We start from the raw sequence: 137,216 nt of genomic DNA on the forward strand, positions 1-137,216 counted from the left end.
GGATGCATGCTAGTTCAAGTGGAGTGTGTAGCAAAGGATCAAGAAGCAAGTTTGAAAAGTGGTTAAGCCTAACGGCTACTAGCCGTTGGAGGTTAGATTGGTTAGCAGCGGTTGAAGCTGAATTAAGAATGAAGATCTCATTCATTCTCTTAGTTGTGTAGTTAGTATAAATACTTGTATGAGATAGTTAGTTGTGTAACTCAATTAGATTGGCAAATTCAATAAAACTTCTTTACGTTTTTCTCCACAAAAAGGTTTTCTTATTCATCATCTCACAAGTCTTCGTTGCCATTTATTCTTGGAGCTACAACTTCTACAATTGGCGCCGTCTGTGGGAACGAGAGAAAGTGAGAAGGTTGATGAGCATTAAGAAGATGGCGGCTAGGCTTGATGTTGAGAAATTCACCGGAAGAAACGATTATGGCTTACGGAAGTTGAAAATGAGAGTCGTCCTAGTGCAACAGGGCCTATCTGCTGTTCTTGCCGCGGATGATTCGGATGGAAGGGGGAAGGCTGCTGCACTGGATGATAAAGCTCAGGCTAAGCAAGATGAGATGCAGCTCAAGGCACATAGCGCGGTTATCCCGTGTTTGGGTGACAAAGTTTTGCGGGAAGTGCAGGGAGAAAAGACTGCAGCGGGCATCTTGAAAAGGCTTGATGAAGTCTATTTGGCCAAATCCTTGGCCAATCGCTTGTACATGAAAAGGAGGCTCTACTCTTATTGTTTCACTGAAGATAAGCCGATTGTGGAGCAATTGGAAGATTTTGCCAAATCTGTGGATGATCTAGAGACTGTGGATGTGAAGATCACAGATGAAGATAAAGCAATTCTGGTTTTGAATGCTCTACCTACCTCGTATGATCAGTTAAGGGATGCGATCCTATATGGGAGAGATAAGGTGATTACCTACAATGAAGTTCATGCTGCCCTCTTGGCCAAGGATCTGCAGAAGGGGACTCACAAGATTCCTGATCAACATCAACCCGAGTCACTGAACATCAAGAAATGGAACAAGAAACCATTTAAGAAGAAGGCTGAGGATACTAAGCCTGGAAATTCTGGAGTGATTGAAAAGAGATCTTGCCATTGGTGTAAGAAACCGGGGCATTTGAAGAGGGATTGTTTTGGATGGAAGAAGAAAATGGCCTCAGAAAACAAGTCCCACACTAATGTTGTCAATAGTGATGGTGAGGAGCCTGCAGAGGTGATGAACGTGGTCGATAAGATTGATAGAGGGTCTTGGATTATGGACTCAGGATGCTCATTCCACACATGTCCTCATGCTGAATGGTTCCAAGATATGGTAAAGTGCAGAGGATCAGTACTGCTAGGCAATGACAATGCATGCACCATCATGGGGATTGGCAGCATCAAGCTCAAACTAAGTGATGGATCAGTGAAGATTCTATCACAAGTAAGATACATTCCAGAGGTTAAGAGGAATTTGATTTCTTTGGGAACTCTTGAAAGAAAAGGCTATTCATTCATCTCAAAAAATGGAGTAATGAAGGTGTGCAAAGGACAAAGTGTCAAGATGGTGGCTCAAAGGGGTGGAAGCTTGTATTATCTGCAAGCCACTGTGGTTGTTGGTGAAGTGCATGTAGCTGGGAGATTAGACATTCAGTCTTGGCATCTTAAGCTAGGACATCCAGCTAAGGGAACCATAAAAGCAATGATCCAGAGGGGAATTATTGGAGTCGCCAGCATAGAGAGGATGGATTGCTGTCAAGATTGTTTACTGGGAAAATCTAAGAAGAAATCCTTCCCAGTAGGCAACCATTCCTCTACTGCACCCTTGGACTACATCCACTCAGATCTCTGGGGGCCATCTCCCATAAAGAGTCTAGGTAGAGGAAGGTACTATATGTCCATTATAGACGATTTTTCTAGAAAGGTTTGGGTGTTTATTTTGAGAGAAAAGTCCCAAGCCTTCATCACTTTCAAGAATTGGTGCTTGCTTATGAAGAATGAAAAGGGTTCTTATCCAAAAGTGCTGAGGACAGATAATGAATTAGAATACCTAACCAAAGAGTTTGATGCCTTCTGCAATGATAATGGTGTGAGAAGACACAAAACGGTTCCAGCCAATCCTCAACAAAATGGTGTGGCTGAGAGAATGAACCGCACATTACTGGAAAGAGTCAGGTGCCTGCTATCCTCTTCAGGTGCTGACAAGAAATTCTGGGCAGAGGCTGCCACCACTGCTGCATTCTTGATTAACAAATGTCCTTCCTCAGCTATAGGAGGCTCTATCCCGGATGAGAAATGGTATGGCTCTATACCAGATTATTCATTGTTAAAACCATTTGGTTGTAGAGCTTTTGCACATATCAAGCAAGGAAAGTTAAGTGCAAGAGCTTTACAATGTATCATGCTGGGATATGAGAAGGGTGTAAAGGGGTATAGGTTGTGGTGCACTGAGGCTGGAAAGCAGAAGGTTATAATCAGTAGAGATGTCAGATTCTTGGAAGAAAATATGCCTTTCTTATGTAAAGACAAAAGTAATCTTGAACCAGTTGATTCCAGTGACTTTGGTACTTCTTCAACTCAGGTGGAGGGGGTTCTATCTGAAGAAGAAGGTAGAGAGAGTGATGATTCTAATGGAGGAGCTTTCACTGATCATAATACTGAGTCAGGAGAAGTTACTCCTCAACACTCCATACCAGAATATCAATTGGCAAGATATAGGCCCAGAAGAGCCAATGTCAAGCCACCATCTAGGTTCAATGATTATGAGATGTTATACTATGCTTTGCATGTTGCTGAGGAGCTGGAAGCATCAGAGCCTAAATCTTACACATAAGCAGTAAATGGGCCAGAAAAGGATCAGTGGATCCAAGCTATGAAGGAGGAAATCGATTCATTGATGAGCAACAAAACATGGATTTTGGTGGAGAGGGTAGAATACAGGAAGATCATTGGTTGCAAATGAGTTTTCAAGAAAAAGGTAGAGTCTGCTGATGCCACAAAGATCAGATTTAAAGCTAGGTTGGTAGCTAAGGGCTTCAATCAGGTTGAAGGGGTTGACTTCAATGAAATTTATTCTCCAGTAGTCAAGCACAATTCAATAAGGGTGTTGTTGGCTGTGGCTGCTAAGAAAGGGTGGGAGCTGGAACAAATGGATGTCAAGACGGCATTCTTGAATGGGGATCTTGAGAAAACAATCTACATGGATCAACCTCAAGGATTTGAAGTTCCAGGTTCTGAACACCAAGTATGTATGCTGAAAAAGAGCATATATGGGCTCAAGCAATCTAGTAGACAGTGGTATATAAAGTTTGGAGAAAGTCTATCTAAACTTGGCTTCACAAGATCTCTCTATGACAGTTGTGTTTTTGTGAAGAAACAGAAGAAAAAGGATCCTATCTATCTACTTTTGTATGTGGATGATATGCTTTTAGCTGGTGAAGATATAAGGGAGATCAACAAGATCAAAAGTCAGCTTAGAGCAGATTTTGAAATGAAAGATTTTGGAAAAGCAAGAAGGATTCTAGGAATGGACATTGTCAGAAATGAAGCCAGCAAGAGGCTTTGGTTGTTTCAGGCAGAGTATATCCACAAGACATTGAAGAAATTCAGGCTTGAAAACATGAGGAGCACAGCAACACCAATGCCTATGCACTTGAAATTGTGCAGTGACCAGAAATCCAAGACAGAAGATGAGAAAAAGGAAATGGGGCTGATTCCCTATTCAAGTGTTGTTGGAAGTCTGATATACCTCATGATTTGCACTAGACCAGACTTTGCACACGCCATCAGTGTGACAAGCAGATACATGGGTGACTTTGGCAGACAGCACTGGAATGGTTTGAAGTGGTCTCTCAGATATCTTGGTGGTGCAGACAAGTTAGGCTTGCTATTCAATGGTGAAAATGAGTCTGAAGAAGAGCCATTGGTAGGCTATTGTGACTCTGATTATGCAGCAAATGTTGATACAAGGAAGTCACAAACAGGCTATGTTTTTACTTTGTTTGGCACTGCTGTATGTTGGAAATCCGGATTGCAGAGTGTGGTGGCCTTGAGCACCACAGAAGCCGAATATATGTCCTTAACTTCAGCAATGAAGGAGAGTAAGTGGTTGTTGGGGCTCATATCAGAGTTTGGGATCCAACAGAGAGGTGTTTCAGTCTACTGTGACAATAGTGGAGCCTTATGTTTGGCTAGACATCCTCAATTCCATGAACGTAGTAAGCATATTGACGTGAGACTTCATTTTATAAGAGATGATGTGGAGTGTGGAAGAGTGAGGGTGTTGAAGATAGATACTGCCCATAATCCGGCAGATATGCTCACCAAGCCCTTGAACAAGGATAAGTTCGAGTATTGTTGCAAGCTGATTGGTTTGTGTCCATTAAAGTTTTGATTATTGCTTTGTAGCCTAGGTGGAGATTGTTAGAAATTTGAGGCTTACAAGAGCAATGAAGATGCATGCTAGTTCAAGTGGAGTGTGCAGCAAAGGATCAAGAAGCAAGTTTGAAAAGTGGTTAAGCCTAACGGCTACTAGCCGTTGGAGGTTAGATTGGTTAGTAGCGGTTGAAGCTGAATTAAGAATGAAGATCTCATTCATTCTCTTAGTTGTGTAGTTAGTATAAATATTTGTATGAGATAGTTAGTTGTGTAACTCAATTAGATTGGCAAATTCCAATGTTTTAAAAATCGGACCGGACCGGCCGGTTCGACCGGTTCAACCGCGAACCGGTAGGTGGTCCGGTCCGGTCAGCACTATAAAACCAGTGACATGTTCAACCGCCATGAACCGCCGAAACCGGCCGGTCGGACCGGTCTGGCCGGGAACCGGAAACCGGTTCAAATGCTTTTCAAAATTTTATTCTAAAATTTTGGCCTTGGTAGGGGTCGAACTCAAGACCTCCCGGTGAACTTACCAATAATTCTACCACTACACCACAATAACTTCTTGGTAGTAATATGAACATAAATTATTTTCATATGTTAAACACGAAATATTTATCTATATAAACTAATAATTCGTGTTTAATACGTATATACGTATATTAAGAATATGTGATTAATTATATTAAAAGTTTACTACTATTTGATTATATACTAGGAGTATTTACTAAATATATGTTTTTAATTTATGTTTATTCATATATCTTTGTGTATAATATTATTTTGCCGCATTACTTTTTGAAAATAATACTATGAACTTATTTATTTTTATACATAAATATTAAATTTTTTATTTACAATAACTTACTACTAGTATAATTTATATATTTAATTATATTTGTTGATAAAAAATTAATAAAATTCTATCATTCACTAAAAATATATACTTTTTAATTTTATATTCTTTTAAGATAATTCATTTTAATTTTATATATTCTTTTAAAAAATTGTTAATTTTAATATATTTCTTATATTTTAATTATACTTTTACAATCACTAATGTTTTATAATATAGGAGTTTATAATTATACATATAGATTAATACTAGTTTTTAATATTGTGTATTATAATTTATTATTGCATTTAAACTTAACGTCATTAAATATTCTAATATACGAGTACAAGACTTGTTTTCTATAATAATACTATTAAATGTATAATACTATAATATTTATTGATAAAACATTTGATTAAATTTTATTATTTACTACTAAATAAATAAATAAATATATAAACAGTATTCCGGTTCAACCAATGGTTCGACCAGTGAACCGGTTGAACCAGTGAACCAGTAATGACGCCGGTTCGCTTGCCGGTCCGGTTTTTAAAACATTGGCAAATTCAATAAAACTTCTTTACGTTTTTCTCCACAAACCAAAGGTTTTCTTATTCATCATCTCACAAGTCTTCGTTGTCATTTATTCTTGGAGCTACAACTTCTACAGCATTAGACTACTATTTCATGCGCACACTGACACAAGTTAATTAAGAGTTATATACTGACATATGTGGGGTTATAACTTTATAAATAATATTTATGTCATGAACCTTGTATATATAATTTCAGCTATATGCAAATTTATAGTATTTCCTACGTGTTCAATTATTCATCCTATTTATATAGACAAATGAAATTTGAAGGCAAATTATTTATTTCATGCCATGTGGTACCATATGCATTGTCTCGAGTTCTTCAATTTCGAAAAAAATTGATGGACATTAGCAACTATTTAGGCTTGTCCAGTTTGAAACTAACCAAACTTCAGGTATCAATGAATAATATATTCCATCATTTCGGTATTATCGAAGAGAAACTAAAGAATAAAAAAAGAATACTAGTACTACAAGCTCTAATTGTTGGACCATATTAAAACGTAGGTTCCAGCACAGCACTAATATCATAACAACGTCTAAATTTAAAATCTCATGAATGAAGAAAAAACATCATATGTCATCCACACTAATTTGGATTTTAGCGACATTGACCCACGCTTGTTGTACACCGATTCACACTAACTTGTATAATCAATAATGATCCTTATTGAATCTATGTACAAATATCATACTAATATTCATCTTCATATATACACTATTCATGTTCACTATCCCGAGAATCTAAATATCTAAGAATTAAAGTCACAAATTAAATAATTGAATACGATGGCAGTTGTCTCAGTTATTGCGCCAAAATATTCACCAAACAATTCGCTTTCGATTGTTTATCTACAAAGATAGGACTATAGCCTACTTGTGTACTCTTATTGCCTCATACACATGGAATTTGATTTTTAATGAAATTAATAACACCTTATAATTTTGAAGTAATTTGTAGAATAATAAAACGAATAGTAATTTTTTAGATATTAGAATTACAAATTACAAAGTGCATAAAACAATAAGTAAAATTAATGAGGATTTAATGAAAGCGACCATCATATTACAGTGGTATCTTTAAATCAAACCATTTGATACTAGTAGTACTTAAGAGAAATTATTTCATACATACCCATGGATTAACAGTTGTCGGTTTCTCCTCGTCGTGGAAACACACATCCATAGCTATGGTTGTCACACTATGAATGCATTGATAAGAAATTGATATTTAGATAAAAATCCAAATAATTTTAAATTATTGTACTCCTTTGAAAAGGTGGACATGGATGGATACAATCACCATTAGTTTACCAAAATTTTATATATTACTAACGTTTGGCATAGGTATGTCTTTTAATTATAGAAATGTATTTTTGAAGAAAACAAAAATATAAAGATTTAAGAAAATATGTAAACGCCGCTATCAATCGTATAAAAAGTTCATATAATTTGATAAACGATACTATCTTCAATTCTTTTACTCTTACACTTCAATTCTCTCTCCCAAGCACAATCCCTTTACAAGAAAATCTTGTTATATAAAAAAAGATGGATCGTTCACCTCTATCTTCAGTCATAGCCAAAGATGAGTTTGAAGAGATAGAAGTGGCAGAGTTCGACGTGAACGTGCTATGGGAGCTGCTTCACGGCGAGCCAAAGGGGAGGAAGAGGCAGGCCGTGACCATGATGGCGCAGCTCCAAAGCAAATTGCAAAGGTTACAGACTCAAATCCCAACTCGGGCATTGAGAGCTACTGGTGCCTCAACAATAACATCACATATTTCGACTGGTTTCATATAATGGAAGAGACCTCAATACCATGCAATGAAATTGGAGGTTGGTATGGGGAGCCATGCATGGAGATGGATGAGATTCTTGAAATAGGAGACTACACATTTTCACACACTCCACACACTACTATTTTTTCTGATGAAATTGGATATATAGGATTGTGGCAATAGTTAGAAATCCCTATGACCAAATTGTGGTAAAAAACTAAGTTACCAATAGCAATAATATTTTATGCTTGTCACACTTGTAACAGAATTCAATATATGAAGAAAAACTTGCTATGATGAATGTTTGCTCTACAGTAACCACCCATTTAGACAAACAAACAAATGTAGTAAAGCTTAATTGTCCCTAAAACTCTGATCAATCGCCAAGAAACTTGCGTTTTTTGGAAGTGTTCATGTAAGGCCGGTGGACCCATTCTATAGGAGCTTCTTCTTGATCCATTGTTCCCAGTTTTATCTGAAACACCAACGATTTTCCATGAACATTTGATTAATGAAGAATCATTGAAACGTGCATTTTAAGGTTAATATGGTACCTTGAAAAGAAACATTTCAAAGCGAGGACCAACTTCTTTCAGATCAACTGATTTTGGGCCTCCGCGTTTCTCATAGACATGATGCCTGCATTACAGAGTGTGAGTTACAACCACAACAGAATGCGATAACAGGCACAAGACAACAGAATGCGATAACAGGCACAAGATGCAAAAACAAACATAACTTGAAAATTTCTTCCAATGGTTCCATTAGTAAAATACATTTCTACATAATCTGGCATAGTTTCCCGAGAAATATATTTTCCCACAAGTTCACACCCGAGAAAATAGGGCACAAGTTCAGACAATATAAAGAAATAACAACCTGAATGAAATCCAATCGGACTGAGGCTCACGAGCAAAAGTCATGACGCGTTTCGAGTCTGGTTTGGGTACTGGAAAAAGATGCTTTAAAATGTTTGCAGTCCTCCCACCAAGCTGAAATTTTTAACAAATCCATGATTATCAGCACTGTTATACCAGGCAAACTAAAACTCTGAAATGTCTGCCTTCCATAGACCAAGATGCAAAAGTGTATAAATCAAAGAGAATTATCTATCCAAGTAAGATTTCAACACCATCAAGCATCTGTCCAAATGTATATCATCCCCAAACAGGAAAATTAAAGAATCAAGAACCACGCAATCAACTGCTCTCAGTAACAATTTTCCATAACCTTACAGTGAGCTGCATAAGATTCTCTAGTCTTATACAAAAATTTGAAGGACCAGGTTATGTTTTCTGCAGTAGCCATAAAGGTAAATTCCAAGCTTCGATAATATACAGCTTGCTCAAAAAGAAGATACAAGCAAAGTTTGTGAAGTGTTGTAACAGGAATTCTTCATTGTTTGTAAGATTCATCATGACCAAGACTAATCCCTTACAGGCTGCACACACACAAGAAGACTGTTTACAATTTTGATTGGTTGTACCGTTGTAAGATTTCGAATTAGACTCAGACAAGACTAATGAATATAGAATAGAAAAAACAAGACACACACAGTTAAGCAGCTATTCTTGCGCAAACACTGTTAGAAAATATATACCAAAAAATTTCACCAAATCAAGATTCACGACCCAGTTTTTAAGAAGTACGACTGACCTTAGAGTTAAAGTTATTAATTATCAAATGTGGGTAAGCCTCAGACATAGTTCCGATAGCTTTCTTGTCCTTGATATCATGTCTCGTAACCTACATGAGACTCTTTCATCAGAAATATGTTGAGACAAAAAATTAAAGTGTGTTTATGACATATGACAAAACTGTGTGCTTACTCACCACATTGTGTAATCGGAAGTATGCAGTGGGGCCAAAAGGTAGATGGCTTATGACTATGCCATCTGGCACACCGCGGGTTTCATGTACCGATATCACATCGGTGAAATCATGTGACCGGCATGTTTCAATGATTTCCGAGATAACCTAAGATATAATGGGCACATGACATTAGCATATGTGCATGAACTATAGACTGGCTTTATCTTTAATCCAACAACATAATGTGACCGAACCACATAGCTTAATTGTCTGCGGTCCTATAGCCTACAGCTAAGAAACTACTAAGAATAACAATGGCACGACATCATTTAAAACATAAGCAATCAACAACGGACTAACCTGACCACCACGATTCATTCGCTGTGCATTTGGAAAAACAAACTTCAATTCCTACAGAAACAACATAACATTGATAAGCACAGTGCACCAACCCCCACCATACTGTAAATTAAATATGACACAACCTTCACAAACTGCGCAAGGGGAGCACTCGGATCCCGTGACGTGATAAGCAAAATTTTAGGATCACTGACGGTTGCATTTGCATATTCATCATCAATGCTTGATCGGGGAACTGTATTCAAGAAAAAAAAAGTAACTTAGTTCAAATTCAAACCCATAATCTGCCTCTCTTATATACCTATACGTATTCACAAGCCAAACCTGAGTTATAAACATAAGGCTTTTCAAAAGCTGCCGACTTTCAAGCTATAGAAACAACATAAAACTATTCGCAACGGGATTACAAAAAAATATACCAGCAGTTTGTTCATCTTCGAGGTCGATTTGTTGTCGGAGGGCGGCCTCCTCGTTCCTGAGCTCAGTAGGAATCGGTTTTCCCTCTAATTTACACACAGATGATTTTTTTGTTAATTATTGGAATTGAACTGAAAATGAGAAGTAGTGAGTAGTAACCTTCTAAAGCTTCGCGAATTTTGCGCTTCTTCTCATAGAGCAATCGCTCCTTCCCTTCCAAGCTCTTACGGTACAGATACTCTCTCCTTAACCTCACGTTTCTCCTCAACATTTTTCTCTCGCCAAAATCCACAAATTCTCTTCAGAAACCCTAATTGCTTAGCTAAAATTAAACTCCCTCGCCTAAAATCTTAAAATCCTCCAAAACCCTACACCTAAAATGATATGGGCCTTCTATTGAATGATATGGATCCGCCCCACACCACCAGCCCATACCATTTTTTGACAATTTTATAAGTATTTTTTTATTTATACTAGTACTATTTTTAAAAACAGCTAGTACAACTCCATAAATTTTAAATATTTCAATTCAAATGACAATTTATTTATGTCCGAATTTATAATACTTAGTACAATTCACAATTCACTGTAACTTGCAAAACACAAGTAAATCATTATTCTCGATATCATTAATGCGTGCATCTATTCTTGTTGGTGTTTTCAAATTACTATGTACTCCTAGTTTTTAAATTAAGCTACTTTGAAAATTTAAAATCGTGCCATTTTTTGTAATACGATGAAAACTATAGTTAATTTACCAACGATTAATCAAAACAATTAGTGGCACTTGCGTGGACGTTACATTTTTCTGTTTAGGGAGTATATTTTTTTCTTGGGAATATTAGTATAAGATCATGTGCTAAGAAATCCCTCCTTATATTATGCGTGTTGATATATGAATGATGGTAGTATATAAAAGTTGAAATATACACATTAGCCATCAAAATGGAAATTCCAACTTTTTGAAATGTTAGCAAAATCAATCTCACACGCAAAAAAAACTAATAATTTGGATAAGAATGTGCCAAAGTCACAAATAATTAGGAAGGACATAGTGAAAAAGTACAAGACGTTTATTCATATAATCTCATGGCATGATTTTTAAACCCAAATCAATTTCAACGCGAGATAACTCTGCTTGTGTCAGTCAAAAACTACTTCCAAACAAAACAGAAATCAAGTCTTATCATCCAAACATTAGACAAAATTTGAAATATAGTATTAATCATTATATATAATAATATGAATTATATGAATTGAAAAGCCTAAAACATCATGACAAATTCTTGCATCATGACACCTATAGGCATCTCTGTATCCCTCCATCTCATCAAGTTTACATTGTCCCACCTAAAACTATACAAAACAACACACTCTCTCCTACATCTCAGCACACTTAGTTGGAGCAAACCCAAGCCTAGATTGCTTAGTATCATACAAGATATGGAAGTTTTGTTGTTGGTAGTTCCCGATTATCGATAGACCGGACCTGGGGGTCCCGAGGATGGCGAGGCACACGACATCACTAGGGTCGAGCCTAATGAAGTAGTTCTCACTCGGGAAGTTCCACACAGCCCCATCCCCGAACACAATCCCAAAAGAAGGCAAGTAGGGTTCTTCGACACCAGACACATTGTAACACGGATCAAGAATCGGGAAGTCCTCCACAACTGGATACCCTTTCATCCTCTCCATGATCGCGTCCCGGATCATCTTATAGGCCGGCTCAGCAAAGTAGCTGAGAGTAGTCCCCGAGTCTATGATGGTGCCACCATTCCCCTCGGGGGAGACGCTCCACGTCTCCTCCGGGATCCCCAACACCTCCCCTCCAACCACAATCGACCTAATCCCCACATAGTAGAACGTATCCACCGGATTCTCCATCCCACTGAGCAATGTGGTGAAGTTCAGCTCCGGACGCCTAAGCAGCTTCTCGTCCTCCCCGAAGATGAGCTTGCTACTAACACTAGCATTGCTATTCCGATCAACCAAACAATATGAGAACGAGTGCCCGTACAACGACTGAAGCTGAGACGCGAACGACAAAGGCCCCCTACCCAATCCTAGCAAGCCGGCCGCGCCATGGAACAAGCCCCTATTCCAGTGGCCGCACCCGAACATCACATTCTCCACCTTCCTGAACTCCAAAGTCCCATCAAACGACGTCATGTTCACCGTGAACGTCTCCAACGCGAAGTCCCCCGTCGTGTTGGAGCTGTCACCGTACCAATAGTAGTACGGGCAGCTCTGACTCCCGCCCGTGCACCCCTGAGGGGGTTCAGGGGAGGACACCAAGTAGCAAAGGGGGTCATCACAACTTATATTTCGATAAGAATTCGACTCCTTTGGATCATAATAAGGGCCCTTTTGCTCAAAACAGTCATGGCAAGGAACACATTGAATCCAGTTGAGATCAGAGCCAGTGTCAAGAATCAAATAGAAGTGTTTAGGAGGTGTACCGATGAACACATCCATGAAATACTCGCCGGAGCCGAGGCTCACCCCGGATTCCAGCGTCGCCACCAGCTGGCCTCCGGCAGCGCCTCCGGTGGAAACAATCTCCGGCGGAGCAGAGCTGGAGCCGTCTATCTTGAGTCTTGAAGCGGTGTTTTGGTTCTTCTTCTCGACTATTCTCGTCTGGAACGTCTGAATTCGGGTGAAATCCTTCGCCGTCGACTCCAAGACGCAGTCCGCCGGCTTAGCTCCGGCGCGGCGGTGCTTCATGTTTAGCATAACGGTTGGTTTTACATTGAAATCGCCGATTTTGACGTCGTTTTCGAGCAATATTTTGTCTGATTTTGGGTCGGAGAAGGAGCAATCGGCGGCGGCGGTGAAGGTGGGGATTTCCATGGCTGTGAGAGTGGATGAGTTGGAATTTCCATCGCCATTAGCTAGTAAGAATAAAAACAAGCACAACACAGATTGAAAACACTTGGAAACCATGAGAGAGAATGTCCAGGAAGATTGAATTTTTGAAGAGGAATAAAAAACCCAGCTCGATAATCCTTCTTGGTGTAATTTTGAAAGCCAAGATTGAATTTTTTTGGACTTCCCTCTTGGAGAAAAGGCGTGAGAGAACTGAAAATGGGAAAAATGCAGCAAAGATGGGGAGATGTAGAAAGGGGGCAAAATGGAGAAGAAGAAATTTGATGGATGTTTCAAAGGGGGAGACTTTGAATATTGAACTTATTGGAGCTGCCCAATGCCACCTTTTACGCGGTTTCACATAAGAATGCTGTAAGAATTAGCAATTTTTAATGGTGGGAGTGGGGATTTTGAGAAGAAGAAACCGTTTTTTCAAGAATGGCTTTTGGTTTTTCGATTTTGTTAGTATTATTTTATTGTTTTCTATATATTGGACTTTGCATCAAATTTAATCGAAAAAGGAGTGTGTTGAATTGACTATTTAATTCATAATAAGTAGTAGTACTATTTTCATAGTCAAACAAGTAGTATCTGAAAAAAAATATATCAAGAAAGTGGAAAAAATTGATCTTTTTACGTCTATAATTTCTAAGTCTAACGAGGATAATATTGGAAGTTTGAAAAATATGACATTTATTTCGAATTATTATTTCTACATTCAATATTTAGTCAATTTAAAATGAAATTAATATGTGTGAGTCTTTAAAAATAATGAAAAATTCAATTAAACCGAAACGTGAAAATATATACTCGAAAATGATATTAGGTGGTACTAATATATGTTTACATGGAGTTAATATAAGCTTTCAAATAAAAATGCATCACTTATTTTATTTTTGGGAAAATGTCTTATTTTGACATTTTCAAGTTAATTTATTGTAATTACAAAATGTACATTATTTTTGCAGAGGTATTGGTGAATGAGTCACCGGCCCAACTATTTCATTTTCAATGTTTATTAAGGAAATTATATTAAAAAATAAATACAAGTCATTATTTCTAAATTTTCACGAATATGGATTATATATTTTGATGGTTCAACTGACTCATGTTTAATTACAATCAAGGCTAGTTATAATTACGTGCTCGTGATAAAATACAACATTAATGTGCCAACGAAGTATTGATTAAACTATAATAAAAGCTCCTCTACCAAATTAGCAAAGAAGAAAAGTCACATGTACTATCATAGTATAGTATTTTAATTTTGATACTAACGATTTTAAGTTCAAATCCTAAAAACAAACTAGTAAAAATTGGGTCGCGCATAAGTATGATCGTCCTTTATAAATTTTGAGGGCCATTGTGACTGTATAGGCTCGGAATTTATCTAGTACTACTTGATGGCCCAATCATTATATGCAATTGCCATAGTATTTAATCAATATTTAACTTACAGTATCACATTTTAATTATGATTTAAAGTTAATATTGAAGTCCAAATGAACCTAATATAAAATGTAACACAATCGATTTACCCTCCATGTGGTATAATTAATTTTGAGTCTAAGCCATTGAACGTGTCAAATTTTCAAAAAGGAACAAAATGGTCAACTTTTTACTATGTTAATTAGCCATCAACAGTTGACTCTTCAATAAATTAAAATGGTTTAATAGTCTCCACGTTATTTTGCCATATGTTGTGAATCGTGGTTTTGTTTTCTTACTTTTTCCTTTATTTTATTTCACAATCCGAAAATACATTGTTAAAAAGTTACTAATGTTTTATCCCATTAACTAAATTATCTATGATTTTATTTTGGGATGGTCTAATTTGGTGGATCTAATAATTTCCTAACTGAATATCATGCTTTCAACGTATCAAATTACTCAAGATACATCCATAGCTGCCATTGTTAGTATTAACATACTTTCTCAAAGATCCATATATATAGGTTGATATGTGCTAATGGAATGCATAAATATAGATATCAAAGTTGATGTAGACCATTCATCATCATCATCATCAATATTAATGTGGTTAATGTGCCATTAATTTCTCCCATCAACATCAAAAAATTTAATTATAGTATATTTTATTGCGTATTGTGGTTGATTATTTATTTTTATTTTTCGCAAATAGCATAAATTGAAATACAATCGGCTTATAAAAACATAGGTTTCGAAAATTTTCTACGTACTATGGGTTTTAAAATTGGAAAGTAAAATTTAAATATATTTTATTGGAACAATTTGATCGTGGAGGTTTCAGTGTGGTTAAAAAATTGGAGTGGGCTTATAATCTATTTAATTGTTAAAATATAATATTATGGATTTATGGTAGAATTGTAGCAATGAAAATGAAAGACAATATACATTTAGAGTGCGAGGTGTGACAAACTAATTTGACTTCATCACAAACTCATTTCTTGTAGGGTAGGACAAAAATCTTTAATCAATTGATTATGATATTAGAATTATTTATCCAACAACTTTTTTACTTTGGTGGGACATTCGAAATTAAATTCAAATAAATAAAACAAAGTCATGGTATTAGTCATAAAACAACTATCATATTTAATGCAAATAAACGAATTCCCTATTAAAAACAAAAAAAATATTTTAAACGAAATCCACTCGTAATCTTCACATACTACTGTTCATTAAGGAATTACCTTGTATGTATGCATATCGATTTTGAAATAATGTTATGTAGAATAACTATACTGGAGTACTATTATTTTAAACGATACAAATTATCATACTTCGTATCAACGTGATTTTGTTAAGTGATTTTTTTGGCAAACACAAATTTATGCCACTATGAAAAATATTAAGCCAAGTCATTTTCCTATTTATCGAAAACATGGACATGTTTATTTGCTAATTGCTACAATATCAATGGGAACAGTTCATTAATCTTTTACAAATGCTAGTGGTAATAAAGTAAATAAATAACAATATAATAATTATTGTACAAATAATAATAAGGGCCAAACTAGGCCCAGATTATTCGGCTTGATTCTGAAGCCCAGTTTCATCTTTAATTTCTGACAAGATTCAAAATAAAATTACGAATAAAAGCTAGAAAAGGAAATAAATAAATTAATTAGTAGAAAATGAAGGTTGCCGAGAAAGTGATACTCTTACTCGACGGTGGTAACGTCGGCGTCGCGGCCGCCATAGCCGGCAGTCTCCACCCGAATCCCAGCGCGAAGCTTCAGACTATGTGAGTAGCATTGACATTTCCTTACTCGACATTTTCCCCCTAATATTTAAAATAAATTTTGATAAAATGTTGTGATTTTTCGATTTCGGCAGAAAGGAATCTTTTCGATTTTCGTTAGAATGCTACGGAATCAATGATCTGACGGCATCTGGCGAAGTAATTCATTTCGTCGGTTCAGGTGGCCGTTATGAGGTAATTGCCATACCCATACGTGTTTCCCCCTTTCCTTTAATCGAGCTGGAAAAAACTGCTTTTAGAAATTGATCTGAGATTGAATTTTTCGCTGTATTCGTGAAATTGAATATATCTGAAGATACACATAGTTTAGTTGCTTGGGTAATTGGATTCAAGATCAATAGCTGTTATATTTGAGATCGGTGTGTTTATAACATTTTCATGTCTAATGATTTGATAATTGATGCCCTACTACTCTTATAGATCAGTTTTGTTGCAACCTGCTGTTTGTTTTGGTAATCTTTTGTTACGTAATACCATAAACACAGAATCACAATTATCTCTTGCATAATGATTCTCGAGTTTTGCCTAACTAACTCTCCAAACCCATAGGTGTCTATTTTGATGTTGGAAAATTATGAGCCTCCAGTCTTAGCTTGTGCTCTGAATGAAGTTTTGTTGAAATTAGCTGGAGAAGAACAATCTACCCTGCCAACACTCATAGTCCCTTTCGTTGTGCCAGAAACTAAGCTCAAACAAGAAAAAAAATATTCTGGGAAAAGTGAAAAGGTTTCACTATATGGCATGAAATTGGGCCCAACAACAGACGTATCTGAGTTATTGAGCTCCAGATTGCAACAATCGCCACTGTTTTCTCAGATTTTACATGAGGAATTAGCCTTGTTGCTTCATTTGGTAAATGTCATGAAGCTCCCAACCGTTGTGATGATTGGTGTAACTGGTCAGCGCACATCAAGTAAAAATTCCAACAATGACCTCGAGGTACTATCATTATTTCCATGTCTAGCTGAGTTGTTTGGAAGTTTATATGCCCAAGTTTTATAGTAGTAGTAACTTTTGATTTTACACCTGAAAATTCTTGTCATCGAGCATACACGGGAGGACATACCTATTTTTGTATAACAGGATAGTCCATTTGCCTGCAGAAAAGGGATGTGTTTTAGGAGTACTTAATACTATAGAAAACAAATCTAAATAAAACTAGAAAGCGCTCCACATTTTTGGCTCTGTTACATTTCACCACCTTTATCGACCAAACCATGGCCCGTATCTTCTTTTATTGAACTAGCCTCACATACTCATCAGCTGTTATTAGTTTTGATTCTAATGACCGCTTTTGACACTTTTGACAGGTGACCTGCCAGATTGGAGAACACTTGGCGAGTGTTTCGTCTCTTACATTCTCCAAGGAAAAGATGGTCCAAAGTCCAACCAAGACCTCCAGGGATGGCAAAGAGGCTTGGCGTGCACTGTACGGATGATGTTCTTGTTTAGCTCTTTGTTTCTGTTTGGGATGATATCGTAGTGTAGCCTATGAGGGGAGCCTCCATCTTCCAGTTCTATGTTCTTGTTTTGAGTCTATAAAACGGTGTGATGTTCACCCACGTACTCTAATATGAAGACAAGTTGTAGGAGTAATACATACGGAAACTCTTATGCTGCATTGCCTCTTGCCTCTTCCTTTTTTTTAACTACTACTCCTGCGTGGGGCGGCCCAGCCGATGAACAAAGTTTGTATGGAAAATTGTGCAGTTTGGCCCGACATGAACTTTTGTTTAGCGAAAACATTTTTGGTCGGGACAGCTCTAATGAAACATAAGATTTAACATGAAAGATGTTAACATACTACAAGATATCTCTTGACTATACTACCCGATGATATAGGCATATAGCAATGATCGTTGTATCGTTTTGCATTCACACAAAAAATCGTTTTGCATTCACACAAAAAATGTAACATGAAACGAGACACTTTTGAGAGCACACTGATTTTTTGCACTTCTGGAGTGTAGCATATTGAAATTTTTGAGAAATTGGGTTAAAGATAGTTTGGCCAATTTGTATCTATTGGGAGTGAAATGATAAGAAAAATGAAAAGAATAAATATAAAGTATAAAAAACTATTATTCTGAAAAACTCGCATGTCTCGAGCCCATATTCTGAAAGATAAACCAATTTAATCTTTGATCTCGAAAGATCAGCGAATAGAGACCCATATTCCCAAATTTTTCTTTAAATAATCCCGCCTGGTGTTTACAATGGATCAATTTTTAAAGCATTAACAAGACGGCGATCCTGGCGTCTAGGGGAGGCGCCAACAGCAGCAACGTCGGTTCCACCAACCTCCCCGACGATCTCCCGAGTCCTCCCTCGTTTAACCGTTGTCGTAGCAGCCCGATTGGGCAAAAGACGGCAATGCGGGCCTTCTAGGGGAGGCGCCAACAGCGGGTCCCGGGAGGTCCAATCGGCAACCCCTGCAGCATTCCACCGCCGAGTTCTCCCATATTGCCCATATCCAACATCATACGAACATGATAGAAACCATCAAGGAGTGGAGAGCGACCGATGACCTCATACACAAGGAGATGCTACAGGGGGTCATCGACTTGATGAGGCGTGATGTTGGGCTCCCACCCACCAGCGGTGGGGGAGCATCTGGGGACTCCGACGCCGCCGCGACTGGCCTAGGGGACGACGAGGAGTGAGAGGGAGGCCGCGTGTGTCAAAGCTTGGGGATGGTTTTTTTATTTTCTCTTTGAACTATGTATTTTTTTTATTTCACTATGTATTTTTTAAAATTATGTATGTTTTTTAAATTTATATAAAATGTTCGCATTTTCTCTGTGTTCGTGTCAAAATTTTAATTCCGTATTTAAATTCCATATATAAAATGTGAAATTGTGTTGTTGGGATGTCCTAGTGCTAGTCCACTATTGTGCAGTGTGAAGTCCTAGTGATGTGGCAGTGGGGTGGGAAGTCCTTATGACGCGACAGAAGGTGTTTTTGGTAAGTCGTAGTGCTAGTCGAGAAGTCCTTGCTATTGTGGATGCTCTAAGTATAATTTTTAAAATAACTATCCCTTCAGGGGTTAATTCTTTTTTGATTCTAGGGCATTATTTACGTTCTTATTGTGTACTGCGTTTTTTTGAAATTACAAGTTTGGGAGAGACGCATGAGTGTCATGCGTCTTTTGTTAATGAAACGCATGATGCTCTTGCGTTTTAGGCTAAGACGCATGACTGTTATGCGTTTTTAAAAAAAATTAATTTAATTGAAAGACTCATGAGCGTCATGCGTCTCTACCTAAAACGCATGACGCACATGCATCTCTACCCAACTAATCAGTTGAGTTATCTACTCAACTAATCACTCACACATGACACTTTTGTAATACTACTTGAGATCATACATCCCACTTTTAAATTAAATTGAAATCGTATTAATATTTCAATATTATTCATAAAAATATTAAATTTTGTTTGTAAGAATCACTTTTTAATAGGGGTTATTAAAGTATAATACTCCATCACACGACTTTTGAAAATTTTAATTTTCTCCACAAATTTAAAACTTAGCTAATAATATCATAAATTTTGGCCTTAGTGTCAATTTCCCACTAATGATAGATTTTGGACTATTAAAAATGACACACAAGACGAGTTGACACTTACTTGATTGACGGCGTGAAACATCACTTAATTGTTTAAAAAAATGATACAATATGTCATTAATAATAATAAAGATTGTTTAAAAACTCCAGCCCCTTCGCCCGTAACAAAACCAGTGGAACTCGAATAGTTAGGTAGAGACGCATGTGCGTCATGCGTTTTAGATAGAGACGCATGACGCTCATGCGTCTTTCAATTAAATTAAAATTTTTAAAAAAAGGCATAACTGTCATGCGTCTCTTCCAAACTTATAATTTAAAAAAAGCGAATTACATGATAAGAATGTAAATAATACCTAGAATAAAAAAGAATTAACCTTCAACATTCAAATGGAGCAGTATTATACTTTTCCCTCCGAAATTGATTGGAAAATGCAAAAGCCCTAGTTGTAATTGGTGTCAAATTCCACAAAATATCCAAAAAATTCGGAGGTTTTATCATGGATTCTAAGGAGGAACCCAACACCGACGGAGACCGCCGCGATATGGCCGCTGAAAATTCCGACACTGTGGCTCTGAACAAAAAGCGGGCTCGCAGGGTGAGCTTTGCTGAGTTGACATCTATTCACTTCTTCGACCGCGATGAGGAATTCAATGAGACATCTCAGTCGGAGAATGCGAAAATGGCGGACGATTCGCCAGCTGAATTGGGGTTTGGCGGGCTGTTGCAACGGAGTAAGGAGTTTGGTAGTGAGGATGATGGAGGTGATAACCTTGAGGACGAGATAATGGAAATGCAGAGGAATTTTCTGCGTCCGATTGGATCGCCTTCCTCCGGAGGGAGCACAATGGGTTCTTCCTCGTCAAACGATGGCAAGTTCCGTTTTACGACTGTTTTCTGTGTTCTTCTGTCTGGTTTATTGTCGGAGATTTACGACTCAGTTAGTAGTGATTGAAAAATGGGCTCGGCATTTCGATTGTTGTTTTAGTGATCTATAGTGTCAAATTTAAACACGATAGAAATTGGGGAGCTGTCTTACTGTTTAAAATTTGATAGTTCATCAACCGGCAGCTAATTGAGTGATCTATTGTCTCCCTTCATGAAATTTTTAGAAGCATGTTAGTGTTTCACTTGCACAAATTTAATGTTCTCATTCCATCAAAATGTTATTATGTCCAATTTGAGTTTCTTCATAGACTGAGTGATTGACAGAGACAGGATCTAAGGGTGATGCCCCTAGTGATTACTGAAATTTTCAGTGATACTGAAAATTGGTGATTCAGTCCTGGATTCTGTCACCCTCGTTAAAATTGGAAGCAAAAAGATTCACTCACATTCATGATCTTCATATTCCCAGTCAATACCACTTAATTTGTAAAGTACTGCTTCATCTAGAGGTGATGCACAATTTGTTCTCATATATACACACGATTCTGAAACTGCATGCAGTTGGTGGCTTCTGGTACTCAGTTTAATTTTTTCAGCCTGAGACCTGGACAACTCAGTGTATATTATACTGAACAGGGAGTGAAACAGTTCACATCTATCTTTAATACACTATCATTAACTCTGAAGGTATTGGTTAGAGAGAAAAGTCTCGCATTAACTCTAAAGGAACCTTAATATTGGTATGATTTTAGTATAGTTTTGTCTACTACATATACAGGACTCCTGCTCAAGTATGTAGATGCATTCGTTTCTAGGCCTAAAATGCTTAATTGCTGTAAATATTTTGAGCAGTTGTTATTGTGCAGTTACATCAGACACTTTCCTGTCTTTGTTTTCATTACTAGAGTCTTGATGCTTCTATTTCCTATATTCTTGCTAATTTTGTTCTCCAGAAATATCAAATTAGTAACGCATAATTCTCTGCCCTTTTTAAAGCAGAAGATAATTTCTTTGGCCCTGTATCAGCCAATTTCATAAGGCCTGGCCGTTTGTCAGATTCTGTTGCTTCTGATGATAATCATGACTTGACAATGGACTCAACAGCTTTTTCCATGCATTTCCACAGTATTGCTGGATCAGAGTCTGTAATAGACTTAAAGACACCAACAGGGGGTCAACTCTTCTTTGAAGAGAAGACCCCCAATAATTCAAATAAAGAGAGCTCCTTGGTTTTCACTTCAGGTAAACCTCATGTTCCGAGATCTTTTGTGTCTGCTACAGAAGCAAGTGAGAATCAAAGCTCCAATGATATGAGTCTCGTTTGGGGGAACAGTAATAAGTATGACTATGAGAAACTATCCCCAGAATTGGATGCAATCCTAGCAGAGAACCGGAAGAACTTGCTTCATGTTATTGCACCTGATGATATTACTTCACCAAAAAAGAACAGTGGACAAGTTTCATCTTCTGTTAGTCAAGGAAATTATGACTCTGTAAGGAAAGGAAGTGAGAGGATTAACTCCGACAGGGTGACAGATGGAGACAAATCTGATGCTCGCATTCAATTTGGTGATGCAAATGGTTCTCGTGGAAGCTTACATGGTGGTTGTTCTCCTAAAAGGTCAACAAGCATGTTGGGTGTAACAGCTTCTCACACAGAAAGTCGTAAACCAATTAGTTCACCGCATCAATTGAGTAAAGTGAGAATTCATACCTATAAAATTTGGTATCTATATGCATACTCCCTAGCTATGCGACTAGCATTTTTGGCATCTTTTCAAGATACACTTTGATTTTTCTCTAGCTACAGTCCATTCTTCTCATGCATTCCCTTGCTCACGCCTTATCTATTCTATAAGTTTGAAGAGTATTTCAGGAGTGTTTTCGTTTGTCATTATGATCTCACCGAGAACATGATTGTCGTGATCAAATTCATTTCAATTGGAGCTTCATTTTAGTTATAAAGCTTAATAGATCTCATTGTAGGAAAAGAATTGTGAGCACAAACTAATCTAAAGCTGTTTTCATTGAATGAAACAGCCGATATATAGTTTATACTAGTAGTAGGCACTCCGTAATCTATCTGCTTGTTCTGAACCATTTGAATTCAAATATTATGTACACAATTTAACTAAGAATGGCAATGTATTACACTTTATGTGCTTTGAATGTATATATGTCCCCCGTCCACTCCCCCATTCCAATTATGGAAGTCTAAACTCTCAAACATGCTTGGTTAATTAGAAATTTCGTATGATAAATAACAAACGTAAGTTGGTCTGGTTGGTACAGGATGATTTTGATTCCTCACTGCTGGTATCTACATCTTCTCCAGTTAAACTGAAACAAACGCTTCTGACTACTGCATCTCCATCTCAACCTTGGCGAGTGACATCCCCTTTGCCAGAAAAACCACCAAGTTCTTTGCTAAGGAATGGAAGCATTGAACATCATGAGACTGAGACACCAATTCAGAAAAGCATTTCCAAACTGGAATTACTTGAAAAGGCTGCATCCTCTTCTGTCTTCAGTGCTAAAGTCGACAAGTCCACAATCAAGTCATTAGATTTTTCGAAATCCCCTAATGCAGTAGAAAAGAATTATGACATCTCTAGAATCAGTTTCATGGAAGATTCAGACAGTGAAGAAAAACTTGCCAGTGTAAATCGGAGTACAGAAAGGAATTTCGATTTCTACATGGATCATGTCAGGGGTGAAAATATTTTAGAGGAATCATTGAACCAAACAATGGATGGAAAATCGCCTAATGCATTGAATGCTAAAAGTTATTCTGCAGGCAAATCAGATCTGGGCCGCACTTCTGCTTCACCTTCTAAGAAGACTTTGTCTGGAAATAACTCCATACATAGTCATTTTACAACCAATTTTAAGTCTGAAAATTCACTTAAGTCTGAGACGAAGTCTTCGTTGTCTGAAAGTGCTTTTATTGAAGGTGAAAAAGCAGACACCCCTATATTTGTTCATTCTTCAGACAGAGTGTTGGATGAGAACTTGCCAGCTTCACCGGGTCTTCTATCTAGTCTATCCGTAGATTTGTGGAGTCGTTTCAAACAAATGGAAAACTCTGACAAAGGCCGAGATATCACTCCAGGGAGAGATCCTGCACATGTTAACTCAAGTGCAACTGACAGCATCCGTACTGTGTCTGGAAGAAAGAATGGAAAGTTAAGATCACCATTTGTTGAAGTCAACCGCCTAAACATGATTGAACTAAGAGCAACCGATAGCGGAGGTACTGATATGCATAATGGGAAGGAAATAATGCAAACCACTGGTCACTTCAGTTCTCCAACTAAAGAGAGCCAGTTCCAAGGCGTGCATCTGGATGTTGGTGACCTAACAAACAGGGACACCTCCAGCTTTGAGGATAACATACCTGAAGCAGGGTCCAGAATGGTTTCACATGAGTCTGTTTCTCCTTTTGCCCGCAGGAATTTAGACAAGCCACAATTGCAGGTCATTTTTTTCTTTTCCCCTAGTTTCATGTACTTGCACCAGTCTATCTTGCCAATTTATTGTGTTTGTTTCAGTCTTAGCAATTTAAATCCCCAGATACCGACCATTATCCCTCCCCTTCTCCTCTCTCCAGAAACATAAACCTTCAGTTTTTTGATAGAATTTTGTACTATGTACTATGCGTTTACCTATCTGGTCACATAAAGGCTATGGTGGTTTATGTTTGGTGATTTAGTCTTCAATTTGCACATGGCAAAACTGATGCAGTTTGCAAACAGTTCCCTGCAGGTAGCCCTTCAAGGAAAGAACCTGATGATAAACAAATCCCCAAAATAGCCTCTCCAAGAATCATTCAGTTAAGTGGTGGCTTGAAAAGCTATTCAGCAAACAAGAGAAACATAGGACTATTGCTGAGAGATCCGCAACATAGGACAGAAATCACGAAGCTTGAAAGGAGTCCTAAACTTCTTAAAAATGGCAATCATGACACAGAGAATATTGTATATTCTATTGACAATAAAACCAAACAAAATGGCCAAGAAAAACGGAAGCTAGCTGATGTATGTTCTTTTTAGGTTCAACCCATTTTCTGTTATTATCTGTCTAGAGAGCTCGCTGATGCAGCAGCCCATCATTTTGTCTCACATGGTTATGAATCTGTCAATCTGAATTGCAGGCATATTCTAAATTCACTGAGGATACGAGAATCCTGATTTCTGGATCAGCTGATAAGCTTAGTTTTAAAATGGTATACCTCATACCATTCTCCCTTCTTACGGATTATATCTGTAAAGCTGAAGTAACTCTTCTAGTGTCCTGCACTACGTATAAAGACAATCACGTGAACTTCCAATATTTCTTTACTACTTTATTGGTTTCCTTTCACCAGCATATTATTTAGGCCAGGCTATTTGATAATGTAATGTTATCCATATTTCAGATTGATGTACTGGAAGATATGTTGGTTGACCAGCAGAGGTTGAAAGTATATGAGATGCTTCAGCATGGAGTTGCGCCTCAGGTGTGTTAGTTAACTGTTTGAGTTTTTTCCAATAATCTCCTCTGACAAATTTTATAGGTAAGGGATTATAATGATCTTTAGCTGTAGTTACAAAAAATGATCTTTCCGAATCTAGATTTCTGTGTGTAGTCTGCAGACTTGACAATAACTGTACCGTTGCCCTTGGATTTATAAAGTTTTAGTTTTTATCCAAGAAGGGAAATGAATAAATGATGTAATTTCAAGCTTCAGCTGCAATTACATCTTTTTTGACATTGTTAACTGCTTTTGGTGATAAGTTGCTGACTGCATCTGACTTGATCTATTTTTCCTTTTTTTCCAGAGTGAGATTGTTCTTCATGATCTCCAGCTTGAGAAGTAAGTATTTTCCATCCATGAGCAACTGAAATGTGATGGGCGTTTGCATCTGCATGTTCATTCTTTTATTTATAATTCACGACTTGATGCAGGCTAAAATGCATATTTACTCAATTGGTTGTTTATGCAGAATAACTGAAACAAAGTCATTATTGCATAAAGTTGTCTTTGAAAAGGCAAAACTGCAGCTGAAGCATGTGAAGAGAGAAAGACTGTTGGTACTGTTCTTGTTTTTGAACATGTAGCGCCTTTATTTATTTGTAACAAGACACTCCATTCTGTTTGCAGAAAAGGCTAAATTTGTTGAGCTCCAGGATGGAGGATTCAAAGACGCTAAGAGCAAATATGGCATTACTTCCCATGGGCATATGCACTTCTACTAATGGTGCTGTTGGTAACCGGTTGTTGTCTGTCAACCTAACAAAGGAACATGAGGTATTAAGTCAGATTTATTATGCAACTGCAATATATGCAACAAGTATCATGTTTCCAGTGCTACCAGCCTTGTAGTATCAATAGGCTTTAGCTTGCCTTGCTTGTTTTACTCGTTCAGATTGATTCAGGCATTTTCGTAATAAGCTCCGCTCAGCTCCCCTAGATTTGATATATATGTCAAATCATGTTTGAAAAGTGAGATGTATTCTCTTTCTGCCAGGTTTGCCATGATAGACTGACTACAATGAGGCAGACCTTAGAAGCTTTAGATAGAAAGATTTTGACCTTGAAGAGAACTTTTCATTCATGCTGCAAATTTAAAGCTGAACCTGGAGTTGGTGAGACAATTACTTTGGTCACAGAACACTTGGCAAAGAAGACTTCTCGACGGTTTATTCGTCTGGATACGCAGGTGTATACCCTTGCCACTGAACTTTTAAAACTTAATTGTTACATTGCTTTTCTTACTTAGTTGACACTTAGTTTGTTCATTGAAATGGGGGTGATAGTGTGTTATGGCTGGGGAGACTCAGTGGTAAGAGCACATACAAAATTGGGACAAAAACTTAGACTGGCAATGGCACACCGAACATTTTGTGATAAATGTATAGCAAAAGAGATATGTGGGCACATTCAATATTACTGGCCTCTGACTGTGAGGACTTTTCGGGAGAAATAATTGTGATTAATTTTATAATTGAAAAGTGGGACTTTCTATACATATCAAATTGGAAAGTAAAATGTATTCTATCTCCAGATGTGGGTTGTCCAAGGCCTGTCCAGTTTAAATGGTCAGCACAAGGTTATCCTGAATCATCTCGATTTAATCATTCAGAGGTATATATTTCATATGCTGTGATAATAGAAGTATCTTTACTGCCACCTCTCACCGTTACACTTTAATTTTATCAATGATATTGCAGCATACAAATCATTGCTGGTCCTACATCTAGTGTCAGAAGCTCATTTAAGCTGAACGAGACAAACATCACAAAGGTGATACTGCAATATACATGAGATGCGTGTTTCTATTAACTCAATATCTCGATGCCTAAACTGTTAATGCTTCACAGAATTTTCCAAATATGGATGCTTGCATAGCATTTCAGTTTGTGTTTAACACTGACACTGCTCACAAGTATGCCAGTGCTAAAAATTTGGTACAAGAAACTCAAGTAAGTAGCAGGTGCCTATCATCTTTAAGATAATTGATAAGATAATTCGTCTCATTACTCTTTATCTGTCTATGGCTCACAGGTAACAAGTTCACTTTTAGGTTCCTTACTTGATGTTGTTGAAGAGGTACAAACAGCACATATAGAGTTTCAGAACCTAACACAGACATGCTTTTCTTCACCATCAGGTAAGTGTTTTTCTGATTGATTTCTCTAATTTCTTTTCTGTTCATTGCATAGCTGGATACTGATCGTTCCTACCCTTAATGTTGAAATGTCTTATGCAACCATTTGCAGTGGATCGTTTAGATCTGATGCTTTGTTTCTTTAATTTCTACTCTGGGGGGAAGGTGTCCTTCACATTTGATCTTTCTTGCTTGAAGCGGTGAGTTATCTTTCCATTTCTTAATGAACTCTTCTGCATCTAGTATACTTACTGTGCTCAATGTATCTACTAGATTATGAGCTTATCTGCACAAAATGCAAAAAAAAGGTTTGTGTGAAGCTAGTGGTAGACTGGTATCCCCATAGTCTCATTTAGGAAAGATAATAGCTTCGCAGTTGGACGACTCTTATATTCTACTTTAATTGTTTCAGTTGTTTTCTAGTGTACTGTAGAAAGGGCAAACACAACATCCGTAATGGACAGTTAGGATCATTTAAAAAATTGTCACGATCATTACAAAATACTCCTAACAATTTAGTGCCTTACTGAGTTGCTATTCTGTAAAATCCGGGACTATTTCAAACAATGTTCCTAAATGTTATGCTAGAAGTACTGAGTTGCTTTAATGTAAAAACTGGAACAAATTTTAGAAAACATTCCAGAATGCTATGCTGCTAGAAATCATAGATGCCCTGCTGGTCCGACCTTTTAACATGAAACATAAAATTTCCTTTGTAGTACAAAACTAGATGCCAATGGTGTGTAGTACAATAAATTTGATGAGTTGGCTTTGCTGCAGAGGAATCTATCCTTCGGAGATCCTTCCACTTCAACTCTCGTCACCCATTGCCAGCTGCACAAATCCGTCATCTGGGATTATTCTTGACAAAATCAGAGACGCTGTTAAGGATGTTAGAACTGGGTACACGAGGATTCTACGTCTGTGCAGGTGCTTGTCACGGATTGTTCAAACCATAACTGCATAGAAAGTTTGCAGGACACGTATTTTCTGCTGAATCTGGCTAGGGAAAACCTGGTCTTGATCAGGATGTATCAGCAAACAACGAAGTGTTCGCCTCATTGCAGGTTGATTCACGCACCTCCTTTGTTTGATTACATTAGCAAATGCACTTGTTTGCTGGACTTGTTTTCCTTGCTGTCCTTTATCTCCACCATTAGTGTAGAAACTCTTACCAATATACACTTACTTCGTTGAGGGTTAGTTACTTAGTTCTATCAAATATTCAAATAACACAACTTCTACTCGAATTTATTATGAAAATTGCTTGCTGATAATATTTATCTACCTATCATTGGATACCTTAACTTAATGTGTCCGGGAACGTCCAAGCGAGGAGATTCATCAGATTAATTAATATACACGAGGAATGTACTCCATCCGTTACCAATAGTCTCCTTTTGATTCATTTACAAATTATTCATATTTATTTTTAGTAAATTTCTCACTGAAAAAATTGAATTTCATTCTCTGTTAACAATATTTCTTCTATTTCTTTTATATTTTTATCAATTTTACGTGAAAATCCGGACGATAAAAATGTACTGTTATAGCCATAGGTGTCAAAATAAGCTTGATTAACATAAAAGGCCCATCATTAGCTCCCATCTTGAACAAAATATATATTGGGCCCTGATCATTATTCAACGCCCAATAACTTTTGGTCCGGCCCAGAATAATGATTATGAAAAACGAAATATTCTACTACTATAATTTGGTAGCGTCATCATAATTTATGCTCCCTCCGTGTCTCGTCCATGAATAAGAATCCTATTTTTTATTTTAGTCCGTATGTCATACTTATCATAAATGATAAAGAGACATCACATTTCACTAACTCATTTCATTCATATATTATTTAAAATTAATATATACAAATGAAGACCTCTATTCTGTTAACTTTTTTCATGCACTTTTCTTATCATTTTCTTATCATAGAAATGGAAAGAAATGGGAGCGGAAAGAAACGAGAGTCCTATTTTTCGGAAGGAGTAGTTTAAAGATCTTTTCTCAAAGTTAAGGCTGACGTGTACGGTAATGCCAAAACATTGTCGCTTTTCTTTGCCGCCACGTGTTAGTCCTTCACATTTTTTTAATATACTAAAAAGCAACTTTTTTTTTTTACATTTTAGTTGTTTAGTTATTAATTTAGATAATCATATCTTTCATCACGGCGGTGGAAATAAAATAAAATGTAGCTGTGACTCAAAGATAGTTTGTGTGGTCAAAGAGATTTGTCTCGTTGTCAAATAACAATATGTTAAACTTATCCAATGAACTTAATAAAAAAAGGGAGAGAGAATTTTTTTAGGTGAACTACTTATATTGGAAAATTTTCTATTTAATTCTGAAATTAAATAAATTAAGTAGGTTTCATTAGTTCTGCATATAGTAAAAAGCTTATTTCATCATCTTAATTTACAGAAATGTGACTTTTTCATATTCAACACCACCAAACGTTTATAAAATGACACTTAATAATTACTCAAAATAGTCAATATTCATACTTTTCTTGTACTTGCACATTACATAATACTAGTAGGTACTAACTTTTCCAGCTGACTAATGTATTGCATATAACCATTTTAATTACTGCAGTACTGATTTATTAATCTTATAAACAGTTAAAATTTTAAGAAAAATAATAAAATCTAGTTAATTTATTCAATTTAATCAAATAATAAATATCTAAATTAAATTTATACCAAAGCAAGTTCATCCTTTAACACCGTTTGATGTCCAAATTTGTGGAGATTAGAAATCTATTGTTTTTCACTGTAAAAATTAGAAAATATTTTTCCCTAACCCATATCGTTCAAAATCTATAATCGTTTCAAAGTAAAATTTGTTTTTGCCACTTAACTCACTATTAGGAGTAATATTTATTAGGAGTAATATTTTGTAATAAAATGTGGGTATTATTAAGTACACATTAAATTCCCAACTTAAAACACAAGCCATTAAATACAAATAATACCCGCACATGTTTAGGTAGAAATAAACAAGAGGAGAAGAAAATAAGCTAAATATTAACGAAAATGATAAACATGAAAAAGAAAATGGGCATATATCATATTCAAGAAAAGGACAGGGGCCCACCTCACAACCCTTTCTTCATCAACTGCACTTTTTATCACTTTTCCCATTAATTTATTCACCTTCTCTCCAACAGCTCAGCACCCAAAATCCCTATCTTTTCTGCTCAGAGCGCCATTTCCTTCGAGAAAGGTCAGATCTTTATCTTTTTCTGTGCTGTTTGTTGGGGTTTTAGCGAGATTCAAAGCTTGCTGAAAAAGCTCTGCTGTTTTTTTCGTGTGATAGAAACCGGCTGTTGGATGCCTTTTCATGCTGATTCGGGCAAAGGAAGTAAAGATTATAGCTTAGTGCGAACTGATTTGCTGGATTTTTCTGGTCTTCTTCTTCTTCTTCTGGCTTGATGTGTTATTAATTTTGGGTGATTTTTTTCTTGAGTTATATATTATGGGAATCGAATATTCTGCTGGTATTAAGAGATTTCTGGTATTTTGGGAATTGTTACTAAACACCAGCTTGTTTACTTGTTTGCTTAAAATTCTTTTAACGTAATCTCTCTCTCTCTCTCTCTCTCTCTCTCTCTCTCTCTGTGTGTGTGTGTGTGTGTGTGTGTGTGTCACATCAAATGTCAATGGAAACAGAGAGCTGTGGTAAATGGTAATGCTATTATGTTAGTTATGATTTATTAATCCTAACAATAAACTCATTACTTTCCTTTTTCTTCAGCCTATTCATGTTTTCCAGGGAGTATTTGCAGCTGACAAAGACACTATGATATAGGAGTAGTAGAAATGAAGAACAGATTGGTGTTGTTATTTAAAAGAAGAAAACAACATGAAAATGATGTGTTTCTTGTTACAATTAAAATGTTTGTGTTGTAGTTCTAAAAAGGCAATTAGGTTTATACATATATCATGTTGGAGCCATGAATGAAGCGCCTTTTTTCTTTTGTGTAGTATTTTTTTTATAATGTGTCTGAGTTCATTTTGCTTCTGTTGGTTTGGCTTTGGCTTTGGCTTATCTTCCTGTAATGTATTACTATATGTTGATACATTTCGCTAAGAACTTGTTCTTGCATTGTTTAGTAGGAGTTATAAAGTAGCCTGGCGTTTCTGATCCGAAGGCAGTTTCTCCACTCCTGTTTCCAGATCTTTCTCAGTCACTTGTGTTGAGGACTGCTTCATTTGTAGCCGCCAGTCGTTTTCATTCCTTTTCAGGTATTGATATTCGTAAATTATGTATGTCTACCTTGCTCTTGTTGAAGTTGACTGTTGCATGAATTAATTAGTTGTGGCAGTTGCTACCTTCCTTATAATCCTAACACCTTTTAATGCAGATAGTTTTACACATCCAGTCGTGGAGCATTGCCCAACTCCAACACTCTTCCAGGAGAACTTCATCACGATTCTCAGACCACCTGGTTTCTGCTGGCCGGATAAGTTGTTGGACAAATTTAAACATGGGTTATCTTTGTGATTTCTGTGGGGAGCAAAGATCTGCAGTGTTCTGTAGGTCCGATGCAGCTAGTTTATGTTTGTCTTGTGACTACTCTGTCCATTCTGCAAATGCCCTTTCAAGGCGTCACTCGAGGACACTTGTTTGTGAAAGGTGCAATTCTCAGCCAGCTTTTGTAAGATGTGTAGAGGAGAAGGTATCCCTTTGTCAGAATTGTGATTGGATGGGGCATGTTAATTCAAATGCAAGTCCCGGGCATAAGAGACAACCCGTTAATTGTTACTCTGGCTGCCCTTTAGCTTCAGAACTTTATGCTGTTTGGCCTTTCTTCAACTCTCCTTCAGTTGGAGATTCTGCATGTGAGCGGGAAATGGGTTCAGTGAATAATACTGATAGCAGAACAATAGATTGCCAAGACCCCCAAGAAAAAGCGAATGTGCAAAATGAATCCTTACGGGGTGAAGCTAGCAGCCAGCCTAATCTGGACTTGGACAAATCAGCAGGTTGGATGGAGTCATTAACTCCTCTTGTTGATCAGAGGCTGCAGAATGTGGATCAGGCGACTGCATCTACTAGCTCTTCCATGCCCAAGGTACCTACCTATTTATATTTACGTGACCAAATTTGTCAACAGTGACGGTATTTACCTGATGAGTATGTTTGAATCTATTTCTGTACACCGATTGATGTTGCTGAGGTATAGTGAGGTGTAAAGACTTATTATTGCATTGTCTTATCATCTGGATTAGTCGTATGAGGCTGTTTATTGAACCTTGCAATTCAATCTCTCGCCTCTTGTTGTCATTCGACTACTGGCTGAAAATTGTGGACCTTTCTGCCAAGTACCTAAAGAGTTTTGGTTGCTCTCCACTCTCCAGCAGTAAATCTTAGTACTACTATTTTCTCTTAATTTTATCACTGCCTCGTAAAATTTCATCTATGAATGCAGGCTAGAATTGATTTGATTTGTGACGTATAGGATTGCTAACAAATGTTTAAGAAGAAGGCAACGTGAAGAAATGAATATGTGGCGTGGTATTTCTAATGTGCTGATGGAACGCTGCATCTTTTCTGCATTCCAGGTTCCCTTGTCAGGAGCAAAAGGGCGTGCTTTGTACGCGGATGATGGTTGCTATGATGATCTCAATATGGATGAGATTGACATGGGTTTTGTAAACTATGATGAACTTTTTGGTATGTCTCTTGATAATCCAAAAAATATTTTTGGTAACGATGGGATATTTGGGATGCAATATATGTCCACATCCAATTGTGAAGGTGCTTCTGCTGCTGAGGTATTTCCTATTATGAAATTTCTTAAAACACCGCACCTCTTTTACTATGCAATCCTATCTGAAGACTAATAGAGTTTATAGGGAAGGCTAAGGTACTTGGTTTCTTGCTACTTCTTAGGTATCATCGACTGGAGGGTTGAATCCGATGCAACCAGCTTGCAGCGATGTAGCACCTGCAGATTCAGTTATCAGCTCTAAAACTGAACCCAACTTATGTTTCACTAAACAGGCACACTCAGGCCTGTCATTCTCCGGTCTTACTGGGGAAACCACTGGTGGAGATTATCAAGACTCTGGAGTTTCGTCAATGGCAATTGTGGGGGACCCACCGTGGTACCCTCCAGGTCCTGAAAGTTCCACACCTTCTACTAGCAGGACCAATGCTGTCATGCGGTACAAAGAAAAGAAGAAGTCACGAATGTAAGTATTCCCTCATTCTTCGAGTGAAGCATTTACTACTTATCTCGAGTTTCCTTCTTACATGTTAATTTCAATGACACGACAGGTTTGAGAAGAAGGTGAGGTACGAATCTCGCAAGGCAAGAGCAGATGTACGGAGGCGTGTGAAGGGACGCTTTGTCAAAGCTGGTGAAACCTACGACTACGATCCACTTAGCCCAAGCAAGAGTTACTGAGTGAAAAAGTAATCAAGGGTATAAGAGAGCAACACTAAACTGGAGATGCTAAATGCACTATGAATCCTTCGTAGAAGTGTTACATGGTATGAGCAGATAATGCTGGACGACTGATGCAAATTTCTCCATTCCCCTTGACAGCTCCAGATGCATATTTGTCGTGGGAAGAGACGAGAATCCCCCGACTGGGCACTTACCAGCTAGCTTAGATTAGTATTACCAGTGAGGAGAGGGTAAAGAGCCTCCAAGAGCATCACCCTCCTTTCAAGGTGTACATTTGTCATATATCAGTGGAACAACAATTCTGCACGGCCTGTGCATTCGCGTGCAGATGGCAGAGATACGCTTTGCTCACTCGAGGAATCTGGTTGTTCGCATGCAGATGTAGTAAATAGTGTATGTCTGAGAGCTTGGTGGAGTAGAACAAAGGATTAACTGTATTGCTATCTATTTTTCTCCTTTTTCCCTTGTTGGATGACATGTATAACTGATTCATTATAGCTGTAGTGTTAGCACAAAGGCTGAAATTTGTTGCTCTTTATAAAAGCCTCATTTCTTATTTGTTTATACATATAGACACCAATTGGTGGATTTTGTTTGTCAGTTATGGTTTGAATGTGGTGTTTTCACATGCTTTCCATTTCAAAAATACAGAAATTTGTGTCTGGTATATCCCTTTTTTTGTTCGAGCAGTTACTGAAAATGTGGGGATTTATAATTTTCAAGAAGCATATGTTCGTTAATATTAAATATATACACAGATGTTCAATACACTCACATTTTCACCTTATCTATATAAGCATATATGGTCATAAATATTCAATATATACACACAGGCGTTTAATAATACCATTAACATTTTCCCCCTATTTTGAGTTCCTCATATGCAAGTCAAGATAATGTTAAATAAATCTCTGTATCCTTCATACTAATCAGGAAAACCCAGAAAACATTGCTTGTTACAATATCAAAACTAAATTTCTGGAGATGCCATACACACCACACAATCAATAATTTTATGTAACATGGAATGACCTACAACATAGAACATTGAAGTGTCCTGCCAATTTTCTTCCCCCTAAACCAGCTCGGGATCATCAATTTCTTTACTCGGGAAAGTGTTCAAAGTAGATCGTCTAACAAGTCAAGACAGTGCGCACCACACAGCTTCTTCCAACTTGAGCAGTTCACCATAGATTAATATTCTAACCTTATGCATCACTGTCGTCTGATGAAGAATCAACATCTGATGTCCGGCCAAAGTCATCTGCAGCATTGGCATCCTAGAAGCAAAAAAGAGGGTGAGGAGGAAACCCGAATTGCCTGAGCTTTTTATAATTTATAAATCTCATGAGCTTTTTATAATTTATAAATCTCATTCTAGGAAGAAAGGTTGCTATTTTTACTCAAACATCTTGATCATATATAGAAGTAAAGGGTGTGTAGTGTGTAAAATAACATTACCTGCATCTTATCCCAATCTTTCAACTTGGGGTTTGTCAGCATATAATTGTCACGCAGAGGGGCCCATGCAGGAGCTTCAACGGCCCCAGGGCCACTTGAAGAGCCAACCTGCAAGTTGACAAATTAATAGATAAGTTTAGCTGGATGACAGAAGTTCGGCAAGTCATAGCACACATTTTGTTTATCAAATAATAAATGAATTTCTTGTAATGGACCTTGATAACTGTCGCTGCTGCTTGGGTCGATGTCCTGCCCAACTCCGTGAAGAAGGCTTCCTTCCTTCGTTGTTTTATTACTGGCATATTTCATAATAGCAGTGTAATGAGATCGATATTTGATGGGTAGCAATTTAATACTACAAACTCAACTTCCTTCCAAATATTAAAAAAAATATAATCCATCTTCACTAGATAGAAAGAAAGATGTTAAAACACCAAAGGTCCTAAAAATATCATTTGTGAATGGCACCAAAGAAAGGTGCTAATCCACGGATACTTCTTCATCAATTACTTCCTCTCAATTCATTATCCTTATGTTCCATTTCCACTAAAGAATATCCAATACTATGGTGTGTGACATTGATCTGAACAGGAGTCAAGTCTAGCAGATTATACAAAATTTCAAAATAACACATTCAAACTTAAGTACTTTTCACACATTAAAAGACACTAGATTTTAGCAAACCGAGAAAGCAATGATCAGAACCAGACATGCTGCATAAAAAAGTGGGTACTTAGTTGTTTCGTCCTACCTTTCTCGTCCTTTGTTCTTAAAGGATTTAAACCTTTCTGAGCATTTTGGGCCTTGTTTACCTGTATATAAAAACAGTAGCTTCAGAAACCAGCACACTCATTTACACTTGAAACATGGAAACAAAATAACATAAAACACAAAAAAAAACTTACAGCATTGAACAACTTCACCACTGACCACCGAGGATTACAACGGGCACATGATAAGAACCAAAGTCAGTTCCGAAATGAGAGCAATGAATATAGCATAAGAATGCTATCACAACCGACAAAAAACAATGTTATACCTCCTTTTGTTGCCACTCCCAACAGAAGTTTCTCATGAGCATCCAAATAGTCTGCAGGCTTCACATGCCCCTTCTCACTTATCTTTGCATAGAAAAAAGAGCCACACAATCAACCAAAACACACACATGAAAGCACAAAGATCATAAAAAATAGACAAACATTGAAACGAACACACATAAACACATACATGGAAGATATAAATCAAGAATACAAAAATCACAAAGATCGAAAAATCTATTACTATGTGTCTCTCCTTCTTCGCCTCCCCCTTCACTTTCTTTTCTAAATCCTCTTCAGCAAGCTTCTCAGCTATCAGCTTCTTATTAGCAGATAACACAGGGCCCTGCAACCACATCAAGCACAAATAACTCAAAATTTCCACTGAAATGAAAACAACATTTAAAAAATCATTTCTTGCTGAATAAATCAGCTCACCAACACGTCCTCATCTCCACCACTCTTCTTAACAATCTTCTTAAATGCCGACTTAAAAGCCTTAATCCCCTCGGAAAACCTCACAATCCCTGGCTGAATTTTACTGCTTTCGTCTTCCGAAACTTCTTCCTCCTCTCCCTCAAACCCTTCATCCTCTTCATCACCGTCCTCGTCAAATCCATCACCAATTTGCTTGGATTCGTCAACTGCAACTGCACTTGGAGCTTGCTGGGGCTCTTCATCTTCTTCTGTATCATCGGAATTGTAGTCCCTAGCCCTTTTCTGATACAATTTCCTCGTTTTCGGATTAATTTTGACCTTCTTTTCACCACCTTGATGCATTCTTTGCCTTTTCTTCGCCATTATCCCCTTCTTTTTCCCAGATTTCCGTTTCCTACCGATATTCTTAACATCGACCGATTGCGTTGCTTCTGCCATCACTTCCCCTTCTGAGAATTTTGCTCAAACTTCCCCCACAAGAATTAGGGCTTATGTTAGGGTTTTAGAAATTTGCTTATTTTGTTGAAAAAGTGCATTTTGTGGGATTGGGCCTATATCTTTCTTTCATTATTGGGCTTTATTATTAAAACCATTATATAATTGCAATAACATCTACGAAGTATTATTTCCTTTTTAAAATGACCACAATTTCCAAATATAGATTTCGAAAATTACAAAAAAGGTACATAATATAAGTTGAGAAAATTAATTAAAAAAATGTTTGTCACTATTAATCAATAGTACTTGAAAAGATGACTCAACACATATTCGAAAATAAATTAATTACTAATTTTAATGTTAATATTTCTGAGAAAATTATAAAAAATATTATGCTGATAGAGCTTGACTTTAAAAATGTTGAGTCTTGCTTTTGACATTTTGATCAACTCTTTTTGACCATACATTACATACCAACATGCAGTTTATCGAGACATCAACTTTATTTAAAATAAATTTTTTAATTGGTTTGCAAATCTTACCTAAGATTATGTTGTTGATCATTGTTAGGCAAATCTCTCATCTCACAATACTAAAATACAATAAAATTTGTTTTTCTCTAAACGATTGCGTGTTGTGAGTCAATTTCTTTAATTCTATGGTTTTCTTCTTAGCTATTGATTTTTTTTTTGCCGAATATGATTTGAATGATAATGAGGAATCCCTATTATAGTCGTGGGACAAAAATATTTTTCTTCTTATCTTGATAGTAATATTTAATTGGTTAATACATTCATGATTTACATCCCATGCATGATTAGCTACAAAACTTATTTCCCCAAAATTCCAAGTAGCATTTGAACACATGGCAGTATGATTGATTGCTACATAAATCGAGATATAAATATTTAATTTTTAGAATTAAACTTTTGCTACGTTCTAAACTCAAATTAGTAGTACAAAACTTAATGCATGTGGCCACACCAAATCTTTATAGCATGTTTCTAGGCTCTAGCCATCACACATGGAATTAAATTTCACATGGCCATAAGGAAAGCAGCTAATTAATTTTTTTAGAGTACTAAAATATTTTAGTACCTTCCATAACCATAATATTTATAATACTAACACTACCTATGTATTAAATTTATAATTATGTGCAATTAATGTAAGATTACTACCCCGACCAAATACACTATTCCACGAGATGTCAAATTTAAGTAATTATTATTAAAAAATGATCATGGATTGTTTGGAAAAACGTTGATATTCTTTTCATAGTTTGTGGATTTGGTACATTGTATGAGTTGATTCTTGACAATAATAATAGATTTGAGTCATTTGACTATGGACACAAACAATCAACAAAATCAGATCCATATATACATAAATTATATAGTACATACAATGAATTGAAAATACTTTGAGAAATAGAATGAATATTTAAATGTGATAGGCTATAAAATAAATCACTCTTAAACCTACTAAAGCATTGGATGTCCAACAATAATTCATTTAAAAGAATACACAAACTCTACAAGAAAAACAAGTTTCAAAACATGTTATGTTACTGGGACCTTGATGAAAAAAACAACATTATTTATCAAATAGAGTTAATAGTTGAAAATGTTCAAATTTTCTTTAATTAGTTAAATCTTAAACTAATATACGAACATAGTGCAAGTGTTCAAATAATGTGTATATATTTTAGTACAAAATGAGTATATATACACTATAAGTTTGATTGAAAAGAAAGACACTAAATATTTATATTTTCGAAAAATAATCTATAAATCCACCAATATAATGTATAATCCACACACATATGTTTCAAGTAGAAATACTTAAAAAAGAAGTAAGATAAGATTCTCAAAATGCAAACGGTGGGTTGAAAGTTGAAACACTCTCAAATATAATTATGAATAAAAAAAGTTCAGAGCTCTCCTCTCTCTGTATACAACTAGTGAGAGAAAACAAAACATAGATAAAGTAGTGACAAAGTAACATGGGAGGAGTGAGGGAATGTGATAATTGAAGGTGGGGTCAGCAGTTGTTTTAGCAGCAGTATAAATTAGGACAATCTTTATCTACCATTTGCAAACCCCAGCTCATTCTTTCCTTGCACAATTTTTAGGATAAAAGAAGACAACTTTTTGAGCTCAATCTCTCCACCTGTAGGTATATCTATGGTTTCTTGATTTTTTGTTGGCCTTTTTACTTCATTTCCAGGGCCCTTTTTCCTTATTGTTAGGTGGTATTTTTGTTGTTTCTTGCTGTTGCAGTTGTTGATGCTTAGTTGATTATTTATTTGGTGATGTTCTTGTGATTTTTTTTCTGTTATATGATGTTGATTCTGATTATCTGATTCATGAGATTGCTAATTTAGTTACAGTTTGCATCTGTGGGGAGAAAAATTCATTCTTGATTATCCTGTCCAACTTATTAGCTGAATCTCTCTCTCTCTCTCTCTCTCTCTCTCGCTCCTGAAATTCATGGGCAAAGACTCTACCTTTTAGCTTTTCTTGGCTCTGATCACAAAAGTTTTGAGAATGATGTTTGGTTTGATTGTGTCTTGTGGCTTCAATTTCACAGAGAGAGAGAGAGGGTTTTAGATTCCAGATGTCTTGTTTACCTATAATTGTCAGCCTGTGATAATGTAGAGGTGGGGTTTTGTTTTATCTCTTGTTTGTACCTACTAACCTCGGGGGTGTATACGATGGAGCGCGGTTTAGTTGGTATGACGCTTCTCTTCCATCTAATACGCCCCGGGTTCAAACCTCAATGGGGTGGATATGAACCATTACTAATAATATAGGATGGTTTACCATGTGCAGCAAGACACTTAGCTGCTTTCCTATTGATGAGTTAAAGATATATAATAAGTATGTGCAAATGGATTACATATGAGTGACAATTGACTCTACATTTGTACATATTATTGATTTGGCTGCTTTTGATTCTTTGCAGTGATTTATTATAACCATTATCTTGTGAAGAAAAGATTTTTGAAATGCTCCGAATCCTTATATACCGCTAGCTAATGCCGTATGAACTAGATTGCTCATTGCTTTTCAAGAACTGACCTTTTCTAGTTGTTTGAAACCATTGGATGTGTTCTTGATGGACTTTGCTAGGTAGAATGGCAGGGTTCGGGTTGGGAGGTTCATTTAAATCGTCACTAACTTTCTTGCATATGCTTGTAGTCTTTCGTCGTGTTTGCTTTCTGGCTAATGGAGAAAACTTGGGATTTTGCCTAGATTCAGGCTAAAGGATGTATTATTGATCGAACTAGCTAGGTAGAATGAGGGGTTGAGGTAGGGGGTTCGTGTAAATCTATCTTATCGTCACTAACTTTCTTGAATTGCTCGTAGTTTGTAGTTTTTTCGTTGTGTATGTTTTTATCGCTAATGTAGAAAAGATGGGATTTTGCGTAGGTTCAGGATAGAAATGGCGATTTCATCTTACCCGACTCCTGCAGACGCTGGAGTGCTCTGCGTGATCCTGGCTAACACGGCCATCTCCATCTCCATCTTCAAGGAGATCTTCCGCTCCATCCTACATGTCATCGGCATTCACATATCCTCGTGGGAGGACTTCTCGGTGGAGCCCTCAAACTCTGGTGAGTGCTGCAGACGCCCCTCGGAGTCTTACGTGGAGGAGTTCAGGAGCCGCTCGCCCTCAATGCAGTACAAGTCGGTCTTCATCTGCCCATGCCCCAAGCAAGAGTGCTCCATCTGCTTGACCGAATTCGAGCCCAAGGCAGAGATCAACCAACTCTCCTGCGGCCACGTCTTCCACAAGCCGTGCCTCGAGAAGTGGCTCAACTACTGGAACACGACGTGCCCTCTCTGTCGGAACTACATGATGCCACAGGAAGCCGAGGACGCCTCCTCTTGCCCGATGTGAGGTAGAATCTACGACGTGTGTACAGCATAGCGTGTAAAAAAAGGAAACGAGAAGTATCCGTTAGAGTCACTAAGATCGTGTAGTAGTCCGATGCATATACTTAAGCTGCCAGTATTCCGCGTCCTCTTTGTAGCGACGGGTCAGCGCGACGTTTATCCGTGTTTGTATATATTATGGGAAGCTTTCAACAACTTTTGAGCCGTTAAACATCGGATAAAATTCATCATTTTCAATTACAACGGGGTCGGTAAACCTAGACGGAGGCGATGCTCATTGCTCGTTGTACGTTTAAACGGGCAACGAGCAAGAGCACAGAAAACAATCTCTACAAGTTAAAAGTTGTTTTGGAAGGTCAAAAAGCAATACACTGCAAAATCTAATCAAGATTCTATTAATGAGCTTGGATGATTAGGAGCCTTGGGCCCCTAGCTCCGGGAGTTTTGGGCCAACGGGCATGCTGCCACCGAGCTCCGAGAGCTTGGCGCCAACGGAAATGCTGCTGCGAGGGAGGTTCGCATTCCGATGATTCCGGCACCGGAAGGAGCCCGCGTGTGTCGTTGGCGAGCAGAGACAGTTGCTTCTGAGGCTATTCGCCTTCTCCTGGACGGGCGTTGTTGGAACCGATGATGCTCGGGGCATGGTTTTCATGGCGCTTATGCTCCGATTCGGCATAGCTATCATTGGTTTCTCCTTCCTTCGCATATGTCTTGATGCTTCTGCCATTAGTCGGATAGAAGAAAGCTATTCAACACAAGAAATTTGTTAGGAATCCAAAAGCAATAATATAATATGATATGAAACATAATATGCAGAATTACCTTTAAATTGTTTCAAATCAAATGGTTGCTCAATCTTGAGAGGAAAGAACGATTTTTCTTCTCTTTTTGGGTATGTATTGATGATGATGTTGTGTTCTTCCTCTCTCTGTTTCCTTCCCTTTTCACAATTTATTCTGAATTCATAATCAGTATATCCTGATTTTAAGCCACAAATTTTTTGTTGCTGTTGTTATCATTGATTTATTAGAGGATTTGTTCAACTGATTACATATTGTTTGTGTAATATCTAAATGAAATTTTGGCATGTCACGCCATAAAATTAGGTACGTAAACGGTATATCTTGGCATATTATTGTACAAAATCAAATTGTCGATTAACATGTTGCTACACCATTTCCAGAAACAAAATTTGGTCTGCTTGATTTTATTTTTCTCATTTTCTTCTAATCTTTAATTTAGCCTTGTTGGCTCCCTCACGTTCACCAAACAAAGAACCTCTCGCGAGTTGAATAAAAATGATATCTTTGCCTAAACTTCTAACAAAGCACAACTTATAACAAAACAAACTCACGATCTTTGGACATATATATCCGAGTCAGGCCGGAGTACGCCCCAACTTGAATGATCTAGTTGGTAGAATGGACGACCCTCGTGACCGAAAAATGACCCATATATCAGGTTTATGGGCCTAGGCATGAGATTGAACCCGAAACCAAACACATTCCAAATCAAGAAGCCATTGTAACGACGCATTACCATTTTTTATGAATGTTTTCCGTTCTCTCAGCTAGTCAACAATTTATGGAAGCTCACCAGCAAACTCAAAGATCACACACAAACCAGTATATGAGAGAAGTCATCCAACCAAATGAAGAAAACATCATAAATATCCATGTCCAAACACAGGTTCTGATGCATATACCTCAAAATGGATAGCACATTGCACATATGCAACAAGTTTAGTACTATGCAGAAGAACAACCAACAAATGAAACAAATCTATCTGTGTCCCTTCGAAATACCAGTAATCCCGAGATCTTATAACGTTAATCTACCATTAATGAAACAACAACCAACTTAAAAGGAAAACCTAGCAAGAAGCACAAAGAGAGGTAATAGTACACATGCCATTGTTCCAAAACAAAGGATGAATGAAGATTGGACCTTTTCTGTATGCAATTTTAACTAGCAGACGTCGTGCACGTATTGATCCCGTCCTTGCAGTCCTTGGTGAGATCGTTAAATGTCTCAATCTGATTCTTCCCCCTCAAGAACACTTCAGTGTCAACAGATATCCTCATGTAACCATCAAACTCCACTGGATTTCCATTGTTGAGCTTCGTCATCTCAGCGTACCAATCACTCTCAGTATTCCACAGGTCGCTGTACTCGTCGAGGAAGTGTGTGGAGTATTTGTCCTTCAAAGGATCAAAGAAGGATGTATCCTTCTCATTTGTCGCAATATAAAGGTTCCTTCCATCTTCAATCTTGTAATTTAAAGCTGACAAAAGCGCTTCTGGAGAAGTGTCTCTTTCAAGATTCGGCCACTGTTCCTTGTTGGCTGCCTTCTCCCCTCTCTCGACATGAACAGCATCGAAATCCCAGTTCAATCAGGCTGAAATAGCAGAGGCGATGTCCAGCAACCTTCTGGACTTCCAAACCATATGCCACGGCCGTTGAATGACAGATTCTGCTTCTCCTTCACAAACACGGTACCAATAGTTATCAGGCTCCACAGCCCCGAACTTCCTCATGATCACAGTGTCCTTGACATTGGCTAACTTCGTAGGCGCAACCTTGAAATCCTCCACGAGATGGAGGCTCAACCCGTCCTTCTTTTGCCATTTGCCCCAATCTGACCAAAACTGAGTCTGGTCCAACGAATCCATCAAAGTCAAAGTAAAATCTGAAATCTTTTCCTTCCTCATCCTGACCAGACGAAGTGTACATCTTTGACAAACACACGCTACTGTGCCTCACCCAACATACACATGAAACTCCAAAGGTACTGATTCATGCTCTTGCACCTATGAGTATATCAGGTACTTACTATGCCCAAACGAACTCTCCGACTCAACTGTAGGAAGAGAATCATCAACAGTCTCCCCAACATCCGGCAAGGCAACCGGATTCTCATCTACCTTAGCTGGAACCTTCTCAAACACCTCCTTATCTTTCTCCCTGTTCTTCCCCCTCCCCCTCACTCTTCCTTAACTTTGATGTTGTACATTATTGTTTTTCTGTACATTATTGTGTTAAAAATATTCTACATTATACATGCATACTTGTACATGACTTAAAACATCCATTATTGTTACATCATTTAGATAGATTAGTACATTAATAAATGTTACTTTTATACATCATGTCCTGTTACATCATATAGCTATATCTGTGCATCTGGTTTTATTACATTATTCTGATATATATGTACATTAAATGATATTGTCAAGGAACATTGTAGTCTGTACATTATTTTGACAAAAAATGCTACATTATGATGATTTATTCGTACATTACTTCACTATGATGTTCTACATTTTTGATACATTATTTGGAGTATGTTTGTTTACATTAAGCACGTGTACTTTATTTTAAACAAAGATTTACATTATTTTATGTGGTACATTATTGTGTGTTATACATTTAGGATGCATAATACACTTTTCTTTTTGAGTTACCTTGTTAATGTAAGCTCTAATTCGCTGGTAATGTAATTATGTAGTAACTAGTAAAGTACTCCCTCCGTCCCCAAAAATTTGTCTCACTTTGACCAGGCACGAGTTTTAAGAAATGTAATGGAAAGTGAGTTGAAAAAGTATGTGAATTGTGTGTCCTACTTTTATATATTAGTTTTATAATAAAATGTGAGTACGAATGAGTTAGTGGAATATGGGGTCCACTACAAAAAATGGTAAAAGTGAAATGGGACAAATTTTTGGGGACGAACGAAAATGGAAAAATGGAACAAATTTTCAGGGACGGGGGAGTATCATTTTTACTAATAAATGAATATGTTTCTGAATAGGTACAAAGATGGCCAGAGTCGATTACGATGACATGCCCATTGCATTAGCGCACCGGCTGCGGCAAGAGATGTGTGAAAAATGGAGGACGATGATGTGGCAGAACCTACAACTCCCCGTAGAGACCCCAGTGGACCGAACTTAGTTCTCATCCCTTAGGGTTAAGCTATCCCAGTTTGTGATCAGATGGGCCACCATGATTCGAGAAACTCTCCAATGCTAAAAGATATATAGAATGACCATAGAAGCATACAAACAAGAGGAATTATTGACATTTTTTAGTTTGTTTTCAAGATATATTATTTTTTCTACTTGCTTTAAGACGTACATTATTTAGTAGTTAAGTATTACATTGTTTTGAAGTTATCCTACTTTATAATTCTATCCCTACTATTAACTTTTGACCCATGGATTGGTAAACCCAAAAGACATGAATTCAAGTTACCTTCAACATTATTCTCTGCAATTTGTACATTATTCGCTGTTATGAATGTACATTATTAGATACTATTTGTACATTATTTACTGTATCAAATCTAAAACACACATAAAATAATAAAATTTAATTCATGTAGTGGTACTATACCCTAGCCCATGGATTGATAAACCCAAGGGGAATGATTTAAACTCCCTGCCCTTGATGATTGTTTCATTTTAAGTGGGTACTACAACCTAGCCTCATGGATTACTAAACTCAAAGGGCATGAATTCAAGTTCCTTTCAACATTATTCGCTTCAATCTGTAAATTATTCACTGATACGAATGTACATTATTAGATACTATTGGTACATTATTTACTGTATCAAATCTAAAACACACATTAAAAAACAAAATTTAATTATGTAATAGTACTATACCCTAGCCCCATGGGTTGCTAAATCCAAGGGGAATGATTCAAACTCCCTGCCCTTGGTGATTGTTTCATTTTTAAGTGAGTACTACAAACTAGCCCCATGGATTGCTAAACCCAGATGGCTTGATTTAAAGTTCCTTTCAACATTATTCTCTTCAATCAGTACATTATTCAGTGTTACGAATGTACATTATTAGATACTATTGGTACATTATTTACTATACCAAATCTAAACAAACATTAAAAAATAAAATTTAATTATGTAATAGTACTATACCCTAGCCCCATGGGTTACTAAACCCAAGGGGAATGATTCAAACTCCCTGCCCTTGATGATTGTTTCATTTTTAAGTGAGTACTACAACCTAGCCCCATGGATTGCTACACCAAAGGGTATGGATTCAACTCTCACCAAACATTAAATACTTACACGGGTATATCATTTAGTATTACGCATGTACATTAAATGCCTCTTGGAGTACATTATGTAGTTCTACTTAGTCTAAATATTATTCCTTGAAACACATACATTATTTAAATTCGGACTCTACATTAATAGACATTACGCGTGCATTATTTTATGTATAGGAATATCTTGTCATAATGAGTGAATAAAATAGAAAATGTTAGTACTATAAAATAAAATAGATGAAATAGAAAATATATATAGGAATATCTTGTCATAATGTAGGATGTTTTATTATGTTTTTATATGATTTTTTTTGCCGTATATATTTACGTAGTCTTTTAATTACACAAATAATTAAAAGTAAATATTAAAAATAATAATGATGTGGAATTGAGATGGGCTATGAGATAGGCTCTGGATGAGCTCTCATTGTAGAGAGATGAGCTCTGAGATGGGCCTGCTGATATGGAGAAAAAAATGGAGATAGGCTCTGAGATGGCTCTGGCGATAGGCCTCCACAATGCTCTAATGCGTGCATCTATTCTTGTTGGTGTTTTCAGATTACTATGTTACTCTGTACTACTAGTTTTTAAATTAAGTTACTTTCAAAACTTAAAATCGTGCCATTTTTGTAATACGATGAAAACTATAGTTAATTTACCAACGATTGATCATAACAATTAGTGGCACTTGCGTGGACATTGCATTTTCTGTTTACAGAGTATATTTTTTTCTTGGGAATATTAGTATAAGATCACGTGCTAAGAAATCCCTCCTTATATTATGCGTGTTGATATATGAATGATAGTAGTAGATAAAAATTAAAATATGCACATATTAGCCTTCAAAATGGAAATTCCAACTTCTTGAAATGTTAGCAACATCAATCTCACACACAAAAAAAACTAACAATTTGGATAAGAATGTGCCAAAGTCACAAATAATTAGGAAGGACATAGTGAAAAAGTACAAGACGTTTATTCATATAATCTCATGGCATGATTTTTAAACCCGAATGAATTTTAACTCTGCTTGTGTCAGTCAAAAACTACATGAGACTAAGTCTTATGTTCCAAACAAAACAGAAATCAAGTCTTCTCATCCAAACATTAGACAAAATTTGAAATATAGTATTAATAATTATATATGAATGATATGAATTGAAAAGCCTAAAACATCATGACAAATTCTTGCATCATGACACCTATAGGCAGTGGCGGACACACGTTTAAAGGATGAGGGGCTTAAGCCCTCCCCAAACGTTTTTTTTATAAAAAATTTCTATTGCTAAAATTTTAGAATGTTATCTTCAGCCCTTCCCAAGATAATATATTTGGTGTCTAAATTATTAGAGATTTAATGGAAGGATGGACTTGAAAATAAAATTACAGTTGAAAACTACCTACAACAATCGCGGTGAGTTGGAAAGAAGGAAGAAGATGAATTAGTTAACAGCGGTCAAACTTAAATAATTAAAATAATATTATTAAAAAAAAAGTCAATATCTTATTCCGAACGTTTTAGGCTTTACAAATATCATAAAAAATGTGATTAGGCATGGAGGGTCGGCAAACATCTTTTATAGGTATCGGCAAACCCCCACATTTATCAACATCTCTCCCCCCTTCCTTTCCAAGTCCTTTGAGAATTTGTTTTCTAAGTTTATCAATTATTTTAGACTACTTATGACTATTGATAATATTAAAAGTCCAACAATGTGCATATATATATATATAGAGAGAGAGTTGTGAAAAGAAAATAACAGAAATAGTTTTGTAAAAAGATTATTGCTTAATAGATTAGGTTAGGAAAGTTGTTTTTGTGGTTCCTTAATCCTGATAAGCTGTTGGGAGTACAGTTTATAAATTGGCAAACACGTTTCAATAACTGTATAAGCTCATAGTATTTGTATTTTAGATGCAGAACTAATTCTAAAAATACGAAGATGGACTGACTGACTTGAATCGCATTGATTTCCGGCAGTAGGTTGTGGACAACTAAGAAATATGGCATCTGATGGTTGTCCATTTCCTCCAGCAACAACGAATATATAATATATCCACCAATTGCTGCTGCATCATGCCCAAATGGTTGTATACTATTACTTCTACTTCTTTGCCAACACACCAATCATGCACTTCAACAATTACTTTACCAAGCTCACCACCACACTCACTTTGTCATCTACCAACTCCAAACTCCATCATGCGCTTTTTTGTCTTCCTTAGCCAATGCCAATGCCAATGCCAATGTAGGAGGACATCATCGCTGAAATCACCTGAAACTTGACCCATCTCACCAAAGTCTGCTACCTAATAATCCACCATCACTCTCAACTCATTGTTTACCTCTTTCAACATCCCTTCCTCACAATATTCCAATTACCTCTACCATAATGCCCTCCCCCACATGTTTACAGCAAAACTGCAACTACCAATTTGGACATATATATACGCCCCAACTTGAATGACCTAGTTGGTACAATGGACGACCCTCGTGACCGCAAAATGACCCAGATATCAGTTTTATGGGCCTAGGCACGAGATTCAACCCGAAACCAAACACATTCCAAATCAAGAAGCCATTGTAACGACGCATTACCATTTTTTATGAATGTTTTCCGTTCTCTCAGCTAGTCAACAATTTATGGAAGCTCACCAGCAAACTCAAAGATCACACACAAACCAGTATATGAGAGAAGTCATCCAACCAAATGAAGAAAACATCATAAATATCCATGTCCAAACACAGGTTCTGATGCTTATACCTCAAAATGGATAGCACATTGCACATATGCAACAAGTTTAGTACTATGCAGAAGAACAACCAACAAATGAAACAAATCTATCTGTGTCCCTTCGAAATACCAGTAATCCCGAGATCTTATAACGTTAATCTACCATTAATGAAACAACAACCAACTTAAAAGGAAAACCTAGCAAGAAGCACAAAGAGAGGTAATAGTACACATGCCATTGTTCCAAAACAAAGGATGAATGAAGATTGGACCTTTTCTGTATGCAATTTTAACTAGCAGACGTCGTGCACGTATTGATCCCGTCCTTGGTGAGATCGTTAAATGTCTCAATCTGCTTCTTCCCCCTCAAGAACACTTCAGTGTCGACAGATATCCTCATGTAACCATCAAACTCCACTGGATTTCCATTGTTGAGCTTCGTCATCTCAGCGTACCAATCACTCTCAGTATTCCACAGGTCGTTGTACTCGTCGAGGAAGTGTGTGGAGTATTTGTCCTTCAAAGGATCAAAGAAGGATGTATCCTTCTCATTTGTCGCAACATAAAGGTTCCTTCCATCTTCAATCTTGTAATTTAAAGCTGACAAAAGCGCTTCTGGAGAAGTGTCTCTTTCAAGATTCGGCCACTGTTCCTTGTTGGCTGCCTTCTCCCCTCTCTCGACATGAACAGCATCGAAATCCCAGTTCATTCTAGCTGAAATAGCAGAGGCGATGTCCAGCAACCTTCTGGACTTCCAAGCCATATGCCACGGCCGTTGAATGACAGATTCTGCTTCTCCTTCACAAACACGGTACCAATAGTTATCAGGCTCCACAGCCCCGAACTTCCTCATGATCACAGTGTCCTTGACATTGGCTAACTTCGTAGGTGCAACCTTGAAATCCTCCACGAGATGGAGACTCAACCCATCCTTCTTTTGCCATTTGCCCCAATCAGACCAAAACTGAGTTTGGTCCAACACTGGGGCCGAATCCATCAAGTGCTCAAAGTCAAAGTAAAATCTGAAATCTTTCCCTTCCTCATCCTGACCAGACGAAGTGTACATCTTTGACAAACACATGCTCAGATCCATAACCAGCGTCCGGTTCAAGTACTGTGCCTCACCCAACATACACATGAAACTCCAAAGATATTGATTCATGCTCTTGCACCTATCCCCTCCACCAGAGTATATCAAGTACTTACCATGCCCAAACGAACCCTCCGACTCAACTGTAGGAAGAGAATCATCAACAATCTCCCCAACATCCGGCAAGGCAACCGGATTCTCATCTACCTTAGCTGGAACCTTCTCAAACACCTCCTTATCTTTCTCCCTGTTCTTCCCCCTCCCTCTCCCTCTCCTCTTCCTAGCATTCCCACCCGAGTGATAATCCCCAATCCCAGCAACAGTAAGCGTGCAATTCTCAGCCCTAACAAGTGCAAAACTCCGATAATCCTTGTAAAATGCAGCTGCCTTCCCTTCCTTCGGCCTAAACCGCCACGCCATGTGGCAAGAACTAGCATTGTTCCCAGCCACCGGCTTTCCAAATCGATAGAAATGAATGTCTTGAAACCTCTCAATGGTAAACCTCATCAAGAGATGGAAAACATCAGGATCGCGACAATTAACAGGCTCATCGGTCCTACATTCACCAGTCTCGGAGGTTGCCTCGGTCTCCTCAGGCGTGGTGGTGGCTTGAGCCGCATTATCAACATCAGTAATGTTGATAAACGTCTCAAACGCCGTCTGATTCGAGGCGACGAAGTCCTCTCCGGTCTTAACAACGCCGATGTCAGATTTGAAGGTGGCGTTCGAGTTCGATGTGAGGAATGTCGTCATTTTCGAGGAAGGGTGAAACAGTGGATCCTCAGGCTGGTAGGTCGCGGCGATTATAGTGAATACGAGAACACCGACAACAAATAGAGTGAAACATAGATTTTTAATCATGGCTATCGCATTCGCGCCTAGGTTTTCAGCTCCGAAACTTCCGTTTCTAGACAGCATAAACGCCGGCTGATTCATCATTTCTCCCTACCGCAAACTGTAATAATCAGCCGAAAAAGGAAATAATTAATGAAATTGAGCTACGGAATTGAAAGGAGGAGCTTCAGATTGAGCTAAAATGGGGTCAGAGATGAGAAAAACCTGCGGCCGATACAGATCTGCTGCTTGAAGTAGGGTAATCGATGCAATGTTCTGTATATCAATGCGGATAGCTATTGCCTCATGCAGAGAGAGGAGAGTAGATCAGCTCACCGGCATTCTTCGCTTCATATTCTGATTGATGAGAGAGAGAAGAAGTGCGGACTGGAGCTACTGCATAATCTTGAAAGGTGAGAATGATGAAGAGGAACTCTATAAAATAAGGCGTGTGCTAAAATGCGCCGCGGTGATGGCCTTCGTATTTTTGTATACCTTGTTTGGCATTTCTCATTTGGTTGGAATAAACACGTAAAATTTTGTTTTACTACTAAATATCGAAATCTTATGTGGTCTAATTAATTAGTTTCTTTATTTAATGGTCAATAATCAATTTACGATTTACATCTAACAAATGAATAAAATGGAAAAAGAACATTTATTAGTGGAGTTAAATATGAGAGGAAAGAAATTAAAAAAACAGTCACAAAATCGAAGGAAAGACACTAAAATTTACTTTGCCGATTGCATTTTAGGGTAATAAAATCTAATGCAATGGCATAATTATGCAATCTCAATTATGTAGGAAAATTCCAATATTTATTTTATGCAATTTCAGTTAACATCTATTCACATAATCTTCACTAAACATTATACGCTCCTCCATATATGAAAATTAGGAAACTTACATGATATGTTTTATTTATTATTACCCTTATTTTTGATGGAATAAGAAGATCTAATTCAGCAACGAATAAATAAATCCATCCATTTATTTATTATTACCCTTAATTTTGATGGAATAAGAAGATCTAAAACATGTACTGTATGAAATGAATAAATAAATCCATCCAAACGAGGCCTACAAACGTGAGGCATTTCCCTACTTTGTCAACGGCGTAACGCGCACTTTGGCGCAATCTAGATCCGCCTCCCTCGAATTAAATCATGCATTATTTTGAGAGCGTGACTGGTGGCGATTGCTATCGTGCGCACCCTGTAGATGCACCGACACCGACAGCTAACAGTGGCATAAATGTCTTTTTATTATAGTGGAATAAAATTAAATGTTTGGTTCGCATATGAACAATAATTTTATTCTTACTTAACAAAAATGAACATTAGTATGTTGATTTGAAAAACATCCATTTTTATCGTATTTGTAGCAATAATCATCCATTATTGTTCGTATAATTTCACTGTTAATGCTTGATACATTGTAATAGGGATAAAGGGTAGAAAAACCATACCAAATCTACCATGTTTCCCTAACTAAAAACTAGCTCAAAATTTACCAAGTAAAAAACTCACACAACAAACATGGCTAGCCGTGGTAACAACACAAGTGCATTTCTGGGTTAAAAGGCTGTCGAAGTTACCTCCATCAATCTGGAGGTCGGGTCGTTATATACGTGGTACCTTCACTCGCGCCTCGTTAGGTCTTCGTGGAGGTGCAAGGCGAGGTTCTAAGCTTGGTCCGGTTGAGGCTGAGGTCCATGCTCTTCTGAACTATGCCCTGCAGAAGCTTCTTGGCAGTCTCGACCGCCTTATCTTTCCCATCGACGTTTGCAGCGAAGTTGTAGACGATCCTCTCCAGCTCGGACGAGGTGAGCCTCTCCTCTGGAGGGGAGTCTCTGAGCATGTCCAAGAGAGTCCGAGCTCGATCCTGTGCAGTTGGAGTGCCCTCAGCAGTGAGGCGAAGAAGGCCAGGTATGGCGCCTTCTTTTAGAATGAGCTCTCTGTATTTATCGCGACAGCTCTGGCACAGGGATAGCAGAGCTCCAACTGCGTGGGACATGCTAACTAGAGATCCATCTTCGATGGTCTCCACCAGAGCTAGGATCCCACCCTCGACACATGTGATTGCAGCTCGTCCTTCCTCAGAAGCAGAGAAGATCTCGAGCAGGAACGTGGTTTTCTCAGCAAACTTGGAGTATTTCTTGCATTCTTTTAGGAGGTCTATTAGTGGAGGCACGGCTTTAGCATCGAGGGCAAGCTTTGGCTCCTCCTCACACGTCGAGAGGTAGTAGAGGGCTGTGATGGCGTCAACCTTCCCCTGGACACTTCCTGAACAGAGGATCTGAACAAGCAGAGGTGCAGCACCGGATGCTGCTATGGTTGGCTTGTTGGATGGAATTGACGACAATGATAGAATTGCAGCAGCTGCTAATTCTCGCAGATTGCCAGTTAGGTTTTTGAGAAGCTCCACGAGAGGTGGAACGGCCCCAGCAGCAACGATCTTGATCTTGTTTCTGATATATAAGTGCGTTAATGGTCAGTCGCAGGCAACCAATCAAGCAAACAGTCATCAACACATACATAGAACTGAACCAAAGCAACCGTGGCAACAGAATCAAGAAAGCTTGCAATGAGAAGCTAATAGTAAACACTGCCTCAAGTAAAATGAATGAGTTAATCTCATCTCTCAACAAAACTATGATGTCAACCTTTTTTTGCCAAATATTCCAGTTTATTTGCTGGCCCAACATCAAGATATAACTCCCTAACTTAATACAATTATACAAATAAGTTTAAACAAACCGAAATAACTAACAAGGAGATGATCCCTGCATTCAGTGAACATAGCTTAACATCTTAACTAAATTCACGAAATGCCACCAGAGAAACTTTTATACACAATTCCTTATGGCATATCATCTTTTCTACATCCAATTTCACCATCTTCCACAAATGAAAACCTTTACAAAAGCAACCACAGCTGCACAATATCTCCATATTCACAAAAAGAATCATCAATACTACAATAAAGTTCAGGAATCTGTACAACAACTAATCATGCTGAAACCAAAAGACACATGTATTACAAGTCCTCAAAGCATATGATCATTCCACATCCCAATTCACAACTATTTACGAAACAACAACCTTTGCAAAGGCAAACTACTCATGCTAAAACCAAAAGACACATGTATTTCAAGTCCTCAAAAGAGTATAATCATTCCCACATCCTATTTTGCCACTAATTACAAATGACAACGTTCGCAAAGGAGAACCACAGTCACAATACCTCCATTTGAACAAAAGGAATCAAGAAAACTATAATAGATTTGAGCAATTAAGGTCTGAGACTGCGCTGAAACCTCAAGAGTCTAGACACTTGTATTTCAGGTCCTCAAAGCAATTCATCTTTACAACATCATATATCACCATAAGCTACCAAAGTTGAGCAATACCTCTAATTTCTCAAGAATCTGGAGATGAATTAATGAAGCTGAAACTAAAGCACAACACTTCAATTCACTTCAAAATCAGAAGCAAAAAGCAAGAATTCTTAACCAAACAATAGTAGATATGTGGTTGAAACTAATGAGCAAGAATTGGCATCATATTACAAATCCAAAATCTCAAACTAGATCATTTTTTCAGATACTATAACATTCACCATGGTTCAGCAATTTCACTAATGAAAAAAGCGCGAGGGCGGGAGAGAGAGAGACTACCTATGATTCCGAGCAGCGAGGTTGAGGAGCGCGAGGAGCGCAGCCTCCCGAGCAGCGAGGGGCATCGTGCTGTGGAGCATCGAAACGAGCGGCTCGATTGCGCCGGCGGAGGCGAAGCGGCCGCGCACGGCGGACTTGGAATTGGAGCTGGACGACTTCCGCACCAGCTTCCTCACATCTCTCGCCGCCTCGATTTTCGCTCTGAGATCTCCGCTCTTCAGCCTCCGCGCCGTCTCCTCCACCATCATCTTCCGGCTCCACGACGACGCTTCATTACTATTGCTATTACTCTCGCTCTCCTCCGCTCCCTCCTCTGCTTTCTTCAGCATTGCTTCCTCCTCGTCTTCGTCCTCCTCCTCCTCCTCCATTTCTCTCTCTAAAACCATGGCCGGCGGATGTTTCTCTCTCTAGCTGTCGGAATGTTAGGGGAATGATACGTCTTGCTCGGATATGCAATTTTGGACGTTTCGCTTTAGATGTTGTACCTCATCCCTTCTGCGGTGGGGTTGTATACGATTCCTCCATTTCGAAGAGGCCCCCCACCTTTTTTTCATTAATTCCAAATTAATCCTTCTAGTTGAGAGGTAGTTCAATCTGTATTCTTTAATCTTTTTCTTCACAAATTTAATTGTCACCAAATCCATTTATTTATACTCCCAAATTGTTCCTTTTCAAATGCCCAAAATATAATCAGCACATTAGCAAGTTTATTGCAATTTCACCAGTCAAATTCCTAAAGCAAATAAAAATAAAGTCCAATATTGTTTTAAGCACTATATCAAGAGCAGAAAATGTAACTTACAAATTTACAAAATTTAAATCCAACTCTCAAAATGTCTGTTATGAGAGATAAATGTGTAAAGAAACTCAATATCAGCCTGTAGACCGAATGTAAAGATCCGAGCAGGCCTGACCGGACCTCTCAAAGCATTACCCCGGGACCATTTCCGGCACTAATCCTCATTCAGTCCATCTGGGCCAACCAATCGGTTTCAAACCAATCCAACAAGTAGAGGGAAAATGAACTTCGCCTCACCTGACACGTCTCCCACCATTGGATCAGCGCCAATATTGAGCCCATCGGTGAATGGTTTCGACCATTTGTGGGAACAGCGCACTGACGCTTTCATTGATGAGATCCTGGAAGAAGTGGATGGACTCCTCGTCGTCTAAGTCCAGACGGAACTTTTCTTGAAGCTGCAATAACAATGGAAATGGGAATAAAAACCAACGATAGTTGAATGGTCTCACCACAAAATGAATGAATCTAGTCACCTTGAGAATGCCCTTCTCGGGATCGGAAGCAATGTCCGGAATGTTTGAACCGGCCATCAAGTGAAACAAGTTTAGTATTAGGTTGCTTGATTTTCGGAGAATGTTGTAAGCTTCACAGCAGTAGGATTTGAATCTGGTGTAGTATTGACTGCAAGTGGAGAAAAGAGGAAGCATCGAATGTAAGAAATGCTTTTGATGATTGATCCAACAGTTATCTCATATCTTGGTAGGGGGCAACATACCTCTCTGCTCCACCCATAGCTTCCACCATTTCCTTGCAGAGTTTCATAGGTGGTGGGAAAGGTTTTGGATCTCGGCCAAGTATGAAACCAAAATCCACGTGGAAAAGGCGGCCGTTGTCTTGCAATAGCAGATTGTCGAGATGCCTGGGGACCAAGAGAATTATCTATATAAACAAGAGCTGTACTCAAATGCTATCAGAAATAATCGTCATAGTTACAATGATGAGATCAACTGATTCAGTGAAGAATGTAAATCAAGATAACGCAAGTTTGAGAAAATTTGTGAAATAACCTGTCACCGATGCCTAGAATATATGTGATAACTGAGTAGCCAGCACAACTTTTTATGAATGTCTCGAGACACGTTGCAGTTATTCCAAAAGGCCCGTCTTCATCTGGGTAGAATTTCTGCAGGTAGCTTGTAATACTACGATGCTCCGACAGAATCTGTAAGCAAGTGCAATATTTCAAACATATTTGCAAATAAAAATAAATAGATTGCATCACTTAATATCAACATCCAATCCAATGCAATAAAGTATAGAAGCACAGAAATTTATAGGAAAAAACCTGAGCTAAAGATTTTGAAGGAATGAATTCCAGCATGCCTTCGTCTTGCCCAGTTGCTAGCACTCTGTAAGGAGTCAAATGCAAGTCGAGGTTCTCCAGCTTTAGTAGTCGATCCATTAACGATACCATTTGAATAACCTGTTTTAAACATGCCGAGTTGGAAAATTAAAAATAAATCAGTTTTTTTCAAATGAATGGAGGCACCTACCAATTGGTCTTGCCTAAGATCATCACCCTTCTTAAATATGATCTTGCAGCTTCCTCCACTTGCTGTTCGAAAAGCCAACCGCAAAGGATTCAGTGCACTTTTGAAGATCGATGATTCTGATGGTATAATCCCTGTTATAAGGACCCTTGGTGCCAGAGGCGACCGTATAGGCTGAAAAGATAAAATTTCCATGAATCTTACTACAGTTATGTCTAAGTATGTCTGGTTGGATGCATATAACAGAAAAATTGCCATTTAAAAATTACCTCATCAAAGTAGGTGAGCTCGCTAAGAAGCCCGGATAGGAGCTGCCTAAGCTTTTCAATCTTCTTTTGAGTTCCACCTCTCACGTTTCTCACATCTTTCATTATTGAACACAATTGCGCAGTCAGTTCTGTCTGACGCACCAAACTTTGCCAAAGCTTGAAACCATCTTCATCGCCATTGGCACTTGGTCCTAACTGAAACGGCGTATCACCAATCAGCCAAAACAGGCCGGTGTATATATTCATCAACGACCATCGAGGTCCTTCATCACATATCCAGAAAATTATTTAACAAATAGTAATGCTAAGCATATCATAGCAGCTCAACCAACAAGCACCTACAATTTTGGCAGAACGATTGACATGTCTATATATTAACTAATCCATTAAGAAAAGATCAGCCCTTTTAACTATCATCTTGAACCCTATAGCTATAAGTAAATCGGTATAAAAAGATATATATGATGCAGCATAAAAACACAGAGAGAGAGGGGCAAGGGACAGAAAATCCACACACCTTCAACATATTTTCTTCTAACAGCTCATAGGTGCTGTAAAAACGCCTAGCATATGCAGGCTCACGGAGTTCCACAGCAACATACCATCGAAGAAAACTAGCCAAGTCAATATTGCACAATGCTGCAAAATTAAAATGAGTAAAGGATTTAGATCAAGTGTAATAGAACATGAAAATCATTATAGCATCCCTCTGTAACTCTGTTGCATCAAACTTACAGCGTTCCACAAGGAAATAGCTAAGGCGAGATTTGTCTGAACGTTCGAAACGAAGTGCTTGAACCAATTGAAGAAGGTAGCACTGGAGCTCTTCATCATCAGCTCTTTCAAGAACACTCACAGCATATGCTCGGACCTGTAGGAGAAAATCAAATTGATAAAATAAATGAGTTGATTTAAAAGAAAAAAATAGACTGATCAAAGAGAAAAAGGGATGGGACTACTAAAGTATAGGAAGATAACCTCTTCGCTCTCAAAAACTGGAGATAGAAGCTCTAGTGCATCACATACATCAATTGTCTCCCACTTGCTCATCAGTTCTAAAGCCTGCTTTGCTTCCTGTATATAAAAGTAGTAACTTAATGGGATGTAAAAACTCAAAAGATTTGTGTAAGGGCAATAGTATTAGATTAGGGGATTGGGAGTTAAGAAATGTTTACCTGAATATCACTCCATTCAACACAGCGTAAGAATTTAGTCAGGGCCCTTTTCTCAGCCATTAATGAAAAACGAAATTTCCAGAGGAGCTGCTTCTCCTCTCCGTTCAAGGTCCGAGTTGGTGGATATCTTAATATCCTTTGGATAGACCTGTTGAATCAAAGGCTAGCTGAGTAGTTACAAGGTGAAATAGTTTAACATGATAATGAAACAATAACATTATGCATAAAGTGTCACTTTATGAATTTCTTTAAGTTAGGTAGCTTGAGGATAAGGATTCAGTTAGGAAAAGAACAAACTGGATGTATATGGCGTTAGACGTAATCAAGTGGGTTGATAAGCACAGTGGTTCGTCTTAGAGATTTGAAATGATTGCACACAAAACGTAGTAAGCAAGATAGTCATCAAAGGAAGTGGCATGACACTGAGGAGAAATAATAAAAGCAGTAGAACATTTTAGAAAATAAGGGAAAGGTTTAGTACTGATAAAACTTACTTCCTTTCTGTAATGCTAGGTTTAAGATCTTTGTCGATGATGCCCCGATTTAAGCTTCTAGCCAGCTTTAGTTGCTTGTGCTCAGATGGATTAGTTTTTCCAACTTCAGGGTCCCAAACTGTAACCACTTCATTTGTGGATGGTATTATAATATTTGCACCAGACTCCTACACATCAAAGTGCTATTAGATTGAATTCTATGGTTACAGAAACTGATAACTGATAGTACTCGATGAACAAAAAATCAAGTCCTTGAGAATTGCAAGAATCAACTATTGGTTTCCAATATCTAATAGAGCAACCGAGGATGAGGAAAGACAATATCTAGGTACATCGATAGTACCTGGAACACTATGCGGTGCTCAAAGCTGCAAAAATCAATGACAACGTACAAATGAGAACTCCCGTTTTTCAAACTCTCACGTTCTTTAATCCTCTCCATGGCTTTGAATGCGAGCCGGTCAAGCCAATCAACTCTTTGAATTTGCCCTCTCTCATACTTATTCACTAGCTTTTCAAGGCGTTCTAGTTCCCCTCTTTCCTCTTTAGGAACCTACCACAACCCGAAATTGCCAATCAACCGAACATAAGTCGAGTCGAGTCGACTCGACACAGAACAACATCTAATAACAACATACATTAATACCTTCCCTGGTGTTTTTGTATGGATAGATCCATCTGCTTCTTCGCCCACCCATAGTCTAAGTTTATGTTTCCCAGTCTTGAGCTGTTTTTTCATGTTGAACAAGTGAATGGTTGCCCCGCCAACCACCTCCTCATCTTTCCCGCATGAAACATCATACACCTACACAAAAGTTCTCAATTCACATCCTCTAGTAACTCAATTTCAATGATGTCTTTTCTTCTAAAGAATTCTACACTCACAGTAACAGCAAGTTGTGAATTTGCTGTCAAATCGCGATACTTAGTGCTCAGTGTGATGAGTTCATTCCAACAATATGACGGACCTCCTGATTCCAACCTACACTTGTAAACAACACAAAATCACCAGTAAATCTTTAAAAAGAAAAAGAAAAAGAAAAACCAGAATAGGCCACCATACTGATACCAACGATCAAAACCTTGTTCTCATAGGGAGCCCAAAAGGTGCACCATCAATGTACAGCAAGCTTTCGACGTACAACTCGGGTTTCTTCTCCTCTATGGTACAATCATCAGCTAAACAAGTCCAATCCATATAAAAACAATCATAATCTCACCAAAACAACTCAACTAAAAATTGCAGCCGGAAACACTCCTGTCAGAGATACCCTAAAACGTAATCAATCCTACACCATGCGTGAAGAATCCAAGCCAACACTAAATAACTCAGTTTAAAGTCTACAAATATACTAGCATCTTTCCACCTCCAATAACAACAACAACAATAATAATAAATAAATAGATAAATAAATAAAACAGAAGCTGCAGCCTGCAAACACTTCAAATTCACATCAACAACATAATACAAAACAGGAATCACTAAAAAACTAAAAGAGAAATTCGAATGCCTGAATCGGGCGGCTTTCGAGCAGATAATTTGCCCTCCAATCTCTCGATTTTGAAAGTCACCGGTAGATTAATGTCACACGACAAGAAGAATCGGAATTCGTTCCCGGCCATCGCTGTTCACCTAAGTGATAGGTTGTTTAAATTTTCGCAAACTTTTGTTTAAAATTCGATGTTTGGAAAAAGAGTTTATGAATTGCTGAAAAACTAACCGATTTCACCGAGACACGCTAACTATTTTATTAAAATAATGAATAACTATGAATAGAATTTAACTAACATAAGTACTATAAACTAAAATGATGAAAACCAATCATATTAATATTGGTAGAAAAAAATCATATAAAGGCTTTGTAGATATTCTAAAAATTATGAATCACGAAGGCATATTAGTAGTAACAAAGGTCCCTTCTTATAAGTTGACCATCAAATTGAATCTAATTTCTGAGATTTGTTGAGAAAATGATTTCATGGTGGAATTCTCGAAGAAAATGATTTTGTTTTTATCACATTATTATTAATATGAATATTGTTCTGGTTTGCAGGAAACATTGGTGCTACACTTGGATTGAAAGGATAAACTAAAGGAAATACAGTGCTGCCAACACCATAGGCCATAGAAGAAAGGGAAGCTTAGTTAATTTCACATTAATAGATAGTATCATCTCCATGACTCCATTCCTCTTGATGTTAGTTATCATAAGATTTGTAGATACAATGTTATACTAATTCTATACATAATCCAGCTTGTCCTTCATCCTCCTCTTCTTCTTCTTCTTCTTGTTCAAGTAAAATAGAGCAAAGGAAATGCTGATTTCGTTGGCCATAGCTTCATAAGCATCACCACCTACAGATCAAGAGCCTTCAATTCACTTCACTTCATCAACACACATTCTAGAGGAAAAAGTTTAACCAGGTTTCTCCGGGATACCAAGAAGAAACCATGTTTTCCTAAACAAAACGAAGCTCGGGTTATGCACCTCATCTGGTAGGCAGCATGCACCAACAGACCATTATGAAGCATTTTATATTTTTTTACATAAAATATTACTCCAGTATTATGAATTTGATCAGACTTTGAGAAAATGATGAAGGAAGATAATTAATCCATGATGAAGCATTTGATCAATAACATGCACACAGAACTTGGACGTTCCGGTTTTGGCCTCATTCTTCAATGCTTTGGCCTCGATCGGGAGTACTCCGCCAGATGATTCTGCCCTTCACCGGTCGTCATTAACACAAATCCAGTAAAAGGGAAGTTTTCATCTAACTGTGCCGAAACTTATGGCCTCAACTTGACATGATCCGATCGAGCAACTGTTTCTTCCCGGAAAACTGTAGGTTTTCAGCCATGAGTGAGGAAGGTGAAATGCATTACAATGTACAAACCTTTGATGTTGGAGAAGGATTGTAAATAATGTATCATCCTTTACTAATATATATGCATGATGCCATCCATCCACCTCTACTGCGAGGAAACACGGGAATTCGCGCTTTGATCCGGAAATGCTTCCTCGAGAGCTTTAGGCATGCTCAGAACGATCTCTGCGAAAGCTGGAGGGAGAGAGAAAAAACGAGAAATTATCACTTAGTGACTAAACTGCAAGGATTCGGAGATCGGTTATGTTTCAGACATGTACTCGAGAATTAGCCACAGCCAGACCATCTAATGCGGCTTTGTGCAACATCTCCTACTACATGGGTGATAATCTGTAGATCCGGCTAAGATATGAGGATAAATAGCAAGAAATTGGTCCAACCTTTGGGTAGACTCATTGAACGCAATGCATCCTCAGCATATGCTAGTCGGGCAGGAACTAGTTGATTGCCATGGCTTTCCTTCCTGCTGATTGGTGCTACAGAAGTTTGAAGTTTCTTATGTTGGTGCATCGGCCAAGCAAGGACACTGACGGTTGACGGAAGCGTAGAGACGAGTTCCCCATATCTAGTGCTGACGATCACTTTGCTGTTAGAAGGAAACAGAAAGATCAATGTAACTATATGGCCATGACACACTAATAGCTGCTTATTCATACTGGAGAGGAACAAAATAAGCACGCGACCCATATAATGTCAGAAAAATGGTATGCAGCCCAAGATGATCGATTAACATGCTTCTACAAGATAAGCACTTCTCTGAGAATCTTCACTATTTGTATGGAAAAGTAGAGAGAGGGAGCACTAGATGCTAGTCAAGATACGACTCAAGACTAGATTGCATTCGAAACAATCATAACTTACCAATCGAAATCTGCGAGCACAAATTCAATCATATGATATGGAAGACTGCAATAAAGTTCTCCTATTTGATTTCCATACAACTCTTTAATAAGGCGAACCTGGAAAAGAGTAAAACATAAGGCAGTGAAGAACAGATGTCTTACATTGAGTGTCTAGTATATTCAATTACACGCACACATATAATGATCAAGTTTCTGAAGCTCTATAAAACCATATCAGCGTTCCATAACTCCAAGAAAATTTCTCATACCCAAGTTTGTCATTCTGTTGCGTCTATCTTACCTCACACACTAAAGTCTCATGCTCCATACGCAAACTGGGAAATGCTAGCTCATACCCGTTTCTACAAATATTTTTTCACCAAACAAATGCCACTAGATAGAGATATATGGTGTCAAACTTGAAATCAATAAGGAATCTTAAAATCAATAGATCATGTCAGGATTCCCCAAGTTGTATCAACATTCCATGTTGATACCATGTTGATATATTACTATTAACATATCATAGCGTGGCCTTTATAGACCTTGACTAAGGACTACCTATTCCTCCTATGATATATATTGCATATCGTACCTGCTCTCGTCTATCAACATATGCCTGCAGCAAGTCCCCAACGTAATTTATGAACTTCTGCTTCCCAAATAGTAACAAATTAATATTTGAACCAAGCATAATGAAGTATTACTAAATATTAACGCAGCTAACCTCACCATTGCATTTGAAGAGAGATAATCATTTTCTGCTTCTCGTATCGGCAAGAAAAATGGTATTGTGTGCTCAAGAACTGTCATTTTCTCAAGAAACGATTTGCTTTCAAGAACACAATGGAACATCTCACAAGGTTCTCCTGAGAAGTTCACAAATTAAAGAAACGAGACTGTAAGCTCCAATATTCAGTACACAACTAGCTTACTAAACCAGAAAAACTGCACAAATATAATCAAAGAATCATGAAGAATTGAAGATATCACGTCAACTGCATATAATCATGATTTCTAACAGAATCTGACATTTAAAAACTAAATTGATGAAGAATTCAAACACCATTCACAATATATACTTTGTAATCAGTGTTTATGATGTTCAGCAGTTACCAGCAAATGAGGTCGCATATTGAACGCCAATCCTTGGTCCATCTAAACAACAGATCATCTGCTCATTCAAAACATTAGTGTCAGAAACCAATCACAGCTTAAATCAAACTGAAGCAATACTTCGTGAGAAATTAAAGAAAAATTCTACAGAATGCATTTTAAATAAGGAATCTAAACATAACAAATTAATTAGAATCGCGACTTACTTTATTTCCAACTCTGTAAGTTATTTTTTCATGAAATGGTAAATTGGGCACTGAAGCAGCATCCCCTTGCTGTAGCATTGCCTTTCTTTCAGCCTCCATGTGAACCTGAAACAATAAAGTGCCATAAGTATGGCATATAGATAGTACGCAATATCTCGAAAAAATATGCTCCACCAATGCAACTGAAACAGAGTAAATGAATTAGTAGAAGAAATGATAAAATCCCAGTTTGGAGTATACAAGATTACAAGTACAGAAAAGAATTAGAATGGATGTTTAACCAGGTTCCAAATTAAAGAAAATTTTCATATGTTTCTAGATCCATAAATAACAAAACAGTAAAGAATTATACGACCAACATACCCGCTCTATTATTGTAGCTAATAACCCATCATTCCATTGCTTACCATCCAAACATATTTCTTCAAGAGATTAGGCGTCACATCAATATTGGTGAATATAATACGGATAAGAGAAATAGAAAATATGCATATTAAATTGAAAGGACATATATTACAAAGGAAAAGGTTGGGCGTGTGCCCATAAATGACTACCTTGAGTTTGAGAAGCATGTGCAGCTTCAAATTCTCTTTGCAAACGCTCAAAAACAGATTTACCAGAATCCCTGAGAAATTTAACCACTTTTAGAACCACTCCTTTACATTATACTAGCCATCCACTACATATAGTCGAAAATTATGCAAGCAACACTTGGTAGACAAAAACATTGCAACTTCATAATTTGGTAAACAAACAATGATAAACTTTGATTTTTTGCTAGCCCAGCACCAATCATTGAGATTAGCTAACACTTATTTTCCAACTTAGACTTAATTTCCCTACTGAGTAAATTACCAAGACTGCTTATATGAGAGAATGTAGCTTTCTCTTGTTGAAGCCTTGAGCCTGTATGTGTCAGCAAAAAGCTGATACCAATAAGATCCATATTTATAAGCTAAATACATTCTATCACAAAAGCAAAAATGTTGAACGATTTATACCTAGAAAGTCGCTCCGTTAATTCTGCATGCCGCTTAAGGAGATTCGAGACTGGCAACAAAAAGACAGATTTGATTACACAATGATTACTCAAACACTAGAAATGTGATTTCAGATAACAAGAAATTAATGCAATGGCCGATACATCTAGCCCTTGTAGTCTTCAACCGTACATCCTCAGCTTGGGAAAAGTTCTGACAAAGGGAGAAATCCATCAAAGTCCACTCATCCATTTGGATAAAAAAATACAAGCTTCTCAGCTACAAGGTAACATATTTCACACCCTCAACGCACATATTTAGTACACTGAACTATTTTATTAGAAAAAATAATAAAACCCCTGGTTGTAGTTAAGATATCAGAACATTTATCACTTCTCCCATATTCAGAGGAACAGGCTTCTCCTTCACTTGATCAAGTTGCTGCATTTTACTCCAATTCAGCTGATGATAACTGCAGAGACGGTAATTTAGCTATAGATTACATAAAACAGATTGATCATATGCAAAATAAAGAAAAAAAATCAAAAGAAAAAAATAGCATAAAATATAACAGCAAAGGAAAATGATAGCTAATACTGAATGCATGATCGAGACGAACTTTATGAGGAGAAATGCGTTGCATTGAAATGCCTAATCAAATAAAGCGAGACGAGAAGAAAGGCTTACGTAATGAGAACTTGCCTACATGCTTCAATGGCGAAAACCCTAATCTACTGAAATTGGGGTTTAAATTGGATTCCCACGTCTCATCTTCCTATTTAGCAAAGAATGTTCTGGGCTTCATTTATACGCTGGCAAAACATGTTTTGGAGTATTGATTACTGATGGATCCGCGAATTTTTGATGTTAGTAAATGCTGGTAGAGAAAAAAGACTACGACACAATGAATTTACGTGGTTCGATTTACTGAAGTAAATCTACGTCCACGGGAAGAAGGGAGGGCAAGATTGTATTGCTTGATCTGGGATTACAGCTTACAACACAGACTTGCTATATGATTTTATCTCTAGAGAGCTTAACATTTTTCTATCTGATCTAAGTTCTATTTATATATTGAACTAAGATCGTGGCTTGCATCACCACCCTAAGTCGTGGATGTCGTGTAGGTCATGGCCTAAGATCGTGGATGTAGCGTAGGTCATGGCCTACGATCGTGGCCTGAGTTGACACCGAGTGGTAGTGGGTGTGTTGGAAGTTGTGGAAATCCTGTATGGGTCCACTAACTCCTTGTTCGGTCGAATACTGAGACCGAACTGCTTTGGTTGCCGATCTGAGAGTAGAGCTTGATGCCGACCTGAGAGCAGAGCTTGATTGGTTGGCTTTTACCGAGCTGTAGGCTGAGGCCGAACTCTTTGTTCGGTCGAATACTGAGACCGAACTGCTTTGGTAGCCGATCTGAGAGTAGAGCTTGATGCCGACCTGAGAGCAGGAGCCAACCGAGCTGTAGGCTGAGGCCGAACTCTTTGGTAATGCCGAACTCATACTCTTCCTTGGGCTTTGGGCTGATGGGCCGTCATTGCTGTTGGGCTTGTTTAGTACGCACCCCATCACTACCCCCCCCGAAGGGCGAAGTGAATCACTTCGGCGAAGTGAGTCACTTCGGCATTCTGGATAAAGGCAAGGGGGAGGCTGATGTCAGGGGACGTGCCTTGCATTAAATGCGACAGTAAAATCCGGCCGTTGAATCCTGAAAAGGTGGGATTCGAAACGGTGCGACGATTTTGAAATCTTCGCCGAATCTGATAAATACCTCCTTTCTTCATCATTGAAGCACTTTTGCGACTGCTTCTTCTGCACTCTCTCTTTTTTGCGAAAATTCTCTCTCCGCTTTCAAGAATTTCATCAGACTTTCTTCACCTTCAAAAAGTAAGAAAAATGTCTTCTTCTTCTTCTTCGGAGTCGGGTATCGGTAGGAGAGGCGGTAAGGGGTCTTCTGGCCGGAAAGAGTCCGGGGAGAAGACCGTAGAGTATTTCCATAGTATTTTGAGTAAGGATACTGTGATATCCCTACCCGAAAAATACTTTTTTCCTGGGGGGAAGGTGGTGGTACCTGACGGTGATCATAGGGCTGACTCCCCGCCGGAGGGTTACGCCACCGTGTACGAGGCCTGCTTAGAATGCGGGCTTCGTTTCCCCCTCCCTTCTGCCTTTATAGATTTACTAGATTTTTTTCAGCTTCCTTTAGGCCAGGTGACTCCGAACTCTTGGAGGCACTTGTCGGCCTTCGCTGCCGAACTCCGTAAGTTAGGAAGGGATTTGTCTTTGAAGGCGATCCTTAAATTCTTTCAATTTAAGAGGAAGGGGTCTTGGTTTTACTTGATCCCTGTACAGCCCTTTAGGGCCTTTTGTAAAACGAAGTGGCCGAAGTGGCAAAACCGCTTCTTCTACTATGATAGGACCGCGGCTCCTAGTTTTCCCTGGAGAGGGCCGAAGTCCGTTATCCGTCATCCTCGGCCTGAACCGTTGGACGAGCTCGATGGCGAGCTCAACAAGATTCCCATAGTTAGGAAACAATACACGGAGTCTGAGCTCGTCAAGGGCGACGTCGTGTTCGACATCTCGTCTTCGGACGAAGAGGCCGAGGGTGAGGATTTCTCTTTATCTTTATGCTCTACTGCTTTAACGAAGAAAACTAACCTTGCTTTCTTGCTTTTTGGCAGTGTATATGCTGAACAAGGCTATCCGAAAGTCCTCCGAGCTTGTGGAGCAGGAGAGACAGAGAGCCCCTCGCTCGGCGTCTGAAGCCGAGAAGAATCCGAAGAGGCAAAAAACCTCTTCTTCGGATCCGAAAGAGCCGGAGCAGTGTTCGGCTAAAGGGAAGGGGAAATTTCATGAGTCCCCAAGAGTGCCGGGGAAAGACCTGGTCATCTCCGAGGTGGTTGCAGACATCCCGGAACACGTCCCTGAGCCTTTTCAATGGCCGACGAATTTTGTGGAGGTAAGCTTTCTGACTTGGCTTCTTTTCCACATTTTTTGATGGCCATTCTGTTGAGTTTTTTCCTTGTTCATCTTCAGAGAGCCAAGCTCGTCTCCGTGGAGCTCTCCAAAGCATCCCACGACTACGAGGAGATGCAGAAGAAGTTGCATCTTGCTCGTAGTCTGGCCGAACAGGCTGAGACCAAATTTGAGAGGGCCCGAGCTGCTAGGATCTCGGCTCAGGATGAAGCCCGGTCAGCCAAAAACCAGCTCATCATCCTGCAAGAGCAGACGAAGCACCGGGAGGCTCAGAAGGAGGCTGCCGCCGTGGCTGCCCAGGGGGAGGCTCTCCGTGTTTACACGGAGAGACTCTTTTTGAGCAGCCAGTTCTCGGCCTTTGTCGGTAGTCTGGTAAGGCTAATTACCGATAAGGGCGAGCAGGGGGCCGACGTCGTGTTGCCTCTGTACAGCCGAGAGATAGCAGCTCGGCTTCAGAATCTGCCGCTCCTTGAGGAGCTCGCTTCATCCTCGGTCCTGCTTTCTGCAGACCGAGTCCGGAGTTGTCGAGCTGATCGGGACGAGAACCTGGAGGCTATCTTTGCCTCCGTGGGACCCGTTTCACCCGCTTCGACTTACAACGGAGAGGGTGAGGCCGAGCCGCTGGAGCTGGAGGCCGAAGTCGAGCGGGCCGGGCATCCGGAGAAGGAAGCCGATCAGGAGGCGGAGGCGAGGCCGGCAGGATGCGAGGCCGAGGCTGAGGTAGCTCAGGAGAAAGAAGCTGAACCAGACCGAGGATCCGGAGACGAAGCTGGCGGAGTATGATTTCGTCTCCCTTCTCTTAGTCTAGTTTCTTCCTTGTAAAATGGCCTTGAAGCCCTCCTAGTGTAAAAAATTTTCCTTGTGAATGAAAAATTCTCTACACTTGTCTTCGTATAGCTTTTCGTACTCGCCTTTATTCCTGTTGTATTTTACTATCTGCTCGGTACAGCTGCCGAACTAATATAGCTGCTTTGTACTCAAGGAGATTGAGATACTTCACTGGAAACGGCTGTACTCTTCGGCTTTAGACGAAGCTGAGAAAAGAGCTATAGCCGATCAGACGAAGAATGACGAGCTTCTGGCTCGTTTAGTGAAGCTGGAGGCCGATAATAAGGACTTAGAGTCCGATAAGAAGGATCTGGAGGCCGAGCTGAATACGACCATTGCTGAGAGGACTGCGTACGAGGATTACATCCGTGTGCGCGGGGGAGTGACCATATCAGATGTTCAGAGTCGAGTTGACGAACTGTGGGAGGAATATCATGTACTCCGGAGGAACAATGCGCTGGAGAGCTTGGCTTGCCAACAAGTTGTGAAATCATTACGGCGCTGGGCTTCTCGGTACGACATCATTCTTTCCCGGCGTCCCGCAATCGAGAGATTCCTTAGGCATTTCCCGCCAACAGATGCTCGCACTCCAGATCAAGCCTCTGGTTCCCTTGTTCAAAATCCTACTCCAAGTCAACAACGAACTCCGGAACAGCCGGAAACGTCAAGACGAGAACGGGCTCAGGAGCAACCGGAATCGTCAAGACAGGGACGGACTGAAATTCGCCGAGGAGTTGTGACTATGAGCGAACAAGATCAGCAGATGCTTATTGCAGAGACTCTTCATCGCCGAGGGGTTAGAGCTTCTGGGGCTCACGGAAGAGGTGTTGGGTCGAGGATAGCGTCTCGTCGACCTGCTTATTCTTCATCTGCTCGGAACAACCGAACTCGGCTTCCAGAGGATTTTGCAGATAGGTGGCTTAACTTCAGCAACCCTGGACAGTAGAATAGTCCTTTGTAATAGCGTAACGCCATTTTGTAGGGTAGCTGAGTTGTATGCCGAACAAGATTTGAAAAATGAAATTTTGTTTTCGCTTCTAACACTGTATTTACAGCTTAGCGAAAAAATTTCATCGTACTTGTCCTCGGTCTTATGAAGTAAACTTCTTTGACCGGACTTGGTCCTTGGTCTTATGAAGTAAACTTCTTTGACCGGACTTGGTCCTTGGTCTGATGAAATAAACATCTTTGACCGGACTCGTCTTTGGTCTGATGAAATAAACATCTTTGACCGGACTCGTCTTTGGTCTGATGAAATAAACATCTTTGACCGGACTCGTCTTTGGTCTGATGAAATAAACATCTTTGACCGGACTCGTCTTTGGTCTGATGAAATAAACATCTTTGACCGGACTCGTCTTTGGTCTGATGAAATAAACATCTTTGACCGGACTTGGTTTGTGTCCTAATTTGGCGAGTTTTATCGCTCGGATCGGACTTTCCGTTGTCCTAATTTGGGGATCGGACTTTCCCTTGTCCTAATTCGGCGAGTTTTATCGCGTGGATCGGACTTTCCCTGTTAACCGAAGTGGTCTCATGCAGTAAACCTCTTTGACTAGACATGGTCGTCCCCGGTCTTATGAGGTAAACTTCTTTGACCGAACTTGGTCGTCCTAATTCGGCGAGGTTTATCGCGTGGATCGGACTTTCCCTTATTGCAGTTCGTTTCAGACGAAGTGCTTATTAAGCTGAATTGCGGTCTTGTATCCTTCTTGGAAGCTTGGACTCACAATCGTTGGCTTATTGCAGTTCGTTTCAGACGGACTGCTTGTTAAGCTGAATTGTGGTCTTATATCCTCCTTAGAAGCTTGGACTCACAATAGTCTTTAATAATCGATCTAAAAAGGGGATCAGTCTTTAAAGAACGATATACCTTGGTACCATTTGTAAGAGACGACAAGCACATAGAGACAGGACACAGAGAAAAAATGAAAAAGATGAAGGAAAAAAACTTTAAACTTTTTTTTTTTTTTTTTTAAAAAAAAACGACAAGTAAAAGGTACAAGTAAGAAACAAACAAATAAAAACACATACCCCTATGACCGAACTAGACACGAGACGGACTGACCGGACTTTTGTCTCTTACAAGTGGAACTTCTTGAGGTTGGAGACGTGCCATGTTCGGGGTACTTGTTCTCCTGACATGTGAGTCAATTTATAAGACCCTTTGCCGAGGACTTCTGACACCCGATATGGACCCTCCCATGTGGGTTCGAGTTTGCCCAGCTTTTCTGCTCGGCTTACTTCGTTGTTTCTCAAGACGAGATCTCCCACTTGAAATTGAAGCTTTTTCACCCTTTGGTTATAATACCGGGCTACTTGCTCCTTATACTTAGCTGCTTTTATGCACGCCAATTCTCTTCTTTCTTCGGCGAGATCTAGTTCTGCTCTCAGTCCGTCGTCATTCATTTCTGAGGAGAAATTTAGAGTTCGGGGACTGGGTACGCCGATCTCCACCGGAATTACGGCTTCAGTGCCGTACACCAGACTATACGGAGTTTCACCGTTGGAGGTTTTGGGTGTAGTTCGGTAGGACCATAGGACTTGAGGGAGATTTTCTACCCATTGTCCTTTGGCTTGTTCTAACCGAGCTTTTAACCCTTTCACCAGAATCCGGTTCGTTACTTCCGTTTGTCCGTTTGCTTGGGGATGGGAGACCGAAGTGAACCGCTGTTGAATGTTCAGCTCTTGGCACCAATTCTTGAACGTCTTGTCGGTGAACTGAGTCCCATTATCCGAGATGAGGATGTGGGGTATGCCAAATCGGCACACTATGTTCTTCCAGACGAAGTCCAATGCCTTTGAGCTCGTTATCGTAGCTAATGGTTCAGCCTCCACCCACTTCGTGAAGTAGTCCACGGCAACGATAAGGAATTTCATTTGCCGAGGAGCTTGAGGAAGTGGTCCCACTATGTCTATGCCCCATTGCATGAAAGGCCAAGGGCTTTGCATAGTGTATAGATCGGTCTGCGGCATCCTTGGGACATTTGCATGAATTTGGCACTTCGTACACTTCTTGACGAGCTGCACTGCCTCTTGTACCATGGTTGGCCAATAATATCCCCATCTCAGAACTTTTTTAGCTAAAGCTCTGGCTCCGATGTGGCTACCGCACGATCCTTCATGAACTTCTCTGAGGATGTAGTCCGTCTCTTCTGGTCCTACGCACCGCAATAACGGCTGGAGGTAAGACTTTCTAAAGAGGACTCCTTCATGAAGTTCGTACCGAAGTGCTCGGCACGTGATCTTCCGAGCTTCTCTCTTATCCTCGGGCAATTGTCCTTGATCCAGATACTGCAAGATCGGCGTCATCCAGTTCGGCGAGCTGGATACTGAATGTACATCGGCTTCATCAATGCTTCGATGCATTAATTCTTCCGCCTTTGAGCTCGGATCTGAGGCCAACTTACTTAAGGTATCTGCTCGGCTATTTTCCGCTCTGGGAATGCGGATTATCCGAAAATAGGAGAAATTTCGGCTGATGCTTTGCGCTTTGTCCAAATACTTCTTCATTCTCTCGTCACGAGCTTCACTTGTACCCAACATGTGATTTACTATGACTTGTGAATCACAATGGACTTTGAGAGATTTGACGAGCAGACTTTGCGCTAACTGGAGTCCGGCCAGGAGGGCTTCGTACTCGGCTTCATTATTAGTAGTGGGGAATAGGAACCGAAGTGAGTAGGTTACCTCGTGTCCGTCGGGAGCGACAAGTAGAATACCAGCTCCACTTCCCATCTTGTTTGAAGCTCCATCTACGAATCCGCTCCAGCAGTCCGGCGGCTCTACTTCGGATTCCAAGGGCTGTGCTAGTTCGGCATTGGCGGAATTCTTCTGTTCGGCAATAACAGGAATTGCTTGATCGAACTTTGTTTCTGCAAGAAAATCTGCCAAGGCTTGTCCCTTGATGGCTTTCCGAGGTAGATATTCAATTGTGTGCTCTCCCAACTCAATAGCCCACTTGGCGATTCTGCCTGATGCTTCTGGTTTGGTCAACACTTGCCGAAGTGGCAGATCAGTTAAGACGCATACCTTGTGAGCATAGAAGTATGGCCGCAGTCTCCTTGCTGCATTTACTAATGCCAGAGCAATCTTTTCCAGAGGTTGATACCTGGTTTCTGGACCTCTTAATGCTCGGCTTGTAAAATAGATGGGAAGCTGCTTTAGGCCTTCTTCTCGTACAAGCACCGCGCTGATGGTTTGATCCGATGCCGCTAAGTATAAGAATATTACTTCGGCTTCGGTTGGAGCAGAGAGAATAGGAAGCTCGGCTAGATAACTTTTGAGCTCGTCAAAGGCCTTTTTCTGCTCGGCTCCCCACTCGAACTTTGGTGCCTTTTTCAACACCTTGAAGAACGGCAGTTGCTTTTCGGCTGCTTGGGAAAGGAATCGATTCAGTGCGGCTAGACATCCGGTTAGCCTTTGCACGTCATGTATGGACTTCGGCATTGCCATGTTCTGAACGACTTGAACTTTTGAGGGGTTTGCCTTGAGTCCGTCCTTTGAAACCCAACAACCCAGAAACTTTCCCGAATCTACCAAAAAGGTACACTTTTGGGGATTAAGTTTGAGGTTGGCTTTCTTGAGCACGTTGAGAGTGGACTTGAGGTTGTGCTCGTACTCCGAAGTGCTTTTGCTTTTGACGACTATATCGTCAACATACACTTCGACCTCCTTTCCAATCAGGTGCCGAAAAAGCTTGTCTACCATCCTTTGATAAGTGGCTCCGGCATTCTTTAAACCGAATGGCATCTTTTTATAAGCGAAAATGCCGAAATCAGTAATGAAGGCCGTCTTTGAAGCGTCAATCTAATCCATTAAAACTTGATGGTATCCTTTGTATAGATCAAGAAAACAAAAAATTTCAAAGCCTATCAAAGCTTCTACTTTTTTATCTATGTTCGGAAGGGGATAGCAATCTTTGGGACAGTGCTTATTTAGATCGGTGAAATCTATGCACATCCGCCATCCTCCTTCCTTTTTCTTGATCATGACAGGATTGGCCACCCACGAAGGATACTTCACTTCGAATAACACATCCGCCTTCAATAATTGACGGACTTCGTCATGGATGACTTGACTTCGTTCTGCCGCAAAGAGTCTTTGCTTCTGTTTTATCGGCCGGACCGAAGGATCAATATTTAAACGATGAGTGATTACCTCGGGGGGCACTCCGGTCATGTCCAACGGAGACCATGCAAAGACGTCTTTGTACTCCTTGAGGAGCTGGATGGTTTTTTCCCGAAGTAGAGGCGTTCCCGCGAAGCCGATCTTAACCGTTCTGGATGGATCGTCTTCGTACAGCTGAACTGTCATCGAATTCGGCTCCGGTATGACTTCGGTCATTGCCTCTGACTCCGGCTGCTGTGATTGCTATGCTTGGTGGTGCCGATCTGAATGCTCGGCACTTCTAAGCGCAATTTGCAGACATTCCTTTGCTCTCTTTTGGTCACCTCGGATGACCGCTATCCCTCCTTTAGTAGGGATCTTGATGGTGAGGTGATAAGTGGAGCAAATGGCCCGAACTGTGTTGAGCCAGTCTCTTCCCAGGATGACGTTGTACGGGGACCGAGCTTTCACCACGAAAAACTCAATCATCGTACTGGAGCTAGTAGGCGCTTTCCCCACCGTGATCGGAAGGCTGATAATACCTTCAGGGCGGGTGTCCTCCTGGGCGAAGCTCTTCAGGGGAAGCGGAGCCGGGCTGAGCCGAGCTGGGTCCACTTCTAGTTTGTCGAAGCACTCTTTAAAAAGAATGCTGACTGACGCTCCTGTATCCACAAACACCCTGTGGATCAGTTTGTTTGCCACTCCGGCTTGGATGACAATGGCGTCTTGGTGAGGAGAGATGGCCGGGACGGGATCAGCATCCGAGAACGTAATCACTTCGTCCTGCTTCAGCCTTTTATGCGTTGGCTCCTCTCGATTGGAGCCCCTGCGCTCTGACTTCAGGGACGACTTGGTCTTCCCGGCAGGGAGAGCGTCAATAGTCAGGATTACTCCATCATATTGCGGCTCGTCATCGTCTTCGGGATCCGGCTGCCTTTTCGGATCCTGAGGAGCGCAGTTCGCACCTCTCTGCTTCTTATTCTTCTTTGACTGCTTGCTTTGGTATTTTTTCAATGTCCCTGCCCTCACAAGAACATCGATACCTGCAGCCAAGTTTCTGCACTCCTCGGTATCGTGACCGTGGTCTTGATGGTAGGAGCAGTAGTTATCCTGGGGTCGGCGCGCGGCTGATTTCGTCATCCGCTTTGGCTTTTCGAACAGGTCAGAGTGCAGTTCGAAAATTTCCGCTCTCGGCTTGTTCAGCGGTACGAACTGAGCGGGCGGCTTCTCGGGATTGAGACGGGGTCCCAATCTGTCTTGCACCGGAGTCCTTTGAATCCTTTCAAAAGGAGTTCGGCGAGGATGTCCCTGATCGCCAAAAGGAGTTCGGCGAGGATGTCCCTGATCGCTATGATCGGGCTTCCTCCTGTCTCCTCGGGATGAGCTGTCTAAAGACCGTTTGCGACGGTCAGCCTCATCGGCACGGGAGAACTGGTCCGCAATGTCCCACATCTCTTGAGCTGTTTGCGGACTGCATTCCACGAGCTTTCTGTAGAGAGCTCCGGGCAGGATTCCATTTTGGAATGCCGAAATGACAAGTAGATCGTTGAGATCATCTACTTGTAGGCATTCCTTGTGGAATCTCGTCATGAAGTCGCTGATCCTTTCGTCGCGACCTTGACGTATAGAAAGCAGCTGAGCCGAAGTGATCCGGGCTTCCGCTTTCTGAAAGAACCTCCTGTGGAAAGCATCCATTAGATCTCGGTAAGATCTAATGCTGCCTTGGGGGAGGCTATCGAACCACCTTCTCGCGTTCCCGATGAGCAGCTCGGGAAACAGCTTGCACATGTGGACCTCGTTGAGACCCTGGTTCGCCGTGTTATATTGATAGCGTCCCAAGAAATCATGAGGATCCACGAGTCCGTCATAGGTTATCGACGGAGTTCGGTAGTTCTGTGGTAGGGGAGTTCGGGTAATATCGTCCGAGAACGGAGTCCTCAATGCTCCGTACATGGCGAACCCGACATTTCTTCGGTATGGAGGAGATGGAGTTCTCCTGTGATTCCGGTACCGAGGATTCTTTCTCCTGGAAGACATGACACTACTGCGGTAGTGACTATCTCGTATGGAGGGAGAGGGGGAATCCGCCGTTTTCGTCTCCGGCTGCTTTTGGCTTTTTTGCAGGAAGGTTAAGAATTCCTCCTGCTTTTCAGCCAAAAACTGCTTGACAGCCTCATTCAAATCGGGCTGCTGGGAAGACTCAGTGGGACGATTTTTGGAGCGGCTTGTTCCTTCGCCATGAGAACTGGTGGTGGATTTATCCCTAGGCTGTTTTCCAGACCTATGGGATGGATTGGCTTCCTCCTGGTTCTCACGGGCAGGAATACGGGTACTCTGCGATCTGGTATGCATTTTTTGGGTGGAAAAAATGGATCAAAAATTCGCTTTATCACAAATTTTGTTCTTCGTTTCCCACAGACGGCGCCAGTGATGGATCCGCGAATTTTTGATGTTAGTAAATGCTGGTAGAGAAAAAAGACTACGACACAATGAATTTACGTGGTTCGATTTACTGAAGTAAATCTACGTCCACGGGAAGAAGGGAGGGCAAGATTGTATTGCTTGATCTGGGATTACAGCTTACAACACAGACTTGCTATATGATTTTATCTCTAGAGAGCTTAACCTTTTTCTATCTGATCTAAGTTCTATTTATATATTGAACTAAGATCGTGGCTTGCATCACCACCCTAAGTCGTGGATGTCGTGTAGGTCATGGCCTAAGATCGTGGATGTAGCGTAGGTCATGGCCTACGATCGTGGCCTGAGTTGACACCGAGTGGTAGTGGGTGTGTTGGAAGTTGTGGAAATCCTGTATGGGTCCACTAACTCCTTGTTCGGTCGAATACTGAGACCGAACTGCTTTGGTTGCCGATCTGAGAGTAGAGCTTGATGCCGACCTGAGAGCAGAGCTTGATTGGTTGGCTTTTACCGAGCTGTAGGCTGAGGCCGAACTCTTTGTTCGGTCGAATACTGAGACCGAACTGCTTTGGTAGCCGATCTGAGAGTAGAGCTTGATGCCGACCTGAGAGCAGGAGCCAACCGAGCTGTAGGCTGAGGCCGAACTCTTTGGTAATGCCGAACTCATACTCTTCCTTGGGCTTTGGGCTGATGGGCCGTCATTGCTGTTGGGCTTGTTTAGTACGCACCCCATCAATTACTATAACTCATTAATTTTTTTAATTAAAATTGTAATTAATAATGATTTCTTATATAAGAATAAAAATTAATTTACGAAGTAGTATTATTTTTGCAGCAATTGAGTTCACGAGGTTCTAGAAGTGGTTGTTTATTTGGAGTAGTAGTTGCATTGGATAACCAAATTGCACAAATTATGGTTCAAAAAACTATAACAGTTCAATTCCATAATTTTTTTGCAATTTTCATTTGTTTAAAGAATTTTCATTTGCTTGATATCATGAGAGCTCTCAAGTCAACCAATGTTTAGAAAATCAAGTGTGACATTCACAGAATCATTGGAAAAATTCGAACTAGAGCATTTATCGATGAATACTCGTTCTATATTGTACACTTTCAAAAATTTATCTATTATGATTACAAACCAGCTTAACAAAATTTTGACAAACAATATCAAGTGGACTTATATGATTCATCAAATGACATAGGAGTAGTAAAAGATAGCAATCTAATGGCCAAATCACCAATATATCCCAATTGATCAATCCACAAAAACTCAAAGAGAAAAAAAGGCCACAGTGGTCTATATACAATGGCAGAGAGTAGCAACTTCAGCTAATTTTCTGGAAATAAAAGTTGCTAACATCAACTCAGAAAATGAGTTTCATGAAGAATGATGAAGTAAACATCATCAGCACCAACAAAGATCGACTCACAACAAAATGGCACGAGGGCATTTCATCAGAATGAGACAACAGATCCGGGATGCGGTGAAGATTGGAAATGTGATGTTGCGGTATCAGATTCTTCATTGAGCTCAAATAGAGCATTTGTGTTGGTAGGCTTCCTGCAGAATGTTAAAAAGTGATTGCATTTATTTTGCTTTACTGAGGCAGTATATTTGTGTCACAACTAGAGATTTATTTATTTTCTATATGTTGAAGCTATTAAACTATATTAATAGGATGGGCAATAGATTCGAACAGTAGAGAGGCATATGTGAATTCAAATTTCAAATGCTATTCGTCTAGACTTACTTAAAAAGTTAAAAGTATTACAGAAATTAGCAAATCATGTATGTCTGTCTATAGATCATATAAGTTGTCAACAATTTAATTAACATACTTGTGAGAAATCAAAGATTCTTCAGACAGTGCCTTTTCCAGTCTCTCCTCAAAAGTAGTCGCGTGCCAACTGACTTTCTGATCCTGCGAGGCAGTGCAGTTTGGGTAAGCCAAGACAGGTGTATCAGAGAGAACAGAGGCCAAAAACGAGAAAAAAATCAGAATACCTCTTTGTACTTGTTAGTAGAATTTGGAATTCCATTCCCATCCCACCATTTAGGTGGATCGTGAGGCACCTCAAGTTCAACATCATTCCAATGAGCTGCAACCGTTCCCAGAATAGGCCTATCTGCAGGAGGTTTCCCACTTTGACTAGAAATGGAACTAAGTTGTTTGTTACTACCATCTCGCTTGGCTGAAATTGGCTTGAACCAAGAAGTTAAGCTTCCTTCACCATCCTCCTCTTCAATAACTGGAACTACATTCTTTTGCTTGTTTGCTTGTCCCTGGTGACTGAAAGCTGAACTTTCATCCCCCAATTCTTCCTCCTTCATATTTGGATATGGTAACGGTTTTGTTACACTACGAGCTCCAGCTGATCCAGATTGCTCTGAAAAGATTGATGAAATAGCCGACCTATCTGATGTAAGGTGAGATTGAACAGATTCATTTTTGCTTTGTTCAGAATGAATTTCAGCTGCATAATGAGTATCACTTCTTTGGATCAAGCTGCTCGATTCTCTACCTGTGTAATATCCATCAGTCATGCAGCTAACAAGCAAATAGAGATTGGGAGTGAGTCCAAAATTCATTGAATGTCAAATGAATAGAGATGGATAAGCACAATATTATAGGAATTTTTTAGCTGCAACATATTTCAGAGACATAGAAAGAAGTCAGGAGCTTCACCTGCTTGGAGAGTCCAAGAGAGAACATGATCCAGCAAGTACAGAAGATTCAGTAGATTGCTTCTCCAGTTTCTGTTTCTCCATTTCGTCAGATCCATTTTATAAATGTAAATGAAATCAATGCTAATCCGAGAATGAATATACAAATCGAACAGGGAAATCGTTTCTAAAAATAACACTAATTTCAGCTAGACTTGTAAATGCAGATTAGTTACCCTAATATTATCGAATTCCAAATAAAAAGGGGGAAATGCAGAATGAAAACAAGGAGCTACGGACCTCATCCTTGAACTCTTTGATATTGATTTCTCCAGGCAACCGATTCTGACACTCCTCTCCTTTTCGAAGCGGTTCGTCTTTTATATCGAGTTATTTGCAATACAAGTTCAAAATATCACTGAATCAATCGAAACACCAGGGCAGAAATCAATGAAGATTCAATTAAACAGATGAGTTACCATCACACTGGAACAGCGACGACAGCGCATTTTTACTGCACGGCTCCTGCAATTCCGAAGGAAAAATTCAATTTCATTCACTTTAAAAACTAGGAAGGAAAAAAAACAATAAACAGAGTTTAAAATCATACCGGTGAAGGATTAACGAGATTATCGCCTGAGTCTTTGACGCGAAAACAGCTGAAAAAGCAGCTCATTGATACGGCTGCTCACTCTACGTTTTCCTACTCGCGCAGCAAAATTTATGGCATAACACTAGCTCAATTTAGTAGTGAAATGATTCGTGCATCTCTAGAAATGGAATGAGTATCAGTGAGTTGGATTATCGGGAGTTCGTGGAATCGTTCTAGAGAGAGAAAGAGCTGATGAGGGGAGAGAGAAAGCTGGAGTGTCACTATGCTGAACGGAGTTGAGTTTTAAATTCAAATAGAGAGGGAAACATAACAAAATATTGCATTTATATTTAACTTTATTCATTATTTTTAATAGTAGAAATACCTAGATTAAATTCATATTGGGCTCCTAAAATATAAGTTGGGCCCAAATCTAACATTTCTAATGGTAGCTCAAATTAAGGCCTAATAAAGTCCATTACAAGAGAGAAGAAGTCTGATGTCTAAATTGATAATTATAAAAAATACTCAATGATTAGGAGTTACACAAAAAGGGAAAAATGTAACTTAACGTGAAATTTTAAAATTTTAAATTCGTGTTCTATCTACAATTGAATATGGATACTATAACTTTTGTGCAATAAACTATTTTTCTCGATTTCAAAAGTAACAAAATACACTAACTTTGGCCAAACGAAAAAGACCATAAATAAATTACAATTATAGTGAAAGGAAAGAGGTTAACAAAAAGTGGAACATAATTTATTGCATGTAATTAAAAAAATCACTAGCATTTTATTTTCTAATTTTTAAAACTTCATTGCTTCCTCCACCTTTCTAGGAGAGGTATATCAATTATAAATGCAAACATAAATATTCTTTACTTTCATGAAAGCATATTGAATGAGGGTCGAATTGAATCCCGACATATAGTTTGTTGGGTTACAAACCTATCCCACATCGGATGAGTGGGAAAAGTTGAAAGGTGTATATAATTCTTGTCCAACCCCAATTAATTTGAGGTCTTTTAGGAGTGATCCAAAAACAAATCCGTGCGGGCTTGACCCAAAGCGGACAATATCAAACTAATGTTGCAGTCGTCGATCCTAACATAGTTAATACTAACATTGTCAAACTAATGTTGGATCCTAACATAGTTAATATTAAAAGCACCTAAAATGGAGTATAAAATATACTACTTACTAATTAATTATTAAAATAAGAACGCGGTTATCTTTTAATATTATAATCCCCGATTATTTATCCAAATTTGTTTCTGCCAGCTTCTCGTAATTTCAACTTTCCTGGTACGTTTCCTTTCTGGGAATGATGAATCTTGGAAAAATTTGTTCTTTTAAATGTCGTGTTTGTTTTATTTATATCCGACAATGTGAACTTTTTCTTGTTGTTTCTGGTAATGAATTATTGAAAGATTTATCAAGTTTTTTGTGGGGATTAACTTTGTTTAATCCTCGTTTCTTGTTGGTTGAATTTATTTGTTTCCAGAAGTTGAAAAATGAGTTCTTGATGAAATGTTTGATTGGACTGAGATGAGATGAGATGAGATGATTAGATTCTCACAAGTTGTGACAAAGTTGGATTTTTTTGCTGTTAGTACTTTATAAGGGTTATTATTTTTATCTTGTTTTATCCAGACAATATGATGATAATCTTATCTTTGGAATAGTGATAGGTTATAGTGTTTGGTGAAGTTAGTTGCCCAAACTTTGGATTTTGTTGAATTTGTGTTGAAATTGTTTATTTGTTGAACTTGCTTTAGGGGAAGAAGCTAGTATTACCTTTGAGTTGGAAATGTGAAGTAGGGCTAAACTATGATGTGTTATAAGCTGATGATGAAGTTTTATTCATTGGAAAATTTGGTCTATTTGTGCTGCATTTCTCCACAGTAGATAGCATTCATCAGTTGATTATTTCCTGATCTTCTCTTGTACGATTGCTATACCTTTCAACGGCGGTTTGACCAGTTTTGATATTGGTTGTATTTACAAATTTCATGTCTTTCATGAACTTGTTTTGGAAGGAGAAGAAGCATTGTATTATGATGATCACATCTTGAATCAGAAAGATTCACTGAAATCCTTAGCTAACGTAGTAGTTCAGTGCTCGATTTCTGAGTTAGTAACGTGTTACCATGTATATTTGATGTTGGACTTAGAATCTAGTTGATTCGTTGTTGATAGTCTCGATTTTCAGACATAGAGATCGCGAGTGAGGATATGCTGTGATGCTGTCAACTGAAAGTAGTAATATGTTGGATAAATCTTACCTTAACCAAGCAATCAAGGAATATGTGTCTGCTGATCTTTTCGTTGTATACACATCTATAATCATCGGAATCTTCGCCTGCAAAACGGTACACAAAAGCACCATTTCATTTCATCGCGTTTTTCATCTGCTATTCATCATTGATTTTCAGGTGTATGAACTTAGCCAGCTTATTAGTCCCTTTTACTTCAAAAGCTATCATAATCTTACAAAGGGCCTTCAGCTCGAATGGAGCAACCGGTGAGTTGACTCGTTCCATCTCTCCAAAATTAGTCGACCTTAAGTTTTGATCAGACGCGCTGCACTCTGTGTGATGCAGAGCCATGTCGACGTTTCATGCCATGTACATTGCCACAGTCTCATTATACTTCGTGTTGTGGTCGGATCTTTTCAAGAATGACCAACAGCGCGGTCCAGTCACTCTTCGGAGTTCAACAGCCTCGAGTTCTGCTTTGGGAGTGAGTACTGTTTTGTTATCCCCTCTTTTCCTTCCCCTTTTGCTATCTTCATCTCGCGTTTTGCCCTTCTTCGAATAGGTTTCCGTTGGCTATTTCCTTTCGGATCTCAGCATGATTATGTGGTGGTATCCTTCTTAAGGCGGGATGGAGTATGTAAGCACAGTCTCTTCTTTTCAAACATATCTTCAATTACTCTGCATTTCAATGTTTTGTTACTTAAATTGTGATTTTTCTTGGTTTTAGGTAGTTCATCATCTTCTCTCGTTGGCGAGCGTGGCCTACGCTATGCTCACGGGTGAAGCACAGATCTACACGTACATGGTCTTAATATCCGAGGCAACTACGCCTTCTATCAATCTGAGATGGTAACCCAATCTCTAGCTTCTCGTTTGTGGCAACGTTACATTTCTCACCTCTTGATGCGAATGTCCTAAAAAATAGGTATCTCGATGCAGCTGGAATGAAGAGGTCGAAGGCGTATACTATAAATGGAGTCGTGATATTCCTAACATGGCTCGTAAGTTCTTGCAAACAACTTGCTCGTCTCCTCTAAACGTTTCCTTAATCTTTCGTGTTTTTTCATGTTCAGGTTGCAAGAATCTTGCTGTTCATTTACTTGTTTTGGCATTCTTACATATATTATGAAGAGGTAACTCAAATATCAAAATCTTAACGTTGCTTATATATCCGCCCCCACACGAGAACTAGACGAACATAACGCCTTTTTAGCAACTTCACTAGCCATATAAACGGCACGTGGCTTGAAAAAAAGCCTCAAAATCGAGACAATGTGAGTATGATTGTGTTCGTTTTTCGCTTGTCGCTCCATCAACAGGTGAAGCTGATGCACGATATAGGCGTGGTGATGATGCACGTCGTCCCGTTAGTGCTGTCAGTAATGAACTTGTTCTGGTTCAGCAAGATCTTCAAGGGGATGGTGAAAACGCTCAAGAGGGAGTGAAGAAAGCGTGTTACTATGTTTGTATTTGTATTATTATTGTTGCCTGTGAATATTTGGAGGAAGAAAATCTGAAGCGTTTTTTTTCTGTGAATAATTAGGGGAAAAGGCTGAATAGACTTGTGCAGATTCATTTAGGCATTACTTGTTGCTAACAAAAACAAAAATTGTGCTTTACGTTTGAGATTTCAAAGGGAGTCGGTAATCATTTGTTTTTCATGTTTCAATGTCGTATTTTATTAGACTGATAAAATGTTAAAATTATTTGACATTTTAGTTAATTTTCTTAAATGTTGCAAGATAAGAATTATGGTTAAATCTTAAATGTATAATTTATAAAAGAATTCCTAAAATGAGGCTTTTGTGCTATATATTGCATTTTGTGTAATTTAATCAATTCATGAATGCACAGTAAGTACGACTTAGTCATATAGGATCTGGGATAGAAAAAATGAAGGTAATAGTATTATTTTACTAGAAGTTGTGTTGTTTTAACATAGTAACACTACAATTTTGTACAAATATAATTTATTGAATAATTTACTAGTACGAAAATTAGAATAATTGTAATAATTTTGACAGTAATTCTAAATAATTAATGATTATAAAAAAATTACTTACAAACAACTACTACTCCATAAATGCATCGTCCAAGAACTTTCAAAGCACGTTGACGCGCATTCACACTTGCAACTCACATTATTATAATCGTAAATAATAATTTTAAATAACAGTTTATAATTTTGTAAAAATAAATCAAACATAATGGAGCTAAAGACTATAAATGGCAAAAATCTTAAATTCAATAAACACTTGACAAAATCTATGAAATGTTAGTTGCATGATTCTACCTGAATCTTTGCCACTCAAAATCACTTGAACTAAGTTTCTATTTTTTGATACTCCTAAGTTTGCAACTTCCATGCTCTTGAAACTGAACACGGCTCTGGGTCAAGTCAACTCTCACCCAATCACAAACTAGCTTCTACAATAGGTCAGTCAGAGATTTCAGAAAAAAGGAAAAGATGCTTTCTTTCCTAATGCAGTTTTTAGACTTCTAGATGATGTTTTTTTTTTGGTATTTTTGTAGTGGGTTTCTGTTTATTTAGTTCTGAACTTCTGATTATTGTTTTCTTGAACTGGACAGGTATATTGGCTGAAAAAGTTGGGATCTTTACAGATTCTGATGCTCATAATTAGGTTTTGGAGATCAAAATTGAAGTTCTTGAGGTATTGCTTACTGGGTGCGGAAATTTATGACTGAAATAATCAAGAAATGGGGAGTTGACTTGGGAAGTGTCAAGGGTTTGGAGACGTTGGATTGTTTTTTTCAGAAATTAGTACTGATTTTTTTATTGAAGTGAGGTTGTTACTTCTTTTGATGAATATGGATCTGAGTTTTTGGATGAGATGGGCTGAATAATAGGATTTTGATCTGTTTTTGGAGGAATTTGGATTAAAAATTTGTTCTTGCAGTTGAACTGAATGGGGGTTGTGTTTTGACGATTATGGTGGTGAAAATGTTGGTTTCTTGTTTTGAGGTATTACTTGATGCAGCTGTTGTTTGTAGTTTGTAGTTTGTAGCTTTCTTGGTTTGTATAGTCATTGCTTGCTTGCTATGGAGAATGGCAATGACATGTCGTCGTCCTTGAGCTTTGCCTCGTATTCATATCTATCAAATGGCTCGAGTGGTCATAATGCATCTCCGTGCGAAGTAGGGACTAGCCCCGAGTTATTGAGTTTGAGTAGGCTTAGCTTGAGTCTCGAGAAGCTCGTGGTTGATCCTGACAATGACTATAGTGATGCTGAAGTAGAGGTCGAGGGAGTGACTGTAGGTGTCAATCGCTGCATCCTAGCTGCACGGAGCGAGTTCTTCCACCAGCTGTTTAGGAACACGGGCGTTGATGGATCCGTGGAGGGAAAGAAGCTGAGGTATCTCATGACAGATCTGGTGCCCGAGGGAAGAGTAGGGTATGAGGCGTTTATGGTGGTTTTGAATTACTTGTACACCGGGAAGGTGAAGGCTTCCCCGACTGATGTCTCCACCTGCGTTGATGAGTCTTGTGCTCACGATGCTTGTGGCCCAGCCATCAACTACGCTGTGGAGATGATGTATGCTTCTGCCACGTTTCAGATTAAAGAACTCGTGATGGTTGTTCAGGTTCGATCTTTTGAAACTTTCATTGATGATGGCCGTTATTTAGTATGTTTCTTAGAGTTATCGTATTTGTTTCTATGTGTTTTGACCTTGTTTAAGTAAGAGTAATTTAACAGAAAACGGTGAGGAAGCTATGAATGCAGCTAGGGAAACAGATTGCTAGCTGTTTCTGGTCTAATATCGCGAAGTTTTGTTTGATGATGGCCATTGTGTAATATGTTTATCGAGTCATTCTATTCGTTTCTATGTGTTTTGAACTTGTTAAGTAAAAAGAAGAGTAATCTAAGATAAAAACAGTGAGGGGGAAGGCTATGAATGTAGCCGGTGAAACAGATTGTTAGCTGTTTATGGTATAAATTCGCGACTTTTTGACGTTTTGTAAGATGATGGTCGTTGTTTAATATGATTCACGAGACATTGCATTCGTTTCTATGTGTTTTGAACTTGTTTGGATAAGAGAAGAGTATATAAACATTGCAGGAAGGCTATAAATGCAGCCGCTGAAACAGATTGCTCGATGTTTATGATCTAGAATCGCGATATATGCAATTTGGACCGTGTTTTTGTAGATCCCGTTGTTTTGTTATGCATGAAGAATGATCAGGGATGGATCTAGCTACTAGTTAGCATGGGCACATATACATAAGCTATACATGTAAAATATATTTGTTTTAATTTCTCACTAATTGCCCCTCTTGAATCTCTTAAATTTTGTGTATATATATTTTTGCCCCTCTTCATATAAATTCTTCCTGGATCCGTCCCTGAGAATGATGGTGTAGCTATAATAGGAGTGGTACTGGTAGTAGTATGTTAGCTGTCTTTGCATATTGTTGAACCATTGTTACTCGAAACACTGAATTTCTCGTTTGATCTGAGGATCTCGTGTTTATGACAGTGTTCTTCGTTTAGCACAGCAACGAAGATGATTTAGATAAGAAAATGAAAAGATACTGGAATACATTGATTGATGTATGATCACATATGGTATTTTCTTTTGATTTTGGTAAGTTTTTCTGTATTGCAGCGTCATCTCCTTAATTTCGTCGACAAAGCTTATATCGAAGATGTGATGCCGATCCTCATGGTCGCGTTCCACTGCGGCTTGCAACAGCTTCTCTCGCATTGTCTCCAAAGAGTAGCTCGATCCGATGTGGAGAACATCATCCTCGAGAAGGAGCTCCCTGTTGGGGTTCTCAACGACGTCAAATCACTCCGACTCAAATCCAACCAGGACGAGGAGCACAGCTCCGTTCAAGTCGACCCTTTGAACGAGAAGCCTGTCAGGAAGATCCACAGGGCGTTGGATTCTGACGACGTCGAATTGGTGAAGAAACTTCTCGAAGAATCCGACATCTCACTGGATGCCGCCTGCGCTCTTCACTATGCCGCTGCTTACTGTGTCCCTAAGATCGTGAACGAGGTTCTAAACCTCGAAAACACTGACGTAAACCTCCGGAACTCGCGAGGCCACACGGTCCTGCACGTTGCTGCTAGGCGCAAGGACCCCATGGTCATTGTCGAGCTGCTCCACAGGGGCGCTAATGTCTCGGATGCCACGGGAGACGGACAGACACCTCTCACAATCTGCCGTAGGCTGGCGCGCCCCAAGGACTTCAACGAGGTGAAAAAGCACGGCCAGGAGACGAACACGGACAGGCTATGCATAGAGGTCCTGGAGAGGGAAATGCGGAGGAATCCGTTGGCTGGAAACATCACGTTGTCGTCGATGATGGTAGCCGATGATCTGCACATGAGGCTTCTCCTTCTTGAAAACAGGGGTAGGCTTCATTGTCGAATAGTATACTGCTGTACTTGCTAGATATTTTTGATGATATGGCGCGCGTGTGTAGTGGCAATGGCGCGCTCGTTGTTTCCTCTCGAAGCCAGGGTGGCGATGCAGATGGCGCGTGCAGAATCAACTATGGAGTTTGCTGGACTTTCAGCTGCAAATGGCGCGTACGGGAGCTTTAAAGAGGTCGATTTGAACGAGATCCCGCCCGAGCATGTGAGGAGGCTCCAAGCCCTTCAAAAAACTGGTGAGGTCATCTTTACTGCTGCATTTCCTATTAGATTAGTTGGATTTTAGGAAACAAGTGGCTTAATTTTACATGAATGAAGTGGTGTGTACTGCTAAAACGACGTCGTAATTGCAACGTTTGAAAAGTTCGTTATTGGTAGTTCGGATAAAAGTTGTGTTGTTAAAGGATAAAATTTTTTCTCACGAATAACTCTTGGATGGATATCTCCGACAGTGGCGTCCGGTCGTCGCTTCTTCCCCAACTGCTCTGAAGTTCTCGACCAACTCTTGGAAGACGACACTCTTGGGTCGCTAATGCTGGAGAAGGGCACGATGGAGGAGCAACGGACGAAGCGAATGCGGTACATGGAGCTGAAGCAGGATGTGATGAAGGCGTTTAGCAAGGACTTGGCCGAACAAAAGTGGACGAGATTGTCGTCGTCTTCGTCTTCGAGGTCCAACTCTCCAAAGGCTAGTGGAACACATAAAGCTAGGAAAAGATAGACGTGGTGTGGTGTGGTGTATGAGCCTCAGCCGATGCACGTTGTGACTTGTGAGTGCGTGTATGGTGCCATATTATTCACTATTCGATAATTCTGAAATATGGGATGTAATGTAAAAATCTACTTCATTATTCGATGTATGCATCAAAGATTCTGTAATATGAAAATGTGATACAAAAATCATACTATAGCCTTATTGTTTTGTAGATTATTAAACATCACTTTTTTTTTATCACTAGTTGATTTGAACTCATTTTCGTTGCAACAATAATCCATGGAAAATAATCTCCAGGTTGAACAATTTTATTTGATTAAATAGACATTATAATCATATTTCTAAATCCCTTCATCCAAACTCAACCAAACCAACCAAGGAAAATAAAATGGGCAAATTCACATTCTTGTTGTTCTATAGTTTGGATTGAACATATTAATAAGCAAAAGAATTTACATAAAAAGCAATTAACTAAAGGAAATTAGATGGATGGAGGAATGGGTCATTTTCCCTTCCAACTTCAACTCCCCCCATTGCAGTGATGGACTCCATTACTATGCCTCCCATTGTAGCTCACATTAACCTGATTCAGTCCCCAGATTCGTATAGTCCGATCGTCGCTCGCTGATGCCAGCATATGGGGGTTTGCCGGATTCCAGCTGACACAGTTTACAGCCCCCGAGTGCCCTGCCAACGTTAGTATCAGCTCCCCCGAGAGCCTGTGCCATATGTAAACCTACGGAGAGCACTCACACGTAAGCAAAAAGCAGTTTGATTCAAACAAAACCGTAATTAACAACCGTGTGATTGAGTATTTGAAGGAAATCAGATGACCAAATGAACTAAATTTCGTCCAATTCATCAACGTAGGTAGCGTAATTGGCCTACATTATCTTTTACACGTCATAACCCTAAACATGCTGGTAACATACACATGTAAGCAACGGGGCGCTCGATTCAAACAAAACCTCAAATAAGATCAGACGATAACACAAACACAAATTTATACGTCTAAGTTACCACCCAAAGTGAAAGCCTGTTAAGACAAAAGCGCGATAAACAAAGAGGAGGACACAAGGGTTACCTGCGAGTCCTCACTGCCGCTTGAGATAAATGCACGATCTAATCCCCCGAAACAAGACTGCAAAACGAAACGAGAACGCTTGTGGCCTTTGTATTTAGATACCAGCCTGGGACATCCATCGATGTTCCAAAGATGGAGTTCTTCGTTCCAGAGGCTGAGGAGCAAGAACTTGCCATCTTCGGACAAAGAGAACGAGGTTATTATTTGATCCTCCTCGATGAACCGCTCGGACTTAGATTCCCATCCGAACAATAGTGCTACAGTTTCTTTACAAACAGTAATGAGCTCTTTCGTATTACTACTGATGCCCAAGTCTGCATTCCTAAGAGTTCTCTGCCCTCTCCAACATTCCAACTCTTTCCCTTCCAAATCCCACATGATGATGCTTTTATCAGTAACACCAGAGAATAAGTTCTTCCCGTCCGGGGCCCACGCACAAGAGACCAAACCAAGGCCACTTTTTTCGTAGATATGGAGGCATTCCCCCAAGGCAACATCCCACCGTCTAACTATTTCTTCTGCTCCACATGTAAGGAGTTGGTTGTCATCGGGGCTCCACGATATACAGGACACGGATTTTTGATGACCATATAATCTATGTTTTAAAAGAACTTGACTATCATCCATGACCTATAAAAGATAAAACCATCAAAACTAATCATCAAACAAGTGTTGGGGAGAAATATCATGCAGAAAAGTTATTCAGCACAAATTTGTGTACATCAAACTAGAACATACGAGGCTGTTAAAATCAAGAAACAATGATCATAAGCCAATGAAATGTTCAAATGCAAAAATTTCAAACTTATGTACCTTTGATTTGACATTAAAACCTCACCTTCAAGGGAATGAATTAGAATCCCCAGTAGAAATTTAAAAATTAATAAAAAGAACAAAGAAATTGCAAGTGCTACCTCCCATATAATAACAAGGTGATCACCAGATGACGATGCCAAGTATTTTCCATTGTGAGAAAATTGCAAAACCAAAACATCATCTTTGTGTTCTTGTAATACCTGGTGGATTCCATTAGCAAAAAAGATCAGCTAGATGTCATTCTAGTGTGTCTGTAAGAGTGTAAGGATAACCGAATCTTCTAAGAAAACCAAATAATGTATAGAGAAACTAGTGAATACGTTAAAAAGATCATGCAAAACAAAGAAGTAGGAATTCAAGTTCTCTCAAATTTAGCTGAAACCATATGCAACTATATTTAGTAACTGCAAAAAAAAAACAATTTACCTGCAATGTTTGAGTAGGGATATGGTCTCTCCCACACTGATGATCAGCAAGCAACGACATTTTTCCAACCGAGGAATTGTGAAACTTACAAGCATCCTTTTGCAAGACAAGGGCCTGCTCAACAAGATGCACCAATCTTTTCTCCGGAACTATCACTGTCGGAGGAAGCAACTTGCGCAATTTATCCAGTAACTTCTTACGAGATTCGAGTTTTGGCTCTTTACTAGAAGTTCCATTGACTAAATTTTGTGATGGAGAAAAAATGAGGGAAGAAAGCTCTCTAACTCTCTCGTAATTTATGCAAAGTGGAGTGATCTCTGTCCGCAGTGTCTTTAAAGCTTCCATGATCTTTCCATCATCTAAAAGTTCTGAGAATTTCTGCTCAAATATTGCCAAAGATGCTAACTTAACTATCGTTTCATCTGTTACACCAAATTTGTGCAACACGGCAACACTTTCATCCCATTGACCTTCAAGAATATGTTGCATAAAAAAATCTATCTCAGGGGCATGAAATGGAATTCCAGACTCTTCCTCCAGGCACGCCCCCGACTTTGAATAGCCAAGAGAATATAATGCATCGGCTATAACACGGACAAGTTCAACTTTCTTTATGATACCCTTTGAACCAACAACCTCCTCATCCCCTTCAGTTGCCAAAAGCCGAGCCATTGAATCAGTAAGTGAGCAACCTCTCTGTCTAAGATATAAACTGTTGGGAATACCTCCTGAATCTAGAGAGGTCACCTTCACACGTTTCGATGGTGGTTCATCATCCTCTACACCTCCCATGAAAAGCACACTTCAGCCCATATATTTATACTACAGTAAGAAATTGAGATCTGTCTGGTAAAATACTACAGTAAGAAATTGAGATCTGTCACTTATGCTATCTGCAAAAAGCAATTGAAAAAAGATGTTAACTGATTGGGCCCAAAGATTAATCATTATCATACTATTGAGGGACTAATAACAACAGATGCATTAAATCAGTTCCTACTGAGAATCTCAAAAAGCCCATATTTGTCTGGATAGTAGTCAAAGGATGTAAAACCACAATAAAAAACTGAACTTCTAAAATCAAACTAAATAATTTAAGATGTGTGGTTTAGAAAAGCATAACCTAGGCACAATTGGAAAATGGAGAAAACATGGAACCACCAAGAGGCTTTGGCGGAAAACTAAATATTACTTGAAATTGCAAATGCATGCTTCACTTATAGCTTAAACTTGGGTTTCTTTATGATTTAGGAAACATTAAGAGAGATATTGTATATGGGTACAACTATGTTCTCTCATTATAATTCAAATAACCTTTATCAACTTTTAGCCTCTAATATGTCCAATATACACCTTCCTTATTAGTCTCAGATGATACCATTGCATAGAATCGATATGACAAGTACTATGACAAAACAGACGAACTTATTTCAGCAATGCATACAGAATGCATATACAATGGTATAGACTTTGCTACAAGTTTTTCATTTCAAAGCAAGCATATTGCCATTCCATTACAAATCAACACATGGCTAATAAAGATACCAAAATAACAGTTAGCTTCACCGATCATAAATCCGATCGCCACAACTCAACACAATTAACAGTCAGCCATACGGCAAATCCAAAAGGCATCAGCAACAAACCACACATCACAAGCAATCAAGTCCCCACCACCTCGTTCCTTATAGCAGCTAGTTTTTAGTTTTCCCAATTCCTCAACCAAAAATAAAAGAAAAATCAAAGACACCTACAACTCCGCTACATTCAAAGCAATCAACTGTCCACATTTCAATCAAATTAGCTCAAACACAACATCTGCAGTAACCAATAGAGGCAAACTAATCAACTAAACGCAATCCCACAAGTCCCAAACTTGAAAATCAAATCAAACTGAAAACCTAAAACCCACTGCAAATCCGTCATATAATTCAGGATAATCGACTTCGTTCCAAATTCGAAATAATTCTGATAATCAGGCAAATCAAATTAAATCCAGATCACGAATCACCGACTCACGGATAATCAAAAAGGGCAGCGATTATCGATGGAACCGACCCACTTAAGGATTGGGTGGGAGCGAGATGGATTTGGAAGAGGGGATCCGGGTTGGAAATTGGTACTTATATGGGTGGTTTTGTGTGTAGGGAAGGATAATATTTTATTCTCTGTTTGGATGTGTTAATTTACTTAAGACTCACTCAAATGCTGCTTGTTTGAGTTTTTTCTTCTTCTAATTTATCTACTAATAAATTTTCAATCAATGAATATAAATTTTATTAGATTTTTGTAATCTTAATATGATCATTCAATTTATAGAAAGCATTATCTTTTTATTTTGTTGTGGGAGAATTAATGTGACATGACACATCAAAGTATATATTGTCAAGTATAGATGTATGCATCTAACTCTTAAGTGTAGAAGTAAAATAAATATAAAAAAACTAATCTTTTGTTGCTTAATCACTTTTTAAATTACAATACTAGTGTACTAAGAGTAGAATGTTTGGCACACACCTCTTTGGCAAAACAAGTACACTATTTCATTAACTTTTTCCTTTTAGTACCAAACATAGTAAAAAAAAAGGACAGTAGGAAAATGATTTGTTTTCTAGTCGTTTAATTAGTACTTAGGAATTGAGATGCATCCTTATTTCATGAGTATTTAAATGAGAGAGTTTATTTAGCAGTGGGAAGATTTTAAGTGAGTATTATTAAGACAGTAAATGCAAATTCACATTCTTCTTGTTCTATAGTTTGGATTGAACATATTAAGCAAAAGAATTTACATAAAAAGCAATTTAATAAGAAGAAATTAGATGGATGGAGGAATGAGCCATTTCCTTTCCTACTTCAACTCCCCCCATTGCAGTGATGAACTCCATTACTATGCCTCCCATTGTTGTTCACATTAACCTGATTCAGTCCCCAGATTCGTATTGTCCGATCATCACTCGCTGACGCCAGCATATGGGGGTTCGCCGGATTCCAGCTGACGCAGTTTACAGCCCCTGTGTGCCCGGCCAACGTTAGTATCAGCTCTCCTGAGAGCCTGTGCCATATGTAAACCTACAGAGAGCGCACACACGTCAGCAACGAGCAGTTTGATCCAAACAAAACCCTATCAAGATCTGTGTGATTGAGTATTTGAAGGAAATCAGACGACCAAATTAACTAAAATTTGTCCAATCCATCAACGTAGCTAGTGTGATTGAATTACATTAGCTTTTTAACACATCTAAACCAAAAACATGCTGATAACATACACATGTGAGCAACGAGGCGCTCGAATCAAACAAAACCTCAAATAAGATCAGACGATCAAACAAACTCAAATTTATAGTACATCTAAGTTATCACCCAAAGTGAAAGCCTGTTAAAACAAAAGCGCGATAAACAAAGAGGAGGACGCAAGGGTTACCTGCGAGTCCTCACTGCCGCTTGAGATAAATGCATGATCTAATCCCCCGAAACAAGACTGCAAAACAAAACGGGAACGCTTGTGGCCTTTGTATTTAGATACCAGCCTGGGGCATCCATCGATATTCCAAAGATGGAGTTCTTCATTCCAGAGGCTGAGGAGCAAGAACTTGCCATCTTCGGACAAAGAGAACGATGTTATTATTTGATCCTCCTCGATGAATCGCTCGGACTTAGATTCCCATCCAAACAATAGTACTACAGTTTCTTTACAAACGGTAATAAGCTCTTTCGTATTACTAGTGATGCCCAAGTCAGCATTCCTAAGAGTTCTCGGGCGTCTCCAACATTCCAACTCTTTCCCTTCCAGATCCCACATGATGATGCTTTTATCAGTAACACCAGAGAATACACTCTTCCCGTCTGGCGACCACGCACAAGAGACCAAACCAAGGCCACTTTTTTCGTATATATAGAGGCATTCCCCCAAGGCAACATCCCACCTTCTAACTAGCTCTCCTCCACATGTAAGGAGCTGTTTGTCATCGGGACTCCATGATATACAGGATACGGATTTCTGATGACCATATAATCTATGTTTTAAAAGAACTTGACCGGCATCCATGACCTATCAAAGATGAAACCATCAAACTTATCATTAAGCAAGGGATGGGGATAACTATCATGCAGAAAATGTTATTCAGCACAAATTTAAAAAGTTTAAAAAACAATAAAAGGATAAAGAAAGAGCAAGTGTTACCTCCCATATAATAACAAGGTGATCACCAGATGATGAGGCCAAGTATTTTCCATTCTGAGAAAATTGCAAAACCAATATTTCATCTTTGTGTTCTTGTAATACCTGGTGGATTCAATTAGCAAAAGAGATCAGCTAAATGTCATTCTAGTGATTCTGTGAGGATATCAAATCTTTTGAGAAAACCAAATATAATGTATAGAGAAACTAGTAAATACGTTTAAAAGATACAGACATGTCCATACAAAACAGCGAGGTAGGAATTCCATCTATAAGCAGATATACTAATCGCTGAGCTGTTTATGGATCAGCTATATTATGTATTAGGAAACTTTCACACATAAAAAGCATCTAAGTGCTCACAAGCTGACACGATATACAACCTTTTAATAGTAATTGCAAAAAAAAAATGGCTAGTTTACCTGCAATGTTTGGGTAGGAATATGGTCTCTCCCACACTGATGATCAGCAAGCAATGACATTTTCCCGACTGAGGAATTGTGAAACTTACAAGCATCCTTTTGCAAAACAAGGGCCTGCTCGACGAGATGCACCAATCTTTTCTCCGGAACTATTACTATTGGGGGAAGCAACTTGCGCAATTTATCCAATAATATCTTACGAGATTTGAGTTTTGACCCTTTACTAGAAGTTCCATCAAGTAAATTTTGTGATGGAGACAAAACGAAGGAAGACAACTCTCTAACTCTCTTGTAGTTTACGCAAAGCGGAGTGATCTCTGTCCGCAGCGTCTTTAAAGCATCCATGATCTTTCCATCATCTAAAAGTTCAGAGAATTTCTGCTCAAATATTGCCAAAGATGCTAACTTAACTATTGTTTCATCCGTTACGCCAAATTTGTGCAACACAGCAACACTTTCATCCCATTGGCCTTCAAGAATACGATGCATGAAAAAATCTATCTCAGGGGCATGAAATGGAATTCCAGACTCTTCCTCCAGGCATGCCCCTGACTTTGAATAGCCGAGCGAATACAATGCCTCGGCTATAACACGAACAAGTTCAACTTTCTTTATGATACCCTTTGAACCAACAACCTCATCATCCCCTTCAGTTGCCAAAAGCCGAGCCATTGAATCACTAAGTGTGCAACCTCTCTGTCTAAGATATAAACTGTTGGAAATACCCCCTGAATCTATAGAGGTCACCTTCACACGTTTCGATGGTGGTTCATCATCCTCTACACCTCCCATGAAAAGCACACTTCAGCCCATATATTTATACTAAAGTAAAGAATTGAGATCTGTTTGGTTAAATACTTTCACTTATGGTATCTGCAAAAAGCAATTTAAAAGAGATGTTAACATATTGGGACCAAAGATTAATCACACTATTAAGGGACTCATAGCGACATATATTAAAACAGTTCCTACTGAGAATCTCAAATAGCCCATATTTGTGTGGATAGTAGTCTCCGGAAACAAATAAAGTGACGCTAGTAAAAGGATGTAAAACAGCAATAGAACTGAACTTGTAAAATCAAAATTAAGATGAATGGTTTAGACAAGCATAATCTAGTTTGGAGAAAACATGGAAACCCCAAAAAGGCTTTCGCAGATAAAGGGAAAACTAAACTACTATTTGAAATAACAAATGCATGCTTCAACTACTGAATTAAGTTAGGTTCTTTTACAACTCAGGCAACATTAAGAGAGGTATAGTATAGTGGTTCAATTATGTTCTCTCATTTACAATTCAAATATCCTTTATAAACTTTTACCCTATATATGAATGCCCAATATACACCTTACTTCTTAGTATTTAGACGATACCATTGTATAGAATCGATAAGATAAGTACTATGACAAACCAACAAACTATTTCAGGCAATGCATACAGAATGCATATACAATAATACAATTGTATAAAATTTGCGACAAGTTTTTCATTTCAAAGTTCAAACATATCACCATTCCATCACACATCAATCCATGGCTAATCAAGAAATCAAAATGACAGTTAGCTTCACCAATTACACATCCGATCACCATAACTCAACACAAGTAACAGTCAGCCACACCGCGAATCCAAAAGGCATCCGCAGCAAACCACACGTACCAAGCAATCAAGTACCCACCATCTCCTTCCTTAGTTTTTCATCTATCCCAATTCCTCAACCAAAAAAAGAAAAATCAAACACACCAAACCAACTCCCCTACATTCAAAGCAATCAAGTGCCCACATTTCAATCAAATTAGCTCAAACACAACATCTGCAGTAATCAATAGAGGCAAACTAATCAAACTGAAATCAACTAAACGCAATTCCACAAGTCCCAAACTTGAAAATTGAATCAACCTGTAAACCTAAAACCCACTGCAAATGCGTCACACAAATCAGGATAATCAACTTCGTTCCAAATTCGAAAAATAATCTTGGTAATCAGGCAAATCAAACTAAATCCAAATCATAAATCCCCGACTCACAAATAATCAAAGGGGCAGCGATTATCGCGCGATGAGGACAAATGGAACCGACCCGGTTAAGAATTGGGAGCGAAATGGATTTGGACGAAGGGATCCGGCTTGGAAATTGGTATTTATAGGGGTGGTTTTGTGTGCAAGGAAGGATAATATTTTAGTCTTTGTTTGGTTGTGTGATTTTATTTAAAATGGTTGTTGTTTGTGTTTTTTCTACTTCCAATTGTATCTAACACTTTAATTTTTAATTAATGTACAAACTTTTTGTTCATTTTTGTAATCTGAATGTGATCATTAACAATCATAGAACACCATTAGTTTTTTTTTAATTATAAGAGAGTGACATGTCTCATCAAAGTATATACCAAAGCACAATTTCATGCTCTTCATATTTTGATGGAACTAGCATTGCACTTTATATATCAACTCTTCATTGATGAATGTTAAATAACGTGTATTTTGGAATTAGTACAAGAAAAATCATGATTTTCATTATATATGACTGATCTACCTAACGATATTTTGGAACTTAATTTGCTAATTAACATGATATAATAATTTAAGAAAAAAACACTTATCTTTTTTTTTTAATCACGTTTTACTTTCTTGTAAAATTGAATACTCTAGTTCTAAAAGAAGAATGTTTGGCACACACCTCATTGGTATAACAAGTGTTTTCTTCACTTTTTCATTTCAGTGCCAAACAACGTGAAAAAAGAAAAGGACACTAGGAAAACGCTTTTTTTTGGGTTTATTTATTAATTATAACTATTTAATTATTTATTTAATTGGAGTTGAATTGTATCCTCATTTCAATGTGAATGTTTTAAGCAGTGTTTGGATTTTCAAAGAGACATTTTTCAATGAATCTTGAACGTTTCTTTATCAATGGTGCATTGATAAAATTGTGCTAGTATTATTTTAGTTTTAATTATCTTAGTTTTTCTTAAGAGAACACAAAATAGGGAGTATAAAAAAATCATAGAGACCAATCCAATCTAATTAATTTGAAAAATCCATCTAGAACCCCGTTTAGACTAGACCACGAGAAAATAAAACAAAAGCATGGGCCAATCGAATGCCCGATTTCTATACTAGTTTAAAAGCCCATATTAGCTCAAAATAAATTAGAAAGGCCCAACAAACTAAACAATATAATCCCTAACTAAATAAATTTAAATTAACACATAGTACTAGTAAATAATCCCTCCGTTCCTAATAATTTATCACCGTTTGATCCGGCACGAGTTTTAAGAAATGTAATAGAAAGTGAGTTAAAAAAGTTAGTGATATGCGAGTCCTACTTTTATAGTCTTATAGTAGCAATAAATAATGAGTTAGTGGAACGTGGGGTCCACTACTAGAAATGATAATAGCGGAACGTGACAATTTTTTAGGGACGAACCAAAATTGAAATAAGTAATAAATTTTCATGAACGGAGGAGGTAATTAGTTTAGCTTCCTTATACAATTATAATAGTACTCCACAAACCATGTGACAAGAAACTTGGTGATCTTGAGTGCATCCGGATTCAAAATAAATTAGTATAACTTCTATCAGATTAATTACAAACTCTATTTAAAAATGAACAAATATCAATTGGAAAATACTTAGGTTTAATATGCCAAAAAAATCATTATTTGAAATAATTATGTAATTCTACGATTTCGATTAGCATAATTTTATTAAAAGTCAAATTATTGACCATAGATTAAGAACCGATGGAATTATGAATTTGTACTACAATATGGTATTTGGTCATTTGAAATAATCGAATTACAATCATTTGTTAAGCATTTGGTTACAACTTAAAATACCAAATTCAGTGAACATTTATTTGTTTAGAGTTGTAGTGACTGGTTATTGGGTAGATGAGATAGATTCCCAAATTGAGGAAAATACTTTTTTCCTTAAAACTATACACAAAGTTAATTGCAAACACACAATAACAGAGGACTGATATCCACTTCCTCATATACTTCACTTCACATTAAGGACTGATATCAACTTCAATGATTCTGGAGATTGAGCTCGAGTTTCTAATCTTTGCTGCCATGTGTTTGGTTGTTACCATTTTTAACTTCCTCACACGCTTCATCCACCCAATTTTAAACTTCACCAGATGCGTACAGTTCTTGATTTCTAGTTGGTCAAGTTTCCACATTGCACCTTCTCCAACTTGTATTTTTCTAAGATTCCACAATTCATTGATGCGAAGCACTTTGAGCTTCGGAAACCCGTTGTGCTGAATCACCATTTCTCGACCACTGTATGCATTCCGTAGCTTGAGGCGCTCTAGGGAGGGTAGATTCTCTAGTTCTGGCATGGGGTCTTCACCCAGACAAGTATTTACCAAGATCAAGTAACGGATACGTCGCGGGAAATCACCTGCGCTTGGTAGCTTAGCTACGCGTCCATCCACTCTGAGTGTCACGAGTCTATCAAGAACACCAATCTGGTCCAAACATGGCATGCTTCTGAAACGAAACCCTCTCAAGTTCAACTGCTCAAGTCTATTCATCTTAACTAGTGATCCAAAGAGCTTTATAACATCCGAGTTTTCATCAATTTCTTCGATGCCCAATTTACGAAGACGACTCATCTTCTCCAAGCTCGACAACTCATATGTCCAATCAAAGATCGGGATCCAGGTTAGTGTCTCAAGTTTCTGTAACGCATCTACTTTCAAAGGCTTCTGACAAATCACATCAGACATGTAGAGATGACGAAGGCTACCCATTTTCTTCATAATATCCGGCACCTCCACCATAAAGTTTAGAGCTATATCGAGAACCTCAAGCTTTTTCAACCCTCCCAGAGACCGTGGAATCTCTTGAATGTAATTGTTTCGCAATCCCAAATACCTTAACTCAATCAGTGTGCCTATAGTTTCTGATAAAGTCTTCACCCCAAAATCTTCCACGTCGAGTATGTCGAGGAGTTCAAAACTCTTCCAATAAGACTCGCCAGCGTCGTCCAAGAAGCGACCACCTCCATGAAAGATGAGAGAAACAAGATGTTTGTCTTGATTCTTGGAGTGATTAAATTTGTCTCTACCACAATGAATAACACGATGACAAGGAATTCTTGAGCTCCGTGAGGGTCGACTATTTCCATTGCTCCTCAAGATCTCAAAGCCCATTTCCTCCTCTGCTTTTTTGATGGATAACATGTGTAGTAGAGGATTCATGCGGCACCTTTTTACTTCTCGTGTGAATGGGAGCTCATGCACGACTTCAAAAATGGATTCACTAACTAACCGGTATGTACATGATCTTCCTACATTTATTCCTCTTATATTCCAAATATGATCCAACTTTTCTTCCCTCATTATTGCATTTTCTTTAAAAAATGACATGAGCAAGAAACATGCCTTGAGTGTCTCATCCAAATTACGATACATCGGCTCCAATATCTTCAATGATTCTCGCAAATCAATTGAATCAAAAAGCTGTTCCCATTCAATCCCTGAAAGTCTTTGTTTTGCTTTATGCCTTCCAACATTTATTATAGCTATCGGCAAACCCCAACATTTTTTCAGCATCTCTCTCCCCTTCCTCTCTAAGTCCTTTGAGAATTTGTTCTCAACACTAGTAAATTTATCAATTGTTTTCAAAAACAATTTCCAGCTCTTGTCAGAATCCAAAGCTTTCATCTCATGAGTATAACCTATGTTTATTCTTTCAATCTTATAGCGACTGGTTAACAACAACCGACTTCCATCGCCTGATTATATACATATTGAGAACAATTAATGTACGGGCTATACTTCCACAAGTTTTAATATACGCAATAATTAAGGACAAAATACTACTTTTAGCCAAAAAAAAATCTATTTTTTCAAATCTTAAAAATATACTCCATCTGTCCTGTCCTGCTCAAAGTGACACGTTTTCCTTTGGGATGTCTCATTCAAAATGTTAACACACATAATTAAATAAAAGATAAGAAATGAAGACGAACATACCTTTCTGTGCAAGACCTAGCAAGAAAGATTCCAAGCGCATTTCTGCAAGAAGGTTGTCGACAACTATGAAACATGACTTTCCTTGCAGGTGCTGGCAAAGCATCTGTCGAAGACTCCGGTTGTCCATTTTCTCCACCAACAACGGATCTCCATCAAGTTCCACCAACTGCTGTATCAGTTCCACAAGCACCTCATGTATACTTGTGTCACTAGAAATGGTTACCCATGCACGTTGCTTGAATTTTCCAATGATAGCCGGATGGTTGTACACTTGTGTAGCAAGAGTCGTCTTTCCCACACCAAGCATGCCTTTGATACAAGATGTCACAAGGGCCACCTCCTCGTTAAGAATCACTTTCCCAATAAGTTGCTCTATGTCTTTCTCCAACCCCACCACGGAAACTTCGTCTCCTTTTTCTCCAACACTTTGCAGTCTGCTCACCCCCTCACTGACTCCAAACTCCGTCATGCGCTTTTTTGACTGCCTCAGCCAATCGAGGATAATGTCCATTTCATCGCAGAAGGAGGTCTGATCAACTTTTCTTGTGAGGTCAGCTGAATACTGAGCTATCTCAGCAAAGTCAGCTACCAAATGATTCAGCATCCTTCTCCTCTTTCCCGAGTTCTTGAACTTCAAGTAATGCAGCATCATTTGCAGCTCGTTTATTACCTTTTCTGCGATCAACCCTTTAGCAGTCTTAAAAAATAAATGTTTTTCGGTTTTAACTAGAAAACTTTTCAGTTCCTGTATCGCCCCTGAGATGATGGCCTCCGACATGATTTCTGGCAAAAATTATTAAAAACTACAAGGAATTGATTTAGAAAATCAGATAAACACCATTACAAATGAAAACATAATCTATATTCTATATCATACAATACTCCTCATGTCCACCATTAAATATCTCTACTACTACATTTTAGGTTGTCCAGCATTAAACATCTCACTGCACTAACATTTTACTTTAACTTTTTTAAAACTAATGCATAAAAGTATGATCGATATTCCACTATTTCTTTACATTTCTTAATACTCGCAGTTGTGCCAAGTGGGGGAGTATAAATGACTCCATGAGTTTAAAACAGACAATTGGACATGATAATAATATCAAAAACAAAATCCAGATTCAGACCTAAAATTGATCTAATTCTATAAAATTGGGTCTCACTTTCTTGGAGATTAAGCACAAAATAAAAACCTTAGGAATATAAAGCAACTTCCCCAATCTAAAGAGCTATTAGTCTCTAATTAAGATTTCTATGCCATTAAAGTCAGTAAATCTTCTTAACTCACTTTCCCAAGTTTTTGACAACACAGATTTCTTCGAAAACGCTGACTGAAAATTTAGAATATTTGGAATTTATACCTTAAATTGGGATTGAGTAAAGTTTCTGAAGCTAACGATTTCAAAAATCTGTAAAAAAGAACGTAATCGGATTTCTAAATATACTATTGAAAGTGAACTATGATTCGAAGCTATTCAAAGAAAAGAAAATACCTTTTGAGATTATCTCTTCTTATCTTTGGCGGTTTGGAATCAATTTTCCATTTCAACTCTTTTCTTCTGTATCGCCGGCTAGCGTGATTTGATGAACTGTAGAGAGTTTGATGGGATTGTGATCAACAAATTCGGGAGAGGATCCCCTGCTGTGCACAAATCACAGCAGGGCCTGCTGCCCCATACACCACCATTTTATATTATTATTTTTTTTATAAAAAAAAAATAAAAATTTAATATTTTAAAATTATTTGTGTGGGGCAGCAGGGCCCTGCTGTGATTTGTGCACAGCAGGGGATCCTCTCCCAACAAATTCATAACTTAATAGTCAACTGATTATGAATTAAATATACTAGTATAAGATAATAGTATTTCCAAATAATATGGAAAAAAACTAATCAAAATTTAAAATAATTAATGGGAAAGCATCTTCCACACTTACGCTAAAATACAAGAGGATAAATGATTGATTAGGAATGGGATAAACAAATAAAAAAGTTAGCTACTTGCAAATAGCTGCCATTAATAGAACATTAATAAATCATTTTGCAAATTTCAATAGCACAATTTATACGATCGCCACACCTAATCCAGCATAATTATAACGAGAAGAGACTTTTCGTTAAATAATTATAATCGAAAATCTGTCATTAATTTGTTAACGGCCAATGAGAACCATCATAATAATAGTATGGTTTAATTAAGCATATAAATTTTTAAGACCGGCTACATGTCCGATGTGATTTGTCGGAAGCCTTTGAAAATAGACTCGCTATATCACCTTAAGACCCTAGCTTGCATCTCTATTCATGATTGGACTTATGAGGGCTCAAACTTGGAGACAATGACTCGTTTCCGAAAATTGGACATCGAAAAAGTCGATGAAAACTAGGATGCATGCAAGCTCTTTGAATAACTGTCTAGGTTCAATAGTCTTGATCACCTTATCTTGAGAGGGTTTCATTTCAGAAGCATGCCTTATTTGGACGAGATTGGTGTTTTTGACATACTCGATACAATCAAACTCGATGGGCTCCTATCGAAGCTACAAATTGCAGATAATTTCCCTCGGTTTAGAGTTGTCAACTGAGTCGGGCTGGCCCAGCCCAGCTCGGCACAGGCCCGGTATGGGCCGGCCCAAGCCCGGCTCGTTAGAGAAATGGAACGGGCTCGGGCTGGGCTTGTTGAGTGTAACGGGCTCTATTTGGGCCTATTTGTAAACCAGGACCGGCCCAGGACCAGGCCCGCTAGCAGCCCAGCCCGAGCCCAGGCCCAGCCCAGCCCAGCCCAGCTTCAACCCACTCCTATAAATACATGTAATTGTATTCCCTATGGAAACTCCAGCTTAGTTTTGCTGCATCGGAAAAACATACATACATAGAAATATTCCCTAAGAAAATACATCGTTTACACCGGAAAACGGGAATCCACACAGCAATTGAAAAGAATTAACTACATACATTAAGAAATCAGCGAATGTATTAAACGGAGTAAGGCTAGGGCAACCCTGTTAGTCCAATTTATAAATATAGTGATCGCAATTGAGAAAGAGATATGGAGAGGAACGGACTGTGGCAGGCGCAATGTAAGAGAGACGAGACATCAAACCAGACGGTGTCCTTTCCGGAAGGGATGGAAGAGCTTAACAGTGCTTTCGCGTCCCCTCCTCCGTCGGCTTCAGCCATAATCAAACTCATCCCTTTTCAGTATCCCGTTTCGTGAGTTCGTGTGCGTGTGATAAAGAGAGTGGAAGAGAGATTCTAACTCAGACCGGCCCAACCCAGCTCGGCCCGGCCCAGCTCGGCCCACTGACCAAGTGGGTCTGGGCTGGGCTGGGTTGAGATATATGAAAATAAGCCCGGCCCGGCACAGCTCGTTTCAGACCCTGGTCCTGGGCCGAGCTGGGCCTCAACACCCTCGGGCCTCGTCGGGCCTGGGCCGAGCTGGGCTAGCCCGGCCCAGTTGACAACTCTACCTCGGTTCAAATACATGTCTTGACGAAGACCTCCTGCCAATACTAGAGAAGTTGCCCTGCCTACGACGCCGCAAATTGCAAAATGCATACATTGGTCGAGAAATGGTGATCATCGACTGCGGCTTTTTCCGGCTTGAAATTCTACACATGAAGGAGTTGTGGAATCTTAGAAAAGTACAAGTAGGAGAAGATGCAGCATGGAGTAACTGCCCGCATCTGGAGATCCTCACAGAAACGTTGATGAAGAAATTGAAGAAGTATAAGATGGTAACAACGAAATGTATTGTAACAAAGATCGGAAATATAGTGAAGGTGGATGTCACTCGATGACTTTAAGCCGATATAGTTTGTGCTGGAATCGTATGCCCGGTCAAAGGACTTTGACCAATAATACTTCCAACGAAACATTTAATTTTGTGAAATTAAATGATATAGCGTTGATATACGTTCGGAGTAGATGACTGTGGTATATTCATTTTCTCAAATTCGATTTCCGGTGAATGAGAAATAATGGATTAAAATCATGCAAAATTGAGAGCTATTAAATTGAACTATGAGAGAACTCATGAGATTAATTAAGTGAGTTAATTATCCCACATTGAAAGTAACAAGCTTATTAAATAAGTATTTAATAAGTAGGATTATTACATGTAATAATTCTAGTTGACTAAGATGGGTTGTAGAGCCCACACGCGTGCACACGCAAGCCGCGAGCCTCGAGCCCATGCTCGTGTCCTTGGACTTAAATCTTGGCAGTTAGTCTTTGGGTGGTCTTTGGGCCTGGTCGTGGGGCTCGGTGCTTGGGTTCGACCCAAGACTCGTTGGTCTAGTTCTTTTTTAGAGCACCAACGTTTCCACGTCAGCGAGCCAGGCGGGATGACACCTCGTCAGTCTGACGCGGTAAAGCCTACATGGCTGACACGTGACGAAGTCCACGACGCGCCGCGTGTCCCAATACGTCCGTCCAGCATCAGCCTCTCCAGCTCCGTAACGGTTTGTAACGCTCGACGGTTACTGACTCACCATGATGACAACCATCATGGCTGTTGACCCCCTGCAGTGGACTGAGCCTATAAATAGGCTAGTCATTCCATGCATCATTCCACACAACATTCAAAAAGCATTCTGCATCCTAAGCTCTCTCTCTGCATTGTCTTTCTGTCGAAGCTCCGCCCTCTCCATCCAGTTCGTCGGAGCTCTGCTGATAGAGGTGCTGCTTCACCAGAGACGTAGCCTTTTTATCTTTGGGGACGAAACGCCAATCCGAGAGCACTACCGGGGCGTATCTCGTCTTGCGGAAAGAGTACTCCTCGACTCGGCTAACTACTGTTCACGGTTTATCTGTGTCGAATTTTACATTGTAATTCAGTTTCAGTTTTCCATTCTGTATTCCTTCTTTTGAGTTGTATTACGCTCGGTTTATATCTTGTAATTTCAGAAACCAACCGTTTATTTGTTGGCATTTGGATGAGGTGTATTTTTTTCTCGCTTTCCTATGTTGGCCTTATTATTTGTGTGTTTGGCTAACTTTATTTTTTATTTTCACCAACAAATCAGACTAATTTTTCGGCTCTTAGTTTATCAAAGTACTTTTTCTACGAGGCCGATGAAAGATTATTGATGAGCTTAGAAGGTATAAAACATTGGCCCATTGGTCAATGGTTTGCGGCTATAAAGTTTGGGTAGTTTTCCAAAATTTATTTTTTATTTTAGAGTAAAGGCCAAAATTGGTCCTGAACATATAGCCATTTTACGATTTTGGTCCTAAACATTATCTTTTAGATTTTTTGGTCCTGCACATATGGACATTTGATCATTTTGGTCCTGCACATATGGAAATTTGATCATTTTGGTCCTCCGTCAACATTTTCGTTAAAAACTAACGGTCAACATTATCTTTTGGATTTTTTGGTCCTGCACATATGGATATTTGATCATTTTGGTCCTGCACATATGGAATTTTGATCATTTTGGTCCTCCGTCAACATTTTCGTTAAAAACTAACGGTCAACGGCCGATTTTTGACTAAAACAATGGGTTGGGTCGGGTCGTGTTTGGGTCGGGTTTGGGTTACACGTTAAGAAAAAAAATAATTATTTTTTATTAATTAAAAAATTATAAAACTTTAATTTTTAGTTATTTTTGTTGATTAAAAATATTATAACGACTAAAACATGATGTTATTATACAATTTAAACATGATATTACACGATAAAATAAAAAATTACCAAATTAAAATAATCATTTTTTAATCAAAACAATAAAATTAAAGTATACTAATATTAAATCTATATAATAAAATTAAATAATTAAAAAAATATTTTTAATAAAATCTAAGCATAATATTTTCTTCAAATTCATGAAAAAATCAATTAAAAAATACTATACTTTAATTTTATTAATTAAAAAATATTAATTAATTTTTTAAGAATATTATGCTTAGATTTTAACGAAAATATTATGCTTAGATTTTAAGAAAATATTATTTTTTTCTTAACGTGTAACCCAAACACGACCCGACCCAAACACGACCCGACCCAACCCATTGTTTTAGTGAAAAATCGGCCGTTGACCGTTAGTTTTTAACGAAAATATTGACGGAGGACCAAAATGATCAAAATTCCATATGTGCAGGACCAAAATGATCAAATGTCCATATGTGCAGGACCAAAAAATCCAAAAGATAATGTTGACCGTTAGTTTTTAACGGAAATATTGACGGAGGACCAAAATGATCAAATGTCCATATGTGCAGGACCAAAAAATCCAAAAGATAATGTTTAGGACCAAAATCGTAAAATGGCTATATGTTCAGGACCAATTTTGGCCTTTATTCTTTATTTTATTTTGACAAGCAGAAAAAGTGAATTTGTAAGATACGGAGTATATGTCAGATGATAGAAATCATGTAGGGCACTTTGATGCACACAAATCCATTATACAAATACGCCTCTTTAAATGGGCTTTCAACATTGGGCCATCAATACCAAGTATTGTTGGAAAATTGGGACATACAGTATATAATTATGGAGCCCAAGCTGTGGGATTTAAGATCTCAAATCTCAATAACTTTGTGTAGCCAAGCTGAGTGCCACATAGTAATTTGTATTAGTACTACAATATCCTTTATATTCCACAAGATATGGTCTAATATTTATTTTAATAAAACTAAAATACAAATTTAATACTAATATTATGATTAATTGCTGTAATCATAAGTGATTATTTAAGTTATAGATCATAATTAAAATATAAACAACACCTTTCATAGTTAAAAATTAATAAAACTATAAGTATAAAGGTTGGGCAAGTATTTTTCACTGTCAGTGTTATCATTCTAATCCTGAACCGAAAAATTCATTATTACTACTAACATAAAATTGATCTCAATTCTCAACCACTCAAATTATGCATAATTTCAGTAATGACAATCAACCCATATTTATGTCATATTTCAACTTAATTAATGGTTCCAACTCTCCCAATATTTGGCCAATAGTTAATGAAACCGAAATGGCGCATTAAAGCTACAATTGTACTTTTCCTAAAATCTATCACATGATTTTATCGACGAATCACATTAAAATTCACGATTTTTCGAAATAACAACCATTCCATTATACTATAAATGTAAAGCATATGCTCACTCCCATAGTAAACCAAGCAATATGGAAAGCAAGAGAGCCGAGCTCATCTTCATCCCATCTCCGGGGCTAAGCCACCTCCTCGTCTCCACCGTGGAGACGGCCAAGCTCCTCCTCCACCACCACCCCCGCCTCGCCGTCACCCCCAAACCCTCCGACGACGCCAAAACCGCCGCCTTCATCCAAAACACCTCCTCCTCCCACTCCTCCCGCCTCAAATTCATCAACCTCTCCCCGAAACAACCCCTCAATCACATCTTCTTCGATACCATCGACAATCAAGACTCCAACATCAGAGACACCGTTTCTAATCTCATCCAAAACTCCCCCAATTCCCAATTCGCCGGCTTCGTGCTCGACATTTTCGGCACCAAGTTCATCGACGTCGCCGTAGAGTTTGGTCTCCCTTCCTACCTCTTCTTCACCGCCTCCGCCTCCGCCTCCGCCCTCGGCCTTTTTCAACACCTCGTCGCGCTGAAATTCGACTAAGGACAGGATATAAGCCGGTTCAAGAACTCCGGCGATGAGATTCCGGTGCCGGCGACGGTTTTTCCGGAGGTTTTCTTAGATGAGAATTTGGGGCAGGATGTTTTCTTTGATCATATCAGGAGGATTTCTGAGGTGAAAGGGATTATGGTGAACACATTTTATGAGATGGAGAGTTATGCGATCGAGGCTCTTCTTTCCGATGAGAAGCTTCCGGATGTTTATCCGGTGGGCCCGGTTCTGGCCGTGAGAGGCTCCAGCGAGCAGACCTCGAGAAATGGCTGGATGATCAGCCTTCGGGGTCGGAGCCGGGAACGGCGATGGGGTTGCGACGGCCGAGGATGATGTCGCCGTAGCCTTACCCTTGGCCTTCGCAGCCTTGACGCCTATGGGACGCAGGGAGGACATCGGTGTGCCGGTACTATCGTCCTCCATGTACGTCCGGTTGAGGTCTACCGGACGATTCCCGCAGTCGCTGCTCGTGCCACCACCAGCTTCGGTGGCCTTCGACCTCTTTCCCCCCGGTGTGCACAATCCCGCCTTGGAACTTCTACTTGTCCCTCAAGAGCGCCCAGATGGCCTCGTGCTTGAACTCGCCGTACAGGGATTGGTACGACAACAGCGCTTTGGAGCGCACGTCGCTCAAGCTCTCGCCGCTCCCCTGCCCCCGCGCGCACTTCTCGTACTCCGACGAGAACAGGTTGATTTGCTTCTTCACCTGGTCCCAGTGCTTGCGGAGCTGCTCCCGTTGGCGCTTGTACGCTCTCGGCAGCTTCGCCTCATTGTAGCGCTCGGCGATGCGCTCCCAGTACGCGATCTGCCTTTGGTTGTTCGCGAATATCGGATCCTCCGATATATCCACCCAACACCTCGCCAATATGAGGGTTTCATCCGGCTGGTAGTTTGTACGGCCGGGTGCGTACTTTTCACATACTTCCGGAGGTGGCAACTTGTACGCGCGATGCCGGGTCCGCTTCTTTTTGGCGGGTGCGGCGGATGGGGTGGCGTCGGCGGCGGCCCCGGCGGCGGCGCGGCGGGAGGGGGCGACGGGTCGGTTTGGTGACGGCTCCATGTCAGACAAATCGTACGATTCCGTGCTGAATTCGGGATCGTACTGCGTGTTGGCGGCGAATGATTGATATTCGCCGGGTTCTATACCCGGCCAACGCGCCTCACCACTGAACATCGGATTGTTGGGACTTGATGAATCCATTTCGTAGTAATAAAAAATGTGAGTTTCGAGAGTGGAATCGCGAAATGAAATGTTAAAAATGAAGGGTATTTATAAAAAAAATGAAACCGCGTGTCATCGTCCGCGGAGCCCACAATGCGGCGGACGATAGCCTATCGTCCGCGCCAACGTCCGCCGCTCCCACAATGGCGCGGACGATAGGCTATCGTCCCCGCTATACGCCGCGGACGATGTATCGGCCATGAGCATTGGGCGCGCCATCGGGCGCCCCATTGTGGGTGCTCTAAGGAAACCGGGAGGGTGATCAGGTGGGCCCCGCATGTAGAGAGTGTGTGGTCTGTGGTGCATACGACTACTTTCCCACTTTACGTGGAGCAACAATTGAATGCGTTTTTTCTGGTTAGGGAGTTGGGGGTGGCGGAGGCGGAGGCGATTGTGATAGGCTATAAGATGGATTTGACGGGGGAAAGGCCGTCGGAGGTGATCGAGGAGGCGATACGGCGGTTGATGGTGGGGGAGGGGGTGAGGGGGAGGGTTGAGGAGATGAGGAGGAAGGCTAGGTCGGCATTGGTGGAAGGTGGATCTTCTTACAATGCTCAAAGACTTTTTGTTGAAGAGGTTATGAGAAATATTGGATAGATTGTTAGTTTTGTTTAGCTTGATTTCCTGCTTGAGTTCAAATTCTTGTGTGATGCAATCAATAATGTGTGATTTGTTGTACATGTTCAAGATTCATCAATCGTTGTTTGGATTTTCTTTGGAATTATAATCTCTATGTCATTTAATAGTATATACTAAGTAGAATGTTGTAATTCGTAAAATTATTTACTATTTGAATTTTGATTGATATATATATATATATATATATAATAAAAAAAAAGGTCTATAAGATTTGTACTTTTATTGATATGATATAATTAAAGTTAAATTTAAGTGGACATGGGCCATGTCTACTTGTGTTCATCAATATTCTGACAATTCTCATATGCATAATCAGTTTCACGTCTATATTATTTACATATGAAAAATACTAGATTGTCCATACCTTCAACAGATATTACAAAGTTATCCATCAATAAATATAAAGTAGTAAAATTGTTAATGATATAAAAATACTATCATTAATGATGATAAAATAAAGTAATTTTAAATAAAAGTTCCTTCGTTTAACTCAATTTCTATGTGATTTCTTTTATTATTGAAAGCTCGAGAGTATTCATTGATGGACATACTAGTTTGCAGGGATTGAAACTCTGGCTATTTAATTGAAAATGGATGAGTCTAATTTCACTCAATAATAGTACCCTTTAATTTAACTTAGTTAAATGGACTCATTTTCCATACACCAACACGTGTCTATGTTTTGTTAATTAAAGGTGGAGCATGTGGGGTGACTGTGAGTCTGTGAGGTATGGTCCATTTCTTACAAATATAGATTTTAGTTTTTTGATTTGTGGCTCAATTATTGCGAGGTTGAAACGTCAAACGTGTATGATATCAATTCTTCTAGAACTAGAAAAATAATGGAGTGGTGTATCTGTATTATTTTGTTTTATTTTACTTTTTTTCGGTGTAAAAATATTAAATCCTCGTTCTAGAAGAATGTGGCGGCGATAGATTTGACCAAGTCTATTTATTACAACTTCCCACCCACGTCTGTAGTAACTAGTACTAAGATGTATCATTTCATATCGATATATTCCCTCCATCCCACTACTATGTGGTGAATTTTTTTAGGTACTGAATTTAAGAAAATGATATATGTTGAGTTAAAGTATAGAAACTAAAGTACGAGAGAAGAAAAAGTAAGAGAAATAAAGAGAGAATAAAGTAAGAAAGTTTTAAAGTTTTATTTTTTTTGTTAAAAAGAGAAATTGATTACTTGTAGTGGAACAACTCAAAATGGAAGGTTGATTACTTATGGTGGGATGGAGGGAGTATATTTTATCAGATATGAAACGTGAAACGTGAGAAGGAAAAAATGTATAATAGCCAATTTTATATTTCATTTCAAATTTTATAGAATTAATTAGAATTTAATCAAATTTTATAAGTCCATCTGTAGTAGATGGATTTCTTTTTGGCACGAGATTTAAGAAAAGTTGTGTTAAGTGAGTTAATTAAAAGACTAATAAAGTAGAAAAGAAAAAAGGTAAAGAGATGAAGAGAGAATAAAGTAAGGGGGAGTAAAGTAAGAGAAGAAAAGTTGTTGCTTTTTGCCAAAAAAGAAAACGATTCAGCTACATTGGGACAACCCAAAAAGGAATAAGTCTCAGCTACAGATGGACGGAGGGAGTATTATTTACGATTGGATTGAGGTTGGAAACATGAAGAATTCAAAAAACAGAATGTTATAAATGACACATAAAAAAATAATAAATAAAGACAAAAAGACAACAAGATACTAACGTGAAAAAACCCATGATGGTAATAAACCATGGCCATTAGAATATAAGAGCATTAGCAATGGGGCGCCCTAAGGCGCGCCATAAGGCGCGCCACGTCAGCAGTTTTATCCTCCTACCTCCCCACCTGCAGTGGGGCGCCCTAAGGCGCGCCACATCATCATTTTATTGTTTTGTTTAATTAATTTAACTGTTTTCAAATAACAAGTAAATAAAAAACGGTCTAAATAACAAACGGCGAAGTTTTAATAAAAAAAAGTTACATCATTGAACTAATAAAAAAAAACTAAGTCGGACCAATTCCCAACTTCCGACGCAGCTCATCGAGTAACGCCCGGAGATATTCGGCTTCGTCGGGGTCGGTACACTTCTTGAGGGCCCTGTGCGTCTGCAACATCGTCCTTGCCATCGACGTTGTTGCTAACGACTCAAACGCGGTGGCCGTCTGGGTCGAGAGCTCTACCGGGACCGGAGCTTTGGTTGCAGCGGTCGACGATGAGGTCGCGGTCGCCTTCCCCTTGGCCTTCACAGCCTTGACGCCGGGAGGACGCCGAAAGGATACTGGTGTGCCGGAACTCCCTTTATCCACGTACGTCCGGTTGAGGTCAACCGGGTGACTGCCGCTGCCGCTGCCGCTGCCGCTGCCGCTGCCGCTGCTCGTGTAGTCACCAACTTCGGTGACCTTCGTCCTCTTCAGCGCACCAGTGTGAAGAATTCCACCTTGGAACTTCTGCTTCTCCCTCAAGAGCGCCCAAATGGCCTCGTGCTTGAAATTGCCGAACATCGACCGGTACGACAACATCGCTTCAGTGCGCACGTCGCTCGCGCTCTCACCGCTCACCTGTGACTGCGTGAACTTCTTGAACTCCGCCGCGTACAAGTTCACTTGCTTCTTGACTTGATCCCAGTGCTTGCGGAGTTGCTCACACTTGCGCTTGTACGCGGTCGGCGGCTTGACCGAATTGTAGAGGTCCGCGGCTTGACCGAATTGTAGAGGTCCGCGATGCGTTCCCAATACGCGATCTGTCGCTGGTTGTTCGCGAATATCGGATCTTCCGAAATATCTACCCAACACCGGGCCAAAGTGAGAGTTTCGTCGTCGTTGTAGTTCGTACGGCCGGGGGCGTACTCATCACAATCACCGGGAGGCGGCAACTTCTGCGCCGCTGCCGGTTCCGCTTCTTTCTGGCTGGGGCGGAAGCGGTCGCGGCGGGGTCGGGATCGGCCGCTGCGGTTGGGCGGTGCGGAGACGGCTCCATGTCAGACAACCCATACGATTCCGTACTAAAATCGGGATCGTAATGGGTGTTGGTGTCGAACGAACGATAATCGCAGGGTTCTGTACCCGGCCAATGCGCCCATGCGCTAAACGTAGGACTATTGGGGCTTGAATCCATTTCGTAGTAATTATGTAAATGTAAGTTTCGAAAATGAAATCGCGTGAAATGAAATGTTACAAATGAACGGTATTTATAAAAAAATGAAACCGCGTGCCATCGTCCGCGGTCGATCGTCCGCGACCTCCACAATGGGGCGGACGATGGCGCGGACGATGGCCATCGTCTGCGCTTTCCTCTGCGACCGAAGTATAGGGCGCGACTATCGTCCGTGCCCTACGGCGCGCACCCGTAATAGATGCGGACGATGGATGGCGCGGACGATGCGCGCCATCGGGCGTGCCATCGTCCGCCCATTGCGGATGCTCTAATCAAATAATAGAGAATCATTAGTAGAGAAGATACCAAGCAAATCAGGAAAACAAAAATGACTTAACCTTAATCATCTTATAGGATTCAATACATAACTTCAAGGGATTCATGGCATGGCATAATGACATTATAATTTGGCTTCTTAACAAGGTGACAAGGATCGTAAATTAAAATATAGTCGAACAGAATGAAAAAGATTGATAACAGAATGAAAAAGATCATCGTCAATGTTAAAAAGCAAATGTAGTGCGACGACTGTAGCTAATAATAGGCAGCGAACAAAAGTTAACAATAAATTTGGGACGAAATTATTGTATCGTGCGATAAACTATGCTACTAAAGCTTCAATAACCAAATTTAATACTAGTAGAACTTTCGATTCTCATGAGATTAGTCGACCCTCCACTCCAACCTAAATGGACCATCTAGAACTTTGCAATTATGCATAAAAGTGATAATACATACTACTACAATTCTACACTCCTATCCTATTTATGCTTCCACTAACATCTTCTCTTTACTTAAAAGCCAACTATCTATTGACTAGTGGAATCCAACAACACACCACATTCCTTCAACACAAAGCATCACACTATTCTCTCATTCTTCATATCAAGAAAATGGCAGAAACAAAAGCAAAAACAACCTTGATCTTTGTACCTCTCCCTGTCCTTAGCCATCTCTTAGCTTCCATAAAATTAGCAAACCTCCTAACCGACCGTGACGATCGCCTCTCCATCACTATCCTAATCCTCAATCTCCAATTGGACTCCAAAATCTCCTCTCGCATCAAAAATTCCCAAAATTCTCGCGTCCATTTCGTCCAACTCGAACGAGATGAATCCGACAAATCCCCCAAATCCACGCTCGTCCAAATCGTCTCCAGCCAGAAATCCGCCGTGAAATCCGCTGCCGCCGCCGCCGCCGCCGGATCTAACCTCTCCGGCTTCATTTTCGACATCCTCTGCTCCTCCATGATGGACGTCGCGGCGGAGCTCGGCGCGCCGTCGTACATTTTCTTCACCTGCGGCGCCGCCGGCCTCGGCCTCCTCTTCCGCATCTCCGATCTGATCCGCCGCCGCGATCGCGCGCTGAAGGACTACCTCGACTCCGACGCCGAGGTTCCGGCGCCGACCTTCGTCAATCCGGTGCCGGCGAAGGTCTGGCCGGCGATGGCGTTCGCCAACGAGGCCGGCTTCCTCGATCTGACGGACAGGCTGCGGTCCGTCAGCGGCATCGTGGTCAACACGTTCCTCGAGCTCGAGGCGCACGCGATCGCCGCGCTCGCCGGAGACGCCGCCGCTCCGGCGGTCTACCCCGTCGGCCCACTCCTCCATGACGAGGAGGAGTCGGCCGACGATGCCGCGCGCCTGCGGCGCGCGGAGATCCTCGGGTGGCTCGACGAGCAGCCCGAGTCCTCCGTGGCATTCCTCTGCTTCGGGACGAACGGCTACTTCGACGAGGCTCAAGTGACGGAAATAGCGACGGCTTTGGAGCGGAGCGGGACGCGGTTTTTATGGTCGCTGAGGAAGCCGCCGTCCAAGGAGACGGGGGCAGCCATCAGCGAGTACGAAAATCCCGGGAAAGTGCTCCCGGGAGGGTTCCTCGACCGCACGGCCGGGACTGGCCGAGTGATCGGGTGGGCCCCACAGATGGCAGTGCTGTCACATCGTGCGGTGGGTGGGTTTATGACGCACTGTGGATGGAATTCGATTTTGGAGAGCGTTTCGTGTGGGGTCCCGATGGCCGTGTGGCCGATGTTTGCAGAGCAGCAGATGAATGCGTTCCAACTCGTTCACGAGTTGGAGATCGCGGTCGAGATCAAGATGGATTACCGAAGAGATGCTCCGAAGCTGGTGGCTGCGGATAGAATAGAGAAGGGGATTAGGGAGTTGATGGATGTGGACAATAAAATCCACGCTAATGTCAAGGAGTTGAAGGAGAAGAGTAAAAATGCCCTAATGGAAAATGAATCATCGTCTAATTTCGTACGTAGTTTCATTGAAAATGTGACAAATTTGTAAGTTTTTGTATTAGTATCGTATGATATTTTATTGGAAAGACCTTATGTTTTTGGAATATTATTTACTAGTAATGGTATAATACTCGTTCTTGCCTATAATTTTCGACAATGGTTGACTTCAATTTCTCCTTTTCTTGATTCCTTCCACCAATAAGCACTTTTGACACCTTTCTTAATATCTACGTTGATCGGAATATTAAAAATTATGTTCAATTTAGAATATTTATTTCCAAATATCCACTTATATTAGTATGTGATGTCATTTTGTTATTTCACAAATCTATATGTATGATTTGAACATTCGATTTATTAAGTGAAGTAAAAACATCACATCACAATGCACAACTTATTGATTTATTAGTATTAAGTGAAGGCAACATACAAATTTATTTCACAAGGCCGACATGTTCAACGAATACCTCCACATCGGAGACAGCACTGGGCGAATGTGCTTGCTCAAATTCTGCAAAGGCGTCCGGGCAGCCTTCACCGACGAATTTCTCCGGAGGCCAAGCACGACCGATTGTCAGTTCTTGCTCGACCTTCACGAAACAGTGCACGGATTCCCCGGGATGCTCGGCAGCGTCGATTGCATGCACTGGCAATGGAAGAATTGCCCGGTGGCGTGGAAAGGGTTCTACACGAGCGGCCACAAAGGCACACACCCAACCGTTATACTTGAGGCCGTTGCCGACTACCGCCTTTGGATCTGGCACGCGTACTTCGGGGTCCCCGGGTCGAACAACGACGTAAACGTGCTCCACCAGTCCGACCTCTTGACCGAAGTTTTGGATGGTAAAGCGCCGGCCATCAACTTCGTCGCCAACAACCAGCTTTATAAAATGGGGTACTATCTCGCCGATGGCATCTACCCGAAGTGGCCTACCTTCGTGAAGACGTGCAGCGGGTCTGCGAACCCAAAGCGGGCTCTTTTTGCGCAGAAGCAGGAGGCTGCTCGCAAGGATGTGGAGAGGGCGTTCGGGGTTCTCCAAGCGCGCTTCAACATCATCAAAGCCCCGGCTCGTACGTGGTTCATGGAAAACATGGTCGACATCATGTATACGTGCATAATCTTGCACAACATGATTGTCCAAGACAAAGGACCCGAGGCGGGAAATTGGTTCGACGACGAATCCCCCGGAAGCTCAACCGCAAGTAGTCCGCCTCGAAGTGGACCGCATCCGTCTATACAAGAACGGTTATCTATTCGTGCAAGGACACGCGACTCTAGTGCCCACACCCAACTCCAACAGGATCTAATTGAGCACATTTGGGCAAATTTTGGCGGATGAAATTATTAAAATTGTGTACTTTTATTTTTTAGGATTTTAATTGTGTGCTTTTTATTTTTCTAAAAGTTTAATTTTTTTTAATGTTGTGTGTTTTTTAATAAAGTGTGTTTGTTTTTTAATAAAGTGTGTTTATTTAAATTGAATTGGGTTAGAAATAAAAAAAATGAAATTGAATGAATAGTAATTTAAGGAACGGTTAAGGAACGGAGGGTTGCAGGTTCCGTTCCTTAGTTAAGGAATGGAGTAAAAAATTACAGTGGGGCCCTCAAATAGTGGTTTAAGGAACGGTATAGGAACGGTATAGGAACGGTATAGGAACAACGTTGTGGATGGCCTTATTGTTTTTGGACTTTCCGATGCGCCTAAAGCAATAAAGCAATTCTAATAATGACATTCGTACAATAATTCCCAACTCCAACACCTATAAAAGGAAATTATATTAAGAAACACTATAAACTTAAAAAAGCACTATTCTTGTAGTACCATACTACCATTAGTTTTATTCACATTAAAACTATCTACTTTTTTATTATACATTAGTCACTCCATTCCTTAAATTTTATCATAATTTTTATTTTTGTTGTCCCACAAAATTTATTATATTTCACTTCCTATCATATTTGATAGTGGGTCTCATGTTACACTAATTCATTCCAATTCACATGAGTAATATATAAAAGTAGGACTCACTCTCTACTAACTTTTTCAACTCTATTTTCGTTACATTTCTTAAAAAGCGTGTCCGGTTAACGTGTGATAAAATTTAAGGGACGAAGAGAGTATTTTTTTTTACCAATTTTCAAATAATCATACTCCCTCCGTCCCTCAAGAGTATGAACTTTGGGTTCGGCACGAGTTTTAATGCATTATTGATAAAATAAGAGAGAGATAGATAGAAAAAGTTTTTTAAGTATTGTTAGTGGAGATTGACTCCCACTTCATTAGAGAGAAGAGAGTTTCCAAAATTGTAATGTTCATACTCTTTGGGGACAGACGAAATAGGAAATAGTGTATACTCTTCAGGGACGGAGGGGGTATGATTTTGTTCTATCTAGTACTCCCTCCGTTCCAGCTAAAATGACACATTTCTTGGCCGCCACGAGATTTTAGGAGTTATTGTTTAAAGTGTTTAATTGGAGAGAAAATGTAGGTGTAAGTATTCAAATATAAAGATAAATATTTTAATAGGAGTGAGAAAAAATGGTTGAGTGTATTAATTGGAGAGAGAAAGTTTCCAAAAAAAGGAAATGTGTCATCTTTGTTGGGACAAACTAAAAAAGAAAACGTGTCATCTTAAGCGGGACATAGGGAGTACTACTTTTGACTCTCTCCGTCTGCCATTAATTGTCACTAGTTTCTTTTTCGGTCTGTCCGTCAATTTTTGTCACACTTACTTTTTACTGCTTTTGGTAATTGACATTTCATTTCATTAACTCATATCTCTCACATTTTATTATAAAAGTAGAAATTACATTCTATTAGTTTTTTCAACCTACTTTTTATATACTCCCTCCGTCCTGGAAAGATTGTCCCAGTTCATTTTTTGCACTCGTTTTGCAAAATAATAATAAATAGGTAAAATTGAAAGAGAGTAAAATAAGAGAGAGAATAATATAGGTAAGACTATTCTCTACATTATTCTCTATTTTAATTTACTTCCTCTCTACTTTAATTATTTATTATTATTATTACAAAACGAGTGTGAAAAAGTAAATGAGACAATCTTTTTGGGACGGAGAGAGTATTTCTTAAAATCTGTATCAGATTAAAGTGTGACATTTAATAGCAGACAAAGGAAATAGTTCGTAATAGTTGAATTTTCACAAAGTAGAAAGTAGCAACCATGAATTTCCTTTACTTTTTGAATTTGACCACTAATAAATAGAGTCGGGCGACGTAGTGATTGCCCGCGATGGCATAGGTCCTCGAATTTATGCTTATACTACGATATTACAAAATTCAAAACTCTCAAAACTAATTAATAGGGCGGCACGTAGCAAAAAATATTTTTTTTAATAATAATCACTTAGTCAAATTCTGGTCTAGTTACGTGACTAAAAATGTTAATTAAATCATAACTTTCACGATTTTTTAATTGTTAGCATGACTGTGAACGTAATAGATCAATATTCTAAACATAAACACGACAAAGTCACCTGTGAGATGACACGGTGGCGTAGGAGGTTCGTGTCGCCTACTAGCGCCACCGCCACATGCGTATGGCCGTGTTGGCCATGCATGTGGACAGGCACCAGCCTCTCCTGTCCCCACCCGCGAACGCCTTCACTAAGAAGAATACCTCGGGGCTAAGCGCCGGAACCGCCCTCGCCACCACGGGGAGGCAAACGCCCACCGCGCTTGCCGCCAGGATCGACGCCACTGCCACCATCTTGTACTTGAGCGCGAGGCTCTTGTCCCGGCCCTCCTCCTCCGCCTCGCACGTGCACTCCGCCGTCGCCGCCGCCGGCAGCCACACGATCGCGGCGAGGAAGGCGTATTTCGTCGATGGAGATATCAATTTTCCCGCCATTTATCAAATTATTTATATATTCTCTTTTTTTTTGTAATATATCTATGAATTCTCTTGAAGAGTGTTAGAAATTTAGAACGAATGTTTGTGTGTATAAATAGAGAGAGATGAGATTTGTAATTTTTGGAATTAAACACTGTGACAAGATGATTTAATATTCGATATGATTAGTGTTGAGGAATATCTTAGGAACTGACATTTGAAATTTGGAGTGGAGAAACAAATGTCGCCAAATTATTTACCACTTTGACTTATCAATGAAATCTACAAGAAAACGGAGTAATATTTATCTCTAGATTAATGCGTGAATTGAATATGAATAGTATTGTGCAAGTCGAGGTCAATAGACTCAATACTGTAACTTCATATTAATTTAATACTACGTCTGTTCCCTTATAGTTAAGTTATTTTTTCATTTCAGAAAGTTCCCTTGTAGTTGGGTCATTCCAAATATAGTAACTTTTTTTTTCTTACTTTATAAACTCTACATTATTCATTTTTTTACTTTATTATCTCTTACATTTTTATCTATTTATTTAACACACTCGACATCCCTTTCTTAAACTCCATGCCAAAAAGTTTGTATAGATTTAATTAGTCACAAAGTGCATTCGAGATGGATAATCATGAATACAATGTAATCTTGCCATTGTGGAGACAAACCAAGATACATTATCAAGGGCTGAGCTTCTGACAATAATGCAAACATACAAAAGACAAGATTTGGCATAGCCCTATAAACTATAACCACATGGAACACACAGAAAAGAAAATAATCAATCAACAATCCAAAATCTCAAACTGATACTTAATCAATCACACTACTCCACCTCTATTGTATGAAAAGTCAGCAAGCAGCGCACGGTACAACTAATCACAACTTAATGCACAAGACAGTTATTTATCATCACTGTCGTAGTATTCATCATCATCATAGTACTCTTCGTCGGAATCGTAGTAGTACTCTTCGTCGTCGCCTTCTTCCCCGTAGTCCAGTAAGCCGCTTCCATTCTGTCCCCTTAAACTCTCTTGAATCCGGTCCCTAATGGCTGTTCCCTGAGACACACAGAGAAGCGGAAAAGTTAAAGATGGCAGCAAGGAATAATATATGCGTCAGACTGCAGCTCACCATTTTGTGACAACGTTCCTCAAACATCTCGAGGAATCCAGCAACCAGTCTGTCGGCATTTTCAACCCACATGTCTCGGCGAATGGTAGCTGTTTTAGCTACTGTTTGTATCTGAGAGAGGAAGTTGGAAATGATGTCGTGCGTGACACATGTAAAAACGAATAAGAAAGGACTGATAGAACATATAATAGCCTAAATAGATTAGTGATGAACTGCACTTGTGTGGGTTACAAATCATAGATACAAGTCAGTAAATCATAGCAAGGTGGTTGGTATGAAGAAACTATTAGATCAAGGAAAGGTAAATAAATTGAAGATGTAAATAATAAAGTGTTGGGAGGACTGGAATACGTATAGCATGCTGTGTAGATGGAATGGGTTATCCATCCTTTCAGGTAAAAGGATCCCACATACTAATCAACTTGTGAGGGTTCTACGTTGAAGTTTTGGTTCAAGAAAGCCTTTTAGCACAAAAAAAGGAAGCTGGAGAACAAGCATTGACACACACTTTAGGTTCCACAAAAGCCAAATAGCAGTTCCCAAATTATTTTGCAAACAAAAAGGAGAGGAAAAGTGGTACATCAAAACAAATATAATTGCTCCACTTCATAGCTACGATTTTTCCCAATGTGTCATTTTCTTCTAAAAGTTGACAGAGACAAATCTTTTTACGAAAAAATTTGTTCTATACCAAGATCTATGTAAATAATGCACTAAAATTGGATTGCAGAAGAAAAGAAGCTGTACCTTCTCCCCAACCTTTTCTTGATGCTCCTTAACTTTTTCTTGCAGCTTCCTTAGTCGCATATTTACCCTTAGTCGCTTTTCCTGTAAAAATAAAACAAAAATATGAATTTTCTAAATGAGAAAATATCACGAGCTTCTAATTATTATTATATCTTTGTCAAAGAAAGAACTTAAGAGGATGGGGAGAACATGCCTTAACATAGCTAAGATTAAGCTCCTTTCTCGAATATCCACGGTCCAAATTACGCATCACATATTGGTTATAATCCTTTACTATCCGCATAATGATGTCCGATGTAGAGATCCCCTCAGTCCTTTTGGTCTCTTTAAACCTCCCCACAGCTTTGACCTACACAAGTAGTTAAGTATGATAACCAAGTGTCAACTAACTGGGAAAAAAAACATCACCAGTTAACTGTGGTGAATAAGATCATAATATTATGAAGAAAAAAATAATCTTTAAACAGACTCCCATCTTACAAATTCATAAACATCGTTGCCAGCTCCACTTGCATCAGCATAACTGCAATAAAAGATTACATCCATTTAGAGGTATAAAGTCATAAAATTTAATACTACCAATTCTGATCTCATCATTTTCAAGTCCACATATAACTAAATCAGGAATATGGGATCATGACAGCAAGAACAATAAATTAAGTTAGAATATGAATGCAACGACTTTCACCAATTCATGTATCAACAGAGGTGCATAAATGACCTAGACTAGCAAACCACAAGAGCCTAAGCCTTTAATAACCAACACTCTCCAAGAAGTTGACATAGGCATGGCATAAGGAAACATGTGCTAAGGTAGAATAGCATTAGCAACATAAAAATAATACAGAAACGGAACGGGAAAAAAAAGTTAGTAGGCCGAAAGGTAATAGATGGAACCAAGGGATCACCAACTTCTCACACGTGCATTTAATTTTTCAACACCAGTACCGAGTCTAATCCGAGATTCTATCGGAAATGAATTAACTTGATAAGTAACACTTACGGGAGAGAATCATGAGCAACGTAATCAATGTTGTGCTTGTCCAAGAACTCTTGATCAATCACCCATGGGGCGTCAGGAATAACCTCATCTACCCACCTGCCATAGCAAATAAGACAAGTGTAAATTCAACTAGACACCAACTTCACTATTCAAGCCACAACGAAATGAATCAAATCCAACATCCTAATAAGATGAAGATGCATCAAGTATCAGCAGATTCTCCAGCTAACAGCTAATAGAGGCGAAATCTAAATCGAGATTAGGCAATCATGAACATAGGAAAACCAGTAAAAGAGAAAGGAGCACAGAAATGAACAAACTTGCAATGGCGAAGGGATTCATAACGCTCCGATTCAGTCATAACAGTCTTCCCTTTGAACTTGTGTGTAACCTCATCATTGCAGCATCCAACAAGCAAGTAAGTATTCGGAAACCTACAAAAGATAAATGAATTATTAAACACACTTGATAAATCAAGCACAAAATTGAACTGGAAAAGCTGAATCAACCAAAAAAATGAATTAAATATCAGATCAAAGCACGAAATCATACGATTTTTTGGCTTGCTCGAGGGAGCGAGCGTGGCCGAAGTGAAACAGATCGTAGATCCCGTCGGCATAGACACGAATTGGGCGGTCAGACGAAGAAGGAGCGTTGACGGCGTCGCTCTTGGTGCTCTCAGCAGTGCTGGTGGTGATGGTCTGCCTCTGCTCCGTCGCCGCCGCAGCAACACCGCTATCAACCATCTCAGCCGTCGGCGGTTTCGATTTCTGCAAATTCTTTTGCTTGATTTTTTCAGCTGCTAATAAATTACTGAAGGAAAAACGAATATACTCTTAAACTGCCGACCTGAATTTTATTTTGAACATACAATTTCAGATATTTTATTTTATATGTATTTTTTATTTTTTTAATAAGCAAAATTTTTATACTCTGGAGTCTGGATAAAAGATAGTAGTATTTTTTCATTTAAATATATACATTAAAATTTATATTTACTATATACATAAATAGTACTATCTCACGACATATAAATTTAATCGTTATTCCAATCACATATTTCATCATTTTGTAGATTTATAATATGGTAATTACTAATCATTTTTGATACTTTATATTTTATAACCGTTTCTATTTTATAATTTCTTAACTTTTCTCACTTATAGAGACTAATTTCATAAAAGATCTTTTTTCTAAAAGAGTGAACTACATAAAATGTCTCTGACTTTTCCATTTGTTTCACTTCAGACCATTGACAAAAAAAAATATCACCACAAGTCTCTGGCCTTTAACATAATCACATATCGTATATTTGTAGCCATTTTCCGGACGAAAATGCCCAAATGCATTGAAGGGCATTTCAGTCATATTACCAACACTTGCAGGCCTACTCTGCACTTTTGCAGACATTAGCTCTGCACTTTTATCAAATCAATACATACAGCATGTAGCTTGCAGATTCACAAATAAATGAAATAAATAACTATTGCAACATATATAGTTATAAAAACAAGCTGCATAATTTTCGTCCAGAGCCTTTGTCCTAGCGGTAAAGAGCTTAGACATTATTGCATGAGGTGTCGAGTTCGATCCCTCTTGACATCAACTGTAATTATTTCCTCCTATTTTTATTTTTCGAGTTCGAGATACATTGTCAAGCGAACTAGCCTCCCCCAGCCCCTCGTGACCCCACGAACTAGCCTCCCCCAACCGGGTCCAGGCCCGTAAGTTGCACACCCTCAGACGGGTCCAGGCCCGTAAGCTTGCAAAGCCCCAAGGAAACAAGCCTTGTTCAGGCCCACAGGGAAATTAATCCCAAGTTGCGCCATACAGGAGTCGAACTCAAGACCTCCAGGATGGCGCGGTATCCTTGCCTCCCCCTATTTCCTCCTATCTATAGTATAGAAGTTTATTTGTAATTTCCTCTCTTATATATGAGTTAATTATTTCCAATTGATCTCCTATCCGTTATTTCCTCCTATCTATAGTATAGGAGTTTATTTGTAATTTCCTCCCTTATATAGGAGTTAATTATTTCCAATTGTAAACTCAATCTCCTATCCGATCCGAAGGACGTGGAGCGAGGGCTGCTTGGCGCTGATGAATCTCTCTTCTCCGATCACCGGCGCCGCCTCTCCGAGCCACAATTCGCCCTCCTTCGTTGCCACCGCGGCGCAGGGAGATATGACGAAGACGCAGACGCATTTGGTCCTGTACAAGGAGGAGGACGAAGAGGAAGAGGCAGATTAGTTTTTTTTTTAAAAAAAAATTCTCTCTTTTTGTTCTTATTAACATTGATTCGTGGCATATTTTGGGGAAATTCTTTCAATTGTCAGAGACAAGAAATTATATATTTTCATATTTTTAGAAAAGAAAAATTCTGCATAATTTATTGAACTCGCAAATTAGTCTTCTAATTTTGAATTAGGCAAATTTTATTGTCTGAAATTCAGTAAATTATTACTAATAAATTTAATATTAAACGTTCGTTGAATAATAAGGAATAAAATTCACTGGCTCGTCATATTCTATTTGTTCACTACCCATAATTTTGAATCTTATGATAGTTGATAAAAAACAACATTAAATACTAAACATTAACAATATCAAAGAATTAATTTAATATTCAAAGAATTAATTTAATAGAATAATATAACTACTCCATTAATTATGAACAGATTAAGAATAAAGTATATTACCTTATAAAAACACTATTTCACTATTTTAAATTTTACGTGTAGACAGTTGGGTAAACACTAATTAATTAAACAGTTACGACTTACGAATCCAAATCATATGGAGTATTGTTTTGAATTAGGCAAATTTTATTGTCTGAAATTCAATAAATTATTACTAATAAATTTAATACTAAACGTTCGTTGAATAATAAGGAATAAAATTCACGGGCTCGTCATATTCTATTTGTTCACTACCCATATTTTTGAATCTTATGATAGTTGATAAAAAACAGCATTAAATATTAAACATTAACAATATCAAAGAATTAATTTAATAGAATAATATAACTACTCCATTAATTATGAACGGATTAAGAATAAAGTATATTACCTTAGAAAAACACTATTTCTCTATTTTAAATTTTAAGTGTAAATTTTTTTTTCAGTTGGTTAAACACTAATTAATTAAACAGTTACGACTTACGAATCCAAATCATATGGAGTATTGTTTTATTTTAATTTTCGTCGCTATTATTAAGTGATATGTCAAGAATCATGACTAACAAGAAAGTGGTGAAATTTTAAGAAATAATATTTGAATAATTATGCACTCCATAAAGGAGGGTGCCTTTATTTCGACAAGTGTAACATATATTTTGAATTATACAGATATTATTAACTAATAAAAATTAGCAGCATATATTGTGAAATTTTTGAAATGTATTTGTTAAATCACGAATGGAGTATGGTATACATGGCGTGTATATGTGGTGTCTCTGTACACAGACCGCCGCTGACGCACAACCATCATAACTGACGGCTGACGAACAGACGTCAAATCGCGTCAGGTTGCAGGCCGCCACTGCAGAACTCCATGTGATATGCCCATAATGCCCTTTTAGGGCTGCAGGGCCTTTTAGTCCGAAAAACATGATATGTGATTATGTTAAAGGCCAGAGACTTGTGGCGATATTTTTTTTAGTCAGGGGTCTGGAGTGAAACAAATGGAACTTCAGATACATTTTATGTAGTTCACTCTTTCTAAAAAATCAATTTGAAATTATTGATAAATTATTAAAATGGAGTGGTAATTTTTAAAATTTAACTAAACCATTACTTTCTGTATATATTTATTAAAACTGTTTGTTTGTTTGTTTGGTTTTTTTTAAGGGAAGAGGCATAATATCACGGCTTGAATTTGGTTCCATATATCTAGTGGTATTAATATTTAATAAACTTCTAACTTTTGCAACTTTTTGGCTAGTGTGCCTCTATATGCATAGAAGTGTGCGTGACAATTACTTTCTCATCGAATTTTAGGTATACATCGCTAATTATATTACAAACCTTGTCACATATATTAAATTTGTGTTAATGATGTAAATTTCCCCCTTAGATATCATGCTTTTGTTATCGTTAAGATGTATTTCGTTTTTTTTATTAAATTTATGTCTTAAATTGTGAAAGGTTATTTGAATCCAATTCACATTGGTCTAATTGCATAACTACTGAAAGTCTCAACTATGGGAAAGCAAAAGTTGGAGGTTGGTTGAAAAGAAACCATGGTCTCTTTTCTTAATTTTTGTTATTGAATTTAGATTTGGGATCTCTAACTACGGAGTATATATTAATTAATTATAAAATGTTTAAATTCTAATACTATTTGGTTTTCACAATGCATAATAGGTGTAATTACCCTTCCAATATTTTCAATGATATTTTTACATTGTATTTTGGATTTATACAAAAAAGGCTTCAATATTAATTGGGAATGTGTCGTCTGTGTAAAGTGTGGCCCCTTTTATATGCTCACATGTGAAGACACACCCCACTTGTTTAAACATTAATTATTTAAACAATATGTTGTACGTCGGATCAAGAACAAAAAATTATTTGCTTATAGAATTATTAATTAATGACAATCTCATATTAGACGAATGAAAGATAGCTAGTGTTTAATTTACTAAAAAGTTTTAGAAAATTCTATAAAATGTAGCAATAGCCTTTGTACTAATAGTACTATTTAATTAGTGTAACAACCATCAACATACTAGCTAGACACGCATCACAACGTAACATTATCAACTCCACAACAAATTCCTAAAAACATTGTAAAATTACCACCATCTACTTTAGCAAAAGCAATCCAAATAAAAAAAACATAACACAACATACAAGATTCTTTTCATTACAAAAGGATCCAAAAAACACCAAAATAAATCAAAAGATAAAAGAAACAAAGTCAAGTGTGAAAAGAAGAAAGAATTTACAAAGAAAAGTCATCACCAACTAATTTCCCCCAACAAATCAAACCATAAAGTTGCCATAATTGATCCCATTCCCCGCCGCCGTCTGCGGCGGCACACCACCACCGCCGCCGTTGTCCATCACAAACATACTCTGCGGCTGCTGCTGTGGATATTGCACGTGGAAACCACCCGCTGCCGCCGCAACAGCCACGTGGTTCACGTAGCTCGCAACGCGGTTGGGGATCGGGTGCTGCCCGGCTGCCAATGAGGCGGCGGCGGGGCCCCCGGTGAAGTGCTGCACCATGGCCCTGAAGTTGGCCGCGTCGGCGTTGAGTAGGGTGGTGGGGGTCCTCCTTGAGGCCCTAGACCGCCTTCGCGCTGGCTTGGCCACGCGGCCTTCCTCAGGGCTTAAGTGGTTATTGTTGTTGTTGTTGTTATTACTGCTGCTGCTGCTCGAGCCGTTGGCTAGGGCAGCAGTGGGAGAAGTATTGATGTTTTGAGAGAAATCATTTTGGTAGGGTTGGAATAGCCAATCACTAGGGTTTGACATGGTTTGGCTAATAGCCATAGAGATTTTTGAGAGCTATATATGTTTTGCTCTCTCTAGAGAAGATGAACAATGGAAGGAGAGGGGGGTTTGAGTCATTGGATTGAAGTATTTATATATAGTGGGAGTTAGCTAGCTAGTCTTGGTCTTTTAAGTCTTCTTTTTGTGCTTTTTAGTAATATAAATAAATAAATATATATATATGGATGACGATTGATGAAATTAAAAGTTTATGTGATTTATAAAAGTATTAGGGTTTAGCAGACACGAGGCATTACCAACAAACAAATCACTATTGGTTTAAGATGATAATAAAGAATCGTCAACATGTACATGATTATGTAATTAGATAATCTTATCTTATCATTTTTGACCTTGTTAACTTTTTCATCAAAATAGTGTTTACAATAAACTAAATAGTAATATGATTTCAAAATAAGTTATATTTGTCCATTAAATGAAAATTACCTTTGATCGAAATAATACCTTCTGATTATTTATACAATGATTAAAGGTAAAATTAAGTAAATTAAACCTCCCACATTAGTATGTAGTACTAATAAAGGACTTATTAGAGAGAAAAAAAAGAGATCTATGAAATAGTTGAAGATGGAACAAGTCAAAGAAAGACCTAAAGATTAAATGCATAAATGAAATGTTTGGTGGTAGTGAAGCTAAAAGGTGGGGGTGGTGATACTTCCACGAAGCAACAAATATCGATCGTGTATGAAAGCAATGATCTCATCCTTCTTTGTTTTTTTCTCATTGGAATAATACTTAGTATCTATTGAATCATTGACTTGAGAAAATTCGATCAACTCATTTGATTTGTATACTTTCATTTTCTATACCATTCAAAACTTTGTGTCAAATTATTTGACGGTTCAAAATTCGGTGGTTGATATATTTGTAATTTTATTACTATTTCCGAGTGTTCGAATTCGAATCTTGACTCATTCGATCGATCTTATAAAATCATAATCAATGTATAAAATTTAATACATGAGTGTACAGGGGAGGGAGTGATTAATTGCTAACTCACTCTTTACAGGGGATGGAGTGATTAATTGCTAACTCACTCTTTAGTTGTTAACTACAACTAATTTAAGACCATAGAATTTTAGAAATCTAGTGGTCTAAAATTTGCCACGTGTACTTTTCATTTTTATTAATTAAATAAAAATAGATAAAAAAACTACCAAATTAGGGTTTTGGATAAAAATGTCAATATAGTGTTTTGAAAATACCAACACAATGCTTTGAGAATGTTAACACATTACTTTAAGAATGACATTCTATATATATTATATTGACATATTTTGCATATTATGTTGACATTTGTTGCTGTACGAAAAAATGAAAATTTTTAATTTTTTTTTCAAATTTTGACATCGGAACATATGCAAGTGAGATCTCGTTAGAATTCTTATGAAATTATCTTTAATTTGATATATGTTGTGCGAAAAAATAATTTAAAGCGAGAAAGTTATGTGCGTTTTAAAGTTATGTGATATTTTTCAAAAGTTAGTTACAACTAATTTGTTGTAAATTGACCTTAATACCCTTATTGACGTTTTTTTTAATGGTATTGACATTTCGAGGCTGATGATCTAGGCCATTGATTTGAATATCTAAGGGCTATTATTTCATTGTAGTTAGCAATAAGCATTGAGTTGCCAATATAACACTCCCCTGAGTGTATATTTGTCGGTTATAATGTCATCGGAAAATAAGTCGATAAATTGTGTACTTTTATAATTCGTTGTATATGAAGTGGATTTGTGAATAATGAGACTCTTGTATATGGGGATGTGATCAATTGTTAACTAATTAGCAATCCAAAATTAAGACTAATTTTTAATCAATAGATTAGGAGATCTAGTGGTTGATATAATGCCAAGTAGATTATATTTAAATTTAAATAATTATTAAATAAAATTAAAGGGTATTAATGTCAATTATCTCTTATTAAAATTATCCCAAAACTTTAAATATACGTAACTCACTCGATTTAAATTATTTTTTCACAAAAAATATATCAAATTTAAAGGTAATTTTATAAGGATTCTAACGAGATCTCAATTGCATATGTTCCGACGACGTTCGGATGATGAAATTTGATGATTTTTATTTCAGTTTTCGTATATGTTGATAAGCAGATTTTTATCAACAAATACATAAAAAAATCTCAATATAATGTATATAAATCTCAATATAATGCATGTAAAATCTCAACATAATGCATGTAAAATCTCAATAAAACTGTGTTGATATTTTCGTGTACTTGTGTTGAAATACTCATGTCATTGTGTTGATATTTGTAATACACTATGTTGATATAAAAAAATACAAAAATTATGATATGATAATAGAATGATGATCTTACCCTTTTGTTGATATTTTGTCTACTATTTATTGAAATTCGTAAGATTTAATTTCATCCACTCATTTTGAAATCTAATGGTGGAGATTTGGTCTTGATTTTAGATTATGATAGTATAAGCAATAGAAGATGACACATTGTATATGTATGTATATATATATACAATATAAAAGATCAATAGTGCGTGAGAGAGAGAGAGATGGAAAGGAAGAAACCTAGAAACCATCAGCACTATATAATGGATCATATGACTTAGTGAGGAGGATGAGAGTGTGAAGCCTTTTTATCATGTCTTAATATTAGTCAAAGATGTGTGAAGAATATCTTTCAATGTCACATTCACATTAAACAATTTGCTAATCCTTTGTTGTCTGTGGGCGTGATCAAATCCGTACTTGTGCATAAGTTGCAAGTAATGATGTAATTGGCCTAACAATTCATATATTTATATATTTTAATTTATACATGTTGTAACAATTCATATATTTTTATATTTGTATTTATGCATGTTGTGAGCATGCGATTAATTTTTAAGTAGTAGTAGCACTATATTTTTAGAATGTCAAAATTAACGGCTGAAGTACTTCTACCCAAAAAATCGTTTCATATATGTTTGCGTGAGTCTGGTAGAATGGTAACCAATTAAATAGAAAAATATTAAATCCTAAAGAATATAATCATAATTGATTGAACCAATAAAACCTAAAGATTAAAAATAACATTTCATGGAGTATAATAAAAGTCATTACAAAAATAAGTATCATTCGGCCATTCCTGATTTAACTTTTACCAATTCAGTAATTAATTTGCTATAAATATTGAAACTTTAATTAATATTGATAAAGGATAAAATATTTCCTTTTTTGGACTCAACTAGTTTTCATCAATTCAAATTTCTTCATTATAAAACAACATATTAGTACATAACACATCATGATTAATATTTATAATAAAAACCAGAACTTTACATAGGTAAATATAGAATTAAAGATAGATATTTAATGTGGTAACACAACAAACATCAACTCAACAATGCTCTCTTCTTCACAGGAATCCTAGATTTACCGTAAGTTAACTACAGATACAACTTGCTACTATCGCTACAACACAGCGACGCTGCCGCGGCCAGAAACGACGAAGCTGCTGATGCTGCTACAGCACCGTGCCGGAGGGACAACAAAGTTAAATGCTGCTGCTTAATCTATGTTCACTTACTGTACAGTTAAAATCAATAGATGCTCTCCCATTTGGCACACACTCTTCACTCATCCTCTTGTTATGCATCAATCAGTCTGTACGGATACCAACGCGCTCGACAAATTAGCCTGCCATGCTTCTATACAATGGTGTATGTATATCAGTCAATACCAACCCCAAGCAGCGCATGAAAATGAAAGGTTGAGCTGTGAAACATCATTACCTACCATTGAATGAGAGACTGATTTTCTCACGCGTGTCTTGGTGCATCGTCGTGCAACTGGGAAGTTCTCACGTTGGGATCGTCCTGCTATGGAAAGTGATACATAGGTAAGGCCCAGATTGGTGGGATAGCAAGAACAATTGAAATCAAGCTAACCATCCTACAAACTAACCCGAATGCCATAGCCAAAATTTGTATTGCGGAAGAATTCCATATGCCCCTTCAAGAAAGACCATGAAAATCATAAGCGGATCGAAGCAAGGAAAAAGAAAGAGCTGCACAGAGAAACAAGATACCATTCCAGGCATGGCAGGCTGAGTACCATAGTAACTGTCATGAGTAGGTGCAATAGAGTTCAGCTGGCCCTAAAGAAGATAATAACTTCAGATTTCCATTATTACCAGAAATAATCAAGAACGTATCTTTTTTTGTTAGTCAAAATAATATGACGTACTAGTCCCTGAATGGCCGGTTGGTTCCCGAAGTAACTATCGCGTGTGGGGCCCATTAAGTTCAGCTGTACCATTCAAATAGAGACAGTGAGATAATTCGAACATCAGTTTTCTTGCGTAATTCAAAGTATGTTCCTTACCATTCCCGGAGCACCTTGGTGATGGCTGAAAAATCCGTCCAGATTTACAGGTCGAGAACTCAATTTTTCCTAGCATTCAAACATGGACTGATTTAGAACAAGAAATGTAGCAGGTGAAACTGCAGATGGATTTTTTTTCTTCATTTCTAGTAGATATCAACTAAGATGAATTTCTATAGAAAAGTAAGCACACAATAACATTGACGTACAATTTGTTGTAAGCTATCTGTTGTGCCAACTGTAATAACATCCTGTTCCATGTTAACCTGCAAAGCAGATAATGCGTTACTTTAAAACATAGAATGCGGAAACGGATATGTTTTAGATTCGTTCAAGACAAACCTTTCTTTTCTTAGTTGCATTCTTCTTCTTATTTGTCTTGCTCAAACTTCCATTTTGAATGTCCTCTTCAATGCACAAAATACCTGGGGAAGCAGAGTGCCCCGCTTCTAGAAGATTCTTATTGGAGTAGTTGGCATTCAAACAGGTCTCAAAAGCTTCATCAAGTGCACGAAGAGACAGATTGTAACTCTCTTGTGACAATGATCCTTCTGCGCTCAATTTCATAGCCCTTTGACAAAGATCATTATACCGCTGCAGCCTTGACTGCACCTGCTCGGACCCTTCCCCAATTGAGTATCTGCTCTTGGCGTCTTTGGTCCACCGTTTCAAAATATATTGTGATGGTATTGCTGAGATGCCACAGATCTGAAGAACAATCATTGCATGTCTACAAAGGAAACCTTTCAGTTCAAATAAGCGGCATATGCAGGACACTTCGGATTTCAACTCGTTCAATGTGACAACAAATTCCTGATTCCTCTCATAATCTTGTACTTTGAAAGTGACCACCGCATCAACTTGTTCCTCTTTCTTAGGTATACAAGCTACTGCGCCCAATACCTCGACTTGAAATTTCCTAAATACAGAATGAGTATAAAGGCTAGCTACATGCTTCTCAAAAGGTGAAGGAGACTTCAAAGCAGGCTGTTTATTCCATGTATCAGAAGAGGCCTTCGCTTCCTCTTCGTACCTATCTTGCAGAATGACATCATATTGTTTAATGAACTCTTGCACAGTTGTCTTCTTATGAACATACTTGTCAAAGAAAGAATTCACACTATCTGATCGTTGACCTGTCGACATCCCAGCAAAAAATCCATCTTTCATAAAGTTAGGCACCCATATTTTGCGATCTTCATACAATGACTGGATCAACCTGTTCTCTTTCAGTTCGAATCTGTCCACCAGCTTGCGCCACCTCTTTTCAAACTCCTCCTCTGTCCATGACCTATAAATGCATTTTTCGAATTTTGACATGAACTTTTCGTTCTGTTTAATTACATTATTCAGTGTTTCTGAAATCTTTCCTATTATATGCCACAAAGAGAAAAAATGAAGTGTGGATGGCAAAACATCTGAAATAACAGATTTCATAAATCTGTCTTGTTCAGTGAGCATAATTTTTGGAGCCTGACTATCCATAGCCTTCAACCATGTTTGCATGACCCATGAATACGTCGCAGCGTTTTCATCAGACACCAAAGCACATCCAAGTAGCATGAACTGGTAGTGCTGGTTGACCCCAACAAACAGAGCTAGAGGCATTTTATACTTGTTTCTGATATAGCTTGTATCAAAAGATACAACATCACTGAAATTGGGATAGTCGTGCCTGCTTTTGGCATCAATCCATAATAGACTCCTCAAACGTTGATCCTCGCCAACATTCACTGCATAAAAGAAGTTTGGATTTAGAGTCTGCATATGGACGAAAAACTCAAGCATAGCACTCGCCTCCACTGCATCCATTGCCATACTCCTGCCTTTTTCAAATTGGCTTCTGGAGTCATGTTTAAGACCGACTGCACTTTTATATTCAGCGAACTGTCTAGCCATTGCAGCATACATCCTTCTGGTCTGTTCACTTACAGCTTGGGCAGGTAACAGTTCATGGTTATGCTCTTTCTCAAATCTATGGATTATCCATTTCCCATCAGACCTTCTCTTAACGTGCATGCTTGCTTTACAATCTGTCTTGGCACATGCTCGACGACCTGGAGCATTCTCAGCATCCTGATTGCTTCCTTGCCTACTGCGTGGGCGGTTCAAAGATTTCTCATACTCACGCTTTGTTCCATATCTAGAGCATGCAAATTTTGCGTCGATGAATTCCCTTGATGTTTTTGAACGACGGCTATTCTGAATTGCAGTATTAAATCCCACAGATCTTGCATATTCCTGATAGAAAGCATAGGCGTCCCCATGAGACCCAAATTCCATACCAGGAAGTGGCTCAAGAATCGTCACATCTTTAAAATCAATATCAGGTAAGGGAGAATTCACGTCATCCACATCTTCAATATGCAACTTGTCCTCATCTCCCATACTCTCACCCACTCCATCTACATTGAGAGGCTTCTCTTCCTCGTCTAGCATATTAACAATACCATTAGGCTCTTCCAATTCTTTATCATGTTCACCAGAAGGCAACCTAAGATCTATATCCATGACACACCAACCTTTTTTCCTGTAATAAGCTGTTTTCTAGCGACCTGGAAAATTGAACATGAGTTTGAGCTCTATAGAGCAATAAAGTTATGAGCTTTGACACAGTTCTGCGTTTATTTTTTCATTTCGATGCCACAAGAAAAAGAAAAAAAAAAAGAAAAAGGAGCACTATATATAAAACAGATAATAGTAAGATTGCCCTTTACTCCTTGAATTCTCATACCCTCTTTTGTCATTGCAGTGCACCATCAGCATCAAGAAACAACCACAACATTCACCATTATGTACACAGACATACAATAAAATCAAACCAGTAAATAGAAGCAAAATGACCATTAAAAAGCATGTGTGATGTGTCAGAAAATTTTTACACAAACAACAAATTCTTCAGTAATGCCCAAGCTGAATTAGAAGAGCTGTTGGAAATCACAAAGAGGAAAGATTGCCGTAAGTGATTTAGCTCATTCTCAGAGGAGGTCACTGAAACTCAATTCAGAGTAAAAAAACACATTTTTTTTACTAATACAGTTATACAGCACATCAGAATACACTATGCAACTTTTGGAAGTGCCATAGAAACGAAAAACTCGCATGACCTATATGACTCTATCAACACATGAGTTCCACATAGAAACTGCATAATCTAGAGGAACGAACCACAACTACTCAGTCTTAGCATCTCCAATTTTAACATCAAGTAGTTAGCCATTGATAGCACATTCATTATAAATGGCAGCTCTCTGCAGCAAAGCACAAAAGAACCACCTTTACTCAGTCTTAGCTTCTCCAATTTTAACATCAAGTAGTTAGCCATAGATAACACACTATAATGGCAGCTCTCTACATTATAAAGCTGCCGCCACACAGAATGAGGCTATAGCACGAGAAAAATCTTACATTCAGGAAAAGGCAATTCACTAGAAGAAGAAAAAATAAGACAAAAAATATGGATAAAAAGCGGCATGGATGATGGATTGGAGCAGGAAATTAAGGAAACTTTTTCAGTTTATTGAGATATTAATCATTAAGCAAGAAATTGTCGAATTGTTTGAGCAGAAGAGAAAAGGAGGGAGAAAGTGAGGAGGGAATAAGTAGTTGTGGAGGCGGAGAGTGGTGATTACCTGCGATTTTTATAGTAGGGATCTTCAGAACTGCAAATCCACGCGAGGGTTTGAGCGAGTCGACGATGTTTTTCCCCCAAATTGGGAGATTAGGGTTCTCTCGATTTGAATGCCACTCGCTCTACTTCTCCACCCTCTCTCACTCGCTCCACTCTTGTCTCTCTCTAGCGCGTGACTCTCTTTTCTTTTCTTCCACACAGCACACAACACACACACTTATTTATTTGCTTCCTCTGTATATATAATTATTCCATTTATCTATAATTAGAAAAAATTAAATATAAGGGCATCCGCACTGGTGCGGATGTCCCGGCGGAATTCCAAGTGGAATTCCTAAAAACACATCTTGCCACGTCATAAGGACTTCCCACTGCACTGCCACGTCATACGGACTGCAGTGGCGGAATTCCCCTGCGGAATTCCCGATGGAATTCCCATATTAAAAAAAATTACAAATTCACAAATTAAACAATTTCCGAAAGTAAACAATTTACGTAATTAAAATTTCGACGAAAATAAGGAAAAAATCCATTAAATTAAGAAAAGTACATTTCACCAAATAAAAAAAAATACATTTCAATAATTAAAAACTACCCCTCCGTCCCACATAATTTGGGACAATTTGACCGGGCACGGGTTTTAAGAAATTTAATGGAAAGTGAGTTGAAAAAGTTAGTGGAATGTGGTTCCTACTTTTATATATTAGTTTTATAATTAAATGTGAGTAGGAATGAGTTAGTGGAATGTGGGGTCCACTACCAAAAATGGTAAAAGTGAAATGGGTCAAATTATGTGGGACGACCCAAAATGGAAAACTAGGTCAAATTATGTGGGACGGAGGGAGTACATCAACGACGACCCCTACGCTGCCACACTTCTTCAATAATATCATTGTGGAGTCGAACGTAGGCTTGTTTTTGGCGCATGTCGGCAAATGCACGGACTCGATCGACGTCGTCATGGGGAATCTCCATGCGTACATTGCTAGTGGCCACGCCATGGCTTGGACCCGCAGCATCAGCATCATCATTGGCCCAATCGGTCAGTGCTGGACCTTCATCTTCGACGATCATGTTGTGCATGATAATACATGCGTACATGATGTCGGCGACGCTGTCAACGTACCACAGCCGTGATGGACCCTTCACTGCCGCCATCGAGCCTGGAGAACACCAAATGCCCGCTCCACATCCTTGCGCGCTGCCTCATGACGTTGCGCAAAGTATACCTTCTTCACATCCGTTGGGCATCTGATCGTCTTCACAAAGATGGGCCACATCGGGTATCCCATCCGCCAAATAATAGCCCATGTTGTGCTGGTTGCCGTTGGCGACGAAGTTGACGGCCGGACCGACGCCCATGCACTGGTCGTTGAAAAGGGGCGACAACTGGAGGACGTTGATGTCGTTGTTCGACCCGGCTACTCCAAAATAGGCATGCCATATCCACAACC

At 38.8% G+C, this 137,216-nt stretch overlaps 20 protein-coding genes and 2 pseudogenes across 37 annotated transcripts; 8 read left to right on the top strand and 14 right to left on the bottom strand.

The window, feature by feature from the left end:
* Nucleotides 1-7,767: 7,767 nt before the first annotated feature.
* Nucleotides 7,768-10,487, bottom strand: LOC121756532 (U3 small nucleolar ribonucleoprotein protein IMP4-like). Its single transcript, XM_042152096.1, has 9 exons — nt 10,312-10,487; nt 10,155-10,238; nt 9,861-9,970; nt 9,736-9,786; nt 9,397-9,540; nt 9,220-9,309; nt 8,443-8,555; nt 8,118-8,202; nt 7,768-8,038 (listed from the first exon to the last, which is right to left on the bottom strand). The coding sequence occupies exons 1-9, from the start codon at nt 10,421-10,423 to the stop codon at nt 7,940-7,942; spliced, it is 888 nt and encodes a 295-aa protein (XP_042008030.1). The 5' UTR covers nt 10,424-10,487; the 3' UTR covers nt 7,768-7,939.
* An 862-nt stretch (nt 10,488-11,349) lies between these two features.
* On the bottom strand, nt 11,350-13,325 carry LOC121756554 (aspartyl protease family protein 2-like). The gene has a single exon (XM_042152122.1). It carries the CDS (start codon nt 13,093-13,095, stop codon nt 11,533-11,535), a length of 1,563 nt encoding a protein of 520 aa, XP_042008056.1. The 5' UTR covers nt 13,096-13,325; the 3' UTR covers nt 11,350-11,532.
* A 2,761-nt stretch (nt 13,326-16,086) lies between these two features.
* LOC121753911 lies at nt 16,087-17,885 on the top strand. Its single transcript, XM_042149203.1, has 4 exons — nt 16,087-16,246; nt 16,339-16,438; nt 16,814-17,203; nt 17,575-17,885. The coding sequence occupies exons 1-4, from the start codon at nt 16,137-16,139 to the stop codon at nt 17,701-17,703; spliced, it is 729 nt and encodes a 242-aa protein (XP_042005137.1). The 5' UTR covers nt 16,087-16,136; the 3' UTR covers nt 17,704-17,885.
* Nucleotides 17,886-20,225: 2,340 nt separating this feature from the next.
* Nucleotides 20,226-28,645, top strand: LOC121754038. Of its 2 annotated transcripts, none has more exons than XM_042149367.1 (16): nt 20,226-20,702; nt 21,718-22,418; nt 23,011-24,195; nt 24,474-24,755; nt 24,872-24,943; nt 25,136-25,216; nt 25,539-25,573; nt 25,704-25,791; nt 25,862-26,008; nt 26,229-26,420; nt 26,766-26,845; nt 26,932-27,004; nt 27,082-27,183; nt 27,266-27,371; nt 27,481-27,568; nt 28,149-28,645. In XM_042149367.1, exons 1-16 carry the CDS (start codon nt 20,330-20,332, stop codon nt 28,333-28,335), a joined length of 3,792 nt encoding a protein of 1,263 aa, XP_042005301.1. In that variant the 5' UTR covers nt 20,226-20,329; the 3' UTR covers nt 28,336-28,645. The 2 variants fall into 2 exon arrangements, with proteins under 2 accessions (XP_042005301.1, XP_042005302.1); XM_042149368.1 differs by having other exon boundaries at nt 24,474-24,551.
* A 1,831-nt stretch (nt 28,646-30,476) lies between these two features.
* Nucleotides 30,477-34,389, top strand: LOC121755758 (zinc finger protein CONSTANS-LIKE 10-like). Of its 3 annotated transcripts, none has more exons than XM_042151131.1 (7): nt 30,477-30,596; nt 30,690-30,779; nt 31,487-31,618; nt 31,738-32,448; nt 32,939-33,151; nt 33,270-33,571; nt 33,657-34,389. In XM_042151131.1, exons 4-7 carry the CDS (start codon nt 31,861-31,863, stop codon nt 33,784-33,786), a joined length of 1,233 nt encoding a protein of 410 aa, XP_042007065.1. In that variant the 5' UTR covers nt 30,477-30,596; nt 30,690-30,779; nt 31,487-31,618; nt 31,738-31,860; the 3' UTR covers nt 33,787-34,389. The 3 variants fall into 3 exon arrangements, with proteins under 3 accessions (XP_042007065.1, XP_042007066.1, XP_042007064.1); XM_042151132.1 differs by having other exon boundaries at nt 31,490-31,618; XM_042151130.1 differs by having other exon boundaries at nt 30,690-31,618.
* A 294-nt stretch (nt 34,390-34,683) lies between these two features.
* On the bottom strand, nt 34,684-37,230 carry LOC121756457 (ribosomal RNA-processing protein 15-like). Of its 2 annotated transcripts, none has more exons than XM_042152007.1 (8): nt 36,726-37,230; nt 36,478-36,633; nt 36,290-36,371; nt 36,156-36,175; nt 36,002-36,062; nt 35,466-35,545; nt 35,251-35,358; nt 34,684-35,069 (listed from the first exon to the last, which is right to left on the bottom strand). In XM_042152007.1, the coding sequence occupies exons 1-8, from the start codon at nt 37,161-37,163 to the stop codon at nt 34,998-35,000; spliced, it is 1,017 nt and encodes a 338-aa protein (XP_042007941.1). In that variant the 5' UTR covers nt 37,164-37,230; the 3' UTR covers nt 34,684-34,997. The 2 variants fall into 2 exon arrangements, with proteins under 2 accessions (XP_042007941.1, XP_042007942.1); XM_042152008.1 differs by having other exon boundaries at nt 36,532-36,633; nt 36,726-37,225.
* Nucleotides 37,231-39,182: 1,952 nt separating this feature from the next.
* On the top strand, nt 39,183-41,276 carry LOC121754061 (probable E3 ubiquitin-protein ligase XERICO). Of its 4 annotated transcripts, none has more exons than XM_042149395.1 (3): nt 39,183-39,341; nt 40,367-40,477; nt 40,598-41,276. In XM_042149395.1, exon 3 carries the CDS (start codon nt 40,611-40,613, stop codon nt 41,067-41,069), a length of 459 nt encoding a protein of 152 aa, XP_042005329.1. In that variant the 5' UTR covers nt 39,183-39,341; nt 40,367-40,477; nt 40,598-40,610; the 3' UTR covers nt 41,070-41,276. The 4 variants fall into 4 exon arrangements, with proteins under 4 accessions (XP_042005329.1, XP_042005330.1, XP_042005327.1 ...); XM_042149396.1 differs by having other exon boundaries at nt 39,183-39,337; XM_042149393.1 differs by lacking the exon at nt 40,367-40,477 and having other exon boundaries at nt 39,184-39,337.
* Nucleotides 41,277-42,767: 1,491 nt separating this feature from the next.
* Nucleotides 42,768-51,284, bottom strand: LOC121755679. 2 transcript variants are annotated; one of them, XM_042151022.1, is made up of 3 exons: nt 51,024-51,284; nt 49,219-50,919; nt 42,768-43,093 (listed from the first exon to the last, which is right to left on the bottom strand). In XM_042151022.1, exons 2-3 carry the CDS (start codon nt 50,901-50,903, stop codon nt 43,030-43,032), a joined length of 1,749 nt encoding a protein of 582 aa, XP_042006956.1. In that variant the 5' UTR covers nt 50,904-50,919; nt 51,024-51,284; the 3' UTR covers nt 42,768-43,029. The 2 variants fall into 2 exon arrangements, with proteins under 2 accessions (XP_042006956.1, XP_042006957.1); XM_042151023.1 differs by lacking the exon at nt 42,768-43,093 and having other exon boundaries at nt 48,842-50,919; nt 51,024-51,281.
* An 881-nt stretch (nt 51,285-52,165) lies between these two features.
* Nucleotides 52,166-55,012, bottom strand: LOC121755825 (U-box domain-containing protein 4-like). The gene is made up of 2 exons (XM_042151229.1): nt 54,479-55,012; nt 52,166-53,269 (listed from the first exon to the last, which is right to left on the bottom strand). Exons 1-2 carry the CDS (start codon nt 54,862-54,864, stop codon nt 52,453-52,455), a joined length of 1,203 nt encoding a protein of 400 aa, XP_042007163.1. The 5' UTR covers nt 54,865-55,012; the 3' UTR covers nt 52,166-52,452.
* A 215-nt stretch (nt 55,013-55,227) lies between these two features.
* LOC121755824 (phosphatidylinositol 3-kinase, root isoform-like) lies at nt 55,228-60,541 on the bottom strand. 2 transcript variants are annotated; one of them, XM_042151226.1, is made up of 17 exons: nt 60,220-60,541; nt 59,791-59,887; nt 59,594-59,690; nt 59,355-59,513; nt 59,052-59,261; nt 58,709-58,875; nt 58,215-58,362; nt 58,018-58,113; nt 57,775-57,910; nt 57,557-57,678; nt 57,040-57,234; nt 56,774-56,944; nt 56,566-56,703; nt 56,288-56,442; nt 55,996-56,139; nt 55,754-55,901; nt 55,228-55,675 (listed from the first exon to the last, which is right to left on the bottom strand). In XM_042151226.1, the coding sequence occupies exons 1-17, from the start codon at nt 60,329-60,331 to the stop codon at nt 55,538-55,540; spliced, it is 2,433 nt and encodes an 810-aa protein (XP_042007160.1). In that variant the 5' UTR covers nt 60,332-60,541; the 3' UTR covers nt 55,228-55,537. The 2 variants fall into 2 exon arrangements, with proteins under 2 accessions (XP_042007160.1, XP_042007161.1); XM_042151227.1 differs by lacking the exon at nt 60,220-60,541 and having other exon boundaries at nt 59,778-59,855.
* A 293-nt stretch (nt 60,542-60,834) lies between these two features.
* Nucleotides 60,835-65,573, bottom strand: LOC121755826. Of its 4 annotated transcripts, none has more exons than XR_006040867.1 (13): nt 65,432-65,573; nt 64,909-65,216; nt 64,766-64,814; nt 64,319-64,389; nt 64,128-64,186; nt 63,765-63,869; nt 63,559-63,616; nt 63,175-63,311; nt 63,038-63,094; nt 62,462-62,559; nt 61,981-62,186; nt 61,610-61,774; nt 60,835-61,064 (listed from the first exon to the last, which is right to left on the bottom strand). XR_006040867.1 is itself a non-coding variant. In XM_042151231.1 (13 exons), the coding sequence occupies exons 2-12, from the start codon at nt 64,994-64,996 to the stop codon at nt 61,686-61,688; spliced, it is 1,017 nt and encodes a 338-aa protein (XP_042007165.1). In that variant the 5' UTR covers nt 64,997-65,216; nt 65,432-65,573; the 3' UTR covers nt 60,835-61,555; nt 61,684-61,685. The 4 variants fall into 4 exon arrangements, 2 of the variants coding, with proteins under 2 accessions (XP_042007165.1, XP_042007164.1); XR_006040866.1 differs by having other exon boundaries at nt 60,835-61,547; XM_042151231.1 differs by having other exon boundaries at nt 60,835-61,555; nt 61,684-61,774.
* Nucleotides 65,574-77,225: 11,652 nt separating this feature from the next.
* On the bottom strand, nt 77,226-79,623 carry LOC121754162 (protein JASON-like). 2 transcript variants are annotated; one of them, XM_042149510.1, is made up of 7 exons: nt 79,357-79,623; nt 79,226-79,271; nt 79,047-79,123; nt 78,769-78,839; nt 78,087-78,604; nt 77,921-78,003; nt 77,226-77,642 (listed from the first exon to the last, which is right to left on the bottom strand). In XM_042149510.1, exons 2-7 carry the CDS (start codon nt 79,253-79,255, stop codon nt 77,537-77,539), a joined length of 885 nt encoding a protein of 294 aa, XP_042005444.1. In that variant the 5' UTR covers nt 79,256-79,271; nt 79,357-79,623; the 3' UTR covers nt 77,226-77,536. The 2 variants fall into 2 exon arrangements, with proteins under 2 accessions (XP_042005444.1, XP_042005443.1); XM_042149509.1 differs by having other exon boundaries at nt 78,087-78,630.
* Nucleotides 79,624-80,727: 1,104 nt separating this feature from the next.
* Nucleotides 80,728-83,134, top strand: LOC121754157 (annotated as a pseudogene).
* A 711-nt stretch (nt 83,135-83,845) lies between these two features.
* On the top strand, nt 83,846-87,927 carry LOC121754130 (BTB/POZ domain and ankyrin repeat-containing protein NPR1-like). The gene is made up of 5 exons (XM_042149476.1): nt 83,846-84,034; nt 84,188-85,201; nt 86,226-86,979; nt 87,052-87,237; nt 87,454-87,927. Exons 2-5 carry the CDS (start codon nt 84,659-84,661, stop codon nt 87,720-87,722), a joined length of 1,752 nt encoding a protein of 583 aa, XP_042005410.1. The 5' UTR covers nt 83,846-84,034; nt 84,188-84,658; the 3' UTR covers nt 87,723-87,927.
* Nucleotides 87,928-88,095: 168 nt separating this feature from the next.
* Nucleotides 88,096-92,223, bottom strand: LOC121754131 (WD repeat-containing protein 26 homolog). The gene is made up of 5 exons (XM_042149477.1): nt 92,062-92,223; nt 90,043-90,935; nt 89,715-89,816; nt 88,801-89,430; nt 88,096-88,452 (listed from the first exon to the last, which is right to left on the bottom strand). The coding sequence occupies exons 2-5, from the start codon at nt 90,832-90,834 to the stop codon at nt 88,237-88,239; spliced, it is 1,740 nt and encodes a 579-aa protein (XP_042005411.1). The 5' UTR covers nt 90,835-90,935; nt 92,062-92,223; the 3' UTR covers nt 88,096-88,236.
* A 501-nt stretch (nt 92,224-92,724) lies between these two features.
* On the bottom strand, nt 92,725-96,817 carry LOC121753960 (WD repeat-containing protein 26 homolog). Of its 3 annotated transcripts, none has more exons than XM_042149268.1 (5): nt 96,667-96,817; nt 94,642-95,514; nt 94,223-94,324; nt 93,464-94,090; nt 92,725-93,111 (listed from the first exon to the last, which is right to left on the bottom strand). In XM_042149268.1, the coding sequence occupies exons 2-5, from the start codon at nt 95,431-95,433 to the stop codon at nt 92,896-92,898; spliced, it is 1,737 nt and encodes a 578-aa protein (XP_042005202.1). In that variant the 5' UTR covers nt 95,434-95,514; nt 96,667-96,817; the 3' UTR covers nt 92,725-92,895. The 3 variants fall into 3 exon arrangements, with proteins under 3 accessions (XP_042005202.1, XP_042005203.1, XP_042005205.1); XM_042149269.1 differs by having other exon boundaries at nt 96,719-96,772; XM_042149271.1 differs by lacking the exon at nt 96,667-96,817 and adding an exon at nt 96,539-96,641.
* A 1,723-nt stretch (nt 96,818-98,540) lies between these two features.
* LOC121756186 (probable disease resistance protein At1g58602) lies at nt 98,541-102,294 on the bottom strand. Of its 3 annotated transcripts, XM_042151661.1 has the most exons (4): nt 102,128-102,294; nt 101,996-102,043; nt 100,629-101,431; nt 98,541-100,387 (listed from the first exon to the last, which is right to left on the bottom strand). In XM_042151661.1, exons 3-4 carry the CDS (start codon nt 101,404-101,406, stop codon nt 98,652-98,654), a joined length of 2,514 nt encoding a protein of 837 aa, XP_042007595.1. In that variant the 5' UTR covers nt 101,407-101,431; nt 101,996-102,043; nt 102,128-102,294; the 3' UTR covers nt 98,541-98,651. The 3 variants fall into 3 exon arrangements, with proteins under 3 accessions (XP_042007595.1, XP_042007597.1, XP_042007594.1); XM_042151663.1 differs by lacking the exon at nt 101,996-102,043 and having other exon boundaries at nt 100,629-101,411; XM_042151660.1 differs by lacking the exon at nt 101,996-102,043.
* A 5,476-nt stretch (nt 102,295-107,770) lies between these two features.
* Nucleotides 107,771-108,882, top strand: LOC121754271 (annotated as a pseudogene).
* Nucleotides 108,883-113,930: 5,048 nt separating this feature from the next.
* LOC121755873 (anthocyanidin 3-O-glucosyltransferase 6-like) lies at nt 113,931-115,660 on the top strand. Its single transcript, XM_042151291.1, has one exon. The coding sequence runs from the start codon at nt 114,033-114,035 to the stop codon at nt 115,560-115,562; it is 1,530 nt and encodes a 509-aa protein (XP_042007225.1). The 5' UTR covers nt 113,931-114,032; the 3' UTR covers nt 115,563-115,660.
* A 4,317-nt stretch (nt 115,661-119,977) lies between these two features.
* LOC121754127 (choline-phosphate cytidylyltransferase 2-like) lies at nt 119,978-123,115 on the bottom strand. The gene is made up of 8 exons (XM_042149474.1): nt 122,815-123,115; nt 122,583-122,696; nt 122,263-122,358; nt 121,740-121,782; nt 121,453-121,608; nt 121,260-121,340; nt 120,513-120,623; nt 119,978-120,439 (listed from the first exon to the last, which is right to left on the bottom strand). Exons 1-8 carry the CDS (start codon nt 123,006-123,008, stop codon nt 120,281-120,283), a joined length of 954 nt encoding a protein of 317 aa, XP_042005408.1. The 5' UTR covers nt 123,009-123,115; the 3' UTR covers nt 119,978-120,280.
* A 3,956-nt stretch (nt 123,116-127,071) lies between these two features.
* LOC121753894 (VQ motif-containing protein 22-like) lies at nt 127,072-127,856 on the bottom strand. The gene has a single exon (XM_042149187.1). The coding sequence runs from the start codon at nt 127,755-127,757 to the stop codon at nt 127,248-127,250; it is 510 nt and encodes a 169-aa protein (XP_042005121.1). The 5' UTR covers nt 127,758-127,856; the 3' UTR covers nt 127,072-127,247.
* A 3,206-nt stretch (nt 127,857-131,062) lies between these two features.
* LOC121755511 (protein FAR-RED ELONGATED HYPOCOTYL 3-like) lies at nt 131,063-135,948 on the bottom strand. The gene is made up of 9 exons (XM_042150809.1): nt 135,764-135,948; nt 132,474-134,686; nt 132,341-132,397; nt 132,132-132,200; nt 131,994-132,056; nt 131,836-131,904; nt 131,712-131,759; nt 131,544-131,626; nt 131,063-131,455 (listed from the first exon to the last, which is right to left on the bottom strand). Exons 2-8 carry the CDS (start codon nt 134,640-134,642, stop codon nt 131,567-131,569), a joined length of 2,535 nt encoding a protein of 844 aa, XP_042006743.1. The 5' UTR covers nt 134,643-134,686; nt 135,764-135,948; the 3' UTR covers nt 131,063-131,455; nt 131,544-131,566.
* Between the last annotated feature and the right edge of the window lie 1,268 nt (nt 135,949-137,216).

The sequence above is a fragment of the Salvia splendens genome, chromosome 11 (genome assembly GCF_004379255.2).
Source record: "Salvia splendens isolate huo1 chromosome 11, SspV2, whole genome shotgun sequence".
NCBI lineage: Eukaryota > Viridiplantae > Streptophyta > Magnoliopsida > Lamiales > Lamiaceae > Salvia > Salvia splendens.

Coding starts and splice junctions, on each gene's coding strand:
- LOC121756532 (XM_042152096.1), bottom strand. CDS start 10,423: ATGTTGAGGAGAAACGTGAGGTTAAGGAGAGAGTATCTGTACCGTAAG. Junction 9,787..9,860: donor CCCTTGCGCAGTTTGTGAAG/GTTGTGTCATAT, acceptor TTGTTTCTGTAG/GAATTGAAGTTTGTTTTTCC. Junction 9,541..9,735: donor GAATGAATCGTGGTGGTCAG/GTTAGTCCGTTG, acceptor ATTATATCTTAG/GTTATCTCGGAAATCATTGA.
- LOC121756554 (XM_042152122.1), bottom strand. CDS start 13,095: ATGGTTTCCAAGTGTTTTCAATCTGTGTTGTGCTTGTTTTTATTCTTA.
- LOC121753911 (XM_042149203.1), top strand. CDS start 16,137: ATGAAGGTTGCCGAGAAAGTGATACTCTTACTCGACGGTGGTAACGTC. Junction 16,247..16,338: donor AGCGCGAAGCTTCAGACTAT/GTGAGTAGCATT, acceptor CGATTTCGGCAG/AAAGGAATCTTTTCGATTTT. Junction 17,204..17,574: donor ATTCCAACAATGACCTCGAG/GTACTATCATTA, acceptor CACTTTTGACAG/GTGACCTGCCAGATTGGAGA.
- LOC121754038 (XM_042149367.1), top strand. CDS start 20,330: ATGGATTCTAAGGAGGAACCCAACACCGACGGAGACCGCCGCGATATG. Junction 20,703..21,717: donor TTCTTCCTCGTCAAACGATG/GCAAGTTCCGTT, acceptor TTTTTAAAGCAG/AAGATAATTTCTTTGGCCCT. Junction 26,009..26,228: donor ACCTAACAAAGGAACATGAG/GTATTAAGTCAG, acceptor TCTTTCTGCCAG/GTTTGCCATGATAGACTGAC.
- LOC121755758 (XM_042151130.1), top strand. CDS start 31,861: ATGGGTTATCTTTGTGATTTCTGTGGGGAGCAAAGATCTGCAGTGTTC. Junction 32,449..32,938: donor CTAGCTCTTCCATGCCCAAG/GTACCTACCTAT, acceptor TCTGCATTCCAG/GTTCCCTTGTCAGGAGCAAA. Junction 33,152..33,269: donor AAGGTGCTTCTGCTGCTGAG/GTATTTCCTATT, acceptor GCTACTTCTTAG/GTATCATCGACTGGAGGGTT.
- LOC121756457 (XM_042152007.1), bottom strand. CDS start 37,163: ATGGCAGAAGCAACGCAATCGGTCGATGTTAAGAATATCGGTAGGAAA. Junction 35,546..36,001: donor AAGAACAAAGGACGAGAAAG/GTAGGACGAAAC, acceptor GAAATATGCCAG/TAATAAAACAACGAAGGAAG. Junction 35,359..35,465: donor CAGCAGCGACAGTTATCAAG/GTCCATTACAAG, acceptor GTCAACTTGCAG/GTTGGCTCTTCAAGTGGCCC.
- LOC121754061 (XM_042149395.1), top strand. CDS start 40,611: ATGGCGATTTCATCTTACCCGACTCCTGCAGACGCTGGAGTGCTCTGC.
- LOC121755679 (XM_042151022.1), bottom strand. CDS start 50,903: ATGATGAATCAGCCGGCGTTTATGCTGTCTAGAAACGGAAGTTTCGGA. Junction 43,094..49,218: donor GGGAAGAAGCAGATTGAGAC/ATTTAACGATCT, acceptor TCAGATTGAGAC/ATTTAACGATCTCACCAAGG.
- LOC121755825 (XM_042151229.1), bottom strand. CDS start 54,864: ATGGTTTTAGAGAGAGAAATGGAGGAGGAGGAGGAGGACGAAGACGAG. Junction 53,270..54,478: donor CTCGCTGCTCGGAATCATAG/GTAGTCTCTCTC, acceptor CTTATATATCAG/AAACAAGATCAAGATCGTTG.
- LOC121755824 (XM_042151226.1), bottom strand. CDS start 60,331: ATGGCCGGGAACGAATTCCGATTCTTCTTGTCGTGTGACATTAATCTA. Junction 57,911..58,017: donor CAGTTTTTGAGAGCGAAGAG/GTTATCTTCCTA, acceptor TTTCTCCTACAG/GTCCGAGCATATGCTGTGAG. Junction 56,704..56,773: donor ATCTTAGGCAAGACCAATTG/GTAGGTGCCTCC, acceptor TGTTTAAAACAG/GTTATTCAAATGGTATCGTT.
- LOC121755826 (XM_042151231.1), bottom strand. CDS start 64,996: ATGGATGAGTGGACTTTGATGGATTTCTCCCTTTGTCAGAACTTTTCC. Junction 64,815..64,908: donor GAAGACTACAAGGGCTAGAT/GTATCGGCCATT, acceptor TTTTGTTGCCAG/TCTCGAATCTCCTTAAGCGG. Junction 61,775..61,980: donor TTCAATGAGTCTACCCAAAG/GTTGGACCAATT, acceptor CTCTCCCTCCAG/CTTTCGCAGAGATCGTTCTG.
- LOC121754162 (XM_042149509.1), bottom strand. CDS start 79,422: ATGAGCTGCTTTTTCAGCTGTTTTCGCGTCAAAGACTCAGGCGATAAT. Junction 78,631..78,768: donor CTCTTGGACTCTCCAAGCAG/GTGAAGCTCCTG, acceptor TTTGCTTGTTAG/CTGCATGACTGATGGATATT. Junction 78,004..78,086: donor CTACTAACAAGTACAAAGAG/GTATTCTGATTT, acceptor ACTGCCTCGCAG/GATCAGAAAGTCAGTTGGCA.
- LOC121754130 (XM_042149476.1), top strand. CDS start 84,659: ATGGAGAATGGCAATGACATGTCGTCGTCCTTGAGCTTTGCCTCGTAT. Junction 86,980..87,051: donor TCTCCTTCTTGAAAACAGGG/GTAGGCTTCATT, acceptor GCGCGTGTGTAG/TGGCAATGGCGCGCTCGTTG. Junction 87,238..87,453: donor CCAAGCCCTTCAAAAAACTG/GTGAGGTCATCT, acceptor TATCTCCGACAG/TGGCGTCCGGTCGTCGCTTC.
- LOC121754131 (XM_042149477.1), bottom strand. CDS start 90,834: ATGGGAGGTGTAGAGGATGATGAACCACCATCGAAACGTGTGAAGGTG. Junction 89,431..89,714: donor ACCTTGTTATTATATGGGAG/GTAGCACTTGCA, acceptor TATCTTTTATAG/GTCATGGATGATAGTCAAGT. Junction 88,453..88,800: donor GCGGCAGTGAGGACTCGCAG/GTAACCCTTGTG, acceptor TGCTCTCCGTAG/GTTTACATATGGCACAGGCT.
- LOC121753960 (XM_042149268.1), bottom strand. CDS start 95,433: ATGGGAGGTGTAGAGGATGATGAACCACCATCGAAACGTGTGAAGGTG. Junction 94,325..94,641: donor TTCCTACCCAAACATTGCAG/GTAAACTAGCCA, acceptor TGAATCCACCAG/GTATTACAAGAACACAAAGA. Junction 93,112..93,463: donor GCGGCAGTGAGGACTCGCAG/GTAACCCTTGCG, acceptor CGCTCTCTGTAG/GTTTACATATGGCACAGGCT.
- LOC121756186 (XM_042151663.1), bottom strand. CDS start 101,406: ATGTCGGAGGCCATCATCTCAGGGGCGATACAGGAACTGAAAAGTTTT. Junction 100,388..100,628: donor GCTAGGTCTTGCACAGAAAG/GTATGTTCGTCT, acceptor GTATATAATCAG/GCGATGGAAGTCGGTTGTTG.
- LOC121755873 (XM_042151291.1), top strand. CDS start 114,033: ATGCTTCCACTAACATCTTCTCTTTACTTAAAAGCCAACTATCTATTG.
- LOC121754127 (XM_042149474.1), bottom strand. CDS start 123,008: ATGGTTGATAGCGGTGTTGCTGCGGCGGCGACGGAGCAGAGGCAGACC. Junction 121,783..122,262: donor GTTGCTCATGATTCTCTCCC/GTAAGTGTTACT, acceptor CTTTTATTGCAG/TTATGCTGATGCAAGTGGAG. Junction 121,609..121,739: donor GCAACGATGTTTATGAATTT/GTAAGATGGGAG, acceptor CTACTTGTGTAG/GTCAAAGCTGTGGGGAGGTT.
- LOC121753894 (XM_042149187.1), bottom strand. CDS start 127,757: ATGGCTATTAGCCAAACCATGTCAAACCCTAGTGATTGGCTATTCCAA.
- LOC121755511 (XM_042150809.1), bottom strand. CDS start 134,642: ATGGATATAGATCTTAGGTTGCCTTCTGGTGAACATGATAAAGAATTG. Junction 131,905..131,993: donor AACCGGCCATTCAGGGACTA/GTACGTCATATT, acceptor TATCTTCTTTAG/GGCCAGCTGAACTCTATTGC. Junction 131,760..131,835: donor AGCCTGCCATGCCTGGAATG/GTATCTTGTTTC, acceptor TCTTTCTTGAAG/GGGCATATGGAATTCTTCCG.